The following is a 129,261-nucleotide window of genomic DNA, read 5'->3' as shown; positions in this document are numbered from 1 at the left end:
GATGCCCCACTAACAATGGATAAGGTCTGCTCCAGAGACATCCTGTTGAGACAATGAACCATCAGGTCTTACGCTCTTCTTTTGTTTACTGGAAGGTAGCATGATAAGAACGGTTATTACAATGCTTTGCTTGGATTAATAAACTTCTCCTGTCTGGTATATTCTCCCTGGACCCAGGTAGTTGTGGGTTTAAATACTTGAAATCCAAAAACAAAGCTGTGTAGGACAGAGGCTCTCTAAATAACTGAAATAACTTGAATGACATCAAAATGGATGGTGCTGCTGAGGTTCAAAGCATTTCTTTGCCCCTCCTTGTTGTTCTGTTCAGAATTTTTAATTCCAGTGATGAAAGGCCAAATCTAGATGACCTCACATCACTTCAGAGCACTAGAGCTCCTTGTACAACACAATTTGATGGCAAAAAATGTTCAGCTATGTAAAACACAAATGGCAAACATCGGGTATTGGAGACAGTCCTTCAGAATCAAAGAGGGGAAGGCATCCTTCCTTGCAGACCCACAATTTTGCAACTGGCATACCGGTAGGAATCCACCATACACACAGCAGGGAAACCGGTTTCTTCAATTTCAGTATAACTTCTACAGACCAGAATGCACTGGAACCAACAGATGTTGCATTTAAGTACTGTTCCTACATTCCCTCATTCTATCTGCACACAGTAGACTTACATGTATCTGAATGCAACAAGTTTAATCCCCTTTTCTTAGATTATTGAGATTTTGGGAAAATGAGGCAAATCACAGACTGATCTTACAGGAATCAAACTGACTTCCTTAGAAGTTACATTGGAGGGCCGTTTACCTTTCGTTCAACTTTGTTCAACTCACCAGCTGACAGAGCTCCTCTGTAAAAAATTGCATCCCATGGAGAAAAAGATGATATTGGAGGAAGGTGCTTTGTGTGTGTGTGTGTGGGGGGGTCATCATGAACATTTAGTTTTGTGGTATCCCTATTTACTCCCCACCCTTCCCAGGCTCACCAACCTCTTCCCATTTTCCCCAGTGGATTTGGGATAGGACGAGAATGGCTCCTGCCCAGCGTGGGCTTGAGTGACATGAAGACAAGGCCACACTGTTGTCAGGATGGTGACACCCCCCCCAATCACCCCCCACCGCCTCCTTCATACCCTCTCGCTGCCTTACTTTGCCCCCACCCTTTCCCTGTCCCTCATCAGACAAGCTGGGTGTCAGCACAGAGACGGCACAGTGATTTATTGGTCTCTACTCCTCTGGGACACCACCCTCAACACAGCACACACACACACACACATGCACACACACACACACACACACACACACACACACACACACACACACACACACGCACACACAATGCCAACCCCTCCCACCTCCTCGCACTCCCTCCACCACCCTCCATTTTCCCACTCCCCCCATCCCCCCTTTGCCCCCAACCCTCCATCCATCCCCCTCCCCTTCTGTCCTCTCCTGCTCCATGGCCCCTGGGGGAAAGAAGGGGTAATGACCCACATCAGCAGCAGCCATGCTCACATGCACACAAGCACACACAGTCACACACACAGTCTCTCTCACACACACACACACACACACACACACACACACACACACACACACACACACACACACACACACACACACACACCTCCTCTTCTCCTTGCAGGCAGATACAAATAAATACCCTCTGTGACACACATACGCACACGTATGCACACATAAAACAGACGCTGACACATTTACGCCCACAGGCATGTGTATCTGGGAACTTAGGAATTCCAGTGCTGTGGTGTAACATTGTTTCCCCACTCAAAAGTCTCCTCCAGTCTCTTTTCTTTATTACACAGAACAAAGGAGTGATTTGTATCCCTCTGCAGTGAGGTGGAAATAAAATCTCCTTTTGACTTTCCCAAATATCTGTGAATGTGCTAGGTTGCACAACTTGGCCATGAAATCCATAATTGCACTGTATGCTCACAGAGGCAATGATGAAGCAAGAAGACTTTTTAGAAAATAGAGTTTCCTCAGGGTGTCTTGTTGAAAAAAGATAACTCCACATGTGCTAGTGGATTTCCTAAACAAGGTCAACGTGATGGTTCATAGTCTCATATTTGGCTGTGTCTTTTAAAGGGCCAAGTGAGGAAAAGAGCATCTTTTCAGAGGGTGATTTGGAATTCAGGCAGTCGATTCGCACTGAGTGGAGAGTGAAGCGGTTAAATCTGAGTATTGACTTGCAAATGCTACTGACAGCACTTTGCATGTGCTGTCACTCATCTCACACAGTGGAGTGATGCACTCTTGCAAAAAGTGTGCAGTCACTGCCACAGGTCTCCACTTTACATGAGTGCTGGCAAGCTAGAGAGCACGGGTCAGGTGTTAATTTGTGTGTTTAAGCACTTTAAATAGGAAGGAGAACATATAAATTAATTTTTCATGCAAAGGAGGACAAGGGATGTGGTAGGGAGAGAAACAATCAGTTGGATGTTTATAGTCTGGCTCCAAAATGAGGCCAACCATCATAAAAAAAATATGACTTCTCTTATGAAATAACATTAATAACAGAGATGAACAAAAGTTAGTAGATAGCACGTTTATGGTTGACAAAACACAAGGAATACAAACCTTTCTTTAAAATAAACATGTAGCACTTTGGGATATAAATATTTACAAACTGCAAAGAAAAAAAATCAAGCTGTTAAATAATGGAATGATTTCATTGTTGCGGATATAAGCAGAAAACAGCTGACATAAAGTTATTCAATATATTGACACCTGCCTTCCAGACAAACTCCCATTTCCAGACGCAAGTACTGCGTTGTTGCCGAGTCTCCAGTGGGGTTGTACGCTTCTAGTCGAAAAGAAGACTGCATCATACTGCCACCTGCTGGTCAAAAGGAGAATTATAACAAGACGTATATGCATTGTTTGCACTTTAATTAATAAGTCATGGTCAATGCTGTATGCTAACATACCTGATTAAATCGTGTTCCATGTGAGGGTGAAAGGGTGGTTGTGTAAAAGCAGAAATCGTGATTATTAATCCAGTGATTAGAGTTCAAATCTCGGTACAACCTGTTTTTCAGGAGGAACTTCCACGTTACCTGCTGCTCAGCATTTTCACACAAAATCAGATCTGAAAATCAAACCGACACCCCGTCCACACGTAATAAACTAAGGATCATTTCTAGTGGCTCACTGACAGCTAGTTGTCTGTTGTCGTTAGTGTTAGTGTCAGAAACATTGCTCTACGCTGAAATTCTGTTGTCGCCATTTTCCGGCATCAGCCTGCAATTATACATTTGTACCACACGGTGGCACCACCACACTATAAATTTCAGAGTGTCAATGAGGAAATGATGAACAGGAATCTTCCCCTAAAAGGTGCAGGTTCATTAATTAATGTGTGTGTAGTTGTGGTGATGAGATTGTTAAGATGGTGAAGGTTGTGGTTAAGAGTAATGGCATTGTTTCCCAGCGTTATAAATAATATGATGATTTAAATGACTTCAAAAGATCTGTAACTTGTAGAAAAAATTTTGTTAAAACAAAAGTTATACCCTAAACATTCATTCTAAACATGCAGCCTAAACTTTCCAACCAAATCCATTCTGCCTATTTCTATTTTGACCCTCAAACTACCAAATAGGTTATGACTGAAAATGTTATAAGTTATAGGCCTATTGCTGACTGCATCAAGTCACCTGCCTTTTATCATTTTAAGAAAATCTTAAGTAAAACAATATAGTGTTCCCCCAAGCAGAACTACAGCTTTCCTCTCTGCAGGGGTCCAGTCTTTAGTCATTAAATTGTAGACTACCTGTAGAGATCTTAAAGTGCTGAGTGGTTCATAAGAACCGGGCCTGTCAGAACATCTACTCATCTACCCCGTCTTTCAAGCTCCTTCATGTTAAGCTTTTGTTTATTGTCAAATTACATTAGCCACATTAGCAAAACAAACAAACAAACAAAAAAAAAACAACCCAGAAATTTTGTGTAGAGAACAAGTCCCCCCAAATTATACTGTATACTTTTTCTTTTAAAACTTCCTAAGTGCTGCTTCTTAGGAAGTGAAAAAAGGTCAAATCGAAGAAAGTTTCTTTCTTTAATTTCCCCTTTCACTTTCTCCTTTTCATAGGATTGTTGAATTTTATGAATATGAACCGTCTTCTCCTTCACTTTCTTGGCCGGCAGCATCTACACTAACATTTTCCCTTCTTTCATTCACTACTCCCTCCTGTTTTGCAGACTTCTGGCACAGGAAGGCATCTTGTATTTTCCAGGGGAGGCCAGCTGGCTGTTGAGCAGACCCAGGCCTCCCACTTCCCCTTGAGGTCCTTCTCTTTCTGCTACAGATACATGGGCAACATCTACACAATAAGAGAAAAGTCTATTTTAACCCCATTGTGGTTAGGATTAAAAATCATCTATTGACTATCTAAAGAAAGAAAGAAAGAAAGAAAGAAAAAACTGATTTAATGTGCTTTTGTAGACAGAGTCCTGATTCTGTTTCTGGCCCTACTGTATCTATTGTTGAAGACTGTCTAACTAGCACATACAGTAGAAACAAAATTGAGAGGCCTAAAGCAAGTTCCCACAGAGCTCTGGGATTTATCATCAGCACCAAACTATGTTGTCACAAGACCACATTTGGAGTAATAATGTAAACAGCAGTGTTAAATGACAAGTTCAGAATGACATACTACAGCCTGGTATCCCACTGGGGGTGAATTATTATGTACTGATTGTAGCTGATTTAGTAGTAGTAAGTCACACCGTTTAGTTTGTGTTCCACAAAAAATTAAAGTGTCATTTAAAAAAATACATTGGTGTTTGTGAATTACCATCCCCACACTGTGCAAATGCTGAGTTAGAGGGTTTGAATTGTATGTGTTTAGCCTGCCGATGGGTTAAATCCACACACACGTTATGCTAGGCTTGTATCTCTTCTCTGGACCCGTAAGATAATACACAACTTAAACATGACATGACAGCACTATAAAAATGTCTTGGGTTAAATACTGGAACTTAGCTGTGTGAGAGACACACACATCATCTTTGGCTGTTGAGATGGGTGGTCTCTGCACAAATCCATGCATGAGTTCTTTACAGTATGTCACTGTATGCCATTTCTCTTGTGTAAACATACAACACAAAAACAAAACTCCACCTTTCTTTGATTATCATTCTTGTGAATTAATAACTACAGCCTGAATTCACCAACGTGGCCTCTACTACACGGTGCTGTTCCCTTCGGTATGACATCATTCCAGCCTGAAACAGGAGATTCAGCTGTTTCCCAACAGAGGCCCTGTCACACATGGCTTCTAGCGACGTATCCAAGGTTTGTTTACCTCTCTGTGTCACTACAGTTCCACAGCGGGACACGTTTTCTCCTCGACCATTAATCTGTAAAGTTTTGCATGACTTGCAGGGACGAGGGGGAATGACATGAAGCCCCTGGCCGAGGTGAGAGGAATGGTGTGTGTAAATATATAAAAATATAAATCCCTCATCAGGGTCACCGGTGGTGGTGGCAAGGATGGCTAGCAGCCAGATAAGCTGCTTCTGCTCTCTCTCTCTGGCTCTCTCTCCCCCCAGGCTGTGTGAAAGAAATATGCCATTATCCAGCAAGGCCCCTACAGCCGGGCCCCTGTGCACAGAACTGCTGTCCAAGACAACATGTAAAGGCCAAGAGACTGGAGACTGGAAGCTGGAGACTAGAGAGCTTCAGATACCTCCTCACACTGTTTACGACCACCTCTGCTACAGCCAAAAGCTTCTCTTGCCTCACTACCTTTTCCTCACTGCTGCTTTCTTTCCAGTAGGTCATTGCTAGTGAGAGTGAAAGATCTGCAAAATAACACTGACTGCGCATTTATGAGTTAGAACTCAGCCTATCTGTAGAAAATTAACATTACTCTAGAGATGAACTAAATTGTTACAGTCGTGATCAGTGTAATTCCTGGTTTCACATAAATGACAGTTGGTGATGTGGCTTAATGGTTAAAAATCTTTTCTTCAGACAGTGAAGTACTACTTGCTGAGATTGTTGTGGTGCTCCAGATGAGACCATTAGCTAAATGCCAAAAACACAAATTAAAATCAGATCTAGATAACTCATCACATGAAACCTCATCATACAGCCTGTAATAGGAAACACTGTCATTGGTTTCAATTAAAGAGTTGTTTACTTACATATTTCTCTCAGGAACCTTGTCTTGAGTCATTTATCCTGGTCAGAGCTCAGTTGGCAAAGTGTGTGATGAATAGAGAAAATGTCATTTACCTCCTAAGAAACCTCCCCCTCCTCCTCCTCTGAGAAGATGAATTTCTCCCAGGACAGCTGGGAGATATAATTCCTACATCATGTAGTGAGCTTGTTGTGGAGTCTTCATGAAGGAGCTCAGATGGACACAACTCGACATCCGACAATTACCTTATGGGGCTAAATACAAGCAAAGCAAATTAAACGTTTGGGGATCAGAGGGATCAAAATGAAGCTTTACTGTACTCATCACTAGTGAAGTTATGACAACCTTATTTGTAAGTGATGATTGTCGAACTGAATCTCTAACAATATGACAAAGAGCTTATTTCTGAAGAATCCTTCTATCATCATTTTCACTTTATCAGCAATCAAGTGTGCATGACAACACTACACAAGAGCTTTTGGGCCCCAGAAACTACACACGATGGACCCTTGATGAGTTCTAATCCGGATGCTTATTGCAAATCAACATTTGCAAATAGGATGAAAAAGAAGGTCATTTTAATGAGATAAAACTAATCCTGGTTAACAAGCCAGTAAGCCCATGTTGCTCCTGAGGAACCGCCAATGTAGTAGCACTCACAGGTCATTATCATGGTCACCAGACTTCTCATCCTCATTTCTCTCCGTCTCCACAGCAGAGTTCAACGGGAGAAATTATATTTTTAACCAACCAATTGCTGGATGGAAAGGAGATGTTCTAAAACTAATCACAGGTGTGTGGTCATTCTGCTCTGTCATCCGTGATTATTGAAGCAAAAAAACATTCAACAAGAAACATGCAAAAACATGTGAGCACAATTAACTACAAACCAGGTGTGGTGAAATAAAGACTTGTGGGCAGGAAAAAAATGAGACAGAAAATAGGAATTTGGGTCAAAATAATTGTTAGATCAATAGTAGCTGCCTTGTTGAAATGCAACCTATGTGACTAACACATTGACCACACTAGCACTTTAAAGCAGAAATGCTAAAACTATTGAATATAAGATAATTTCCTCAGCACAGTTAGAGCAGACTGCTCCTTGGATTTGAGTCTTGCGGGCTTAATGATAAAATAACATATTCACACTATTATTTCAAATTACACAAGGTCATGACACTGGCTGATGAAGCTGCATTAATAAATTGGATATGTGGGAGTGTGCGCATGTTTGCATGTGGGCTGGAGAGGGGGTTAATTAATGTGTCTCTTTGCAGAAGCACTGCTTTTGGCTTTGGAGCAGGAAGACAAGCTACTGTCTATAATGGGAAGAGAAAAACAACAGAGACTAGCTGCTCATTTCTGGAGGCATTTTAATTGCTAGAATACAGCGCCAGGCTAAAAATGTCTTAGCTGGCCTCCAGCATGAGAAAGTAAGAGAAGCTGCTCTCTGTAACACCTCTGAATCAATGCAATACTCAAATAACATACATGGAACATATACAGGGTTACTGATTCAGGAAATCTGCCCCTGACACTGCTCACATTTGAGTTTAATCTTAACAAAATCTTCCCTCCCTCACTCAAATCTTCACATGAAAACAGAGGAAATGACTACGCTGTTGGTTTCAGTCCACTCAACTCAACTGAGAAGCTATGATTTTCATTTACACTCTCCTGTTATTCAATAAGTGAAAGTATGTCCTACAGATGCTCAGAAGCACCAGGAGTTTCTTATGCAGCACTACTGACCTGTCTGTGTTACAGTGGGACTTTTGCAGAAACAGTCCCCCCCTTCTAGTGCTGAAAATGGGATGTAAACAGTTCCAGCTCAGTCAAGACCACAAAATAATAAACTTAAATTTAACACAGATTGAAGAACAAGACCATTCCTGTGTCTCCCATTTATCCACATCTAAGCCTGTAAACCAGTTCAGCACTCTTCCATGTCTGTTTCAGTTTTAGACTACCTCCCTCCTACAGTTTCCTATCTGAGGCAATCTTACTCTGCTTTACAGTGAGGCCTAGAAAAAATGAATTCCACATTAGAGGTGAATTGGATGAGGCTGCAACATGGCAGAGATTACAAATATTCACTGTTTAAAAATCCAAGGTCAGTTGTAATAAGCTGATATATTACGGATCCGATTATTTCTAGCAGCGACTCTGTCCCATATTCAGTGTTTGCTACTGTTTCTGGTCCTGAAATTCCGATTTGAAACCATATGGTCGTCACCCACAGGGACACTGACCAAAGCAGGCTGAACGGTCAAATAACATCCAGCGTCGTCTACCGCAGCATCAAAATACTGGCAACCTTGCCTTTTCTGTCATGCTTTACTGCTTTCAATGCTGAGGTTTTCCCAAAACCGCTCATCTCGAGAGCCACTTCTCACCAGGCTCCCGGTCATTCACAGAATTCCATCCCTGTGGACTGGACCATTCATGATTTGTGATGGTTTCTAAGGAATGATCTATTTGCTGTGTTTGTGTTGACACTTGTCAGCAGCCTTTCATGAAATACTACTATCATTAAGTGTGCGGGACAATATTTTATGTTTGTTGTTCCAAAATTCCACCTTGATTCATATCATGCTGATGGTTTGGTGTCCAGTTATGAAAATAATGTAAAGCCATAGGAATCCAGCTATCTGCTCCAGGGAGAGTATCTATTTCATCTGCCTCATTAACTCCTCTGGCACATAGTAGATCTGATGTATGTGCTTGATAATTCTGTTCAGTGTCTCACCACCTACAACCACAGGCAGATACTCTGTTTTGTGAACTCAGAAATGCCCTGGTTACCGTAGAGACCACATCTGATTATATAACAAGGCACATTTACCATACAGCCTTAAGGATAATGCATTCAAGAGAATATAATGCATCTCTGGAGAAATTAATGACATAGCTGAAAACTCGCATACAGTAAATTGCTCTGAATAAGAGGGTAAATGGCTAAATACTCATGTAAATAAAATACCTTAATGTTTTCCATTCCCAGTTGTTTTGACACCACAGTAAAATATAGCCCTACGTACGCACAACTTTCACAACACGCGAGTGAGTAATATTGTTTCAAATGAGGGATGACAGTGGTTTTCAATACTGCTTCCAACAAAACTCCCACAAATGTCCCAGCGGGTCCAGTGTTTATTTTGTTATAAATATATGTGTTTATTTTTGTGGAGCATTCCATTCTCCATCATGGACACACTGAAGCAGCAGCGGAGTCTTGATTAACCCCTCCTGAATCCATCCATTGCCATACAACAACACCACCTCCCCTAATTCAAATGGGATAAACCTGAGTAAAGGATTTCCTTTTTATATGGGATACCATGCTTTACCTGACCATCATCAAGTCAGCAAACTGAACTGCTATCGGGTTTCTGACCAGCTGCTACATGCCATCGGGGTGGATTCACCATTTCCATATAAAGAGTACTGAGTGGCCTTGTTACAAAACTTAATTTGTGTGTTGACCTCGTGACCTGAGCTGAAGAATTTTCATTTTGCATCATTCCAATGACAAATTGCTTCCAATTAAGATTACAGTGAACACTGTTGAGAACATTTTGAAATCGTGATGCTGCAATAATGTAGTTAATGTCATTTCTTTTCAATCATTTCATCATCTGTGGCCTCAAAAGGGGAAAAGTTCCTTTCTGCACGACATGTGTTACCCATCACCACCATCAAGTGCCAGAAGACATTAAATGTATTGTGCTTCAAATATTTATATCAGCAGTTTAGAAAGCCCAGCATAATTGCATCATAAAATCAGTGACATTAAATGTAAATAAAACATTATAATTGAATGCAGATTATATATTTATTTAAAATTCTCTGTTTTAGAGACTTAGATACTATAGTGTATAAACAAAAACGACATGAACCATATCTACAAGTTGTCGTATAAACATAAAACATAACACATAAAAAGATTGGCCAACCAGTGCCCATTCTAAAGCACTAATCCAGTAAAGCATAAAAACACATGGAGCCACATTACCAGCTGAGAGCCTTGGTTTCCACAAAACTGGAGGGAGATCAAATACTATGACGTTTCTACATCCTCATCCTCATTTTGGGCTATTAGTCTGGCTGCTGTAACGCACAGATGATTTAGATGTAGGGAGCAGGGGAGTGGGCTTGTATGGCACTTCGCCGCAACCAGTTCCAGCTGTTTTGTTGTTGTAAATCTGTGTTTTAAATGTGTAGAAGGTCCCCAGGGACCAAGGTTCACCATGGGATACCCCACACATCCACTCCTAAAGCACCCCGCCTCTCCCTTGACCAAGCTCAGCTTCAGGGCCTCCAAATCACTACCAGGTGAGATTCTCTCTGTCTTCCTGTCCCTCCCCCTATCAAATCTGAGCTCTGTCTGATCTGCTGTCTGTCCCCCAGGGGTCTGCATGCAGTACAAGAACTGTACAGGAGACCTTATTCACAAATTAACCCCATCTATCAACACAGGAAAGGGAAAAGGAACATAGACGATTCTTTGAAGTGGGAATGGAGCTGTGTTACTTGCTTCAAAAACATAGCTGGGTTTGTAACACTTTATCATTACAACATCCCTTTAAAAGCTCTGCCAAGGAATCTGGCTTATGTTTGGACCTGGAATTGGATCCGTTTGTGAGGCAGCTCCAATAGGCACCAGTCTGTGAAGGCATTGGCCAAAGTACACTGTACAGGTGAAATTAAAACTTACCAAAGTGAAAAAAAAAAGAAACGTACAAGCGTATTTATACACATCCTTCACAGAGCATGAAACATGTCTCATAGCATAAGTAGATAGTACATAGTACAGTATTTGTGGCTCATAGTGGCAAGCAGGGGTGATTGCACAAAAACTTTAACAGCGCTGGCAATTCCAAACTTATCAGAGTTAATAAAGAACTTCTTATATTTAAAATAAATTAAACACCATTTTCAAAATGGTTGTCGCATCCTTCTTTGATTACTATTATTTGAGAAAGGAAAACATAATAACACAAAAACAAATTAAAACAAAGGGAAAAAAACAGAAACAAAATAGAGGCCAAATTTCTTAACATTTGATTGGCATTATAGTAGTGGTACTATGCATAAAGTCCAACAGAACTTAACATTATCTGCATCAATGGTCTCTACCTCTGCAGTCCATTTAACACAGGGGAAACATGAATCAATCACAAACTATACATTTTAGAAAAGCATCTCTCTCTGTTAAGGGTGAATCTGACCCATTCTAGTCATAGTCTGCCCTGAAGGACTGTTATGTCCTATACGCCACAGATAAGCCAGACACTCGTCCAGAAACAATTGGGCAGAGATACAACATGGCAGTAACTAAAGGACAGAATAACTGCTGTGAGTTGAAAATTCTGGTACTAGCGAATCAGACTTGATCTAAATAGTGAGTCACCAGGAACGGAAAACCTGTATAGTCACATTCAAAACATCTTATTGTTTCTCATAGTAGATTCCCAGACCTGTTTGTGTGGCAGTTAGGGCAGCTAGTAGGGATGTTTCAGCTCAAAGTATTTATCTCTGTATGTTGTTTACGGTTCTGCATGTTGGTTAAGTATGAATGCATCTCCCTTCAAAGCAGCTTTTTAGTCTGTGAGCCTTGATATATGGAGAAAATTAGCTCATCTATTGTGAACTGATTTCAAATTTTAAACAATTTGTTATGATTTGTAACAGTTTAATGGTATGAAACCAGCTTAAGGTGCACTATAAATGAACTTCTCTGCATACGGAAATTAAAAAAATACAAAACACATTAAAGCTTCATTAAGCAACATATTTGACGTTAATGTAAAAGGAGTTGCCACTACTTCCAGTCCCACTGTGAATCAATACCCAGATCTTTCCATCCCAAAGCACTGCATTTTTCAGGCTCATCCAGATTGTTGTTTTGGTTCACGGAAATCCAACCGCTCTTACTGGCACATCATATAAAACTGTGGTCAGCAGTTCTCTGCAAACACAGCCTTAGAAACACTACATCCTGCTTAATTCAACGAGTGGCTGGTAAAGTAAGTGAAAGTTTTACCAAACCAAAGAGAGCCAGTTGGTGGGCTAAGACAGGCATTAACACAAAGTAACTATCAGACTTACATTCATCAGATGGCCAGAAAAGTGGGCATGCACATGCTTCTCTGCTTCTGCTGTGTTACTTGTTTGCTAACACATTAGCCACAAGCACTTAAGCACTTAACGGTATATCATAATTTGGCTGCTGTAGTTAGGAGTTTTGCGCTTATTGCAGCTTTGAGCAAATACACTTCAACATCAACAACGTCTTAAAAATAAAGTGCTCCTCTCTCTCTTACAGGAGAAAAGGAGGTCATTATGGCATCTTTGAGAGGGGGCTCAGAGACCTGGCAATGGGACGCAGCCCCTTCAGTCAGTCCAGTGGTTGGGGAGCAGGCAGGGTGTGAGTGGTTGACATGTGGGGAAGGAGCTGGGGGCTTGGAGGCTACAAGCTACAGACCAGATCCCTAACTTCACTTCTTTCATAAATTCAAAGGGCTGCTTGCAGACTCCAAAATTTAACATTTCATACTCAACGAACTTCTTACTTACCTTCTGGAGTCTGCAGTGAACAGCCTACAGAGTCAAGGCTGCAGGTGATCAAGGTTATTCCCTAAACTAAACACTGTCCACTGCATAATCAAGGGTGAAGCCCCTGGGTTGGACCCTATCACACAGGTTTGGGGCCTGCAGGCTGCAGCCTTTGTTCCCCAGCGTCAGCCCCCTATCACACAGGTCCTGGACTGTGGTGGTAGTTGTAATGGTTGGTGTGCTCGGAGTCTGCAATCTGCAGGCTGGGTTTTCTCTCTGGCTCTTCGCTATCAGCCGCGTCTTGCCTAGTGCAACGTGGAGGACGCTTCTTAAAGAAGTCTGACACAAAGCGCACCTGCAGAGGAGAGGAGAGGAAAGGAGAGGTAAGTGTTAGTCACTTAAAGGATATTTTTTCCCACATAGATTGGAGTGTCAGCATGTGAGGGATACAGTGGAGGTAAGGGCAGTGCTGGAAACTGTGATTACATATGTCTGGACAGGTCTGTGCACAGCTGTTAAGTGACACACTAACACGTACACACTCATGCACATCTGAGAGGAACACACAGAGAGCAGGCACAACCCCTGTAGGCCATAAAACACTATGCCCAGGAGGGTCTCTAATTGCGCACAGCGCTGTGAAGGCCAAAGGCGTGGGCTCACTTCCCAATTAATCATATGTGGACACACACACATGCACAAACACACACTCTACCAACTCCAGAATTTCCACAAGGCGGTGCTGACAGTGGTTCAATCAAAACAGGGAAGTGGCCAAACAATAAAGAAGCCCAGCTGCATGAAGTGAGGAGAATGGACTTATTGCCTGAGAACCTGCCAGCTTAAGTGTGTGCGGGTTTGTATCAAGTCGCACTCTGCTGATGTGTCACACTTCACTCCCCTCACACTTCCTGTTCATACAAATTTTGACTGTGAAAATGAAATAAGGCTGAAATACGGATTCATCAGCAGCTGTTCTGCTTTGAAGGGAGTATCGTTAACGGTGAGATTTCCATTAAACGTCATTCTCGTGATCTGGACAGTGCCGCCCATGTTTGGTTTTCCTAAAGCCTGAAACCACAGGAGTAAGACTCAAAGCTAAGATGTCAACAGGTATAAAGCTGGAAATGTTTCACAGAAAATGAAATGTCATAAATTTTTTTAAAGGCTCTATATATGAGCGTGAGTCAGTGTTTTAGATAAAAGCCGTTCCATTTTTCTGTATTTAAAAAGTGTAAATTGCCACAAATGGACTATTAAGTGTTTAGAGCAGCTCAGGATTTGATACCAGATCAATGAAGTTTCTGCACATCATTCTGGGGGAAGTTCTGACTGTCCTACAACATGGAAGTATCATGTAGAAAATTATTAAATATTGCTGTGTTTTCCTTGAATGAAGTTGCCTTGGAGACCCACATTGAGTACAGCAACAAGCGCTCCCTGCAGCAGCCCCACCAGCACGTCGCTCCAGTGGTGCTTGTAATCAGAGACTCGGGTGTAACCCACGTATACCGCGAAGGCCACCAGGAAGAACTGGATGGTGGGCCGGAGGAGTCTGGCCCACTTAGCCACGAGCCTCGCCTGCACATATAGCTGGAGTGGGGAATAGAGTGGAAGAAGAGCAGGGGGTAGTGGTTGGTTTGGGGATGATGGGAAAAAGGAAGAAAAGAGAGAGATCAGCATCCATTTGTAGTGACATAATATTATATATCTGTACATACTGACAAAACAGTGAAGTAATGCTGCAGTTTAATCTCCATATCTGCTTAAACAGAAAGTCTGGTGTACTATTTGGTTTCAGGGTAAATGATATCTCCAAACACCAATGATAAAAAAGTCTAAAAAAAGTCTATATATTCAGAGCCTGAGCGTGTGTCTCTGTAATGCAGAAACAGTGGCTGATAAGCCTCTAATTGGATTTAACTGTAAAAAAGTGTTGAGTAGGAGGCTAATTTATGTCGACTATGGACTGAAACCCCCTTTTTTACTGGAAAGCAGCTGATGCCAAAAAATTATGAACCTGGCAACAGTACAGACTTCACTGGGCTTCTGCTAGGTTACTGTTGGAGGTGCAAAACTTGGCATCACACTACAGTCCCCCTGCCACACTCTGCACTGAACGCTACCGGACACTTTTTCAGCAACACAGGACTCAGGCTGGATATCACAGCTTAGCTCTATTTGTTTGCAGTGTTTGCCTAGCCAAACACAGACTGCAGACTGAACCACTGACAGAATTTGACACAAGCTGGAGATATTCTGCTTGCTCTTTGAAATTTAATTGTCTTTGAACTGAACAATGTTGCTTTGCTCGGCCTCTTGAAACAGGATTTTAACAGAAAAGGATGAGGCCAAGGGTAATGAACTGGACAGACCTGGAAGACAGAACACAGCACGTGCTTTGCCTTCATCATTGCTGGGAAAAAGGCAGCAGAAGCCTCCAGATCATTTCTTTCACTATCCACATTCTTCCTCTGAACTCTTGCCTTGTCCTTTTTGTGTCCACAGGCACAAACTGGCTCAGTGAGTCTTTTCATCTTCTCAACAATTAGCCCCTGAGCACAGATCCAAATACATAAGCCTGTTCTCAGATGAGCCCATCTTGGGATTGTTATGCCTGAGTCACAGTGAGATATTTGTATGGAGATATTTCCATTGATATTTCCATTGCGTTTTAGGGCACTGAGTAATGAATTGAAGCTCATGCGCTGTACTTACTGCAAGGAAGAGCATGCAGTACATTCCAAAAGAGGAGTGACCAGAGTAGAAGGACAATCTAGAAAAGACAAAGACTCAAATGTTACTGTATTATATTTTATACTATGGAATCTCATTTGTGTCACTGTAATGTAAAATGTGTTAGGTGAATTTGAATCCCCAGACAATATCAAACAATGTCTCACTTTCTCTTTTCTGGTGTGTGATAATTAGAGGTCCTAATTAATCATCAATTTCATCTTTTCTGCTCTGAGCACAATCTTCCAAGTATAACACCCAGTTCTTCTCCTCTTACCTAGACTCTGTGACGTCCTCTGGTTTGCCTGTGCAGTTGATCATCTGCATGTATCCCTTGCAGATCTTGGGGCCACACACAGCCAAGAAGTTAGGTCTCGGGCGGCCGATAGTGAACTTGGCAAGGTCTGTCAGTGACTGGCTGACAGCTGCTCCAAATAAGAAGGTGCCCACTACCTTGTAGAGTGCAGCCACATACTGGTTGAAATCTGAATTAGAGTAAATCCTCTTGCTGTAAACCAGATAAGCCTCTCCAGAAGAGATCTGAGGGAAGAAGGAGAACAATGACAGGGTTTTTTTTTCCAGACTTGGGTGCAATCTTTTCGATTTTTTTGCATCAGAGCAAATACCACAGCATAGAGTTAAATGCTTGAAATCCTATAAACATTCCATGATTTTGGCTTTACTGAGGTCAGAAGGACTAAAACTCCCTGTGATAAAAGAAAGGAGACTGATGCTCTCAGTGAAACTCACAATGATGACAGTGCAGGATATGGTGACGGCTGCCAGCATGCCATGGGTGATGGTGTCTGGTTTTAGGGGGTACTTGATGCTCTCGTCGTCACAGTAAACACCCCTTTGATATGGCTTGAATACGATAGTCATAATGATGAAGGGCAATGCCGCTGTAATGAAAACAAAGCAGATGAATAATAGTATGATATAAAGCTAAGTGAATATTCACCATATTTGGAGAAACAGTGGTTATGTGAAGCTTGGTCATTGCAGAGACCAGAAACTAGGTTGATACAAGTCAATGAACATGGAAAAAAATGTTTGGAATAACATATTTGTCTCTTTTTCTACATGTTTTCAGACATTACATCACATTAAGCTGGGAAGTGAAAATGTTTCTCTAAGGATAGTTAAATTGTTTTCTCTCTCTCTCTGGACCTCAAGGTCTAAAATCACAATGATGAAACAAGCCACAAGGAGAAAGAAAACATTTGGTAGTTAAATGTCAGGGTAGAAATGCGCAGCAAGGAATTACAAAAATAAACAGCAGAAAATAGTATTTATATACGCAGGCATGCGGGCATATGTAAAGTCACACATCACACACATACCCAGCTGACACGAGAGTGTACAAACACAAGACTGAACACAAATTATTGCAGACACAACACACACAACTCCACCTCTTTAGAATGATGTGGCTGTGTGTAAAAATAAGACCAAATATTGCTGCTTAAGGCTCCTGAGAGCACGAATGATGTCCTTGAGATGTTCGGAAACATCAACCCCAAAAATATGCAATCACTCACTCTCTTTCTCTCTTTTTCTCTCTCTCTCTCACTCATACATACACTCCCACTAAAACTAATGAAAAAAAAAAACTAGACAAATGTTCAGTGCTAGGTTATAAACACAGGCTAATGAATGCATTTTGCTGATGCTCTCTTGCTCTTCCTCTTTGAAGTCATTTACCACTTATTGGTTTTGAACAGAAAGCAGAGAAGCGGACTGTGTTGCTGGGGAGGTTTGAGAAGTTACTTTGATTCTTCTTTTCCACTGGAATTGCTGTAAAACAAACTCTTTTAACTTTCCTGCCCCTGCTCTGGAGGATATTTATATTTATTACAAATTAGATTAGTAAATAATCAACGGTTGAACTGGGGAACTGGTGAAAATAATTATGAGGAATGCATTCTCCACCCTGACATCCACCACCACCATGCATAGTAGGCCGACAGACAGTCTCAGGGACACTATGGAAATGCCATACAGACGCATATTAAATGCAAGAAAAACAGTAGTTGGAAAAGCACTGCACTCACCAATAGTATTACATTTCTGTGTAAATGAGCAGTGCACCCCTCCCATTCTTTCAAAAAATGTCTGTAGCTGACACAATTCCAGGAGGACATCCAACGAGACTGACTCATGAGAGACCAAGAGTCCACATACTGAACACTGAGACTAAAGGAAAATATACAACTGGAAGGTGGATCAGGATTCAGCTGAGGTGAACACATTGTAACACCGGGTTTAACTCCAGCAAGAGACCTTTCACGATGGATGTGGAACAACAGCCTGCAACTGACAAAGGTTTACAGCATTATTTACCAAAATACAAGAGGTATGAAACACTTGGACAGAGCAGATTGTTCAGATAGTCATGATGGGAGTTGTATGACAAGTTAACGCTTTAACTGTTGACAGTGCTTTTATGTGTGACACAAAAACAGAGAACCCGTCCTTCAAAGAAAGTATTTTCAAGTCTAGAATGTTTGTAATGAACCACTAATTAACAAATGAAGCCAAGACACTCGCCTAATAAATACTGGAATACACAATGAACAACACACTATCACACCCTTACAAAGCCATGCAGTGTCTGAGTCTTGCTCTTGTCTGACACTGTATATCCAAATTTACATGAGATGAGTACAGACATTGTTTTGTGAAATGCCAACTGCACACATTCCTTACAGACACTATAGAGATAAAGAGTCTTATTGCCTCAGTGAGGAAGTGCAGCTGCAAAACAGAAGCTTTGTGTTTAGAGGAGAACGAACAATAACGTTTTATACGGTAAACACCATCGCACATGGACTCCTGGTAACCTGACCTTGGAGGATCAAGGTTGAGACTAGACAAACAAGGAAGGGAAAACCACAAATAACGATGCCAAGTGATTTCAACATGGTATTCATACACGAAAAGCTCTAATCTTCTTGCAAAATTTTAAAAAGGGAAAAATGACAACCAAACTCCACTGGTCTTATCAGGTGAAATGTGGGCTGCTGGAAGGTTTCAACACGTGTCCACTATGTAGAAAACAAAGCTGGAGGGTGAAATGCAAAATGTCCTGTAAACATCAGCTAACAAACACTGTTCAGACTCAGAAATATGTTACTCACCAGCATTCAGCCTTCGCCTCGCATGTGCCTTTAGCAAAATTGTTACCCTTTGATGCTGTTTGGAACTGTCAACAAGCAAAGTTCTCTTTTGCAGCTTTAAATGAGTCATTAGGAATAAATGGGAAAGATCAAAAATTAACTCTTTATATCTTGTTTGATCCATACAAGAAAAGGACATTTGGACAAAGCCAGGCTAGCTGTTTACCCCCATTTTCAGTCTTTATGCTAAGCTAACTGTATAGCTTTATATATATTAGAATGCAGACATAAAGACAAAAAGAGTATATATATATATAGGCGTATATAAGCGTATATATATAAGATATGCATACTTCCCAAAACGTCAAACTGTTGCTTTAGCCGACACATTTGGCAGCTATACATTTTTAACAAATTTTAGGACCTATAGGCAACGTCAAATATTCCCCCTCCTTCTTTCTACACCCCCGTCTGTTTATGAGCAAAAGCAGCTGCATGACACCTGTCTCCTCTTTGCAGCTTCCTGACCAACAACCAGATGCCCACTAGATGCCTGTTTTCACATCTACCAGCCACGTCAGGACATGATGATCCAGGAGTATAAAATCTTACTCCACATAGCGCCACCAAAATCCTGTTTCAGAAAACCACAGGACAATAATAAGGTCTCTTGTGTTTAACTAACATCCTGTCTCAGGCGTCTCGGCGCAGCACCCCTGATATGGATTTACTGATGTGGCTTTTGGGTGGCAGCTTCTGCATCTGTATCCTGCATCCTGCTTCCAGCTGTCAAGAATGGAGCAGAATGTCAAGAAACTACTGCTGCTGGTTTACCTTCCCTTCTCCTCCTGTCTGGACTCAAATAAAACACAATGATACTGATTCATTGCAGGAGTTAGAATTGTGACAAATACTTCAAGGTTCTGATATATTCTCTAAAGGACTGAATATCTCTCTAACATTATTTGAAAGCATTTTAGCATCAGGGTGTTTGTACTGCTAGACATGACAAGAAACTTTGTCCTTCTTTGGGGTTTGAGGGTTGAATCCATGGTTTGCTGTCATGACTGCTGAGGGAGACAGGAGGACATGGACGCATTAAATCTATTTCCAATTACATCAGGAAATACCAACTTTTTATGCATCATGGAATGTTTGGATTTAGCACAACATTAAAAACACATTGGAACTGCAAATAAACTAAAGGGAAGAGTTGTTTGATTGTATACTAACACATATTATAAATAAATAACAGCAGGTTTTAAAGGTTTGCGTAAGATTGGTCTGGACAAAGTCCAGGGGACTGTTTGTTTATTTAATACAGCATGGCAAATGTCACTTTAAACCAGCAGAAGGACATAATTATTTCTATATTGGAGTCATATGGTATTGTAACTTCAAACTGTTTTATGAAGCTTTTAACACTTGCCAGAGCGGGGCCATTAATCACAGTGAAGCAGCAGAAAAATTAAGTGAAAAGCTTCAAAGAGAAAGAAGTGCCAGCAGCTAGTGAAGTATACCTTCTTCCACTTAGCAGGCACACGAACGGGTAAATAGCTTTTTGCACGTCCGTCATCAACATTAAATTCTCAAGTATCATATGTATTCATCCGTTTCACCATATGCTAAAGGTTTTTATAGTTTTTTTTTTGTGTGTGCTCACTAAAACCTCTCTACCAAAAAAAATGTGTTTTACCATTTTGCCACACAGTTCATGGGCTGAGTGAAGTCAGGGCACCTGGCCTTAAATAACCCTCCACTGGCTTGTAAAAATGTATGAATTTTTCATTTCTGCATTCATAAATGAAGGACTAATTCAGCTGACATCTGACTTTAACTTCATAAATTAAAAGTTTGGATGAAAATAAAAGCGCTCAAATGAAATGATGTAGAGAGTGTGGACTGCCGTCATGGGCAGAACAAATTGGTACATCCTGAGGTGTGTGTGTGTGCGTGTGCGTGCGCGCGTGTGTGTCTTATGATCACTGTCCCTGTGGATTATACCTGCAAGAAAAAAAAAAACTAGCCACTCTCTTGGAAAACCAACAAACATATACATACTGCTTAAAGGCAAAAATAGATCCAACTGCAGACAAAATAGGTCTCTAGAATACCACAAGACAATCCCACAACCCAAACTGACAGACTGTTCCAGAGCTGCCTGTGCTTAAAGACAGAGCGTCTCTGACTTGAGCTAAACTCAGACATCTACGATGGATTTTTCTATCAAGAATGTCCAGAAGAACATATACCTGAAGGAAAGGCTGAGGTGCTTATTTAGGAAAACAGGAGAACCTTCTTCCACCTGCGGCTATGTATGGAGGGACGGTAAATGCTGCCAGTTTGGAATGTAGCCAGGAAGCTAATCTCCAACAGCCAGTAAGAAATCTCCTGCCTGAGCCCAAAATGGGAGCCTGTTTGAAGTAGCAGGATGCAGAACTGGAGCTTTCCTGTCTCAGATTATGGCAGACCATTTTAGAGGCTTTGGTTCCATTTCGGGAAGTTTAAGGCTTGTCATTTACCTGGCTGCAAATTAGAATCCATTCACAGCGGCACCCTGGTGTCTCCCCCAAAGAAATGGGTATTAGTGCAAGAGAGAGCGTAATTGAGAGAGAGAGAGTAATTGACAATGACAGCGAGTCAAAGAGGGTCTGAAGAATGAAACTGTCAGAAGAGCATGAGGGAAGATTTTAGCATTAATTGAAACCCTGCTGACAAACAAAGATGCCAGTGTAAGAAGAGTTTTGTACCCTTTCCATCATTCCCTCCACCACCGCTGATTCACATCCTCCATTCTGTTTTTTTCTCTCTTATTTAAAGTCATTCATTCTTCTCTCTGCAGCTCCATCTTCCTGCCTGTCATTCTCTTGATTGCAGCGTCCTCCCACACACTTCTCCCTCTGTTGTAAATATAGTGGCCTCAATGGGATGGTGCTTTATTTAGCTGGCAAATGTGCAATTACACAGGACCATGTGGACCACAATCGCACTCTGGGATTGAGATTCGAGGCTTGTCACATCTCCTCTCTGCCCCTGTTTAGTTGTTTTTGTATCTCAGTTTTTGTGACCTTTTCTCTTATTTCTTTCCCTCCCTCAAATCTGCATTTGCCTGTCCTAGTCCATTTTTCCACTACAGAAAGGTTGACACCTTGACTTAAACTGCCACAATCATTTGAAAGTTGCTCCAATAGTTTCAGAGTACCTCACACCTACTTGCCCCGGTTTCTCTGACATAACCTGCTGCACCTGCAGAACCACATGGGTGAACAATTATTCTCCTCCATTTGAAGAAAATACAGTCTGGGTTTTCATTATGCACATTTTCAAGGCACGTAAAGTCTGTGTGTGTAGTGTGAGAGGGGTGTTCTCATGCCCCTGGGCTGCCCTTCTTGGTATAAAACTTTCCCTCAGGGTCACGGCTGGAACATTTGCCAGAACACTCCTCCATCTAATTTCTTCCACTCTCATTTCTCATCTTTCAATCATGAAGGTCACTCAGCGAGTTTCTTCTTTCACTTCTGTGTTTCTCTCCCCTTTCCCATCCATCTTTTCCTTGTGTCAATAGCTCGTGTATCCTCTAGCATTAACACCATTCCTTGCCTCTTTATTTTTTACCCCTGTGTCACTCTCAATTCTCCATCTCTAACTCTGTTTCCAACTCTCATCTCCTCCCACTGTAGACGAGCACAGTAGAAGCCTTTTTTTTAGCTGCCGTCAGTGTTTCCAATTTTTTTTCTCTTTCCTCTCTTTCCTCTGTCTCTTTTGTTTCCTCCCTACATTTCAAAACATGATTTGCTGAAATGAGCGAGAAGCCTATGTCACCAAAGCTGCATAATGCCTACCAACATAGGTGATGTTACAGACTTTATATATAGGTCTGTGGTAACAAAACAATTAAACACTCCCTCCTTCTGACTATCACCCCAAGCTGGACTGACTAACGTGGAAGGTATGTGCTGAGCCTACAACCTCTGCCGGCGCTGGCCTCTGGAATTCTAATTCACGAGGAACGCCCAACTTCACCAGTCACACCAAATCCTGCTGCTGCTGCTGCTGCTGCTGCTGCTGCTGCTGCTGCCCATTCTTTATTTTTAATCCCGCTGCTTCACTCCGTCCATCATTTACGCATACTTAGATCCAAGCAGTGCAGAAGGAGACAGAGTGGCAGGCGAGGTTGGACGAATGGTGGGAGGGAGGCTAAATCTGGGTTGGCAATCAAAGAGTCTGGGTTTGGAGGGGATCAAAGAAGTAGGCCACACAGGTTTAAACCTAAACCATAAAAGGTCTGTGGGAGAAGTTAAAGCGTACAACTCTCCTGACTGGTGGGGAGCTTCTCTGAAAATTCCCTAAATGTGATGCTGTGTGTTTTCACTTAGAAACATCTGCATATCAGTGCCAAATATTTCATGAGGTATAATTACTGTATACAAATGGGACTATGTTTAGCTTTTGTCTCACACCAGTGATATTGTTAGTGACAGTGTTTGTCCAAATCATTATCACATTTTCCAAAATCCTGGTCCCTGTCAAAAAGCGAACTGTGCTTCTTGCTCCTCCTGACTCACTCAAGCTTCTCTCTCTATGCATATGTTTCTCTCTAACTTGGCTGGAAAGAATAAAACATGTTAGAAGGTATTTCTCCAGCATTTTAAACATCTGCCTTTAAAGGACCTGGAAAGCGACATTTGTGCTGTGAGAACAGGAGGTGATACCTATTTTGTGTTGCAAAGCAATTCAGGGAAACTTCACATAAAACCACACAAAATGTAAGGTGACAGAACTTCAATTTCAATTTTCTCAACAATAATTTCTTGAAAACAACAATATTTACAATTATACATATCAGAGGCACAGATGTACTGATTTCACAATTGTGTGGAACAGTTCTGGCAAATTCCACAAATCTTTCCCAGCTCACCACTGAAGCTTTTGAAATCAACCGTGTACTGGGCTGACATTTGTGGAATGTGGCTTTAATGTCTGAAAACTCCTGTGGTAATGATTTAAAGGAAAAAACATCCAAGACAAAAGATCCTCATCCACCTTAAAGTGTGACTGATAAAAGACTTTACATGTTGACCAGAAATCCTTGTGTGATTAAAATTAGATCAAGAACAACAACAAAAAAACTAGGCTTATATTTCTCAGAGGGACGTGTCTGTTTGTTAAAAGGGCTTAAGTTTCCATGACACAGCTCTCCTGAGGGAAACAATTCCCATCAAGTGCCCTCACTGCCTTTCTCAGAAAACTCAGGACAATCAGTCTTCCCAAGGCATGAGAAACCAAGCTCCCTGGAGACGCTGCAGCACAACTTCACCAACAAACTCTAACCGACATTCAGCAAGGTCAAAGAACAGAACACAGGGATACTAACAATGTAATCACAGTCTAATTGGATGAAAATAATGCGAGGAAATGCGCAATAACTCTTTGGCAGTCTTACTACAGCAGGGCTTTGGGAGCAAGCTCTATTTTATCAGGTAATGAATCAATCAACGACAAAATAAAAAACTGAGAACGATTTGATAATCAAGCTTTAGAGGAGACTCTACTGACTTTTTCATGAGGTGTCAGGTGGAGGAGTAAACTGACACACAAACACAAAGCTGTGTCTGCAAGTTTTAGATATTATATCCAAGGACACATAACTTTCTAGTACAGTTGAAGTGTCTCTGCAAATAAAAAAGAAACTTACATGATGGGAACTTTAAGTGCTCGCTCTGCATGCAATAGACACTCGCCCATATGTGGTTTGTCACAATGTACTTTAGAGCACAACAAAGAGCATGTACACAGAAAAACAAAAAGTTCGTGCGTGAACATATGGTGCACCAATGCCTTGCCCCGTGGCCATTCAGTCACACACTACAGGAGTAACTAGCTCATTACTCATCATCATAGCTCACTGCCATTCATATCAACTACAGCAGCACCACAGTCATGCAGCAATGTGAGCTGTTGCTCCTCCTCTGACCCTTAAACTGCATATACCTGCGGTACTGCACCTGAGAACACAAGCTGCAGACAGGGAGAGGTTAACCCTGGTCTTTCCTCTCTGTGCTCTGAGCCAACACCCACCATCTATTTGTACTGAGTGTAGATTTACACAGACAGAGGAGGAGAGTGGGAGGGAGGGATACACCAAAGAAAGAATGGAGAAGAAAGAGGGAGACGAAAAGCTTACAATGGACAACAGACTCATGACCGAAGCAGATATTTTGAACAGCACATACAGTTCAAATGTCCCTCATGATAGATTAGACAGGCTTCTTAGCTATAAATAAGACCAATAGTACAACAGATCTTGTGTCTAAAGAATCAGCAAACCACTCTTGGCGCTAGGCAGCCATTTTGCATCAGATTTCTCTGTTAAGGGATCCAATGACTGTGTTGAACATTATTTAAAAAAAAAAAATAGAGGGAGGCGCATTCATTCAACTGACACCAACAGTTGTTGGTTTGAACCGGGCAGGGCAGGGTGTGAGTGACACAAAGCGTGCCAAATAAATCATGCTGTGATTATATCTCCTGTTTTTATTTGACCTTTGAGGTTTCTTAATAAAAAGAAGGTGAAAGAGTAAAGATAATAAGATGACAGATGATAGTAGCAGCTGTTAATCAGAATGGATAACATTCAATGTGAGAAGATTCAAATGCAAATTTTTTGGTTTAATATATGAAATGTAAATAGTCTCAATGTGCAGACAAAACCCAAGTCTAAAATCTGTTTCCATATAGACTAATGGTCAGCATAATTACAAGCTCTGCCATGTTGTTATTACATGGCTGGGGCAACCTCACATAAGCTTGGGGTTGACGTGACGATTATTTGGGTGGGTGACGTGGGTGGCAAAGGGGAAGGGAGAGGCAACACGGAGGGATGCAGCCATCCAGACATGGCCAACCAAACCCAACCCAGACGTTAATCCCAGACTTGTAACAACAAAATGGTGAGGCTTATCAAGTTCAGCAGTCTGTAGATCTTCCCACACATGGAAAAATACCCCTAAGCTCTCTGAAAAGCCAGGAGGGGGGGCTGAAAACCACACAGCAGACCAGATCTGCACGTGCATGAGCCGTCGTGCCCATCTCCATCCTCCCTCCACCGCTTCACCACTATCACCAACACAATCACGGATGAACACACTGCCAAACACCACACCATTATGCAACATATGTCTGTCACGGGCCTGTGGCATTAACACAGCAAACCGATGTCCCACCACAGTGGTACATTCCACATGCACATATTATCACTGAGGGTGCATCTGAAAACAGCTTCTTCTGAGGGCAGTGGTGAGGAGTTCTCACAATTGTAGGTTTTTGTGACATAAATGTTATTATCAGAAGCTTATCATTATCTTTATGGAGGACTGCAGGTGCCATGTGAATTATTGCATTCTGATCTTGAAATATTTTTCAAGCTCTATTTAAGCATTATTAATCTATGTTAAATTATGTATTCATGATTATTTCATTTTCTAGTTTTTATAAACTCTTTTTTAATTTGAGCATTTCATTGATAGATATTTTATTATATTTTTATTAATTCCCATTTTATTGTCCAATTAGATATCAGTTTATGAAATACTTTATAACCATTTTCATGACATCTGTGGTCCTCTGTACATAATTTCCTAAGCAGTTCCATTCATTATAGATTAATGGAAAAAGACAATAGAAGGACTGATGTTGATAACTACAATCACAATATGTGTCACTGATATGACTCATTCTTTTTGACATCTTATTATTCATTCATTGCCTAGAGAGAGAAGGAGACAAAAACTAATATAATTGTGATGTGCTCTATTTACTGCAGCAATGAAAAAGAAAAAAAGGAATATTATTCTTTGAAAATGATTCCTAACTGAAGTTACATGCAAAAACAATCGTCTGTGGCACACAAGTGGAAATAATATCTTGAAAAATGCACTGTATGTGGGAAGTCTGTACATTCTTGAGAGGATTTCTGGCAGACAAAATACTGAAGAAAAAAAGAGAGAGAGAAATAAGCGGTGCTCACACATGCATATCAAATTTCCATAAACAAACATTCAGCTTCCTGAGACTCTGTAAAGTCCAGCAAGAGTTTTTGGTGAGTGGGCTGGAGCATGCAGTAAGCCTGGGAAGAGAATGAGAATTATATTTCCTCCTTGTGTTTTGCTGCGGTGCAACTTCATGTCACATTTCAGCCTGGACAATATTCCAGTTGGGATCTGCATAAGCAAACGGGGTGACAGGCTGCTCGTTTAGTGCTGGACTCATGCATGGAAAGCCAGTAGCTTAATTTGCCTTTTGAAAATAGATTGGGATAAAAAAAATTGCTTCTGTCTTCTCCTGAGGATCTAACGCCTGATTAGAAACATGCTTTCGCGTCATTTTAGACATGCAAATAAACAAACAATGCAGAGCTCCCATTATTAAACGAATTCCTAAGCTGCTGTCAAAACACACAAACACACCAGCTACTGGCAAGAAAATGCCGGATAGGGAAGATATGATCTTGGAGTTTGTGCTGACAAAAGCGAAGAGCAATTCCTAGAAAAAAGGCAGATAATGCTGACGAACAGTTTTGAACTTAGTGTCCATAACTTACCAACTAAAACGCACAGCACGTCCATCACCACGTACAGCTTCTTCTTCCTCATCTCCTTCATCTTCTTTCCGTTCATTTACTTTGAAATCGACAGCTATAACAGAAAATAACTACTTCTTGAATAAGATAAACAAGTCCATCGGCTCTCGCTCGCTTTGGAATAGAAGTACAGTCTATGCAAACAAGCTGGTAACCTGAACTACGAGTTCTTCCGGGATCCTCTTCACTACCTGTGCTGACATTGACAGCATAGGTGTGTAACTTTCTTAAAACGACAGCGTGTTAAAAACTCATGTCTGAGCAGGTACAAAGCACTACTGGAGTCTTACGTCCCTGCTTATTCCTGCTTTGAGTATAGCGCCAGAACTAAAGAGATCCGCCGATTTCAGAGCTGGAAGCGCCCGGAAAACCCAGTATAAACTCTTGCTCCGCTCACACCACGCCACACTGCATTGGTCCCTCCTTCCAACTTCCTCCTCTGGCTCCTCTCTGGCTCCTCTCTGGCTCCTCTCTGGCTCCTCTCTGGCTATCTGATCATAGCCAGGCTCGACGTTTTTACGCACAGGCGTGCAAAGAGCAAGAGAGAAAACCTCTTCGCGGTTTACTTGAATTTTCTCTCCCTGCCTTGAAAACCAACTTTTTATGTCTGTTGTGTACAGAGGACTCAAACAGTGTAAAGATCAGACCAAGAGGAGGTGCCAGGCATAAACTGCACTGTCAGGTCAAAAATAGGAAGGAATGAAGGACAAAGAAGAAAAAAGTCATATCCTGAACCAAAGAATGTCATTTCACCTGACCTCACTGTCTGAAGTGATCTGGACTTAGTCAATCATGGGATTTTAAATGTACTGTTAAGGCTGTGGCTTTAATTGAAGACTCAGCTCTGCCCCTATTTCTGAAACCCTTACAGAGATGAGAGCCCTGCATGATCTTATCCCACCATGCATTTCTCATTAAGGCCCCACAGGGCAAACACTTGAGCTGCTCAGTGCTGTTGAGTACTTCATCATTTCCTACTCTCCTCTCTCATGAGAGAGAATTATACTGAAGCGGACTAAAAGAGCAAACTAGATTCTAAATAAGGTCCAAACATATCAGTCAACACCTTCATGTCACTGCGAGGTAGACCCACACTGAGAACACTGGGAGGGTGTTCAAGAAAAAAAAATATATAGAGGACGAAACCTTCAGCCCATCAAAAGCAGAGACTTTTATAATCCCTGCTGGGACCGTAGCAAAATTAGCATGACTTAACAGCAGCATGACTCCAAGCCAGTGTGTTATTTGCTCCAGGCAGCCAGGATGTTTCCCCAACAGCAGTCAATACCAGGCCACCATTTTCTGGCTGTTTGCTGCACTTTAGAGTCAGGAGTGTGTGTGAACATTTAACTCTGTTTGCTTCATAAACACAGTGTTTACCCCCAGGTCTATTAGTTCAGCACCCTTGAGTTAAGCAGATAATCTTACATGCACACACTCTGTATTGCAGCTTTATTTGACTTTCTGTAGATTAGCAAAATCAGTAACATATAGAAGAATATTTCATTAAAAACAAAAAGGGAACGGTATGGAGATTTTAAGGAATGCTTTTAAAACTGAGATTTTTCTGCCCCCTTCTGGTTGTGAGAAACAACCAGATACACCCACGACAAGAGGAGAATAGTGCCTTGTCTGAAAACAGGTACGACTGCAACATCACCCACGGAAATAAGACAAAGATACAAGATTCCTTACCAATGAGACAGCTATAAACCTGTTGGATGACCTGAATTGGGTCTTTGAGGGTCTGTTCAGATAAAGATAGTTTAGACTTGACTGGATGTCTTAAAGCTTGATATTTTAAAAAAAAGAGGGGCCTGGTGTTTTCTTCAGATTTTATAAGCAGCTGTTTAGGCAGCATGATCCACTCAACATGCATTAACTGTAGCTAAAGGAAAAATAAATCGTACACAAAGGTGCTTTGCTCATGGTCCACAATGCAGAGACAAAGACAACGGTTCATCAAGCACGCCCACATGCTTTTCTTCTTTTCTTCAGCCATGCATCCTCATACAGTATATTTACTATTATTTCTAAGACATTTTATTCATAAGGATATTGTGCTCTAACAGTCTTCTTCACCATACAGGCCATTTGTTAGTTTCGAAGAAACAAAAATTTTAACCTAAGATAAATTAAGAATATTTTTACTCACAAGACTGTGCAGAATTTCAACAACATTTTCAGACTCACACTAACACATATGCAGCGGAGGCAACTCTGCTTATTTGGCCTCATACACTGCATATATTATTTACAGAAAACTAACAGCTGCCATTTGCTGCATGTAAAATGCGTTTTTATTCAAACAAATCAATTGTAATTCAGATATTCTGTCTTGTACGAAATGTTTACTGTATATCTCCTGTTGTTAACTAACTGCAGAATAGTAAAAACATTAACATTATTTAGGTCCTCTTACTGAAGCATCTTACATGTCCCTTTTGCATTTATTCTTCCTGAAAAAATAGCCTGCACAAGTACAGCATAGCTCCTAATCAGCCAGTGCAACCTGGGCTGGAGAACAGGAGGCCAGACGAGATAGAGGGACAGTGGCAGTTCTGTCACATGAGGGCTTGTCCTGCTCTACCACACTCCACATGCACTTATTATTCGTTCATCTCACTGTGACTTATTAAAAATGCGTCTTAATGTAGTTGAAACTCTACTAAACAGACATAACTAAATGATTTCAAGCCTTTCTCTTCATCTTGTGCCCCTCACTGTGCTGCTTGTAGTTTTCTCAAGACACACTGGATCAGTGCTGTGTGACCACCCTGCAGCTGCAAACTAAACTGCCTGCGTGCATTAATGTCACAAGCAAAACCACAATGATCACAAGGTAGAAAGACACAAACCAGGATGGTCTTCTCTGAATATCTGTCCTGTGACAAACACACTTTCATTTATAAACACACTTTCACAAAGACCACATTCATCATGTCATTTAAAAATCATGTTTATTCAAATCAGTAATCATGCATATGAGTAAATTGTTGACCCTCAGAGGTGGACTGACTCACCCCTCACCTGCAACCATGTGAGCTGTCATGTAGATCTGACAGACTCCAGACAGACCAGGTTGTGCAGCTTCATCTGCACCACAACACAGTAGATTTAAAATGATCTCTTTGTGTATTTAAGCATGTCTGCAAATGTGTGTTTCCGTTTGTGTTTACCTACTTGTTGTGTTGTTCTCCTTCTGACCGTAGAGACTCTACTGGGTGATGAAACCATACTGCTCATGTTGCTCTTCCACGGGAAAAGGCGCCCACTCCTGGAGAACTGCACTGTTGCAGTCCCCCTTCACCTGCAGCATGGGGCCAGCAGAGGGCACCTTAGGAGAGGGTGAAGATAAGGTGGTGGGGTAAAAATTATGTTACGACAAATGGATTTCAGTGGAAATCACGCTGAAAACCAAGTCCTTTGCATTAATGTGTGTATTATATTTACCATAAATTCTCATCAGGACAGCCTTACAATAAATGCAGCGGTAGTGATATTGGCAGTCACAGGATTAGTAAAAGGAGCTCATAGTAATGAGTGCAAGACACAGAGCCTTACTTCCCTCAGCATTAGTCTCTGACCACAGCAGCATTATGTCAGGAAAGCTACTCAATAGTCAGAGAAAAAGTGGTCTCCAGTTATTTGTGCAACTGTGTAACATTATTGACTGACTGATATTATTCGTTTTTTCTTTAGCCATTAATGCTCATGTGCACTGGGATTAGACAAAAATCTCTTTAAAGTGCTGGAATTAACTGGTACCATCCTAATGTCCCATCCTAACACTCTAATGTTGACCATCAGCTTTTGTCACAGATTCCCGCTCCAGCAGGAAGCCACTTAGTGAGGGATGGGTGACTAATGGCCATGTAAAGTCCAGACTGGAGTCTTTCGACATCTTTACACTGACTGTTTTCATGGCCCTGAGTGTTAACAGACACTGTTTTAAACCAATATGATGGTATATAACAGTGTCTGTATATTTGGTGGTATTAAAACACAACATTTCACATGCTGTGAATGATCATAATTTCTAGGTTATGACTGTGATTTAGAACTGACACTCAAAATAATATTTTTGTGTGTTTATACGTGGTTAAAAAGCAGGAGGAATGCTCCATGGGCAGGGTCATCTGACAGGAAGTGCCTGTCATGCTCAGATAGTTGCCTGTTTGCAGTGCACTGTGGGATCCGTCTGACTCACAGAACATATTAAACCACAGGCTGGTGCAGGCTCTCTGACTCTTTGAAGGAGACTGGATGGGAGATGAGATTAGCGCTGACATTAAGAGCGAGATGGTCAACATCACCATAGAACTTGGCACTGGTGTTCAAAAGACTGACTTAATTACACATAGGTGCCCTCGGGAAAGAGTGGGGCCCCAGCCAATCGCATAGCTTCCCACATGACACAGGCTGACCCCAAAATGTACTGATTTACACAGAAAAGTGTCAGAATCAGGGCAATCAGCACAGTCTGAGATTCTGTATCTCAGAAAATATTTATTTATACACATCAAATATATTTTCTTTCCATTGTGGACAAGTAAGTAAGCAAATGAGTGACCTCATCTTTAACTGATGGCTTATACATTGTGCTCACCTTGCACACAAGAGTCACGTGTCTCTGCTGAAGATCATCTGTAGGTTTTAGGGTTCTCCACAGTAGTGGTGCTGCAATCTAGGCTGAGGGAAATGATGATGAGCAAACAGTCTGCATCAGTTCAGCATTTATATTCTCTTAAAAAATTAAAGGATAAAAAATTTTGTAAGTTAGTTTTATTTGGTGCACAAAACAAAAAGCTGCTGAGCCATGTTTTCCAGTATAGAAGTACTATCATGTAATCTTAATTCACCAATGGCTGTTTAAACTGTGTGACTCCAAAATATCTCCAAACCCATCCACCAGAGACCTAAACTAAAATTTGCAGATGACATTTGGTGACAGTTTTGCTTAAAGATGAGTTGCTTGCAACTGGATATTCTTCTCAAAGATAATAAAAGAGGAGAATGAGGAGACTCTGAAACATAACGCAGAGCTCCTGGTTTTGTCCATTTCTGTACACAGATAGGAAAACTCCAACAGATCACGTAGCTTCCTCTACTTCCCCCATTAGCATCATGGTTCTATAAAAAAATAACTAGATCACAATAGCCCATTGATGTAACTTCTCATTCTTTTAACAACTCAAATAGCAGCAGAGATTTGGTTTTTTTTTACGTGAGGGTTGACTCAGATATACAGGGACAATGGTGTAATTTCCACAAAACAGACAATTCCTCAGCCAGTTTCTGTTGTGATATAAGAAGGGGTGAGAGAAGTGCTATAATTAACCATTTGCTCCAGAGTCTTGTTAACACCTAATCTCACACTAACTGGGTTTAAATTCAGTTTTCTAGGTTTGGGCTTCAGGTTGTTGACATGAAAATCCTTGATCACAAATGCACTCTGATGGTGGATTTGCCTTTTGTTGATTCCCCTGTGCCCTGGTAAGGCATTTATTATGCTGTGACCCAGCAGAAACAAACCAAGGACAGAGAGAGACAGATGGATGTGAAAGAAGTACTCCAAGGTTAACAGTTCAGTTTGTTACACATGCTGTCACTGTCAGATACATAAGGTGTGAACTCAGAAAGGCACAAGACTGGGCATGTTGGTAAGAAAGCTCTTTATACATAATCTAAGATTTTAAAGGTTTGACAATAGCCCTGGATCACAGTGCATAAGAAGATATGTTGTGTAGCTGTATTCCTACTTCAGCTCGAGACACCTGGGTTTATCTCCAACTGGTCTCAGATTGGACAGGACTGGTCTGCGCAGCTTCACTGGTGAAGCAAGAGTCAGGGTGAAGTCAGGTAGAGATATGCTATGATGCAGAAAGTAAAACAGCATGAATAAATGCTGGGTGTGGGTAAAGAAATTCAAATTTAAGAGTACAAGCCACCAAATATATTGCCATACTGAAAACTACTCCATTTTTATTTTATATTTTTATTAACGATCTTCCATAAAGCTAACAATACTTGGAGTGTTTTTCTAAAATACATTATGTAACGTTCTTGGACGGGGGAGGAATATGGTTGTATTTTACTAACACTTGCACTTGACATTTGTGAGTATGGTTAAATCAAGTAGGCCTATTCAAAAGTGCTGCATCGTGGCTGGTCAATGGCCAACAGTGGAGGACTATACTATACTAACAGCTCCTTCTTGTGAACAAAAGGACAAATCAGTGAATGTGGGTCCTTGATAAACTAAGAACATAAATTAGCCGACTCTGTTGAAGGCACACGCATTTATTCTAAAGATGGATGTTGACCATCACTGCTTCTAAGTGCATTTACAAAATAGTAATGATTAAAATTTCACCCAGCTGCAGTGGCTCACTCAGTGCAGTCCTGATGTTGAAGCCACAATAGAACAAGAGTTTTTTTTCTGTATAATTAAATGTGTCTCAGAAATAATCAGACTGAACTAAATCTGTCTGAACATCTTTCAGTCCTCAATCTTCTGTCTCATCAGTGCACGACTAAGAATTTTAGGAGTGAATATTCTGAACGTACCACAGTCATGGCCACAAAGTATGACATTCCTTCATGTTTTCTGTTATTCTGTAATTTACTTATAGATAACTAAATCATAATAATAATAAATTAGCACAGTCATGGTTAAAATTTATATGCACTGCTGCAAGCTAAAACCACATGGTGGGATGTATGACACATTTGTAAAGCAGTGGGAGTGAAAAAGAAAGTGAAAATCCTTTGTTACAAAAATGCAAACGTCAGAATCAGTTCTGAAAATTTCCATGGAAAATACCTATTTGCCTAAGGAACACCCGCAGAGTTACTCCCAAGCCCCAGTTGTATCAAAATAAAGCCTTATAAGAAAGCTATGATTCCTCAGTGCGGGTACCTCTCCATTTTGTTGCATTAACCTTTGTATGTCAACTTGTCACAGAGATTTGTGCGGGTGTCTAAGCAATGATCATTTTTAGCTTTAACACAAAGTACATGGTTACACAAAGTACTCCTGAAATTGGCAAATGGATCTTACACACTAGCTTTAAAATATAGGCAGTGTTAGCAGGAAAGTTTTTCCCTGGGGACCAGTGGCACGTCACTTTATCATAGGCGATGAAGACACAGCAGGGTTGACTGGGGCTTGGCAGTAACTCTGCAGGGGGACAGAGGAGAGACGTAAGTAACATTTCAGTAGATGTGACTGATACAAGATATAATGTTTATTTCCATGCTATAAATACAAGATGAAATCAGTTATATTGCTGTTTACTATGGTAATACTCTTGTAGCTTGCTAGCTGAGGAAAAAGCACAGCAAAAGCCAATATAAAGTGTCATTTTGGGTCAGGTGTTTCCATTAGTTTACTGTGCAGGTAAAATAACAACTACCTTCAGCCAAAATTTAAAAACTTGGAAAACATAAATGATTTTCATATCTTTTTCTCGTCTCACCTTGAAATGCAGCTGTAAAGTTTCCTTCTTTAACGAGGTGAGTGTGGATTCCTGTCAGTTACACTGCGTAACAAAGGAAAGTGTGTCATAACATGAAAAGAAACTATTCAAACTACTAGCACAGCACCATCCCCTTGTTTGCAATCCACCCATGTGTTTCTTTGTTGGTTTGCCAAGAGGCTAAATTCTTTGCTTCTCTCAGAGGAGCAGAGTAATCAGAGTGTGCTGATAGCTAAGGGGGTCCTCACAACCATATCTGTAGATTTAATGCATTTACAGGATGAGCAAGATTTAATGATGATTTTTTGGACACTAATGCATATGAAATTAGTTATATTTTTCAGACAGATGTTTTGCAGGCATTTGGCACAGCAGAGGGTTCAGCTGAGAGGCTCCTCTTACCACATTTACTGTACACAAAGGAAAATGAGGTACAGACACAACCAGCTCTGGAAATCACTCCCATCCCCAATTTAACATTTACATTAAAATTTACAGTTTCCACTTGTGAACATGAGGATGACAAGATATGATTATCCACAGTAGTTTCCCTGCTCATGGGATTCTGTTCATCTCGCAAACAACAGCCAGTGCTACATCAGGCTTCAAAATAACTAATACAAAAGCAATCCATCTTAATATTTCACCGCTGTTCATTTTAATTGTTTCTTCTTTACAAAATATAATAATTATAAACAAACATGACAGAAGCAGTACAATATAGAAATTGCTAAAAATAAAGAACTAATAAAAGGCAGTGATTCTTCTCCTTTTCCTGCCTTCGTGGTCTTGTCCTGAACCCCCCTCATGTAAACAGTCAAAGACAAAACAAACATTGATCTGGAACCGACTTGGCTTTAAACAGGGATCCCAGGAAGAGTTTTGAATGTTTATGGACAGAAATCAGGAATAAATAGACGGACAGATGAAAGGAAGAGTAACCAGCAAAATCCTTTCTTTCCCTGTAACGTTTCCTGACAGAGGTGCACTGAAAAAATACAGAGTATACATTTTTTTAACTCTCAAAATTAACATGACAGCTTGACAGCTCTAATCAATGGGGCCATGGGAATAGAGCACCTGTATTCAGTTCTTCATAAGAGATTTGTACTATAAAACAATAATTATTAGAAATTTAAATACATGTACATATGTGTCATTTTTCTGTATATTTCATCATGTCTGGTAGAGTTCATTAAACATGCACAAGGAAACGATTCAGAGGAAAACGAGAGCTGCCTTGTATTTGTTTAATGCACAACTCTGTCCTTATATTACTATTGTTCATTTGTTTAAACATTTCCACAGACTGGACTTTAATTGGATGTTGCTTCCTTGATGCTGGTTTTCAAAGAGCTCAAAGCTGGGATTTCACTAAAATAAATCGGAAGCTTCAGGAGTTAAAAAGAAAATTCCAGAACTGATAAGCATCATTTTAGGATAACCTCTGGACCCCAACATCTGTCACTAACAGTGGCTGACTCTCACTGATCATTGAAGGTCAGCCTCTGCTGAATGGATCATCAAAGCTGGAGAACCTGAGAAACTGTGTTTGGATTCAGTGACTTACCTATATGTACATTTTACATTTACATATTTTATTCTAAGCCTATTCTGCAGGTTAAACAGGCTCTTCGTGGTACTAAATATTCGACATGAATAAAATGGTGAGCAGAAATGATGACAAAAGCACTGCACATTTATAAACCTCAATATAAATCCACAAGGGAAGAACAAGGATGAAAATTCCAAAACTAAAAAGAAAAAAAAAAATCTGCAAAAATATTGTTGTTCCTTGTTGTTCCTACACCGCTTCATGTTTAAATAAATGTTAGAAAATATTCTTTAGTTTCAGGTCTGGAGTGGAGGAGGCCGGAAGTTCAGAGAAATCAGCCAAACAGACGTGAGGAACAGAAAAGAGAGAAACAGTTATAGGCGGTGTATAAAGTTTTAAATAAACTACTGTATATTGTTTGAATGGACAGATTTTACTCTGTGGTCAGACTTCCAGCAGCCATGTCACTGTTGCACTGTTCAGAGACACAGCTCAAATGGCTGCAGCAGCAAAGGTGCTGAACGATTAGCAGAACACAAAGGAACGTTATTGGCTGTGAAAATTCAAAAGTCAAACTTCTCCATCTTGATAAATACAAAAATAAAGCAACAGTTGTTCACATTGTCAATCACTGATCTGTTCTGTTGAACTACAGAGTTCATCGCCTGCACTGCGCTTTCACAAGTATTTGTGACAGCCAATTAATAGCATTACCTTGGTGCAGGTTGTGGTAATAAAGTGTTAATAAACACATAATCATCACCTGAAAGTAGTGATTAACATTTCCACAATGGACAGAAGGTTCAAGTGTTTCAGTTTAAAAAGAGGGTTCAGACGGACAAGTAACCCCCCCAGCCCCCAGCACAGGTAGTAGGTCCATCCTTTTTTAGGTAAATGCACTTTTTGTCCTGTTTTCTGTAAGCCTGGTGTAAATACCAACACTGATCAACATTTTCAACAAAAGGCAAACCACAAAGAGTACCGCTCAGTTTTGATTCTCCTGTGTCCCCTCACTGTGTAAAAGAGTGGGAATGCTGGACAGGAGAGGGGTGCAGCAGGCTGCCAAATGCTTGGAAGTGTGATGGGAGGACAGCAGATGAGGGAGGTGAGGCAGACGGTAGGCTAAATTCCACCTGCAGCCCGTGGGGGCTGCCAGTCCCACTGCCAGGTGCACCAGAGTTAGGGTCCTCAGAAACAAAAGGTCCACCTCGCATGTGTAGCTGGTAGAAGCAGGAGCCTGGAAGGCAGTGGTCGTCACAGCAGGACGGAGGGCTCCCGCAGGCCCACTGGGAGCTCAGGGTAGATGGCTGGGACTGGAGCTGGACCGGAGCTGAGGGACAACAACTATCTGAGCCAGGATCCAGCAGGTCATCCAGGGGTGGCAGAGCGAAGGGACAGCCAAACAGCTGCTGAGGACATCCGTCTCCACACAGCTCTGACAGCCCCATCACCAGCTCATCATCTGGACAGATGTAGAGGAGTTAGGAATTATTCCCTTTCATCATGCTGAGATGAAGATGAAATACAACTTATTTTAGTTAAACTTTTAGTGAATTTACTTGATAGAACTGTTCTCCAGTGAATTACTTAAATTAAATACTATGGCAAAAGTAAGGGAAAAAAATTTATCACATGTACAATACATGATTCAAAGTGCCTCTTAAATTAACAGCCATGCAATGGCTAACCACAAGTAAACCACTTATACCAGAGCTATATGTATGTATTTCTATTGTAAACACAAATCCCAGTCACGGCATTACTTCTAATCTCTATCAAGCCTCCTGTATTCTTTACCTGCAGGCTCAGCCTGCTTTCTGTGGCCTGTGTGGATGAGATCATGGCTTTAACAGAAAGCGGGGGGTTCGTCTGCGCCGGGGACGGCCCTCCTCCTCTAGAGCACCACATCAACATGCACAGCATGCACACACACAGACACAGACATACATACATGCATGCACAAACATAACACACAAGAAAACAATGGGGTAATGGGGAAAACAAAGAAGGGGAGACATAACATGATTCACAACATAAGAAAATAACACAATGAATATGTGATGTCAAAATAAAAGCCAAACCGTGTAATCAAAATAAGAAATTAAAGGGAAAAAACATGCACGGAACTGCATGTATAACATGATGGGTATCAGAAAATTACATGATTTGGAGAATGTATTTGACATGTCATGAAAACAGCTTATAGAAAAATGGATGAAGATACACTGCTTCCTCATTTGAGCACTGTTGGAAAGAAAACCCAATCCTTCAGGCACACTGTGAGTGGGACTGTTTATTATGTGCTGTGGTAGACCTAAGGGCTCCAAGGCCAGCCTCCACTTCAAATGAAGTTCTGATAACACTGTTGGAAATTTTATTAGCTTTTACCCCAGATGTGCTTTTTTGTCTAAGTAGTTCTGTCGTTGCTGTGAATATGAGGTCATTGGAATAATGTTTTAGAGAATTACAATTGCAAACCTCACTCCACTATTAATTGCACCTTATATTGGCCATGTATAACAAAGCAAATCTACTCTGTACTGTCTATTGTGGAATGAAGTCAGTTTAATGGTGAGCAGAGTGAATAGTGGTAACAGCTTCCAGGATTTGAGCCTACAGCATCAGGAGCTTGTAAGAGACTACCCCTAAGTTACCTCGTTTGTCCAAATCCAAGTTTGACTGTGGAGGTAATGGGGACTCTGGCTGCCCAGGGCCCACGGAGCTGTGAGATGACAAGCCTGAGGAATTGTTGCTTCCTTCCAGCTCCCCAACCTCCACATCCTGGTCTCCATCCTCCCTGCAACAGACAACACAACCACTGTCAGCACAGGAAGGCGTGTGTAAACAGAAGATGGAGTTATCTACAGACAAGGTCATATTAAAAACATGAATATCAACATTAAAAAGAGCAGAAGAGTGACACACTCTTAGACGAAGTTATTGCTTTTAAGCTCAGAATCCAGAGAAAGAAACACAGAGTCCTCTGCACCTTATTTATTCATATTTGGCTTGAGTTAAATCCATCTCTGAGATTTTTGCTGCAATCCGAATACAATGAAAGTGAATGGCAACTTGTTTTGGTGCTCAAAGAATTAAGGTCAGCAGCAGAGGAGTGAATTCCATTTATGAGGCAGGACTTCAGGACAGTTCCCAGGAACAGTTGCCTACAGAAAGTAAAACTGATGAGGAGGGAAGTTTTAATGACGAGATACCTGGTGGATTACTATTAAGATGGCTTTTGTTGTGTGGAACTACAACAAATGAATAAACAATTCGATTAAGTGAAACAGGTTCTCAGAACAGTACTGTTATACTGAAGATTTAATGGGAAGTTCAGACGAGCACATACAGGAAATACTCTGTAGGTGCAAACATAATACAAGCATATTCTGAGTCACATAAAACCGAATTCAAAACATTCATGTCTTAAATAAGTTTTAAATGACTCACAGATTAAGAGTTGCTCTGTTTTCTTTCGGTGATTTTAGATTCTACATCAGAATTGCAGCACACGGAACAGCATAAATTACACTAGATATTCCCCATCTGGCAAGTGAAATTACCCTCTTTGCACCCCATCAGTAGGCGCACTGCAAGGAATTTATCATGAGGCATGATGGGCTGAACACTGGATTCACACACTTGTCCAAAAATCATGTATGTATTGGCTCAGGCAGAATCTCTCTGCATATTTATCAAACAAATCCACCTTGACCAGACTCTGACTGTGTTCATTAGTGTCCCAGCAGCACTCACATGCTCCCTGATTGCAGGCTGTATTTCTTGCGGCTGAGTCTGGTGGCCTGCTGGGTAAAATACTCGTGACGGTCAGACTTCTTCCACATGTAGTAATACTCCACACATTCGCCCACAGAGCGCGTTCGTACCTGAGGAGGTGGAAATATTCAAATAAGATAAATTATCAATCAGGTTTCGAAAACCAGCTTCAGCAAAGATTTAACATCTTGTCTCCTGAGGACTCACCTTATTAGCCTGAATGAGGTGGAAGTTTTTCCCGTAAACTCGATAGCCGTGCTCAAAGTTCCTGCACTCCTCCTCACTCCAGAGACACAGCTCATCTAAAGTTCAGAAAGTACAGTGTTCATTTTAAATACTTTTTCAAATGGATGCCATCACACCTTAGTGCTGCAGGTGATAAAAGTTAGAGCTGTGAAAATTAACACTCAATGTCCAGCTTTGATCTGTACAGAAAAAACTAGCTCACACAGACATTATGTGGAAGAAGGTAGGAGTATGGTTAAAGCTGTCTGGCCTAGCAGTGGGTTAGTTTTTCTCCACTCCAGTTCAAACTACAGCAAGGCTCTTCTGCCTCACTGCTGAATAAGAGGTCACGAGGTCACATCAGTGAACTTTTCCTCTTCTGCAGAGCTGATGTCAGCAGCTGGTCTTGCACTGAGGTATCAGAAACAGTCAAATTCTGCAGTAGCCTCTACTGGAAAATGATTTTGTGGAGCTGAATGTATGTGCTTCTCTGTATATTATGAGCGTGTCTACTGACTTCACCTTGAGAGACACCTGCTTAATGAGCACCTACAGTGCCGCTCATTTCCCAGCTATTGTCTGAGCCCTATCTGCACACTAACAAAGTCTATGATTCTAAATGATTCATTTCCAGGGCCTTTGTTAGTAACACATTTGCCAAAAACCATAACTCTAAAGAACTAAAGAATTGAGCATCTGAAGGCTCAGATGATGCTTCAACAAAAAGACTCTACTGAGCATGACAGGTTGACCGAACTTTTTTGGCATCTGTCAGCAGCCAGTGTTTTGAGACACACAATACATCCTGGTCTTTCTTCAGTACCAACTGCCACCCAAAGGGTACACCCCAGACAAACTATAGGGACAACAGAAAGGTTCTTACCACTGAAAACCTTTACGTTGAAGCGCAATCGTCTCAGTGCCTCCTCTGCATTGAAGTTGCATTTTATTAGTTCATACAGTGCCTGAGATTCAAAAGGAAAAAAAAAAGAATGGGCAAAAAGAATATCCAAGAATATTAGTTAGTTGGGTACATGTCATACTAAGCAACTGCTGAACTTTCAAAGCTACTCTTAAATTAAGCGTTCTATTTTAGTATTACACAGTTCAGAAGTAACAACACTTTCACCAGCACTGTTAGCGCAAGCACTGCACTGCTCAAAAGCACTAAAGTAATGTAGATAGCCTGTGGCAGTATACATGTAACCACAGTAAGCAGAATACACCTAAGAAAGTTGGCATTGTCATCTGGCATGCTATGCCCAGTTACCGTACCTGTTCGTTGTCTCGGACAGTGTCGCCTTGCATCGGTGTGTATGCTGCCCCCTCCTGGCCACGTGGTCTCTGTGTATTCAGCAAGAAATCCTCCACTTCCTGCACCGGCAGAACACCTGGCTTCCACAGCAACTGGTCCTCACTGCTGTAGGCTGGAGAAAGAGAAAGCAGCAGAGAAAAAAAATGCAGCAGAAAGAGCAGAAGCAGTGGATGAGGAATTGTGTGGAGGAGGAGGAAGAGAGAAAAACAAGTTGATTAATGTGTCAGTGTCTTTAGAGATGTTATCAGTGAGAGTAGCTAAAGAAATTTAAAAAATCAACACGTGGGCTTCAATCATTGAAATTACTTTGTGCTTACTCAGCTTTGTACAAGGTTCATACAACTTGTTAGACTTGAACTACATAAAACATCTGTTAAAACTAGTTTTTAACTCCAGGAAGATGATTGTTTAAGTTGCTTACCCCTCTCCTGGTAGGTATACGGACTGAGTGGAGGTATTTTTGCCTGGTACATAGAGCCAACCATGATCTCCTGAGAAAGGAATCGAAAACAGAGTCAGCTCTGAAATGAGTAATATATCCTAATAACAGATGATGATGATGAAATCTGTGCTTTGGGGTAGGGTTATCAAAAACTGATTTATTCTCAATGCCAAGAAGTGTAATGTTTATACAGGTATAACAGCAAAAAAAAGGTGTACATGGAAAGGTGTATACAGCTTTTGAGGTTGTTAAGACTTCAAGTGCTTATTTGGGTCAAATGTAAGACCAGAATTCATACAATAAAGCCTTTTATTATTGCCTAATTGATTTGATATTCTCTTTGGTGATTGTCTCTACCATACAGAAATGCCAACTGTAACATACTGAACAGTATACTTAATATATCTTTGACTTGAACTGACTCTGCTGCATCAACTGAGTCGCCATGAGATGTCAGTGGCCTACCTTGTGCTCTTCATTGGAGGGTACAGAGGCACTGTCAGAGTCCTCATCTGATGGGCTGACCAACGTGTCTTTGTCTCCACCTTAAAGAAACAAAAAATCAGAAAGGAGGACCAGGTGTTGTTTGACTGTACAGGTGCTGTACAGGTGCTGTGTGTCAAGATTGGGTCAAGTCTTGATGCTATTCTAAAGTCATATCTTTCTGCTGACTGATCACAATAAGTTAAAAAAAATAAAAAGGTTATATATATATATATATATATATATATATATATATATATATATATATATATATATATATATATATATATATATATATATATATATATATGTAACTCTATTTTATACTGAATTACATCCATACAATTCAGAATAAGGCAGTGAATAGAAAAGAACCAACAAAGACCAAGACTCTCCTCTCTTTCACCTTTTCACTGTGTTCTCAGTCAATTTTCAAGTAAAGGACACAGAAGCAGCATACCTGTCATTTATTTTGTTTTCAGGCCATTCTGTAGACTCAGCACCAATACTATCATTCTTTTCAAATAAAATTATTACCGGGGAGGGCTGTTTGAATATACTGAAACTCCTTCAGAAATGTGTTAGTGTCTTCGACATCATTCTGTCTTATGCACAGAAACAAATCAAAGCTTTCATGAAACATCCTGACATAATAAACCCCAGCAAGTCACATTATTGAAATGTTGCACCAAGTTATGAGTAACAAGCTGCAGTCTCAGCAAAGCAATGATTTAAAAATGAACTACGACAAAATACTTCACTATGAACGAAGGCTTGAGGAATGCCCCTTCTTTCATTACAATTGTGCAAAGTTTCACCAGAAAAAGCCCCCGAGTGTGTCAATTGGGTTAAAAGCTGCTCCATTTGAATCAAAATCAAGAAACCAACCCTGCATTGTTTAACTGTGTGAACTGAGATCATATTAAATGTTATATAGCCATGTGTAAATGTCACATCTTTGTTGTGTGTTACCTTGGAGACGGCGGAGCAGATCTGAGGTGTTTGAGGTGACTGAAGGGGTGAGATCATCAGCGGATGATTCTTCTTCCCCCTCCCCAGGAAAGAGATCCTCAGTTATCTGATCCTGAACAGCACAACAGAAGAACAATAGAACAGCACGGTTTAGTAGAGCATATTCATCTTCCTTAGACTGCCATCTACTGTACTTATTTAATGTTAATGTGACCAGTCAGATCACTGATGGTCAGAATACTTGTGAGTAAAATGATATTAGATATGAATGAGGCCTCATATTTGTGCTGGTATGGCTTGGGTTATGTCCCACCTTGTCCAGTGTCATGCCTGGCAGACTGGCAGCCATGCGACAGGTCTCCTTCTCTGGGTCTGACACTGTGTAGCCATACAGAGCCAGCAGCTCCTCCAAAGGAAGCTCACTGGCCTACAAACAGAGGAAGACAGCAACAGGTGTAGAGAGATGATTGGGTGAAGGATGAAAGGGACACAGAAATATGTGAATTACTCCCACATTTTTTGAAAATGACCTCTAGATATCTGTTAGATCAGTGATCTCAAGGGCACTCTTGGCATTTTTTCCTCCTCTGCCCAAATAACTGTAACTCTCACTCAGTAGAGCCACTGTCAAAGAACAGTTTTTTTTTCTTCACATCAGTCAGTGTTCCAGATTTCAGGGGATTTTACTCATCAAAATTGTGCAGATAGCTTAGTAAACGCTCTCCTAAAAAAAATACTCCAGGTTGAAGCAGACGTCATTTCCTGAGCTTGGGTTTCTTGACCTATGCAACTTTGGAAGAGGACTACAACTTCCACTGATCAGAATGTGTTTACAAAGAAATTGAACACCAATACATTCAGTTCTAAAAGGAACAAGTATTACAGCAACCAACTCTGCTGATTAGACAAAGCTGTGTTTGCACATCGTTCCACCAAAAGGTGACACAACTAAGTGTGGAGCTGTTTTTGTGCATGTACTATGGACTCTAATGCAGAGCCTCCAACAGCACTATAATCAGTAATTAAGTTCACTGGTTTAATCATGTGAATTCAAGTAGAACACCCAATGGGTCTGCGTAAATTACTTGTGGTATTTAAATGTTATATTAGTCTTGAAGCAAATAATACCCAAGCAGGTTTTCAATACTGTGACAGTAGGTATGCCAGTGATCTAGCTAATAAGTTCCCATAAAAATACTGAGTTAAAAACACTGTGGCTTTTAAATAGCAACCAGATTTGACATATACAGACGTGGCTGAACTTGACCGTACAGTGTGTGATTGCGCTGCCATCTTCATGAGGCGAGGAGAGTTCTCCTCCCACTCCTCTAAGGCCTGTTCAGACTTCTGCTTCCCCTGCTGAGGGCCTTCATCGCTGTACCTCATCCACTCTCCACTAGGCCAGAACCACTACACTTATCTTCGGAGGCTTTTCACCCACCTACAGACAGACAGACAGACAGACAGACACACACACACACACACACACACACTACTATTTGTATGAGCATTCAAAGCCATGTAAAACAGCATGGGAATGCATTACATTACGGCAGCACATTCCTCTGTGTGTCTGTGGAGCACGTGCGGACTCTTGTACACACAAACAACATGGGATCAAATAGTGGCTGATCCTTGCTCATCCCATTACAGATTAGCTCACTCCTGAGTTTTAAAACGGCCCTTTTTTTAACTTCTGAAACCTACTGTCGAAACCCAAGTGTCACTGAAAGGATCATACCAGGCTACAGGTCGTGGACCTCAGTTGTAACTCCAAGATAACTTTTCTATATATCGGAAGACTCTTTACATAATGTTCGGTTTTGCTGTGACATTTACGCTCTCCTCTTAAAATGATAATATAACATAAAAGAGTTTATATATGAAGTGACAGCATATATTTCTGTTGTACAAACATGTTTTCCTATCTAGGTTTTAGGCTAAAGGTATTCAGACACACTAGGACATGTGTCTTTGATGAAGACATGTAGGCTGAGGCCACAAAAGACAGAAGAAAAGTATAGAAGTGACTAACTTTGAGTGCTGTAGAGAGGCGATATGATGAAGTGAACAATCCCGCCCTGGATCTCATAAAGTGCCGACACTCACAGTGTCAGATTATACTTCACAGGACACTGTTTCTGGACTAAGGCTAGGGTTAGGGTCAGGGAAAATCTAAAATATCTTGGAGCCTCCACCGACACCATCGGGCGCAGTCTGTCTGACCAGGGGCGCTTTCCTGTGACTTGGTGCTGAACGTCTCTTCCTCTCTCCGGCTCACTACCAGGGGCACAAGAAGGAAATAGCGAGTTCTCAATATTTCCGAAACACACGGCCGGAGTTTACCGTCGCCGACTCATGACATCTCTCCCAACTTTTTCACTCAATCCACTCCGTCGGCGGGGGCGCACCTGAAATAGTTCAGCACCACCGCGTTAGACCCCGCCGGGCTCCTTATTGTTTTCTACGGCTTTACTATCAAGGCAGAGGGAATGGCTCTTTAAAGCCAAGAACGCGGAGAGAGGCGATACGCTGGAGAGGTTCTCCATTTCTTCCTCCGCTTCCCAGCTTAAATGCCCCCGTAGCTTTCTTTCACCCAGCGTTCACCGGCCGGCGAAACCGCCGGTAATCATGTGAACCGTACGGGGTGACACAAGACTCAGTTTCGGTCCAGTTTCTCTATCATTTTTGGTTCATTGCATTCCTCGTTTTCGCTCACTTACCTCCGCCATTCCGTTTCTGCGCAAGCTGACTATTGCCCGGATGTTGTAGGTCTACTCTTCTGTACAGCTCCGTTTATTGCCCCAACGATTCAGCAACAGCGACCGTGGCACAGTTAGGTGCACAGTTATATCGACTATTTCCAAGTAATTTAGTTATTTTTGTCTCGCTTCACAGCTGTCATTTAAGAATATCCTCTTAGTTATGATTAACTGTTTAAAAGCTCCCTCCCACTTTTGGTATCAGTTCCAAAATCCTGCTCTTATTGCAACAAGTAGATATAAATAAAAGTACTACTAAAACCAAAAAGTGAAATTAAAATTTATTGAAAATGCTAGTTCTCATTCTCTCCTATTAGCCTTTATGCTATAAATATCGACCTCTGACCCCGTGTTTCCCCCGTTTCATGTTCAAACAACAGGTTGACACTTAAACAACAATAATAAACAACAATACCCGCATTACATGCATGTCATCTCTCTGCCAATAACATGTCCATAGTTGCATATGTGGAAACGTGAGCGTGACTATACGGCTTATGCCGTATATGTGAATGAGGGAGGGGACACATGACCAAAGAAGATAAAGATATAGGACTCTGCCCTCAGCCAATGACTGCTCAGAGTTCTCAAGAAGATATGAGAGGCAGCCTTAAGGTATATGTTGACCAAACGTGACATTATTCAACCAGAGCAAACAAAATAGATCTACACATAGAAATGATAATGACCCAGTAAATCTGTCCCATATTTTGATATCAGTCAGTCTCTTTAAATGCAGAGCCATATGAAGCCAAATGGCATGTGGACAATAAAGAAAAAATACAAATAAAGCAGGATTAAAATAGGAAGGCAACTCTTTGAAACAGATTGTTTGATAAATACTGAAAGTCTTCCACTAATATAAAATTTGTTAGGCTTGACCCGCTGTAATGTTGTGTTACTGAACAATAAACTGCAAATACTGTGGATCCTCATTTCTTTTTACTTCTGATGACTCGTCAACGTTAACAATACATGTGCAGTGTTTACCGATTGGTATATAAAGCCCATTTTTAAAAAGGCAAACATGTAGAAGAGCCAAGCAAAGGCACCACGCTGGTCTTATCGCTTTGTCTACATCTGGATCTTATTTTAAAGAAACTGTAATTATGGCCCCTGTATGGATCATACCGTCTTTTCTAGAACTCAGAAGTGTTGAAATATTATATTACACATATCTTTTTGACTAGAGTTTATTAAAATCAAGATGTTTGGACATTTAACTAAAATAATAGCCTGACACTAAAGAAGGTCTCATGCATAAACTAAACAAAGACTTTTTCTGAATTTTACAAAGTAACTTACCATCATTTTCAGACACCCACCCATTTCTCTTTTAGAAGATGTTTGCTTTTTGTTGCATCTTTGTGCTGTTTATCATTTAGAATTAATAATACACAATGAAACCCACACACTTTAAATGATCTTGTATGTTTAAAAACAATCTAAAAACTACTCTGATAAAGCAAATTAGACCACTTGAAAAAGCTTGATTTCCAACTTTCTGCCTGTCGGTATCACCTGAGTGAACCAGCTGTTATGAGTCAAAAGGTATTGCAGAGAAAAGACCTGGGTTTGTGTCCAACAAAAGACCAAACCAGACAGAAAAAAGAGAACAAAACACATTTGTTTGTAGGGAGAGTGTGACTGCATGTTCTGGCTTTCTATTTACAGTGTCAGGCCTCCTTTTAGTGTACAAAAAATGACTGAATCATAACTTGCACAACCACCAGAATAAGCTTTAACTTAAAACTAGATGTGTATGTGCATGTGACTCATCAATTTTTTTTAAATCTTTAAATGCAATGGATGCTCAAACCTCTTAAATGGTTTTAACACAGCAGCTGTCATAGTGTCTGGCTGACAGGATAACAGAAAGATCAGAGACAAACAAACTTTTTTAGATAACAAAAACAGTTGATTGGTCTACATATCTAATGTTTTGTCTTGCATATGGTTGCTTTGTCAGACAACTGCTTATTTCATGATTCCTATTTATATCGAAGAGTGTGTGAGAGGTTTGTGTGTGAACAAGGCTGAATTTGGACAGTATATAAAGTGTTAATCAATGGACTGCTCCTCCCACACCAAAAGACCTTTCCTCTCTTTAACTGCCCCCAAAGAAAGGTTTTTATCAAGGTTATACAAGCAAGGACACTCCTTGTGTCGTCTTTTTCTTCGGGGCTCTTCAACTCTCTCTCTCTCTCTCTCTCTCTCTCTCTCTCTCTCTCTCTCTCTCTCTCTCTCTCTCTCTCTCTCTCTCTCTCTCTCTCTCTGTGCTTTGTGTGCAAAAGAAAAGACGTTCACTAAAAGAGCAACTGAATGTTTTTGTGAGGCTGTATTGGTAGTAATGTGTATTTTGAGTTTTTCAAGAGGGGGAAGAAGGCAAATGTGTAAAACTTTAAATTACAACCCACATTTTGCAGTAAAATTTGTTTTACATATTTGTGGACTAAAAGAAGAAAAGAAACAAGACAATGTTCAGTTAATGAGGTTGGTAAAATAAGTTACATTCTGAGCATATGTCAAATGACACCTGTTAAATAGTAAAAGGAAACAGTAATGTCATTACTAACAAAATGTAAAGTGTGGGGGGAAAATGGGGCAATAATACTAACATTTTGAGAAACCTATGAAGTAGCTTCAAAACCCCTGGATCCTACATTTCCCATAAAGCAACTGTTGTTGAATGGCATGTTGTTATGAGAGTGTCTCTATCTGGTAAATGCATGTATCTTTCAAGCGTCATGACGCAAGTTTTCACACAAGATTCCTGTTTCCTGTGTGTACCCTGATTACTGTGACAGAAGACGTTATACAACACTTTTCACAGGCTGAGTGGAATTCTCTGTTGATGCTCCTTTAGGGGGCCGTGGTGCCCCTGAGCAACCATGGCTGAAGGGCAGGGTGCATTATTGATGTCCAGACAACAGCATGATGACTCTTTGAGTCACCATGACAACCACTGAGCTGTCACGAGAGTCTGCCACAAACTGAGATGTCATCCATATATCACAAAAAAGCATGACTATACATGTGACAATATTATATGCAAGAACTGGTACTTCTCACTGTACATGACCAAAGTCTTCTCACCCACAAGAAATAGAATATTTAATGGAAACTGGTGTGATATAATTGTCCAACATATTACTGTGCTTTTATAGTGTCAAAAATATATCTACCATCATACTACAAAACTGTGCTGAAGTAAAATAGGGAAAACTCATTATGTAATTAAAAGTTATTAAACAATCAAATCTTCTTCAAGGACTATACTGTACTATATTCTGCATTGACAAACTATTGTACATCATTATTTGACTTACTAATCTTACTAATCGGAAAAGACTGGAAAGAAGGAATTATTTCACTTCCTGAGAATGAAATATGAATGCCTATATTAGGCACCTAATTTTCTTAATTTTCTTAAGAATCTTCCAGTATTCTAAGTGCACTATCTTGCTCTTCTTTTGTATTATTTATTTCTTGGTTATTTTATTTTATTTCTTATTTTATTGTATTATTTTAACCTTAAGCTTGACTCTGGGGAGGGATGCACAAGAATTCCAATGCACATGTACTGCAGTGTATCTGTGCAAATGGCAAATAAAACTCTATTCTATTCTATTCTATTCTATTCTATTCTATTCTATTTTAAATATAAAATATGTTTAATGAAGTAAGGCAACCAAATACACTTAGCATTTAAGTACAACAGAATCATTCAGAAAGCGAGGGGAACCTTTAGTCACTCATCCTGCAGTCAGTCAGTGCATGTGTGCACTGAACGTCACACGGAAGCACATGTTTTTGTAGGCCACACATTGTCATACAGATCAAAACATTTCAACACACAATAGTTTTGCCACATGTACAGTCTCAGGGTCTGTGGCTATGACAAAAAACCAAACACCCACATCCACGTTTTAAACCCATGTGACAACACCTTGCCTGCGAACTGCAAACATTCCTTAAGAAAAATCATTCAGCTTGTGCATTGTTTCAGAGTTTCCTTTGTTATTTTAGGAAGCAGTAAGGCATGGGGAGTGATTTCAGCCTTGGTCACATATCGTTCTCTTTTCTCCAGCCAATAGTAGTTTAGGTTAAGTGCTAATTTGTTGCCTAAATATACAGTATTTTCAAAATAAATGTGACACGGTAAAGTAAATGTGAGGTGAAAATATTTCATTGTGGATGATTTATGCCATGTGGATCATTCAGATTCCACGCAATTTGACAGGATAATACTTTTCTTTTAATTTTACTTGTTTTTATTCTTCCTTGAGAGGCAGGCCTAACCGCAATACAGGAACTACCTCGACCCACATCCATTACACTTCATACTGGAGTATGTGGCACAAGTTTCTTTAACAAGGACTTCTGCTGTAAGCACCTCTGCTTTTTGTCCACTTTTACTGTATTATTTATGTTACAGCACTGTAAATACCAAGCCACAAGGGGGCAATGCTGTTCTGTGAAAACTTCAACAAGACAACAAACAGTATTACGTCTCTTTCAACAACTCTAAAAAATTGCCCACAAGAAATCAAGTGTCAGTAGTGTAAAACTGTTGATCTAGTAGTTTATCTTGAGAACATCCTTCTAGTTAGTTCTACTAGTTTCACATTTGGCGAACATGTCTTGTGCATGGCTGGCACAGATGGGACATGAGATTACTGGCAGTGCAGTGGAGTCATAATTGGGCTAATTTTCAGTAGGCTGGCTGCTCTTTTTTTCTCTCAGGTTTCCAATATGACTCACTGTCTACACTTACTGCAGGCAGAAATGCAGTTTTAAAAAACAATGAGTGAGCAAACGCTAACATCAAAACCGCTACTGTGGGAGAGAGAACACGGAGAACTTGTGAGACTTTCCTTGCATATTTGAACAGACATTTCGGTCAGTACCCTTTCTTGTTCATTAAGTGACGACATACACTGGTATTTCTCTCTCTCTCTCTCTCTCGCTCTCTCTCTCTCTCTCTCTCCCACTCCCTCTCTAAACAGGATGTTTGTATCTCAGTGGGGCTGCCATGGCAAAGCTGATGATCAGATAGCGTGGCTGTGGAGTGCCCAGCTCTCCCAGCGCTGTGACAGATTAACTGGGATTTAGGGCTTCCATTCAGATTCCCTTCTAAACCAACACACCGCGAGAGACAGCAAAAGAGACAGCAAAACACAGGAGGTCATGCAGCCGACAGCACGCTTCCCCTGGGCCGCTCCCCCTCACTGTTGTATTTCAAACTGCTTTTCAGACTTACTTAAGTATAGTACAAATATAGTAGTGATGAATTTAACAATGGAGTCACTGACAAGGAAATGACCAGAGAGGTCCCTGAGTATTCCACTTTTTGTCTAAAGAAGACAATAACTGACATCTTTGTGTACTGATGCATTGACAAGGGCTTTAACACAAGAACAACCAGGCCTCAAAGTGCTGTGCTTTGTGGTGCCTAATAAATTCAAGCTACAGTGATGGTTACATTCAATGGTGATATCATTAGACTCAGGAGACTTTTGTTTCCGTGTATTGTGCTGCTATGCGTGTGAACTCACCACAGTTAATATCAGATGCCTGGCAGAGCAGTGCTTTGTGGAGCACAGGATCTGAATCATGAGTACAAGTTCTTGTTTCGTGGTAAAACATTGTTACTCAAGTGTGAGTTATCTAATCACAATTTACAGTCATAGAGTTATCTAATCACAGTTTACAGACTCAGAGAAGTTACACAGACGAATAAAGGTTGGACAACACTGATTGATGATTTGATAAATGATGGTGACAACTGGAAACTGCTGTGTCACTGTTAGCAAATCATGGGGATCATCTGAAGTAAAATCAAGAGCAGGAAAACTGCTTCAGTTACAGTCTTGTCCTAACAGTGTGACCTGTTCTCTTGTTTTTATTAATAGCCTGCTTGGATTTTTACCATGGAAGAAGACGTTTTCATGGAAACAGCGGAGGGCATTTCCTGTGAGATGCAACAAGCTCAAATAAAAACAGGAGTGGAAAGATGTGCGTAGCTCTGCCCTCTCCTGTTTTGGTCTCTCTCCACCCTTCAGCGATCTCTCTCACCCCTCTGCCCAAACCACTCCTTTCCTTACATTTGCCATTTTTGGCTGTAGGCTCAGAAGCTGATCTGGGTTGCAAAAATATTCGGTTTTTGAAAGGTTTCACTTTTTGAGTTGAAGATGCAAAAACACGCCGAATTATGTCTTTAAGTTAAAAGTACAAACATAATTCTATTTTGACCCAGAGGAAGGATCAAAGGATGTCAAACACGAAACCCTAAAAGTGTTCACCTCCAATCTGACTGACACAACCGATTCTCTGTTGGTAGGATTTCCTCGCATGTTGTTTTTTCAAATATGCACAAGAACCTGAGTGTGAATTAGGCCAGTAAGTGGTGTCATTAAGTCACTGACGCCCAGACACATAAGCCTTTCACGCGGAGGACTCACCGGTGCGTGTGCACACATGTGCCATAGATACAGCACACAACCAGTCTACTGTTTGAATCCACAGTTAATCCACGATCATAACCAGCCTCCTTTTACCTCCACACAATCATAACAGTTGAGAGCAGATAGAGGCTGTTTGCAATATTACATCACTACTTAACGGTCACTGGTTTTCAGCACTCTGAATAACAAAAATCATATGATATTAACCACAAAATCTGAAACATGTTGTGAACATGCTGTGCAACAGCTTGATTTCCTAAAGACTTGTTTAGTTTCATGTATTCATGAGGCCAAATTGCCTCCTTGGGGTGCATTCTGACAATTACAGTAAATAAATAAACCAACTTGTATTTTCTACAAATTCATTTTGTAATGATTACAGGTTTTGGTAACAGATATTCATTCACACAAACAAAAGTAAGAAAATCTACCTCCACAGGCAGTACCCCACCTACTCCACTGTGATTTTGAACAATAGCACTTTGTTAATTTTCCAGACGGTCTCTCTCTCAGCCCTCTAAGACTATATTTGAACTGAAATTTTCCAAGGCAGGCAAGAATGCCAAGTGAGCAAGTGCCTTCGTGGTGACGGTCTTGTTCAGTCTGGCAGTCCACCGAGAGGTCACCTCTTTATCTTTTGGTTTGCCTCCATGGAAAACAGTCCTTCAGGATGAGAACTGCATAGAAAACATTAAGTTCAACAAGCCCTAAAAACAGGTTTCGATATGTTTTCATTCACTCCATCTTGATACAGCTCAAAGAGTACCTCAGCCTGGTGATAAGATGTAGAGCCAAACAGCGCTGGGGAATATCACAACGGAGCAGGCTGAAGTTATAGTTAATAAGTGTGCTGGGGCCAAACACAAAACACAAATGCACAAGATAAGATGTCCATCTCATTTGCCAGCTCTGGTGTTGTGGAGTCAGACATGGTTTCTCTGGTAGTGGTTTGTAAAGGTGATGGATGTGTTGGAGACATATGTTCACTTTCCTGTGTTAGTGGTTTGTTTTGGTTTAGACTCCAGGGAAAATGGTCCAGAGGTCCAAGAAAAGGGCAAGGTCGTAGCAGTTAGGCATGTGTGTGTGTGTGTGTGTGTGTGTGACTCTAAGTGCACATGTTCTAACTATCTAGAGAGATGTTGTGGACATATTGGGTTTGCAGTGGGCCAACCCAAATGCTAACCCATTGGAAAGGATGATCTCAGAAAGCAGACAATTCTTTAGTGTTTATACAGAGGGCACATAAACTTTACACAGACCTGGATCTGACACACCATTGTTGGCTCCACTGTTTGCAGTCCTCGTTGTTTATTTTCACACCACATTCCCCTCGTGTAGCCCCTATCCACCACTTTCTGCTCCCACGTTCACTTCACACTCCATCAATAGACAACCTATGGCCATCACAGCCACCCTTTCTTGCCCACCGCTGAAGCATGCTGCTGTTGGACCCCCTCAGGCTGATCCGTACCACCAGAGTTGCCACAGCCTGCTGACTGGGACAGAAGGACAGACGTGGGAACGACTGGGTTGGCTGGGTGGGAGGTGGAGGAGACTGCTGTGATCTCAGCAATGTGTTGGACTGTGATGTGTTAGACTCATAAACAAAGGTGGACCGCAGCACTGCAGGCCAGGGAGTATGTGAGTCCCACAGACAAATTTCAGCCACATATGCTCCACAGGTGCCCAGAACCTCTCTAAAATATCAACTGCACAGTTGCTGAAAACAGAAGTAATCATCGCTGCGTACTGTTGTGCATCTGATTATTCTAAATGAGGAACATGAGTTGTCCTTTGACCTGTTAATTCTGCTAGATACAGTTTGTCCTCTACTTAAATGTTAAAAAAAAAAACAAAGTCCTGCCTTCAAACTATTATAATGTAAAAGTACAGAAGTAATGTCTGGACAATTTTCAACTGTAGAGTAACATACAATTGACTTTTATTAGTTTATCATCAGTGGTGGAAAGGAACTAAATATATTTATTCAAATATTGTATTTAAGTACACATTTGATGTACTTGTAGCGTGCAGAGTGCAGCAAAGAATATTCCACTATCCATAAGGGACATCTTGCAGCATGAAAGGACCTAAGCTTCCTCAAGAATTAGAGTCTACTCTGTCCCTTCCTGAAGACAGTCTCTGTGTTGCAGTTCCAGTCCAGTCTGTTGACGAGGAGAACTCCAAGGTATTTGTATCCCTCCATCATGCCTACCTCCTGTCCGAGAATGAATACTGTGCTAGTCCTGGTCATTCTGAAGTCCAGGACCATGTTCTTGGTCTTGGCCACATTCAAGACTCTTTTTGTTCTGACACCACTACAAAAAGAGTTCCACCAGGTCTCTGTGCTCTGTCCACCACTGACACACCCTGCAACTCCAAAAATCATCTGAAAACTTCTGCAGCTGACAGGGGTTGTTCTAAAAGTCAGAGGTGTACAGGATATGGAGGAAAGGTGACAGGACAGTTCCTTGCAGTGCTCCTGTGTTACCATCATGGTTTCCACCCATTCAGACACACGTCCCCAGCAGTTGCACAAACTGTGGTCATTCTGTCAGGTAGTCTGTAGTCAAGGAGGTTGTGGAGGTGTCTGGCTGAATATTCTGGAGCTTCTCTGTCAACAGGACTGTTTGAAAGACACTGAAGAAGTCAAAGAACATGATTCTCACAGTTCTGTCTGCAGAGACGTGCTCACCTGAAATGAGCCAACACCTGTGCTGAACCTGCTGAAGAACATGTTGCCTTTGTTTTGGATTCACCTCAGCCTTAAAACTAGTAATCTTTTTTCATATCAGAACACACATCCCTCACATTGTTTTTGCTGGGGCTTGTTTTCCAACTTCCTCCTATAAGCTCTCCCTCAGCTTCACTTTCAGTTCCCACTCTTCAGTAGGTCTCTGTCTCTTCTTCCTGTTGATCAACTCCATCAGGTCACAGGTGATCTAGGGCTTGTTGTTGGGGAAACATGGCACTGTCCTGGTAGGGATGGTGTTGTCCACACAGAAGTTTACGTACTCCGTTATGTAGTCTGTTACAGAGTTGATGTCATCTCCATGTGGCTCACAGAGTACATTCCTGCCTGTGGCCTCAAAACATCTCTGCAGAGTCTCATTAGCTTCCTGTGGCCACCTCCAGCTCTACTGGTCACTGGCTGCTGCTGGACAAAGGATGTGTAGTACATTTAATTCACCGGGGACCTCACATTTCCCCTGACGGCAGAAATTATTGATGCAATACCCTATATGTAGTATTTATATGGTGAAGCTAATTTTATCTGCTTTAAATTTTGTTGGGTTGTTCAATCAATAACAATGAATCATATTTCATAGAATAATCATACTTGTTGAATGTAGATGTAAAACGTAATTCTAAAGCTGTCTGTAAATGTAAATATTGAATATACCTGCTAAAAGTATAACGGCAGGATTAGTTTTAATTCATGCATGTTGACAGGATCTAATAATTCATCAAAGTCAGGACATTTTTTCTAATATTTGTTGTTCACTAATTCATATACATTTTGTTGCATTTACGTGGTGGAGCTGACCTGTTTTGGGCCCTCAGTCAGCTGTCACAGTGGCCTGGTCTAATGAGATGTGAAGTGTGTGTTTTTAGCCTTTATTTTGTCCAGCCTGTCTCTGGAGCCAGGGAGCTTTAGGATGGCCATGCCCGATGGCCAGCCTGTCTTATTGTCGTTGCTAGTTGAGCGGTCACCATGGTAGCCTTTAACCCCTCTGCAGATCCCTATCGAACCTTTCTTTATGTGGGGCATCGCCGCGTCACACGAGCCACAGAGCCCACTGTCAGTGAGAGTCTGTTTGCCCCGGCTGTGACGGATTGCCATTCACACAGTAATTCATTCACAAACACACACTGTTCATTTCACACAGCCACTATGGCAGGGTCACATGCTGGGAAAATACCTCTGAACTTTCAATGCACACATGTGCATGCCCACGTACTCCAACCGTCCCAGCACGTAGTGATGCACTGTAAGAATAAAGGTCTTCATGGTCACGTTAGTCACAGTGATGTTTGGAATAGTTTTTCCTGGGAAATGTTTGATTCCTGAAGAACTAATGAGTCACGTAACCAAAACACAAACCACACTGCACACTGTACACTGTACTGTACTGACAACTATAGCATGAAATTTATTAGTGAATAAATTCCAACTGTGACATCTGTTTCATTTTAGTTACTTTGAGTTTTTAATAATGAAAGCATCCTAAGAGACAGAGACTATTTTGCATCTGAAAAGTCTTCTAAAACAACAATATCCTCCAAATGTGACATAAATGTAATATTGATTCTCAGGTGTTATTGATGTTAAAGGATAAATATGACCAGTAGCAGCTAGTTAGCTTAGCTTAGCACAAAAACTCTGACTTAGTGTCATAAAGAAACAAAGAGAGAAAAAACACATGAGCATGACTGAGAGGTTAAAGTGATTCTAAATCTGAACTGATGGCCTTTGGAAATGGAGTCTGGAAGTGGGTGAGTTCTTTCTCAAGCTCCTGCTGCATTTCTTTAGAGAGTGGAGGTTGTGGGGTTGGGGCAATGGCAAGGGGTGGGGTGGTCGGGGGGGAGTCTTCGGACTCAGAGAGATTGGTGACGAGATGGGTGTTGAGGGTGGTAGAGATTGGTGACCAGTGAAACATGTGGAGCACCACACATTGGACTGTGTGATCATTAGTCCTTGTCTCAAGGGAAATGTACCTTTGACCCCTTCTTATAGAACAGCAGACAGACAAAGCACAGCGAGCCAAAATATACAAACTTCCAAAACTAGAATGTGAGAATGTGTAATTCCGCCCCTTGATGTGTGTGTGAATAGGCATATGCAAGTGAACTGGCACAGACATGGATCATGCCCATGATTAACTCACTTTCTGCACAAACTCACTTGTCTTGCATTCACACACACACACACACACACACACACACACACACACACACACACACACACACACACACACACACACACACACACACACAGGATTGTTATACAAGCTTTCCCAGACATCAGAAAAGCAGTTCTGAGAAAATCGGGCATGACTGTTTACATGACTGAGGTCCAAGTTATTTTTAACATATTTTGGCAAAGGCTTTAAGTCTATTTAGTGTTTAGGCCCTACTATTGTAAAGAAAATAAATAAACACCATAAAGATCTTGACATTGCAATGTGTGACCATGTGAAAACATGCAGGGTGACGTTTTAAAGATGAGGGAGCTATGAGTTCAGATCTGGCGCCATGTTTACAAGCACTTAATGTCATTTTGAGGTCCAGAGCTTTTTCATTGTTTTACTGCAAATGTTGAAAGTCCTCAACTCTGGTATTTGAAATTCATCAGACATACAGCCTCTCAACAACAAATTGTGCAACCTCAGTAATCTGATCCTCCGCTCTCTGGTTTCTTATGATTTCCAGAATACATTGTCAAAAGACCAAGAACTTAAACTGCGTAATTCAGGACTGCTAAAATCTCACTGAAAGATACAGACTAAAGGTCTCAGTGCTTTACCTTTCTTGGTGATAATTTATCTCTCCCCCTCCCTCCTGACAACTGCTCACAACCAGGAAGAAGTCTTTGTCATATCTCATCTCTTTGCATTCCATCTAGTTGCTTGTCTTCTCACAGGTACCTCTGTAAAGCTGTTGTGAGAGAGAGAGAGAGAGAGAGAGAGAGAGAGAGAGAGAGAGAGAGAGAGAGAGAGAGAGAGAGAGAGAGAAATCATAACAACACAATTCTTCTGCACAGAACAGTTAACAATATGACCACCTAACCATGAAAATACTTTGCGCATCCATCTGTCCTTCATCCATCCCTTCATCCTGGCATCTGTGCATCTTTTGATGTTGCTAATTTGAGCTGGACGCAGATAAAAAGGTTATCTAAAAGAAGCAGCAATGCTGGTCCTCAGACAAGCAGTCACCTTGCGCCCTCAAAGACCTCAGACCTCCTGTGATAACCCACCAACAGCCCCACTGCACGAGATACACTATCAGCCCTTAGAGCTCTGCTGACAACTTCCCACAGAGAGGGGGAACTATGTTCCGTCCAAGAAATATGTGATGGTCATGGCAATGAGGACATCGATGCAATAGGGTCTGGTTAGTTGTTTCTTTTGTTGTAATAATGCTGAGATTTGCTAAGTGCTAATAGTATATATGTGTATATGTACTGTGGGATAACTTTATTTACATAGCACCCTTACACAAAAATGTGTAGTACAACGTGCAACAAAAGCATGTTAAGGTTAAGGAAGTCACAGCATGTCACACACACACACACACACACACACACACACACACACACACACACACACACACACACACACACACACACATATATATATATCCCTTAACATACCTCATTAAATAATGTTGAATAGTACTGTCAAAAACCCTGCTGTTCACAACTTTCCACTAGGTGTGAAGCATGGCTACTTCATATTGGTTGGAGCTTGTTGAGCTGTGCAAACATTCTTGTAAAACTCGTAAAACATTCTTTGAGAAAATGTTTTCAGTGGGTTTAGGTAGACTGCAGGAGTGGAGGGAAGTGGGGTGACAGCCGAGGTCTTCCTTTTCCACCACCGCTGCCTCTCCTCCTCCTTCTTTCCCACTACACTTTGAATTCCCAAACATCTAACTCATCACCCAAGTCTGCATCAGTGTTCCCTGACTTACAATGCTGCTGCGCATGCATGCAAACACACAGAGGCCCCACACATGCAAAGATGCAGAAACACACATGCAACAGCATCACTGTTACACAAACTTTTACGGGGAGCTGGCAACAGTGCCATTTTTTCCTGATGTGGTGACCTGTTGCTACATTTCCTCATTCCATCACAAACATCCAGGAAGCATGGATCCAGCTTGCAACAACATTGAGTCAAGACCTCTGGGGTGTTTTCATAGAGTTATAAATGGGTTGTCAGAGAGTCTGTACATCTCTTGCTGCTCAGGGTAAAGTCAACAGCTCTGGGGGTCATTCATTAATCTGCAAGGCCTTAGCTGACATGTGCAAGGGGGGCAGACTGCCTGTAACCTCTCACAATCAGTGATACCACAGGGACTATAAGAGAAAGAGAGAGAATAAAAGAAAACGGTCTGTTTGCTGCTCCTTAGTCTCCTGCTCTTTCCTGTCTCTTTCCATCTCCCCCTCTTTTCATCAACATTTGTTATGCTGTCGGTCTCTGTTAGCCAGTTCTGTCATCCATCACAGTCTCAATTTCTGGCCTGTCCTGTGCTATTTTAGCCTATTTGATCCAGGAAAAGCAAAGAACACAAAAACAAAAACAGAGGAGATGGACAGTTTGAAAAACACAGTAGACATCAGCAAAGAGAAAAGAAGAAAAGAAAACAATGTACCCCCCCCCACCACAGTTGATTCTGTCCAATTTTGGAGACATTTTCCGGACACAAAGTTACCTTGGCATTATCTTCTTATTGTGCAACACAAGGCAGAATCAATACCAACATCTGTGCCTGTAGAAAAAAGGTCTTGTGTTCCTTCTTTTACTTTCTCTTGCAATCAGACCTGAGGACCTCAGGTCATGAACTTCCTGAAGGAATTAAGAGTTCCTGTTGTATGGAACTGCAGATGATATAATTTTCATTTTTCTGAACATTTTAAGGACTTCCGGTACATGTTTGCTTAAAAGCTTAAAAGACTGAAGGTTCATTCTTGACTCTACAAACACTCGTCTAATCAGTCTCAATGCAACTACATCCACTGACGAAGACTACGTGATACTATCAAAAGATTTGTCCTTTGTTCTCTATCAAGCCACTGTTGTGTTGTCTCACGTTGTATGTAGCAGTGGAAGAAGTATTCAGGTCTGAGTAAAAGCAGCAATACCATTTTATAAAAATACTCCAGTACAAGTAAAAGCCATGCATTCAAGCCCTTTCTTGAGTAAGAGTAAGAATTAAAATGTACTTAATGCATGGAAATGGCCCCTGACATTATTATATTATGTGTAAAGTACAAGTACCTGTACTTTTACAAAATTATACTTTTGTAAAAGTACAGCACTTGAGTAAATGTACTTATATAATAATATTCCACCAGTGGTTGTATTTGGTAAAATACCAACAGCAAATTAAAGGAGACCTCACCCCTGCGCCTACAGCTGACTTCCTTAATTCAAGCCTCATTTCTCTCCTGTTCCTTCATTGTTCCCATAAGAAACTTTTCCTAAACCATTGTGTAGCTGCCTGCTGGTCAGCACTCCGTACTCTCTCCCATCATCTCACTCTCTCTTTTGCCTTTTCAGTCTCCCAGGCTGAATGTGAAACCCTGGTACCTAAAGTCAGTGACTATCATGTGGGAAAATTGTCATAAAATGCATGGCGTAAACAGTCATTGAGAAGAAACAGCTCCCCCTTTATTTCCACTAAGGGCACCATCCAGTGGCTGGAATAATGGCTTTACGGGAATTTGATTGGAATGTTTGTTCTGTTTTTTAAACACAATGCACAGCCAGCTGAGAGAAGGGCAGGGTGCTGTTGGTGCAGAGTTGAAGAGGAGGTCATAGTCCTCAGCATGTCCTATACTATCCACATCCAGCTGTGGTTTCCCACATGTGAGGCAGTTGGCTCCTCAAGTCACACACCAGCAGTGAGAAAAGCCTGATTGGTGCCCATGGGGATATAGGGTGGATTTCACTGACAAGTTTCATATTTGCAGTGATGTTTGACAGAGCACACCTGCTGTTTTCACCAACAGCCTGTATTTCTTCAGTCATGCAGTTACATACGTTGACAGTCTTTCTTCTTCTGGCCACTGAGCAGTTGTTGGGGGACTTATTGTAGCTCAGAGACACATTGATGGCAGTTGTTCAAGGTGTGACAAATTTTTTACACTGCTCTGCGAGATGATGACCTATCAACCTGAGCCGTAGCTGACATGCAACTCCCTGGGCAGCAGTTGAAAACCCCATTGCTACTTCGCAGATGCTGGTCTTCTCAACTATAATCTTTTTTTTTCCAGTAACACAAGAAAAGTGCATAAAAGGAATAGCAAAGTATGACTCTTCCCTTCCCATCTACTCCACTTGGCTCCAATGGGAGAGGTCTGACCTATCTCACACTGTGAAGGAGCAAAGGGACCCAGTCAACCTTTATTTCAATATGAAAAACAATGACTCATCAAGCTGCAGATATAAAACGGGGCTGCAACTTTTTGGCCCCTTGGTTAAGGAGATGAATTCCACAGAAAGGCAAGTAAACACATTTGTCAAATTGTGTTATTTGTGGGAACTGTGGTCGACATTGGATTAGACCGAATCCGAATTTTGTGCTTTCTGTGCTAAAGTGGACTGAAGACAGGGTTGGTTGAGAATCATTCATTGTTTTCGAACACCAGTAATACACTGTTGCCCATAGAGTTGGAATAAAATATATTTTACCTCTTCTAATGATTTATTCTTGATAGTTAAAGTGTATATCTTCTCAAAACTTTACTGTTCAGTCTCTTCCAATGTGATTAATGATGTTTATAAATAGGAATAAAAAGAGGGAAAACAAACTTATTCCAACTTTATGGGCAACAGTATATTAAAAGAAATGAAAGGAAAATAAGAAGTTGACAGAGGGGACTAGTGCCAACAAGAACAAAACATTGGGTGTGAAAAGCTGTTTGAGGATGACACAACTCCATGGAGCACCAAAGGTCTTGGGGAGAAAAAAACTGTGACATGTGTTTGGACAAGTTAAGTGCAGCAATTTTAGGATACAAATTAAGTGTGTCACTCAGACAAAGTCAGCTCCTCTCTGTTCAAAGGGAACAGAAACAAAACTCTTTTTGTCTTTGTGATAATCTGCCAAATCGACCAAACTCACCCTGACTGCTTGGTTATAAATACAACGCATGTGTGCATAAACACCAAATAAGACACATTTGAACAAACATTATATCATGAGGAATAATGAAACAAGTGGGTTTAAGCTCTCTCCTGACTCGGTAAAAACCTGAATGTGGAGAGGTAAAGAAAGATCCCGCCCCACTATGGGTGAAGGGGGGCGAGGGGGCGCTCAGAGCTGGAAAGGCACACAGAGCGATGAGGAGAGAGGAGGAAAAGTTAAGAGGAGATTTTAGGAAGATATTTTAGAGATAAGAAGCTTTCGCGCGAGGATAACATATAGACCTTTAACTGCACGTCGAATATATTCAATTTTTGTCATTCACATATTTTGCACCAGGATATCTTTTACACGAGAGGGGAAAAAAAATAACTTCGCCACTCCGCAGGGATGCGTAGATGAAGGCAGTAACCCCAAAAGGTACGGTAAGTTACTTCAGCTGTGCTGAGAAGTAATCGAGCAAATGTGCAGAGACTGGTCTTTGGCAGAAACTTGGTTTTGCGACTTCTGTTAACAAATGAAGACTCAACTGAACTTTAAACCACTTTTCCAAAACAGGAAAGACGCTTAGACCTCTCAGTGTAGGCGTCTCGTTTCAACTAAAATTGTGTGTAAATATTGCTAACGCAATTTACTTTATTTTGATAGAGAAGAATTTATATTCTCTACAGTGTTAATAAAGTAGACATAACTGAATAAAAACCCGTTTAAACCAACCTGGGAATTACCGGGACTCTAAAACATGATCTCAGGATTATTTTTGCGCCGTTTTGATCATAGACCTTTGTCCGGGAGTCTCACTACTTTCACTAGAAATTAATTTAAATAAGAATTTATGAAATGCTTGACAAGTTATTTTTGACCAGCAAGCCACAGCTCTTTGTTCAACAAAAAGGGTGACAGTAAAGAAAAAAAAAACTTGTAAGGGCCCAGTTTACAGGCTGTTGTTTATTTTCTATTTTATCTAATTCTTTATAAGTCTGTGTTTTTTATATTGTCTTATATGTAATTTATATATTTTAAGTGCTGCTGATATCTTGTCCACTTCTGTGGAAGATATTTTTAGTTTCAGTGATTCACTTTACAGTTTAAATTTAAAAAATATTATTTAGGATGGCCTAATATATAACTTTTTATATTTATTTTGAACTTGCTATATTTTATGTTTCTTCATGACAATTGCTTTTATTCCTCAGTGCCCTTAGAGAGATTTTTTTCTTATATAAATCAACCAAAATGCTGTGTTAGTGACTTTTGTGTGTTGAATATAAAAATTAAATGTAAATTTTATCTCTTCTTTGCATTTGTTTGGCAGGTCCCTTATGAGGCTGTAAAATGACTGCCCTAACACTGCCTAACACTGGCTGAGTAAGCCTGAAGTCCCTCTGCTGTGTCCAGTGCTGTGGCTCCCTCTGCTGTGTGACCGAGGAAGGCCAGGAATGGCAGGCAGTACGGAGACAGTACTGGAGGAAGGGATGAATATTGTCATCGTCAAGCATTACAACCACACAGGGAAGTGGGACCGGCCGCGCAACAGTGAAGCCTGTAAGATAGCTGTGCTGCTCTGCATCTGCGTGCTGATTGTCCTGGAGAACATCACGGTCCTCCTTGCTCTCTGGAGGAACAAGCGCTTCCACAGTCGCATGTATTTCCTCATCGGAAACCTGGCACTGTCAGACCTGCTGGCTGGTGTGGCCTATGTAGTTAACATCTTTACTTCAGGACGTAACACCTTCTTCCTGACACCAAGACAGTGGCTGGCTAGAGAAGGGAGCATGTTTGTGGCCCTCAGTGCCTCCACGTTCAGCCTTCTGGCCATTGGGATTGAGAGGCACATGACTATGGTGCGTCTGCGTCCATGTGAGACGGCAGGTCGAGGGAGACTTCTAGGGCTGCTTGCAGCTTGCTGGCTGGTGTCAGTGCTTCTCAGTGCCCTGCCCAGCCTGGGGTGGAACTGCCTGGACAACCTGAACTCCTGCTCCACAGTGCTGCCGCTATATGCTAAGAGTTACGTGGCCTTTTGCATTAGTGTCTTCAGTGCCCTGTTGGTGGCTATCATTATCCTCTACATCAGGATCTACCGCCTGGTGACCTCTAGCGGCCGCAGGGTGAGCAGCCGGCCTTCCGAGCGCTCACTGGCCCTTCTGCGGACAGTGGTTATTGTTCTTGGAGTGTTTGTCATATGTTGGGCCCCCCTCTTCCTCCTGCTGCTGCTGGATGTGGGTTGTAGCCCACATAAGTGCCCTGTGCTCTACCAGGTGGACTGGTTCATTGCCCTGGCCGTGCTCAACTCTGCCCTCAATCCTCTGATATACACTCTGTCCAGCAGGGAGATGAGGGCCGCCTTCTTTCGGCTGCTGTGCTGCTGTCAGACCAGCATGGAACCCACTGGGACTACTGTGGTGGGCAACCCCCACCTGGGCACAGTCATCCCCACAGCAGAGAACAGCAAAACCAGTTTGGGTGGAGGAGGGGGCAGTGGGGCTGGCAAATCCACAGTGAATAGAGGAAAGGTTGCCACACCTATGAACTCTGAAAATAAGCATGGAGATCCCTCTGCGACTGCTGTGCCCCACCCCTCTGGGCCTGCAGACCTTCTATCAGCTGTGCTGGTGAAGGCAGGGGCACTGCCGCCCCTCAGCAAGTTCTGAGTGAAAGCACCTTAATGAGGTCTTATGGAAGTAGACATAGAACTGACATAGTCCTGCTATCAGCCACTTTTTGTTTATGCACTATGGTCAGTGTAGCAAGGATATGAATAGCAAAACTATTCAGACTGAACCAAACAAATCCAGATTGTAGAGTACAATCAAAATCACTTAAAGCCACTATTTAGCAGTAATTCAACCATATTATTCACAACACCAAACATATTGCAATGCATAAATTTCAAAACTATGAAAAATTGTAGGACAGTTTCTTGGACTTGGACTAAACCAATCCCTGAAGTAAATGTCTTGGCTTAATCTGTCCATGAGATTAGTCTTGGTAATATTTCAAACAATAACGAAGTATAATGAACTTTTTTAGTGTTGTGTCTGTCGTTGTGTTTATTTCATTTTGTCATTAGATGCAGAAAAAGATCAAATTGGGGCACTTTTTTCATGTCCTATATAAAAATACTCTTGAAACACTTGCATTTTCCATCACAAGTAGACTTAGTAAATGTATTTATTTTCTATGAAAACATCTGGCATCTTAATACTATAAACTATTTGGTATATTGTTTTGCTTCGTCCGCATAAAAACATCATGGTACTAGGACTTTATTATTAATTGTGTGATGATTTGAGATGCACTATAAGAGAAAAGACGACTAAAGGTTAATTTGTCAGACTAGCGGCCTCATGAGGCTGTGATGCTCATTACACACACAGAAAATAAAATGGCTAGATGACATTGCCATTTTTAGATTCTTACCACCAATGGGCAAGAACATCAAGTTTGTCCTGACGGTGGTGCTAACTGGGATAGGAAAAGCGATGTTTTTAAACCAGAAGGGTTCAAATATTATTACAATGGCCATGTTTGGTCATTTCAGGCTCAGCTCTTCACTACCACACTTGATTTATCTTTCATCAGTCTAAGTTCTACTGTGTCAGCATCAGCTGAACTGTGAGATGAATTAGCGTGCTAATAACTACACTCGTGGACTTTTTTGCTTCTCATCAGCACATCTAGAAACCACTCACACGTCAACTAACCACTAGTGAATAGGAGTATTGGATGTGAATAATTTAATGGTGGTAGACTGTAAATAACGATTCTGTCTGGGGTGATGTAGTGCCTGATACTATTATATAGCAAATAAAATAAAATCCTGTTCCCTTTTATGAGATTTTCTCATGTGTCATGTTGTTATATTAAATCAAGTCTCTGTGCTGATCCTCTCTGTGCTGATAAATTCTCAGGGAACATACAAGAAACCCAGTGGTAGTGATTTGGTCTGTGTCTTTTGTACCATGTTACTGGGAGATTTTTGCTTGTATCAACCTGTTGTAGTGGAGGTTCACATAAAAGCTTAAGCTATACATATATTCATGTAGAAATGCTCTGGTCGGTTTACCATGTGCTATTCGGACAGAAGAGAAATGTCATCTGACTTAACCCGCTGCACTCATTTAATATACTAATAGGAAGCTGACTGATGCTCTCTTATTCAGATTCATGGACAGACCTTGGTAAGGCAGTGATGAATAATGCAGAGGAACTTTTGATACCTATTTTAACTTGGGGTTTTCGGTTGGGTGAGGTCATATTTGGCATTAGTCATAAATCTTACTTTGAAGAGCTTCCAGTTATTGTGAAATACAGAATGTCCCATCTTCAATTAAATTCTCTGGAACTTCCAGGTTATCTAGTACGTTAAACTAGTTAGAAAAACAGTTTGCCAGAGGTTTTCTTACATTTTTTTGTCACAATTTTTCTTGTTAAAACACTATATGTATGATGATTATCACATCACACACATTTACAGGATGTGTTTGAACAAATAAAGAGTTACTGATGTAGCATTATGAAAATACTTTACTTATCACAGAATTGATAAAGCACTTTATTTGGAAGTGGCTTATAGTTTGTTTTCCAGATGAAGACGCTGAAGTCAAGCAAAACCTGCTGCAGTGAAGGTTACTTTAAACCGAGCTGATAGATTGGGCTGATAGCAACGCAGTTGGCTGTTCATAGCACACTGCACAGCAAAAGACCAGACAGGACCTGACAGACTGGCATTTCATACTCACCTCAGCTAAAGGATGTGTCTCTGCCGGCACCTCCAGTTTCTGATGAAAAAAGACAGCAAGGATGTAATACCAGCCAAGCATTTCCAGCTTAAAGGTCACTGACTGCTTCCTGTCAGAAGCGCTCGAACACTCTTTTCCCCGAATTAGCCAGGGATGATCGTGACCTTATGCCATGTGGAACATTAGAAAATGCCAGAATGTTGAGCTGTGTAGAGTTATTTGCAGTCAGTGAGTCGCCTGCTTCCTGCATGCTTTTCCTTACTCTCATCTTCCCTGCTCAATTTGTCATCCTCTCCCTCCTTGATTCAAATCCTCATTAGATTTAGTCTCATTAATATTTTTTTCTTTTTTTGTTGTTTTGCTGTTAATTGATTGATTTAAAGTTGAATTGCTCCAAAAAGACAGAGGTACTGTGGTTTCAAGCTTTTCATTTTCAGCAGAGTTGTCAGGAACAGCTATTAAATAGCAGGTGTGCCAGCTCAATTAGACAATTGGGGTTTATACTTTGGAATATACAAAATCTAATGGATCTCCTGGAAAGGATCATGACAAAACTGGATTTGGAAAACCTTCTGGTATAAGCAAGAAGGACTTTTGTCCTAAAATATGGATCCCTCCACTATTAACTGATCCTAAAATGTGAGACAATTCATGAAAAAGACATTAATCCGTGGACCATATAAAAAAAAGCCACACACACATAAATTATTGACCAAAGTGAATACTGGGACATCCTATTTAAAGAGGAATATGACATTGGCAGATATAAACTGTCTTCGTTTACATGATGTTTAGAGCTCTGGGTGATGCATATATGTTGATGATTTAGTAGCTATTGTTTCCTGACAACACTTACTGTCACTGATGATGGGTTAATTAAACCCCGAAGACTGAAACTGCAACAATGTCTCTGTCCTTTTTTTCACTTAACTCTAAATTCAGCTAAACAGCCAAATAAATAACTGTTATTAAATTAACGGTTGTTAAGAGAGAAAAATAATAAATAAGCCACATGTTGAAAATTAGGCTGAAAGACTCACCCCGTCATTTCACCATCTTTGTCTTCATCTGTCTGCATGGAGAAAAAACAGCTCAAACATGTTCAGTAAAATGAATAAATAAATAAATTTTCATTACCTTTTGTGTCCTCCAATTCCAGCTACGACAGATGCCAGTGCTCTAAACACCTGAAACAAACACCATTTAATAGCTGCATGTGCTAACTGGGTCAAACACCTTAATAAATCATGTTAACTAAATAGCCGTCACCAGTCTTCTTTGAGGATTTAGACATGGTGGATTTGTGTCATTCTCTGTGCACAATGCCTATTTGCATATGACTAATGTGAACACGACACAGGACAAGAGAATCACACCACCCCCTGTCATCATGATCCTGGCTTTCTACTGCTGTGTGGTGAGGAAATGTGCATTCATGTGTCTGTGTGTGCATTTGCATGTGTGCAGTACAGACATGTATGTGCTGTGTGTGTTTGAGGGAAACAACAAAGACTCCATCTGGTCTGAGCCACCGAATGAGCCAGTGTGAAACACTTCTGTCATTCTCAGGTCCCTTTTTGAAGCAGCTCAGCGGAGGTGGAGTGGGGCCAGGCTTTGAGCGGCGAGGGGTCCTGTTTGAGGCGGCAGGGAGCCCCCAGCTCAAGCCTGTCTCTCCTCTGTGACTCGGCTGTACCACTCTCACCAGAGAAGAAACACACATTCATCTGGTGGGTGATGATTCCCCTCCACTACCTACGCCTCTGCAACTCTCCAATTCAATACAGAGTAATTACATGTGGAACAAAGAGAGTGAAGACCCAGGCAGACTTTGGTGATAAGCTCCCTGGGATCAGAGGGCTTTATCCAGGGAGCAGCTGGGAAGAAGCTGGAAGAGCGGAGGCAAAGGTCACTTTGTAGGAGGATATCTGAAGGAGCTGGCTGAGATATGGATTGATAGACACTCTTCCCAGCATCCTCTTCTACACCCCACTGCCATTAATTTTCTTATCTAGTTCTGATGAAGTAGACTCCAGTTGAGTTAGAGCAGGAACACAAGAGTGACAATAGAATAGTTTGATCTTACAGAAGCTTTAACATCTCTACACATCACATCACTACTTTCTTTCCCCTGAAGCGACAAGCCTGAATATTTGCCAAATACAGCTTCAACTAATATTTATTTTCATTATTGACTGTCAGAAAATATTGAGAAATGCCCATCCCCATTTCCCAGAAGCCAAGGTGATGTCGTCAAATTGAATTTCTTGTTTTTTTGGTCCAGTTTACAATCTAATCTCAAATATGTTGTTTACAACGGTATGAACAGGAAAAGCAGCAGATCTTTGTGTCATTTTTGCTTGATAAATGACTTAAATGACTAATCAATTTCCTCAGTTGATGAATCGGTTAATCCACTAATTGTTTCAGTGATTAGTCCATGAAACTGCAAAAATAATTCTGGATTTCTATTCTATTTTTTTCTGTTGTGCTGAAGTTTACATTGCATAAGAGATCTTGATCTCAATGAGACTAACTCATTAAACATACACATACTGAATATATTTATACATTGTCAGTCTCTGCAATCAGGTCATTGAGTGCCATCCTGTCATAACAGATAGGTGGCAGAAGTGGATAAGCAATCTCTTCCAAATTCCACCCTACAAATATCCCCCTCTCCCAAAAAATCCCCCCAAACAGCAGCTGCTTCATCTGCAAACCTTCTCCGATTGCAGTCGCCTGGCAGAGCCTGACGGCATGCACACACCTGCTCACGCTGACCTCCAATCTATGTCTTCCACGCCTGCCTGCTACAACTGTAGGGATTAGCATGTCTGGAATAGGGGATAAGAGAGAGGGAGGACGGCGGCCTCTTAGTCTGACATGCGTGTCCTGTCCCTCACTTGTGGCAATGAGCGTGTGTGCACAGCTGGCTGATTCCCTGTCTCTGTGCATGCAAGCAGCCTTGAGGTTTGTGTGTGTTCACTTGGTGTGAAGGAGCGTGTGAAGGTGGAGGCACCCCTTAGACACTGCAAGTATGTATCTCGCATAAGACTTAAAGCCGCTAACAATTTAGTTTGAAATCTTAAGAATATCTCTGTTCAGGAAAAAAAGCAAGTTAACTGATTAACTTAAGTATTATATATTAAGAGTTAAACAGTTACACATGTCCTCAATGTGCAGCTGGTGTGCTTAAGAGACAGAAACAGAAATCTTTCATGGAAAAACCACACCTGTTCCATCTTTGGCAGAAAACGAAAAAACAAAACGCTGATTTACAAAACAGGTTTTCATAGCCTTTAAAGGCCAACTTGTGTATTTAAACACTGTATAGTACAGCAACTTTCACTTTGAACCTCAGATGGTCTTGTGAGGTCAAAATGTCATTTTTGGTAGTGCCTTTGGCGAATTGGCACCATATTTGTTTTCCCAGTAATCATTTAATACCAGTAGCTGTTAATGACTTATTTTTTAAAGTTCTTTATGATTCTGCATGAAGAAAATAGTTAATAGGTTTTTTCCACAGCAGCCATTTTGACTTCCCATAAAAGGAGAAGGAGGCACAGGTGTTACTAATAACATTATGGATGGCTCTGTTCTATTCAAGTGTCCCCGTGAGGCATCATGCTGCCTTGAACCAGGACCCTGAAACTGAATCAGCTAAATGGAACTCAGTCATCATTAATTTCATTCATTCATTTACATCTTTGCTTTTCCTACTGTGGCATGTCAAAATATCTATCTATCCATCTTTACGCCTTTATTTGTATGTACTTGTATTGCGACTCTGTCAGGTCATGCGTGTGTGTGCATGTTATGTGCCTTCCTAGCATGTTCTTTGGCTCTGTGGTGATCACAGGTGTTCATTCCTGCAAGCCTGTCTGATGGATTAGCAGCTGCTATCACCGCATTATCATTGGCACCCCCCAATCTGACATTACACACATATTCTGATATGACAGCTGCACGCACACACACACACACACACACACACACACACACACACACACACACACACACACACACACACACACACACACACACACACACACACACACACACACACACACACACACACACACAAACACACACAAACACACACACAGAGTTGAGCACATGGGCACACATATTTCACAATTTAAACACACCATTATTGTATAATGCTGAGAGGATGGTGGCATTTGTTCCAACCTAAACACAAATGTGCTCATAAAAGTATAGATTTCTATTAGGCTTCCTTTAGTTGGATAGAAATTAGCTAATAGAAATATTACAAACTCTTAGGAGCAGAGACAAGGTAAGAGCTAGACAAAAGCCAGAGAAATGAGAGCGTGATATTTGTTTGATTTTTACATGCTGCATTGCCACTGTCGTTATTATTCATATCCCTCCCCAGGGAGCCTTGTTTGAAAAATGGGACTATAACAGCCCCCCCTTCCATGTCACTGTCTCTCTCTTGCTCTCTCCCACACACACACACACACACACACACACACACACACACACACACACACACACACACACACACACACACACACACACACACACACACACACACACACACACACACACTTGTTTGGAGTCTTGTTGGGGAAGTACAGCCAGGCGGCATTTCCCCCACCTCCTCCTCCCTCCTGCTCCTTCCCCCTTCCCTCATCTCCCTCCTTCCCTTCCGTTTTTTTTTCTTCCTTCACTCTTTCTCCCCAATAGAGAGTGATCCAGCTCGTCTCCTCTCTCCGTCACGCGGGTAATCAGCCTCTGCTTTTTCATTTGGCTCAGTAATGAAAGCAATCCCAGTGCTTTTCACCGCTGCGCAGCCCAAATAATGAGGGCTGCCTCACCCCTCCTCAGCCACACCTCACCCCCAGTCCTCACCCTCTCCCTCCCAACCCTGCTGTTAATGGATGGAGGAGAGCAAATGTGTGTGTGTGTGTGTGTGTTTGAGTATGTGAAGCATGCAATCTTGCCAAGTCCTTTGTCTCTTTTCTTCTTTCTGAGCTGCAAATTAGTCTATTGTATGAAATTTGATCAGCAATGCTCTTAATCAGAATATTTTCAGCATGTTTTCTTTTTGAATCAAACATAAATACAAAAGGATTTTTTTCATCTACATTAGAGGTTCCCAAACCTATTTTGTGACCACTCACATGTTCCATGGTTATGAGTTGTGAGCAGTACAACTGTTTTTTTCCCTTCTCCAATTTTTTTTTTAGGCTGAAAGAGATAAAAATCTGATCAAAGATCAAAAATTCATCTCCACACCTCTTGTGGGCACCCTGGCTCTCAGGTTGGGAACCACTGATCTACATGAAGATCAACACATAATTGAACGCTCTTGAGAAACACAAGATACTTCAACACAGCAGGTAAATTATGCAACCTGTCATCTTTTACTATCAGCAGAAAATGGCCATAATAATAAAAATTAATGCAAACAGGCAATATAGACTTCTGGATAAAGAAACAATGATTTAAATAGTTTTTTTCCATTTGTTATTTTCAATGGTCATAAATCTGTTTGATAGAAACTGGCTCTCATCTAAAATCAGTTTTTACCACACAACACTGCAACCGGGCAGAAGACATAAAAACTCACTCCAGATGGCAAGTGTTTAACTCCAATACAACTCACCATCCAGCATGTAAGGACTTGGCTGGCTGAAAAATCTGCGATGAAATATGTAGGAAGTGTGAAAATGTGGACAACTTTCACAAAGTCTGAGAGTTTGTTTGAGAGTATCCAGTGTTTCCTGATTCCTGATTAAAATATCTTTGCTTCAGATGTAGCCTGAAGCTCAGTTTCCAAACGTCTCTTATCTTTAAGTCAGGTAAAAGACAATCACAGCAGTGACAGGTTGCTTTTTTTTTTTTTTTAACAAACCCAGCAATGTCTACCAAAAGCGACGTAGGCAACCAACAAGAGATAACAGGTCAGCAAGGTCGACACAAGTACCAATACAACACAGCGTCTCTGTTACAATCTTACGATGAACAATCAACAAGTAACATGAAGATGTGTCAAGCAAACCCTCAACATACAGCAGCATGATGGCACAGAACAGACTGGATGAAAATTAACGGGTGTGGCTTTGTGTAGAAAAGCATCTGAAATATCACTGTTGTTGGTAGAAACCTTTTATCTTCAAAAATAGCCTTTTTTTACATTTACAAAAGGGTTTTCTGAGGATGACAAAGGCTTCTCACCCCATACAGTACAATTCAATTTATTGATTCTGGTATAAACATGAAAAGTCAGTAAAATATAATTTGCAAGGTTTTCACCTAACAACAGCAATATTTTACCAGTGTTGATGGTGTGTGTGTGTTTTTTTTTTTTTTTTTTGTGGAACAGCAGTAATTTAATCTCAATCTTCAGCAGGTCTTCTGTAAACTGGAGCTAGATTCAGAGTATACAGACTTTCTCCCATCAGCTCTACAGCTCCGTTAACATACTCTGCATTTCAGTCAGCTGTGACAGAAATGCAATAAGGAAAGGGAGAATTTATGATATCCTGATGTTAGCCCCTGTGGTTCAGCAAGGAGATGAGAGTGAGGAGTTATAGCAAAGGTGGCCTAAAGTTCAGGTATTGCATTTCATGTGAATCGATCCCCCGGATGTTAGAGACACTTGGCACAGGTACAACAGCAGTGGTGGGTGAGGGCATTTGCCCGGTAGTGTGTTGAATCATCAAAAGCCGTCCAGTCCAACAAGAAGAGAACACTGGCACTCCGCTGGGAAGATCCCGTCAAACATTCAAGTTTTAAGTGTCAGAACACAATGAAATCCCAGAGGTCCAGGAGAAGCACCTGGGTCACTCAGAGTGTCTGCACCAGCACAGGGAACAGCAGGGACAGGTGCTCGGCACCTCGGATCGGGAGTTTGTGTGTAGTGTAGAAGTGTATCACCTCTGGGATGGTGTCAAAGGGTGGACTGTTTTGCCCCAGCACGTACTTGCCATCTTTACACTGAGTGAACTTCATGTGCATGAAACCCTGACAGCTCCTGTGTGGAAAAAAAAGACAAAACAGGAAGGATGTATTGTGAAAGCACCAAGAAAAAAGAAGAGTGACAGAGAGAATGATCCAATATGAAAGAGAGAAAGAGAAGTGTGAAGGAAAAAAGAGGGATGACACAAAATGTGGGGCACATAAAACATCATGTGGCCTTCTACACATTCTGTCACATAATGACATAGTGGAAATGACAGCCTGGATTTATGTTCACTTCTTTTTTGCGGCACTTTGAGGATGAGATTCTAACCAAGATTTAACACCATGTCACAAATTAGGAAGGAAGGGACATTTTGATGGATGAATGGGTGTGAACGACAAAGCAGGAGTGAGTGAGAAAGAAGAAAGCACTGGACTGTGGAAGTGGCCTAGCCAAGAGAACCACACCGGTTCCTCCCCTTTAAAATCCAGGCAGCCATGGCAGGACTTCCCCTTTAAGAGACAGCCAGCCAGTCATGATGTATGTCTAATTATAGAAGCAGAGGGAAAGACAAGGGCTGAAACCGGTCACCATAATTGTCATTGTTCTAGTAAACCAAATTAAATTTTGAAGAGCAGTGAAACCAAAAAACACGGCCTGTGACTGCAAACAGCCAAACAACACGCAGTTCATAATCATCCCACTGGTCTCCAGGGCACTGAGAGCCAGATGCGTCATCACACCACCGCTCAGAGTTGACACTGTGCTTTCACCCAGTCCTGTTTGTTTTTGGTGACTTCTTGTATCTCATGGTACATTAGAAACTACCAGTGCTTTTCCATAAATATTCATGTTGGTTAAAATCTGGCAGGTCTGTCTGTTTCAGTGCTGACTCACTTTGGAGTGGCTCTTCATTTTGTTCCATTAAACAAATTGTCATTCCTCCCATTGTTCACATTACAGTGTAATCTTAAAACACTGTAGGTGTGGTTCACTTTTTCCAAGGAGAGATACTGTCACAAGGACAAGGACACCCAGACGCTGCATTGTTTCACAGAATGTAGCTGGTATGGGTTGTTGTTACACAAAGAATCCTTAATAAAGAGTAAACTGTCGTCATGACAGTGTGTCAGTATCCTAAACCAAGCCGCAAACCAGCCACAACAGCAACTTGTTTATGACAACTTGGGCCTTATTTTGACACGACTACTTACTAAGTCAGATGATCCAAACCACCGAAGTCTCTAAACTGTAATAGATGTTAATATGTTTGGGTAAAGATTTTACCTTTTCCTTTGTTTTCTCTTACATTTAGAATACATCCAGTAAACCAGGAGCTTTATTCAAAACCTGTATGATCATCAGGTCATGATTGCCACGCAGCCTGACTTCAATTTAGTGATGTCATGTTCCTTGATCGCAATTTACTTTGTGAATATAATATTATTATTAATAATAGAAATGAAAAAAAGTCTGTATCCTTTAAATCTGATTAAAAATCTAAGATAACTCCTTTCAGAGTGTGTAATGATACTCTTTTGTTGTTGCAGACTTCGAAGGTCTACTTCAGCGAAGGTCAGTTCCTCCTTTTAAACAGCGGAAAGAATTTAAGGTTGATAAATTTCATCGTTTCATAAGAGACATTATCTCTTCCAAACCTCACATGCGCCAGCTGGGGAACCAGTGCTAGTAGTGACCTTGTTGCTTGAGCAAATGTGCGTGTGTGTGTGTCAGACCCACTCTACTCATGTAAATGAGTAATGCATGAGCTTGTTTATATGTCAGCACAACACAGTGACACTCTGTGCCTCCCCCTCCCCAAGCTCTCTCCCCCTTCCCTCCCTGATTCCCTTCTTGTGTGGCCCACAGAAGGTAATTCATATTCATTAGTGATTATGGGGAGGATGATGAGTGCACTGAAGTGTGCTCTACCTGCCTGATTACCACTTAGAGGGCCCAAGGGGAAGGCCACGGAGAGGGGCCAAGGATGGGGTGAGGACAGAGGGATGATGGGAGAGTGGTGTGAGGCTGGGACAATGGATCATGGTAGTAATTACAAGGGAGAGATTTGACCAGATAAGCAGTATTGTGCCCTGCAAATGAGTATCGGGAAAGGAATCAGTGTGGCAGTGATCTTATGTGGTGGTGACTGTGGAGGGGAGGAAGAGAGAGAGAGGGGAGCAAAAGACAGATGGAGAGGTGTGGGAGACTGCGATATGAGATTGGTAGCTCAGGTGGTTTCACAGACACTTCGCACACACTCCTTAGTCGCACGTCAGAAACTCTGAGAAGTGTGCAATTAAATTATAGTGCTGAATATCTGAGGTGTTCAGGTGTCTCACTGCTTGCTATGGCAAATCAGTGTGTGTGTGTGTGTGTCCATGTCTTACCGTAGGGACAGGGAATAGTCGGAGCGGTTGGTCTGACTGTTCCTGACCAGGTAGCTACACTCTTTACACAGCGTTAGCAGTGACTCTGCCTCAGAACGTGACAGTGATCCATGGTACCATCTGACATTTACACACATAAAAACACACACACATACAAAATAAGATATGGAAAGAGTGGTGAAGTGTATTTCTGACATATTTTTGCATCTTTTGCTGCTGGATGTCGACACTGGTAAGGAAACTCTGCAGCGCTGAATGTCAAATTGATGAATATAAAAATACATCTCAAGATTTTCTCTCCACAGTGTAACAGTGATGATATTGTTGCATTAATATTTCTAAAATTGAATTTAAAAAAATGAACACAACAACGATATAGTTCCAAACAAGCAACACTCTAGCCTCTATTTTCAGGGTAGTAAATTGTCGGTAACACCATGGTGGAGAGCGTGATCCCATTTATGCTGGTACACATGGCTGCTGGTCATGCATACATAAATACCGTAATCTTGAACATTACACTTGACTAAGAGTTCTAACAAGACACAGTGTCCACAGCCATGTGCTATGTGAAGCTGCAGTTTCGCACAGCAGAGTTTTGAACTAAATACTAACATTACATGCTTACATGCCGATGTTTGGACATGACTTATTCAGGTGTACTGAATGCTACAGGTTGACAGTGATGCTGTTTATCTGTTTAAAACAGAAGAAAACCATTAAGCTCATAACAACCCCTTAAGAGATCATCAAGGAGTAATGGGGCATAATACTCAACTACCATCCCCAAGTGAACTTGTGCACATGTGAGTGTCTGTGAGTACAATCCTGTGTGTGTCAAGTGCGTGCGCATGTGAATGTGTGCTTAAGGGGTGTCATGTGTTTGGATTTCATTAGCAAAACAGCCCCTTAAATGCACAGAAACCACACATAAATTACGCCAATGATGTCTGAAATTACGAGACCAAAGTAAATGTGTGTTTTTAATGTTCTGACTTAATTAGTTCTCATTCTAACCTTTCGCAGTTCTCTTAGCTCTGCTGAGCGCTGCTTAGCCGAAACACATAACTGCTTCTTTTTAATATGTCCACACCCTTGGGAGATCAAAGCGATGCAATAGGTTTTGGCTTTATTTGTGGAATGTACAACCCCTTTGTTCTTCGAATATCCAAAATCACTTTTGTAATAATGTATGACAAACGCATGACATCTGTGCAGAGACATTTACAACCTACAGAGATTGATCGCACAGAATAATTGCATTTACATGCACAAATAATTGCATAACTCAGTTTTGTTTGATGCACATAAACATCATAACTCAGAATAATGCTCCAGACAAGATGCCTGGCTTAATCATATATATCAGTGATATGTGAACATCTTACTCCTTACTCTACTTGGATTGCACCATGTGCACATATTCTATCTTGCACAGCATTGTGGGTACATTCTGATGTCAGCTGTATCACTATTACGGCTATTTTTCTTCTAGGACAGTGCAATTTCTTTATCCTGTATTATATTCGAGGTAATTACATTAATGGCAACAGGGGCACTCAATGATTAACTATCAAAGGTCATTGAATACCAAAGCATGCAAGTCTCTTAATCTGATTAAACCTTCAAGAGTGTGGCCTATACTCAGATATATAGAAAGTGATATATTTATCTAGCTCCTATGGGTTTAACAGAAGACTGCATACATACACCTGCTTCTCCAAAGGCAGGGTAGGGTCCACTCTCTCCCCCACCATCGTATGGCCTTCCTGGGGCATTCGAAACTTCATCCCCCCTCCTGCCAGTGGGCTGGACCTGGGCCCCGGAGGACGCAACCGTTCTGTGGGCGACGAGGAGCGGTCCCACTCTGCGCCGTCAAACTGCGCTGTTGGCAGACAGGGACAGAAAAAGTGAGTCACAGTATTTACAGAGTGCTGTGATCAAAAGGGATTAAACCTCACAGCCAGACTTGGATCAACATCAAACATCCGGCTATTGCAAACCCACGCATGCAGCAGAGAGACCTCTTGCACTAAAGGACAGCAGGTCCCAGTCTGACAGACTGCAGAACCATCAGCATCATCACAATTACCATCATCAACATTTTTATGAGTCTCCCATGCCAGGAAGTTGGCCTCTTCTCTGCCTGACTCTGGCACGCACATCTTTGTCTTCCAGTAGTCTACAGTACAGATTACTAGATATAGACTATACTAATTCCATTCTGAAGCAAATTACATGCGCAAACTGAAGTGTTATTTACCCCTTTTGTGCCTAGTTTTGGTGAAATCCAATCTACAGGACTTGTAATTAAACATTAAGAGTACTGCAGCTCTGCTGAGCTTGCTGATTTGAACAAGGCAGATATTCCAATTTAAAGGGAACTGTTGGTGCATGGTTGATGAAAGTTGTGTACGAGGGTGCTATGGTGAAAAGGTAAAGCTTCAAACACAACACCCTAATGGCTGCAACAGGCAAGGACAGATGCAGGTGGTGCAGATGAAGACTGCTGGGAGTTCAGGGTGGAGGTAGAGCAGATGTAGGACAACAGCTTGGGTCATGGAGGTCAGAATGACTGCATATGTGTGTGTTTGGGGTGATAAAGGGTGGCCAGGCGGGGGGGGTGGTGGTGTTCAGGGTTAGAGGTCACCTTGCTCTCTGATGGGGGGCTCCTCCTCCAGCTGACCCACTGGGGCAGGCCAGGGCAACTCCGACAACTCCCTCATTTCTAATAGAGGGGGGAGAGCGGGGAGGAGGCGAGAGAAAAAGGAGTGAGAAAACAGCAGATGGGTTTGGACAAAGTTAACCAAGGTGAAGATATGTGAGAGAAGCGGTGGTGATTAAGAAATGAGTCTGAATCTGAGTGTAATATTTTAATATGAAGAGGAGAGAGTAAGTGAGAAATACAATGTGGAAGAGGTGAAAGAGAGGGAAGCCTGCTGAGAGTGAGAGAGGAGGTGTGTGCGCAGATGACAGCAATGTGGTTAACTATACCTCCTGTCACGGGGAGAAGTAACATACTCTGCCTCCTGTCTCCTTGCTTCTTCGCACTTGTGGAAAAACACTACCTCAGTGTTTCAGATCCTATATTTATAGTAATTTATCAGATGAGATAAGAGCAAAGAAGATAGGACAGGACAGGAGAAGTTCAGAAGCCGCATTACTTCTGTCATCTGAACGAATCTACTTTAAGAAATTGTCTCTTGGCAGCAGACGCAATGAAAACAAAATGTGACTTCATGTGCAATGCAAGCCACAGCGCAGCGTGACAGCAGAACTGAGGAACGTGGGGGCAGAATAATGCTCCGTTCACTGTCCTACCTACAGCAGGAGAGTAGCAAAAGGTGCACCGTGAAAATAGCTCATTATCTGCCATGGAAAGCGACAATCTACTGTAACAATCATTACTGCAGCCTTACACACACATGCACAGACACAAGTACATTATGCGATATGCCAGTTTCACACCGTACATTCAGCTCCCGCTCACAGCGAAAACGGATTACAAAACAAATAAAAGGAAAAGAGGGGTGACATCTTAATGAGCCGACAAATCCAAAGACCCCCCCAGGCCCGCGACATCAAAGGCCATTTGAATGGGCGTTTGGAGAGAGACCCAGGCTGTACATACATGCCTCTCTCCCTCCCTGGTTAATTATTGAGCAGGCAGACACACTCCGCCACTTTCTCTGGCTCTCCATGAATTATTGATGCATGGCGCAGTACAATGGCCCCCATCTGGAGTGGGCCGCACCTCCACTGAAGCCAGGATTAAAGTGTGGCCTGGCATCCCTCAGTGGCAGACGTGCACGCAAGCACACAGGTCCACAAACACACACACACATATACCTGACACAATGAAACACCATCACTGCCACACTCTGCTGCCTATCCGCTCGCCACCACATCACATTTCACACCTCTAATTCTCCAGCAAAACTGAGAGAGGCGCACGGAAAGAGAGAGGGGTGTAAATGAGAGACACACAAAAGCAAGTGAAGGGTAACAAAAATGGAGAGAGAGAGAGAGAGAGAGAGAGAGAGAGAGAGAGAGAGAGAGAGAGAGAGTAGAAACAGCCAAGATAATTTATTAGAGATCAGAAATGTGCTCAGCCATCTGAGCGAGAGATAAGCTCAGGTTGTGGCGTATTGTAGACAGAGGGGAAAATTACATCAAGATTTCTCTCCCTCAGTGTATGGGTAGCTGTTACCCCTCTTAACAAGTCATTTTGTCTAGTTTTCTTTAGTTGAAGAAGTAAAGAAATTTATCAAAGAGGGTGAGATCATTTTGGTTTCCATTGGCTTATCCCATTAATGGATTTGTATCTTAATTGAAACAAAACGTTTATAGTCAATGCCTAGTCAGTATCTAAACAAATATTTTTAACAACACACTCTTTGACAGTTCAGATGCATTTAATTTTTCTTGATCTGCTCAGAATAAATTGAAATGAGCCAGAAATTAGTTTCAAACCCTTGTCTTTTGGATCCAGAGTACTGCTTGTTGTCTTGTCATAGAAGGAACTGGTCTACAATCATTTTGCATATAAGCTCTAAATCAGTTCCTAATTAGAGGAGTAAAACTTTAAAGTTGGAGTGATGTGGTGCTGATAAGTAGCTAATTTACAGATCTTAATCATTAACATCCCTTTTCCATGTTGCTACCTTGTGTGAATCATTTCACAATCTGTCAAAATATAGATTTGTCAAAATAACAGATGTGTATCAGTACATCATTTTTACCTAGATTTATATCAAATCCCATGTATTTCCTCTGATTTGGAGGGACTCCCCTGAAACCTGCAGACTCTTGTAACATTGCTGGTTCTCTCCACTACAAAAGACTGAACACACATACATACGCACACACAAACCTTGTCTGAGCTTCTCACTCTGATAACAAAGGTTGAATACTAAACAAACACGCACACAGATGCAAACACACGCGCCTGCAAAGCCACACTATCACACCATGTCACTCACTCGCTAACAGGGAACATCTGGCTTCCATTCACTTCTCACAGGAACCTGTGGATCTGTCATACACAGAGGGCTGTTTTTTCTTTGTTCGCCAATACAAGACAGTGTGACACACTAAGTGGTTTATGGATAAAGGTACAGTCACATCTGTCCTCACAGCCTATATTTGTGATTTGTACTTAAAATCTACTACAGTGTACTACTACAATACTCTATGTGGAAACAATGTGTGTGAGTGTTTTTTTATCAGTTCTGTCTCCCATTTTAACCAAACTGATTAAACAGGTGACAGCAATTTAGTAATTAGTGGTCTCACACATCTGGTGCCTCAACTACCAGCTAAAAATTACCAGAAATTATCGGAGGTGGAGGGAATGGCCAGAGTTTTCCTTTCTGTGTTGCACAGAGCACACATTGCCCTGGGTGACGGATAACTGACTTCTCAGGCACACCAGCTGTTTCCTCTGTTCTCATAATAAAGGAGGGGCAGACAAAGACAATAGAACAGCTTCATTAGGTTCATTAATGGAGACATCTGTTTTTCAAACAGCCCTGGCATCTCGTCTTCTCTCTGCACACAAAGACCTTCTGCTGGGCAAAAATGGCCCCCATAAGGACAGACAATTAACACCTTATGCCATTATGCCAGTGCAGGGGGAAAAGACATGCATTCACACAAGTTCCTCTTTCATTTTCAAGATCCACACCTTTCTCATTTTAATCTTAAAAAGCATCGCACATTCCTTGGCAATCCTTTCTGTGTATCCATTTTTAAGAAATTCATTACATCCATTCTCCTGAGGCTTAATGCGGCTCTCCCCGTCTTTCTCTATGTGCTGAACATTCCTCTTTCTTCATCTCCCCCTTTTCACCTATCTATCTCTAAGTGGGGCATTATCGCTCTTTCCATATTACCCTGCTCCAGTCCTCTCTTGCCCTACTCTACTTCCATCACCTCTTCCCACGTCTCTCATATTGGTTGGCGAGAGGAAATCACGAAGGACATGCCTTTTCATTAATGTCAGTAGAGGTTCACGCTGAAGGACTGAAGAGGGAAAGGGCAAAGAGGGAAGAGAGAGGGAATGTGACAAAGAGAAAAAGGAGGCAGAAGTGAAAGAGAGAGCGAGAGAGAGCAAGACAAGGGTCTTTCCACTGTGCCAGTAAATTGATGAAGAGACTGGTCAAATGCCCCCAGGGCCTGCTTAGAGCAACAGAGAGCAGCATCACGCCAGAAATGGAATTCTCATTTTTGTTTTCCTTTTTTCTTGCTTGCATGTTTGACTGCATACGCGCACACATACATACATACACACAAACAAACATACATCTGTAGCCTCCTACAGCAACATACACACACTCAGTACAGCCCAGGAAACCTTGTCCGGTCCTGTCAGAACACATGTATCCAGACATCCAGACACAGCACAAACACACGCCGACCATCTGTCAAGATGTCTTTGCAAGCTTTGCTAAATGGAGCTTTTGCTTCGGTATTCATTAACACTTTAAAGCACCCTTCAGCATCCTGCTAACAGTGCTATTTTTCACAAGAGTGGATAAAGCAATCTAGTTCTCTGACTTTCAAAATATACATTTTTTAAAATTTTGTCAGAATGTATTTCTTCCCTTACAATAATAATGAGCAACATGTTCCTTGAGTCCTCACTCCTCAGTTTAGCGTCTCATTTGTTGATTATAAAAAAACCCACTACAGCTATGCTACCAGCTCTGTGAGGCTACTAAGGCAAGGTGGCAGCTAAATGCAAATGTCAGCATACTAACAACTCACAATGTCAACGTGCTATGTTTAGCAGATTCAAGGTTTGCCATGTTCAGCATCTTAGTTTAGAACGCTAATGTGCTAACATTTGCCAATTAGCAACTGGGGGACGATAGGATCAGAAGGATTTCCACTTAAACATTATTTAATATATTTATTTTTTTGGCTGCAAAGAGTTTACCTAAACCTGTACCTAAACGTTTCACCACCCTCTTGCTTTTACGACAAACACATTCACACCCATAGTCAGAAGCTTCCCTCTGCGGCCCCAGTCTTTTGCTGTTGTCTAATGAGCAGCTGCACTGGAATAAGTGGAGGATAAGTGCTTTGCTCAATGGCAGAGTAACAGTAATTGCTAGGGGCGGCACTGTTATTCATTCAGCTTCTCCATCCAGATTTCCAGCTGATTTGTGGCCTTCTCATTACATGTCCACTCCTCCATGGTTCAGCCATCATCTAGCTCAAATCAAATGGCTCAAAGCTCTTGTGGTGAACTACAGAATTTAAAAAAATGAAATACCTGTAACACCCATTCATCTGTTCATTAGGTGTGGCCATCGGAGAGCTAATGAGATGGTGCCTTTCATTAGCTCACTAATTGCTGTTGAATGGCTGCAGGGCCAATCTTTCACTGCTGGACTGTATATTGACTTCCAGGAATTAATGACTGCTGTAATTTGAGCTGGATGCCGGTGACTGGTGACAGCTTTCTAACGTTGTAATTAAAACCCACCGGACTGAGAGAGGCCTGTCACGTCCAACCCCTCAGGCACCCTCACACAGCTGGCCGAAGTGGACCCGTCGTCCATATCCAATGGAAAATAAATAAAACGCTTTGGAGGCATGCTTATTTTTCATACTATTATATAAAAATATAAGAATGTAAAAAATAGCCACAGCATGCAACATTCACCCGATTATGTTTAAGCATGGATTAGCTGTGAAAATCATAATCAGAGAGATTCTGTTCAGAAGAGCTTGCATGAATGCAATGCACGCAAATCCAGATACAATATGCTCCAGCAGTCCTCCCTAAACCCCCCAACACCCACACACTCATTTGTGCCAACATGCACACAACCTCTTCTCACCCTTGAATTAGGAGCCTGGTGATAATCACAGCTGGAAAACCTATTCGAGAGTCCACATGTGTGTGTGTATGTGCATGCGCCTGTGTGGAGGTGATGATGACGGGCTGCTGGCAGATCGTGATGCCCCCCTTTGCCCCCTGTAGTGGGTTATCTGAGTGAGTGTGTCACATCCGCAGGGAGGGAGGGCTGTGAGGACAGCCCTGTCACCGCTGCTGTGTATATGTGTGAGAGAGTGTGCCTGTGCTAGAGGATGACTGATTGCACCCTGCTACAATGGCCCTGACTCCCCCTCCTCTCTGCTCGCCTCACCTTGCCACAGACCCCGACCATTAATTCTCCTCAAGGCCCCTCCCCTCTGAAGCTCTGGGCCTCTGTAAACATCCACTGAGCTGCCACCAAACATACCATAACCTTGGACGCCACTTTCTATTTCTCTACAGCTAGCTTTCTCTATAGCCTTTCTGTCTGTCTCTCAAACCTCCTTCTCATCTCTTTTATTTTCTCTGTCCATCTTTTCCATCTCTCTCTTTTTCTGCTCCGTCCTTGTCCTCCCCATCTCTCCCCTCCCTCTCATGTAGGCCGTGCCTAGCAACGCTGAGAGGGTCTGGGAATATGGATTAAATGTGAGGATGGAAAATACTGTTTGTGTGTTTACACTTCAGTGCTTTGGTCTCCTCAGACAGACAGCACGCCAGCTCAGAGTGCTGACTCCAAATGGAAAAAACAAGGGGTCAGACAACTCGAGCCTCGCAGACGTTTTCCTCCACTGCGTTCTCTAATGGTGCTGTAAGCGCAACTTCGCAGGAGTGCATACTGAATGGGGCACAAAGAGGAAAAGCTCGAGAGACAGAAAACAACAGATAAAGCAGGAATGAGTGCTAAGTAGGTGAGAGGTGATATAGCCTTGTAAATTAACTCTCGTGCACCTCCTTTTGAAACTCCACTCTCAAATAAGTTACGGTGCCTCTTTGGTGCTCCTCTGGTTGACGTGATTTGAGCATGAAACACGGTGTGAATGGATATGTCTGTGTGTGTGTATGTGTGTATATTCATACAATTGTGTGCTGACCATGATTCCTATTAGCACTGGATCAGTCACGCACATGTAGGCATGTAATTAACTGAGAAGAGAGGACAGGCTCGCACAGGAGGGGAAGAGGGGAGGAGAGCGGGAATGGAAGGGAGTGCACACGAGGCAAGGTTGATTTATTATCCCATAACCTTGACCTTGGTGACTTGGAGATGCAGCTCAATTAAGCTGACTTGGCCTGGCATGCCTTGCGCTGATCCACTCCTAAATGACCTATCAGTCTGTTTCTGTTTCTCTTTACCTCTTTATCCCTCTTACTTCCACTTCACTTTCTCCCTCCAATTATATTCAGTAGATGGAACATAACAGGATGGGATGTGACATGCACTGTCAGTGCAACTTTAAAAACAAAAACTATGCAATATGCCAATTATTTTAAAAATGCTGCAGATATAGCGATGATTATCAAAGAAATTAAGCCTTACTTTCTGTGCTCCTCCACTGCCAACCTTCTCTTTATGACATCAACTATATCTCTCTCACACCAGAACACAAACAAGACATCTCTGTCAACTCTAATGATCATCTCAGAGGTTGTTGTGACTGTGGGTTGTCATATGTGTGAGAGCAAGAAATCAATAGTCACCAGAAGGTGTTTAAATGCAGTAAAAGAGACAGAAAGATATGTGTCATCTGAGCTGAGGCAGTGAAGGTCACCTCAGTCTTCATTTTTTGCAAAAAAGGTTTATTTGGGGGATGTGCTGATGAGGGGGCAGACACTACATTAAATTTCAGGACAGTCAGATGAGTATTTCATCATGTAGTATCAGCAGCAGGACTATCTCTATGCTCCCTGAAGGGCGCTGACCTTTAAAAACAGCCCTTTGAGTCTGGTCTTAACCATTTTCAGCAATTCTATTAAGTGATTTCCTTTTAAAAAAAAAAAAAGAAAGCCACATTTTGTGTTGTACCTTAGCATTTATGCTTGGCACACAGAAGCTCCCGGAGATTTTCTCTGTACAGTAGGTGGTAGGGATTCATTGTTTACCTCAAGGACAATGGATGATTGCCAGTATGGGGGCTTTAAACTGGATGTTCAGTTAAAAATGCTTTTTCTGCACACTGCTTAGCCAGCCTAAATCTCACATGCCCAACATTTGCCCCCCTGAAAAAAAAAACCCAAAACCCATCTTTATTCTGGGAAGCTCTGAGTATCGATTCAGCCTGGCAGCTTAAGGCTAGAAGAGCCAACAAGGTATGAGGAGTGTCGTGCAGATGTGATTCACTGCCTGCTCCATAAAGTTGCCTTCAACATATAAACTGAATCATGCGTTTTAAGAAGCATCAACATTAATGGCTCCATTTCCTAAACACTGTCAAAAATGTATTCAAAAATTCATTTTCTGGACAATTTTGACATTTTCATTATAGTTGCTGTATTTTTCCAGTTTGAAAATCAGTCAAGTAAAAAAAAAATAAAAAAAAATCAGTCAAGTAAAAACCAGCAATAGTCTGCTTCATGAAGTATACCTCCAATCAAGTGCAGGAACAGTTCATTGATGGAAAGCTTATCAATAATCTATTGAACCGCCATGATTTGTGCCTTTTTAGACCACAATGGCTAAACCAAAGTTTGCGGATGGCTTTGTCACCCTATGCTACACCTCAGTTTTTGTGTACAGAATACCATCACAATGTTTCTGGTTACCTGCAAACGCTTTGGAGATGTGGTCCTTTTTCCATTCCCAGGGCTGGTCATACTCGTCAGCTGGTCTCTCATCATCTTGCGGCAGCCTGCTGCTCTCCTTACCCTCCTCCTGAGGTTCTCCATAAACCAGGCCCAGGCGCTGGCCTCGCTCATCTTCGTAGGGGGTGTCGTAGAGCTGCACCCCGCCACGCACACGTCCTCCTCCTCCTCCTCCACCTGGGCCACGCTGCAGCTCTGTGTAATCATATGCAAAATAATTACAAATTAAAAAACACAGACACAAACATACGCACACAAACATTCAGTGATTTGCCTTATGTGTCACCTCAAGCTACTAGAAAAAACAGATAACACATAATACAGAAGTGATGAGGTTCCCTTTAACACAAGACTGATATTATTCTGCACTACAAAGTAAAACAAAAAGCCTGTTGAGCCCTGACATGACTAGAATTAGAGAAGAGAGACAAATGATGTTTGCACAGCTTGCCGTGGGCTCAGAATCTCATATGGGGGGGCTTAACGAGGCCTTGGGCTAGATGCTGAGCAGTAACACAGTAGACAACCCACCCCCCTCCTCTCGTCCATCCCGAATCCCAGCAGCAATCTAGCACAGCTCACAACAACATCCATGTTTCCTCGTTAACATTTTCATCACTTTCTCAGTGGGTTCCAAGCAAGAAATGCTTCTCAGCACCTGCAACTGTTATGTGGAGTCAAATACGGTCATGAGATAAAAGGGTTTAAGATTATTGACGCAAGCTAGAGGATGAAATCTTATTTCTGAATGCATCAATAGGAGCCTCTAAGCTGCAGCAGCAGCAGCAATCAGCAGTGGCACTTTGATATGTTGACCTCAAAAATGTAACCTCAAAAAAAAAAAAAAAAAAGAAAAACAGGTGGCACATAATGGACAAAAATGGGGGGAAAAAATGAAGGAGTAGGCATCTTTTGTGTCCACAGCCAGAAGCGCTGCAAAAGAGTTACACTCACATGAGAAGGGGAACAGGGCTTAATGGAAGGATTCTGCTGGTGAAAACCAAAGGAAAACTTTAACCTTCACACGACAAGGCACCGATATTGCGTGGCCCTGTAGTCACCATGGCAACCCAGTGGAGACCCTGGGGAAAGTCCCTGAGGTTATGAAGAAGAGGGTGGAGAGGAAATGGTGAGAGAGGAGGAGTAAGCTGAGGGAGGAGGGAAAGAGGAGGAGAGGATGTGGTGGGATGAGGAGCAGGAGGAGAAGGAAGAGGAAAGGGAAGCGGTGAGGAAACAAGGGGAGGAGGGTGATGAGAGGGAAGGACAAGGGAGGGAGGGAGGGAGGTGGGGGCAGGGGGAGGAGGTCTGTCAACGTTTGATGTTAAGTCATTGAGACAGAAGCACAGCGGGACTGAATGCTGCTCTACCTGCACTGGGAACTCACTGTGTAAGCGGCAGCCTGGAGATGGAGAGGATGAAGGAGAGAGATAAAAACAGGCATGGAGGAAATAAAATGAGAAATTCATAGGAAACATGATGGAGGAAAACACAAGCGGGGGGTAGCAATTTGCCAGAAAGGTGACAGAGATAGAAGATTGAGGGGAACGACGACAGGGAGGGCTGGGGAGTGTTTAGGCATACAGATGTGAGTCAGACCTGCAAAATGAGACCTGTCTTTTACCCTCCTGGGCCAAACTCAAGAATCATGAGAGAGTCAAAACACACCAGCTCGAGAGGTGTAAGCATCCAACACGCTTTTCCACCTTTAAGTACAGTCTAAAAAGCACACAGGTGTATTTTCAGGACAGTTTTTGTGAAAGATAATTACTATTCCGATCTCACATCTGTCTTTGGCGTTCTGCTGTGTGTTTTGACCAGAAAAAACAGACTGAGAGACAAACAGACAAAAGCAGGCAGACAGACAGCCCTGGAGTGACAGGCTCAATTCAAAGTCAGTGAAAGAGCTGTGACAATGCTTTGCAAAATGCTCTGCCATCACCGCTGTGAATCTAATCTCTCCAATGGCTTCATCCAGCTGTGGCAAGAAAATATTTTCTTCAAGGTTTCTCAGATCGAGCAGAGGAAGGGATGCTCCATTTAGTTAAGGCTGATATTATGGATTTCATTTGACCACCAAAAAGGCAGCTCCAGTGACAACAGAGGGAGAACAGGACATAAAATGTGCTGAAGGACAAATTAGAGAGACAGCCAGACTCTCCCCTCAAGGCCGGGGAGAGCCCTTGAGATGAAGAGAGAGATAGAGAAATGGAGAAAGGGGGGGGGGGGCTTTTACACTAAATGACTGGGACAGAGCAGGGAGAGCGCGGGGGAAAGGGGCAGACAGAGATGTTATAGGAGGAGAGACAAATGGAAAACGATAGATGTGAGCTAGACGATGTGGGAGAAAATCGCAAGGGAGGAGGGAAGGTTTGAGACTGGATAGGCGTTTCCAAAGGGCCGACTCATCTGCGATGAACTGAAAACACAGGGGAGTGGACAGTTACAACACTCCAGAGCAGAACTGCCTGCTAAAAGTGAAGCAATTAAACAGGAAATACTAAGCAATACTGCATTTAACACCACTGTCTTAAAGAACTGGAAAATATGGAAACAAATATACGTTATTCTATATGAAGGCAGAAATACTTTTCAACAAAGAGAAAGAAGAGTAATAAAAAATAATAACATCACTGATCAGCTCAGTGTCGTTTATTGGAGAAACTGCTGACTGATTATAGAGCAATGATGATATTACTTCGTAACATATTTTATTCATGATTTGGTGCGTCTGAAATAAAATATAATACCTGACTGTGATTTTTATGATAAGAGCTGAATTTAACCCTGAAAAATGTCCACTTAATCTCATATTATGAAGGCCGCTCTGATATTTTGTGGATGTAAGGGTTTGCTATATGTGAAGATAACAGTCAGAGATCACTAAAAACGAAAAACTGAAACACAAAAAGGAAGCAGTATGAGGAAAGGAAAAGGGAATTAAACCACCATATGTCCCTTGAAACTGTCTCACTGTAATACTGATAAGCTACTGACTGATGGGCTGTAGTCCACTGACCTGTTATGACCCTCTGGGCTTCATACGGTTCCATGTAGCCGTTGTTCTCACAAGGAAGTGGTCCATGATCTGGCTCTGGTCGGTGGTCCAATCGAGCATCGAATGGATCAGAATAATCTGTGTCCCCTGCCAGAGGAGCAGAAGGCACCACCTAAAGGATAAAACACACACTTGTGAAGAAAAATTTTGCTATAGATTATTAACTTGTCCCCTTAGAGAAACTATGTCCCCAGCAATTTTTTTTACTTGGTATTGGAATAAAAAATACTTATAATATGTTTTTGTCCTGCAGGCACATACACAAAAAGAGCTAGAATCCCAGTCATAGGCCTCAATGACTTTCATCCAGAATTTTTATATCAGCATTTTGCAAAGACACACGCTATTGAATCAAATCCTTGAATAAAAGCATCATAGGTCATGAATGTTATCTAACCATTAGGAGCATTTGGTCTGCATGTATAAATGCAGGACTATTGCACAAACAATAGCTCATCAGGACCTGAGACGGAGAGAGCGGTGCTACACTTTTAACAAGCAATCAGATCCTCTCTGAATGGGAAGTTAAATATATGTTTGGTTACAGACAAAATGCTTTTGGAGTAACATCAAGACACAAATTTGCACCTTTAGTGTGCAACATCACAATGCCACACCAGTGCTGTGTATATTTAGAAGGTGTAGAATGTAGTTCCCTCTTTAAAGCGCTGAAGAAGAAATTTGTGTCTTTGCTGCCACATTAAAGTAAAAAGCAATGCCACGAGAAACCGTCCTGTCTGAGGATGATCCATTTTTATGGGTGGAGGAAGAAAGCACAGAGAGAAAAGAGGGAGCTGGTTGATCGGTTGGGAGCATTTGTTCTTTTATGCAAGCACGGGAGGAAAACAGTGGTCAGCTGGCGCACTGACAGCTACAAAGGCAGCCATATGGTCTCTCACACGCACACACATGTATATAAATACACAAACACACACGTGCAAGAACCTTAAAACACATACACCCTTTGGCAAAGCGCTCTTGTCCTTTCGCTCTCTCCCTCTCTGACAAAGAAAAACGCTCTAGCAAGGCTCGCTTCCCAAATTCCTGCTAAACACGCACACTCCTCAAAATGACATCCTAATCCCAGGTTGATTCTGTGACAGGTTATCTATTGATACACAAGAATCTGCAATGTTAATTAGAGTGCAGATGTTCCCACAGACCCTGGGAAATTAATGAGAGCAGGAGGAGAGTTGGGTAGAGAGGGAAGCTATTGACTTCAGTTAAGACTATTACTTCAATCCACTTCAGGCCTTTCGCACTTGTAGCATTTTCCGTGAGTGGAGTCATGGATTTAACGGCAGTGATGAAAACCCTGAAATACTCCTTAACTTACTCAGCATATGTGAGCTGAATTAATGTGCGCACCATTTCCTTGTGAAACCTTTTGCTTCTGCTCCAGTCGCTCTCTCTCAACATCTGTTTGCCTTTTTTCCCCTCACATTCGCTGTGTATGCTTTCTACAGCACAACATGCACAGTACGCTACCAGCAGACCACTGCAGTTCTGATGACTCAAACAGGACCAAAGCATAAATTATACTTCCCTGTGGCCCTTGACACATCAGCATACGGCATACTGTATATGGCCCCTAACATGTGCTCATGCGGGGGTCTCTCTCAGCTTGCAAAACCAAACCTCATTTATTATTTATAGAAGGACATAAACTCAGGGGACTGTGACCCTCTCCAGCTCAATGGTCCGCTCAAACCATCAATAATTTTTTTTTCCATCTACGGTTGCAAATATATGTGGCGCATGGGACATGATGTGATTTATGTAAACAATGCATATTTGTGACACACATTAGCAGCCGCTTGCTTATGGAGTCTGATCAATAAAGCTGTCCCGGTGATGGAAATGGGATGAGAGAGAAGAGGGAGAGTGTTTTTTGCATTCACTTCATCCCTCCTTCTCACTCTACTTCACGACGCTGGCCACATAAAAATCTTAATCTGTCATCACTTGCTTTTTGCCCCGAACACCTGAAAAGATCTAAAGAGAGACTGAGGCTCTTACAGGTTCTTGCTGGTCCTCTAAAGAGATGGCACTGAGGAGGATCTTGGTGCGCCCCAGCTCCTGAGAGTCCACTTTGATCAGTCTATGTTTAGGCGACTTCACATCCACACCGGATGACTTCATGGGAGACCCGTACACTGGTGTGGCGGGTTCAGAAGTCCCTGACTCGCCTCTGGACCTGTTCTCAGAGTCCTCATAGGGATCCTCGAAGTCCAGGTCCCTCTGGAGTCTGTATGCCTTGAGGATCTCGCTCTCGGTGTAGTCCGGTGTGGGTGGCTGTGGAGGCACCTTTCTGCTGCCAAAGCTCAGGTAGTCTTTCAGCCACTTAGCCATCGCAGCTCAGCTTCCAAACGTGTTGGTGTGCGGTGGAGAGAGAGCAGGAGGCTGGGGGGGGCAGACAAGGACAAACAAGAGGGTCACTGTCTGACCTGATTTCTGATGATACTGTGCAAGATATGGATTTGATTTACTCTGTGGGTTTGTGCTTGTCCTCATCATAACAAGTCAATTTAAACATTAAAAATTTCTTTTTTTATTATTCTAAAAACAATATCAATCCACAGGTCCCGATCCTCTCATAGTATTTCTTCTGGACAACTTTTTCATGATCACAGACCCACAATCACTGTACATTTACATGCACTCAAGTGACATTAAACTGCACCAGCAGCTGGGCTTTATGCACTCCTTTTGTTTTACGAAGGGAGCAATAACGTCTGGCATCTGGACTTTGCCCAAAGGCTGCAAATACATTTCACACCCCTGCAATAAAGTCCGACGTTGACACGCTTATAAAATAAAACGGCAAGACAAAGACTGGAAGAGACTATTTAAAAAGTAACATGGAATAAAAGAAATTAGAGTTGCATTAAATCCAAAAATCCTATTTGCTTTTGTTAGTTAACCAAGATCAAATCCAGTAAATTCACAATTAACACAGGTGTTGTGGAACATTAAAAGCAAACTAAACAAAAAAAAAAAAATAATTAAGCAAATGTTTCTAAAAAAAACAACAACTTCGCAACAAAACACTGGATTTAAATAGCAGTGAGCTCTGCGCTGTGTCGGCACACTCACTTACCAACCCTATTTAGTCCTTCAGCCACTTTGGATGCTTTACTCCGCGTTTCTTCATGTCGTTGACAATAAAACAACACAAAGACGACACTAAATCTTCCACGCTTCTTTTTTTAATTCCACAAAATGATAGGAAAAAAAAACCCAGACACACGCACAGAGCAGCTTTTCTAGAACAAAACAAGAGCACTGATATCCACCGGAGTTGTTTTACCCACTGACTGCAAACGTGCGAGTGAAGAGAGCGACTACAGCTCCGACACAAACTCAACCGAGCGATTAAAGGGGAGGTGCTTCATTCCCTGTGGAATATCCTCCTATTCCCCTTCGCAGTCAGCCGACCGTTCATTCACTGAAATATCTGCACATCATACAGGCTGCAACAAGAGATACATCCTCTGTCAAAAATCACAATAGCTGTATGGGAACAAATGAAGAACACAAACTGAGGGGGGAAAAAAATCAGCTCGCACGAATGTGCTCCAAAGATGTGCATTATTTATTTGCATGACATCACTGGAGACTTTTTTGTGTTGTAGCTTCAGCGAAGGGTTTTTTTAAATTATTATTTTGCAGTTTTCCCCAAAAGAGCATCAAACTGCAAAAAAAGCCTGAGGGTTGAACAAAACTGTTTTCTGCTTTCTCTGTCTTAAAAGGGTTTGGTGGAATAGGGAAATCCCATCACCCTTTGGGCAACACTAGCAGTGCTGTAGTGAAGTTTAGGCAGAAGTGTAGACACAAAAAAATGTCCTTATCTCATAGACAAGATGAGAAACGCCCTGGGGCCTGTCAACTGTCAAGCATTTTGTTCATTTTCATTCCCTTTGTTTCATCCTTTTTGCTCCCTCTGAGTGTGTTTCATCCTCTTACAGATGTCCCATTATCCAAGGCCCAGGCTGGCAAACTGGATTATGTGCTACAGTGGGTAAGGCCCATCTAAGTCTGTTAAAAGACCGTAAATGCCTTTTTCTTTACGACACTCATGAGCTCACTTTCTCCCAGAGGTGGGAGACTGGATGAGGTCATCGTGCTTGAATCCACCCCCACCACAATCATCAACATTATTCCCATCAAGACCTTCACATCTTCCTCTTCCTGCCTGCTGAGGTTTTGAAACCAGGAGTCGGAGAGAGTGCATGTGTGTGTGTGTGGTATCTTTTAGGTCCCTGCAGTCCAATTAAAATTAGTTACAGTGGTGAAGCAGTTAACTTGAAGATAAGATCAATTCCATGACAGCATTCAGTTTAAAAGTCTGTCAATTTACTTTATTACTGTGGAAAAGAAGTATTCTGCAGGTGTGACAGACAGATTGAAAACCAGTGTTCAGTGTCTCCGTCTCACCTCACTAGTTCCGCCCAAGAAAAAAGAAAAACTCTGAATAGATCAAGCTTGTGTGAACAACAACATCTTGCGGGAACAAGATTCACATTTTGTGGGAACCAGTCATTATCATGTGGGAACATGATCAATATGCTGTGCTAACGGTCTTATCTTCCGGGAATGAGATCTAGTCCTTCAGTAAGTTGATAGAGCTCTTGTTGGCACAACAAATGGACCTTGATACTTCAGGATAATTTGTTTGTACAACATATGTGGATGCTTTTCTCACACAATCAACATTCCAACGAGTTAAGATCTTTTCTCTCACATGACAAAAAACACCATCTTCCTCCCCCCTTCCTTCTCTCAGCCATTCTTTTCAACCTTTGCATTTTTATCTCCTGTCATCCCTGACTGTACCAGTAATCTTCCCTCCAGTCTCCCACCTCTCAGCCATACATTCCCCTTTTTCCTTTTTACAATCAGCTCAGCGCAGCACCTCCTCTAACCCCCCTACAAGCCAGTAACATTTTGAGCATATATTTCTCTTTTTTCCCCATCCTGGCTGGGGTGAGAGCCAGAACTGTATGGAAGAAAAGATTGAAGATTGAAACTGAGCAAGGAATGGAAAATACAGGCAAGATGTCAGACTCAGCTGGAGGAAGACACATGGTGCACACAGAGGAGAGGAAAACTGAAATGGAAAATCAGGCTCTCTCGCAGTGAGAGATAATCACAGACAGGTACAAAGTCATTGTGCGTTTTCATGCAAAACAAACACTGTTGCGTAAGAGCCAAAGATTTAATTGAATCAAACAGAGAACAAGAAGGAGCTGTGGAATGGTTCTGAGAATTAATAAGACTCCCTCATTATAAAGGGCTAAATATGGATGTGACATTTTCTCTGAACTTCACGCTTCACTCAGATGTTGCTCTTTCCCAACTCAGCTGCATCATTTATACAGTCTGAAAAGGTATACAAACAAGCTGTTCTTTCTGTAGCGGATCAGTAGCTGCAGACATTCATGTACAACACACAACAGCCTTCACAACAGACACACAGACAACAAAGGTTATCTTTCAAAGTCACGAATATCCTCTGAGTGTAATCCTTTTTTGGGGGGGGGGCTGAATTAAGTGACTGGAAAAGAGGCTGCACAGACTTGTGGGAATAATTGATTTCCATAGCTTCATCTGCCTTATATTTACTGCCCTCATCTGATGGCTCGTGCGTATTGCACGTCTCCGTTAGAAATAACAACAAGGGCAGGTCTCATTTAACTTCAGAGTTTGTGAAAATTTGTTTATGCATCCATTCATGACCAAAAACCGGGAACTGTAGATGGAAAACAGTTGTGTTTATGCCACTGCCTCAGTAAAGCATCCGTTTAATTAAGTACAGAAACTCTGAAGCACCATGAACAGTAGAGAAACATTTAGCTCGGTTAACCCTGCTCTTAACTATGTTTTATTTTTCATTTTTTCCACTCACCTCACATTTTCACAGTATGAAGTTCCGGGACAGGCTCCTCCAGTGTTGCCATTGGTTCAATTCACATTTACGTTCCAGCGATTGGCCAAAACATCCGAAATAAGGAACTTGCCCTGCACCTCTCCTCATTTTGAATCATTGAGCTGGAGGTACTGCTCAAACACCAAAAAAATGACACGTTGTACACGACTCAGTCCTATTCCACAGTTTACACGGCCCGTTAGACACAGAACGACGCTCACGCATTTCAGCGCTCGTTCTTAAGGAAAATACCCCATGTTGTTTTGGCTGTGCCGCACGCTACAGACACAATATGCCATCCATCATTGCCAATCAAACGCTGATCCGGCGTTTTTGCGCATTGCTGATTGGTTGATTTACAATAGGGGCGGGTACATTCCTGTTGTCCGCCAGGCAGCAGTGACTCCAGCGTTTTAATGTGAGCAGCAGCTGATGGGACAGAGGAGACGCTCACCTGGAACGGGACTGTCCTCCACAGGTAGGCTGCATGTTTCTTTACCTTGGCAGTTTATAGTTATGTGTCAACTGCATTAGGGTTTATATTGGCCAGGGGGCTGGCACATTTCTAACATAAAAATTTAGTACACCTAAATGCTGCAGTGTTTCAGAGACTTCTTGATGACTGAATCGCTGGGCAAAAAATTAAATCCTTCTGAGACCCACTGAATAAGCTGCAACTTACAATAACGCCAAGTTTGTTTATTTATCTTCTTTTAATTCAGTGTTCCTGTTGAGACAGTGGCTACCAAGCCATTATGAAGAGTCTGAAGGCAAAGTTTAAAAAGAATGAGGTAAGAGCCATCTGTTGAAGTGGAGCATGTGGAACTTTACAGTTGGGTATATTTACAGGTAGTACACCTGCTTTCTTTGTCTCCAAGCTATTTAGAGACATAAGCCCTACAAGCTGTGTTTTAACCTAATGTTACAGTTCTCGGGTGCTCTACATTAAATAGGCATTTATAAAGGTCCCAGGTTGCTCACTCCTGTCCGTGTATGGGGGGCACTGGGATTCAGTGTCACTGAGCAGCAGCAGGAGAGCAGGGCTGTCTCCAGACTGCTGCTATAACCAGAGATCTCAGGTAGCCTTCAATTATTCACACGTATGTGCATACACAGACACACACACACACATTCAAAGAATTTCTACTTTCCTGCTGTCATTGCTATGCTACTCTGAAGAACTTTGTAATGTGGGAGGTAACATTGTTCTCTAATGTACTGTATTTTTAATATTCTGCTCTTTTTTATGACTCCATGTAGCAAACTGCTTGTTGCAGGCTGGCTGACTAGTGTCAGTGACCTTGCACCCATGCAGCAGTGGGGCACATGTACAGGCAGATAAACTATTAACTGCTGACTCTACAATGTGGTCTGAGCATTTGGACCCTAATGATGCTATTAACACCACGTTACTATCAGTTGTCTTGGGAAATTCTACCTCCCCATTACCTTGGACTGGACATTTAATGATCACTACAACAATGGTGACAAGGCTCATCTTCTCGGATGAGGCTGATGAGTAGTTTCACTTAATAGCCACTTAGCTAAGTAGACAGACATACAGACAGACAGACAGACATACAGACAGATAGATAGATACCATGCATACATGTGTCTGTTGATGTTTGTGTGCCTCACTATGTCCCCTCTGCCACCGTAAATGACCATTCAAACCAGCAGAGCAGAGTGCGGCTTATCCAGCTTGTTTCTCCTCTTTTTGCTGAGTCCTCACATCACACAGGCCCCGCTCTGTAACTGCAGAGAAACAGATCTGTGACGCTGCCAGGGGGTTACCGTGCAGGACCTGACAAAAACTAATAGAGAGAAAGAGGGGGGCTGTTACAGAGAAGAAGGCAGCGGAGAAATTACTAGGTTAGAGAAAGGAGGACAGTGAAGAAAAGAAGGAGGTGGAAGAGAGTGTGTGTGTGTGTGTGAGGTGCGGTGGTAAGACTGGCTGTGTCCCTGCTAGCAGCCGGAACGGGACGTGAGGATGATGTTTTGGATGCAGACAGGGACGCACTGCACAGGGAGACGTGAGGACAGAGAATAGCAGTGTTACTTCGTGTGTGCCAGAGTTTATGTTTGACAATCTATTGTGTGTCATTGGTCTGTGATTTTGAGTACAGCACAAATTAGCTCTGCGGTGATGTTGCTGTAACGTCTAAAGACTATCTGATTAAAAATTTGTCGTTAGCTGAGTTCTCTACACTATCTGATGTAAGTCTGGGTTTGATTTATAGCCAGGCAGCAGTGTGTATTGCCAGTCAGGACACACCGTGGTGACTTTGTATACTATAGCTGTATTTAGTTGAGTGTGCGACGCCCTGATAGCCCTATGGATCCTCAGCAGCCTGTTTTTAGCCTGATGAAGAGGTTCTGTCCTTGTCTCACCCTGCTGCCGCTGCCAGTAGGTATCTTCTCTGTATCCCCAATAAACTCAAGAATAGGAAAGAAAATTGGTTAGTTTTTTTTCTCTTAATGAAAAAATGTCTTTTTTTCATGGACAGCGTCATTGGTTGTTGCACATCTTAATTGCATTATATTTCCTTGCTGCCTGTCCATTGTTTTGTATGAGATATGTTATGAGATATGTAGTGTGGTATCAGTTTCCTTTGGGGCAGTACAGGGTGATGACCTGCTCTCTGGCTTGTTGTCCCCCCCCTCAGAGTCAGGACTGGAGTAAGAGTGATGAGAGGCTCCTGCAGGCTGTGGAGCAGAATGAACCTGACAAAGTCTCCGCTCTCATCGTCAAAAAAGGTCTCTGTCCCACCAAGCTGGACGCTGAGGGCAAGTCAGCGTAAGTTCGTCATCTAATTTTTACCTTTCCTTGTTACTCTGGGAAATAAACATTTATTTGTACTGTTTGAATTCCTTAAATTTGCACTAAGATTATGGTAATGTAAAATACATCATTTCTAGTGCAGTGTAAGTCATTTTTCATGGAAAGACGTAACTAGCACTGAGTATTTAGATCAGTCCAGTTCTTCACCAATTCTTTAAATGGTCCCCCCATTTAAATTAAGGAACTTTTTGAGTTTTATATCCTGCTGTCTCTTAAACTACAACTAAACTGATCAGACAAATCAGCAGTGTTGGAGCTGAACATTTCTGAATAATCACACATTTTAAATGGAAGCCAGTTATCATTTCTCATCTCTAATCACCAACAACACGTACTGTCCTTCCTACTTTCTGGCAGGTTCCACCTCTGTGCATCCCGAGGCCGGCTAGACTGTCTGGAGGTAATCATCTCTCATGGAGCAGATCTTAACGTCCCTGATGGTGCTGGTACGGTATTTTATGACCAGATAAGAGTTTTATCTCATGACCCAAGGTTGTTGAATCACATGTGTCATGGATTGTTTATAAATGTCTGTTTATGATTGATTCACCCCAGGCTTCAGTGCCCTTCACCTCGCAGCCAAAAATGGCCAGTCAGAGTGTTTAAAGAGACTTTTACAGGTAAAACACAAAAATATATATACAAAATATATAGCAAATGGATAAAGGACAAATAATTTTAAGGAATTTTAAGATTGTACTAATTTTGTTTTCTCTAACAGGAGAGATTGACAGTAGATTGCACCGACAGCATTGGCAGAACACCACTTCATCAAGCAGGTAACAGTTACACAACCACAACACAATGAGACAATGGTTTGATAACAGCTACTCTACATGTAACACACTTCTCTCACAGATCCCATTCAACCTAATTTATAAAAGTATTGAAAGCAAGCAGGAACATTCCAGTTAGGAACATTTAACTCTGAAGCTAAACTTACCAAAAATCTTTAATCTGCCATCTCATTATGTAAGTACAGTACGTTATACGTAAACCTCTGATATCAACCATGGTAATTATTTTATGCAGCGGTCAGTGGTTGCTTGTCCTGCACTGAGACCCTGTGGGACTTTAAAGCGAATCTGGATGTCCAGGACAGTGTAAGTTGATGAATACAGTTACAGTAAATTAAATTTGGTTTGCCTTTTTTTTTGTGCATGTAAGGAAGGATTTACTTTTTTTTAATCTAGTATATTAGACAAAACTTTCAAATATCAATGCGTGCTGTTACACCATGATGTATGTCTCTCTGCCAGGATGGGGCCACTCCTCTGATCTTAGCAGCCCAGATGAGCAGAGTGGAGCTTTGTGTATTCCTGTTGGGGCGAGGTGCCAATGCAAACATACAAGACAACCAGGGAAGGTACTAGACTGTTAATGTTCAACTCTTGAGGCAGACTAGGAGACAATGCAGCTTCTTCAGCTAAGCAAGAACCTAAAAACCTCTTCAGGATTAGTCGAAGGTCTCCAGTAGCTGGGAGCACTTGTGAGAGATTTGGAGGGATGCAGGTCATGATGCAGTTTTTTTAGTTTGCATCGTTACATCAGATCAATAATTGTCACAGTTCTATACAATATGTTATATATATTTTCTAGTAATTCATTCTGAAACACAAACACATGCTTTATGTTCACAGCAGGCTATTGATCTGTCAGTTTGAAATCGACCAAATGAGTCTCTGCCCAATACTTAAACAATATAGGTCTCAGACTAATATACCTTGTGATTCTTCAGTACTTTGTGGTTTTGATGATTTGTGATTGCATTATTAGTTTTCTCGGTGTAACTGATTTAGTGTTTTCCTGCTGTATTGTGATCACTTTTGTGAATCACAGATCTGCGTTAATGCTGGCCTGTGAGAGTGACAGTGTTGAAACCGTAGAGGCTCTGCTGAGAGGTGGGGCCAACACACAACTGGTTGACGCCCTTGGACACAAAGCCACCGACTACAGCGTAACCACAGGCAACCAACATATCCTACAGATGTTGCAGGATGGAGTACCCCCAGGTACAGTATGAATTATTATAAATCAGACACAGTTAGTTAAATGAAACAGCTCATCACAGCACAGCACATAGGTAGGAACATGTTACAGACCATCAGACCTAGTGTATGGCTTCTGTTTGTGGCTGTGCTGCTCTGGATCGTGGCTGTTAAGCTGTAATAAGAGGAAGAAGATCAGGAGGACAGCTGGGTGTGATTGTAAAGTGGGAATTTGAAAAAAAAAGGAGACGAAAGACTTGTTCCACTTTTATCTCCCAACAAAGACTTAGCTGTTATATGGAAAACAGATGTGTGACTGGTTGGGAAAGTAGATGAAGGGGAGAATTTGGTGCGCATATGACGCCTGACCACATTAGTTTTTATACTATAATTGGATATTCTGGTGGATTTCATACAAGTTACACAAAAGCCACTACTATGAACTACATGTTAAAAAATGAGAGTGTGTATACATATGTATGTGCACATACTCTCATGTGCCTCTAGCAGTTTGCTGAACCTGACTGCTGTAGAGGTTAAAGCGTTCTGCTGTGTTTGTCTTTTCCCTCTGCATACGTAGCTTCTGAGGGCGCAGGCGAGGAGGTAATGTTGCATAGCTGTGCGTTGCATCACTCCTTCCATCAGTGAGATCATGGCCCTTTTGGCCGATCATATTGTGCATGTTTTCCAATATGAGCTCATTGTTTTTGTGTGCTGCTTTCTTTTTGTTGGCTTTCATTCCCCTTTATTGCTGACCCTTTGCCTTATCTTGGTTTCCTCCATTTTCCCATTTTAAGTTGAGCTTGACCTATGCTTGTCTGTGATCCCCCTCCCAACTCCCACACAGCCCCCCCAAGTCCCCTCAGGCGCCTCATCAGTACAAGGGGGGACTACCCCCCGCAAACGGAAAGCTCCTCCACCACCCCGTTCTCCTCTCCAGGTACTGTAAGAACCACATCAGTGGAAAAACCCAAAACCCCAGGCCAGACTTACTCTATTGTCAGCGCATATAACCTAAATCACTGGCAGCAATGTCTGCTACTACTTAAATGTCTGCCCCCATCACATGTTCCATATGGACAAAGTTAAACCTGTGAGTTTTCTTCATCAGATCGTGTAATTTTAGAATAGATAAAACCAGGGGAAAAAAATCTAAGATTTATTTTGTGAGTCCCAGTTTTGGACCAGTTGATCTCTGTTTTACTGGGTAAGGGCAAACAAGACTCAAGCATGTCCATTTTAATGCTAATTCTACAAGTACAAGTAATTAGTAATATTTCTGTAATACAGCAAGATATTAAGTGAACAGTATCATCTGTGTGATGACTAATAAAGATTAATTTTTATTGTTTTTCTATCACAAAGATGCAGGATTTGCCACCTTCTCCGCAGCCCCAGAGTCCTGCTCCCCCTGTCGAGTCCCCCGAGCCCCCGCCCCAGTCTCCTTCTCCTTCTCCCCAGCCTCCAGAAACACAGCAATCTGCCCAGGTTGGCACTCTTCTTGATTATTGTTTAGTCATAGTCGATGTTCACCCTTCGTATTATATGAAATACATAGGTTTTCATATTTTTTGGGGGGGTTGTCCACGTAAGGCAGAGGATGAGGAGGTATTTGAGGAGATCCGACGGCTCCGTCTGGAGAGAGGCCGTCTGCTCCAGAAGATCAAAGCCTTGGAGCAGCAGCACCAGAGCGCCTTCTCTGCCCTGGAGGAGGTACTGCATTGCATGCAGCCCAAACTGACCTTGAAAAATGTTTCATGATTTCATGTAAACTTACATGCATTCATTAGAGCTCTGTGCGTTTTCATCTGCTTCAGAGCTGTCAACATATTTGTGAAGACTGAAGGTTGCTTGTTATAACCTCTATTTTTACATGCGTCTGTGTGCGCCCTGTAGTTGTCTCAACTAAAGCAGCGTCTAGAGGAGGCAGAGGCAGAGAGGGACAAGCTGCTGGAGGAGCTGAAGGGAGGACATGGCATAGGGGCCAGTGACTCTGAGGACATGGATGAAATGTTGGACTTCCCAGGTATGCTACATATACTTCCCCAGCCCTGGCCCATGTACTTCCATGCATGTGTCCCAGCTATACCCCATGGGCAATTCCTGTGTCTCTCATGTCAGGAAGTACACTGATTAATTTTTACTGTGGTTTCTCTTGAACTTTCCCTCTAGAGAAGCTGCTCTCCAAGCGCTCCAGAGCCTCCCTTGCTCAGGATGAGACCACTTCTCAAGTGGACAGTGACTCAGCCAGCCCATCTCCTGCCCCTACAGACCCAGGAACTGTTGCTGAGCTGCGTAAACAAATAGAGGAACTTACCTCACAGAACTCTGAACTTGTTCTCAAAGTACAGGTAAGGTCAGGGTCAGCACAAATGCTCAAATACACATCTAAATGTATAAACACACTTACACCTACTGACACATAACTCACAGAAAAGAATGCTCGTTCATCTGACATATCCCACAATAAATATACTAAACAAAAACATAATCTTCCTTCTCTCACACACACACAGTTGCACACACGCACTCACAGGCCTCTTTAAAGAGCATAAATGAATAGTGAAGTGATTATTAAATGGTTCCCTGGAAGAAGATGAAGATGTTATTTCAAGGGTAGCTGAGTGTCCCTGACTGGAGCATTAGTCATGACCACTTATATGTTATGACGCTGCGCTCTGGTTCACTAATGCACTGAGGCAGATGTGTTCATACAAGTATAAATAGAACAACACAACATCAGATGCAGACATGAGGCCATTTTGTAGTCATTCTTCACTGACTGGGTCATGCTGTTTGTTTGTTTGAAGTATTCTAGTATGGTTGTTCATTCGCCACTGTGTGAAAAGCAGCGATCAAGGCCAAGAACTTCAGTTCTGCTCTGCCGTGTGAAAAAGAAACGGTCAGGAAAGTCTGGAAATGTAAGGTCTGAAATGAGAGCAAAGAGAGATTTCGTCTTGGGAAGAACGTCAGAAGGAGACTAGTACCAAACCTCCTGCGGTGACTTACTGTAGACCATAGAGAGCAGAGCAGGATCCCAAAACTCATAATGACCTAAGCTAATTAAAGGGAGCTCCATCAATTTTACACATAAAGGTCAGTTTACTCATCACTGGAAGCATTATTTAGCCTTGGAAAACAGTTGTACTATGTCTTCTGTGGCTCTGGAGGAGCTTTGTCGGGTCTGAGAAAAAAGCATAAGATGATGTCACCAGGGTTATATCTGCACGGGCTTAGATTTATAAATAAATTATACATTTAAAATAGAAGCTCTTTGTTACAAACTGAGGGCGTGGCATTAAAAAGAAAGAATTTACCAGGCAGAAAGGATCTAATGAAACAATACTATTGAGTTTCATCATGTAGCTATCAGCGTTGACTGATGAACCATACAAGTCATCCACTTAAAAGCTACTAAAATTTCCTTCCTTTGTTGTGTACAGATGTTGGAGATGTTTGAGAAGGACGACACAGACATGCAGACGTCCAGCCCAGACTCTGTCCCCTTAGCTCAGTATGAGACCTTGAGGAAGGAGTTTGAAGCCCTTCAGGAGCGCTTCTCTCAAACCCAGCCTTCAGAGGAGGCTTCCTGCATGGCAGAGGAGTGGTAAGACTGAATCATTTATTTACTCATTCAAACTGAGTTACTACTAGCAAGCAGCTGAAATAGCCAACATGGTTCTCATTCACTTGAACTCCCCTGTATTGAATGAGACCTTTATTGTGCACACCTTTGCTAATATCTGCTCCAAAGCCTCAGCAGTATCTAGTTGCAGCCTCTATCAAGGCCATTTTTAAAACTGCTGAGCATTTACATTTTTCCTGCAGCATGCTGGAGGCTGAGCAGGCTTAACTGTAAAATGTATACTCATGGCATCATGGACTTGGGGGTTGGTTTCTTGACCCCTGTTGTCAAGAAACCAACCAATGATTGATTTGATCAGTTACTTTTTACAATGTTTGACTTACTGATAGCCCTGTCTTGTTTTGCAGTGGTGTTGACAAGTCAAAGGAAGGCGGTGCAGATGCAGAGAGTACAGAGGCTTTGAAGGAGAAGCTGCGTGGGTTGGAAGAGCAGCTTGCCTCATCCCAGTCCGAGCTGGTGGAGCTGAAGGAGCAGATGCGTCTGGGGGTGCTTTCTGTCGAGTATGGTGAGGGGGATACTGCCGTGGCAGGTGCCGGGACTGAAGGCGGGTCTGGGGCTGCAGAGGAGGGTCCGAGTCAGGAGGCACAGCAGCTGAGAGCAAGGGTGAGGGAGCTGGAGGAGGGGCTTGCTAAGAGACAGGGCGAGGAACGAGGTCAGAGCAGCCAGGACAGTGACACAATCAAACAGCTGACAGAGAAAGTAGAAGAACTCCAGGCTGCTCTGATTCAGAAGGAATCTATGAAAGAAGAGGAGGAGAAAGAAGGCGAAGAGAGGGAAATAGTGAAGTGCCTTCGTGACAAAGTGGCTGAGTTGGAGGCAGCCCTGGCAGAGAGCAGGATATCAGTGAAAGAAGGAGGAGCAGTGAGAGATGGAGATCAGGTCCGTCGTCTCCAGGAGCGTTTGGGAGAACTAGAGGGGGAGCTGAGGAAGTGTGTGCCCCGCTCGGAGTTGGAGGAGGTGCAGGTTACTCTGGGGCTTCAATGTGAGCAGCTGGCCAGGGAGAGGGCAGATGTGGCCAGAAGGCTCAATGATGCCCTCCTGGAGCTGGAGAGACTCAGGCCTCCTCCACGTGGCGATGATGAGGAGGAAGAAGAAGAGGAGGAGCACTCAGAAAGCTCAGAGCCCTCAGTCATGTCAGGTGTGGAGTGCCATATTTGTAAATAGAAAATATCATATTTATTTAGTTGTTAGTCCTGGACTTTTCTGTCCATTTTGTGAATGATCTTGCCTCTCTCCAACCAGAGCACTCCAGACGCACCTTGGCAGCAGTGAGAGAAGAACTGGAAGTTGCCAGACAAGAAGCAGCCCAGGCTCTGGATTGTCTGTGCGCAGAGCGGGAGGGCCGGGCACAGGACGCCCTGCAGCTAAAAGATGTGGTGCCGCTCTCAAAACACAAGGAGGCGCTGTCGGCAGTATCAGAACAGCTAGCTCAGACACTGCAGGAGCTCCAGGAGGAGAGGACCCTTCGTAGCCATGCTGAGGAGCAGGCTGCTGCACTAGAGACTAAACTGCATTCCTTGCAGGATGCCATACCGAAAGAGGAGCATGAGAAGATCAAGGTCAGCAGGGAAATTCAGTTTAGTTATCGTACTGTCATTTGTTATTTACTATTTACCTGTTTTGAAATGCCTCAGTAAAAGTATACACAATACAAAGATTTTAAATATAAAAAAAACAGTTTTAGATATAAAGATATTTGCTCTGGATTGCTTTAGAATAACAAGGGTGTAAGTGAGATACACACCCTGTGTGGTACATCACAGTAGGTATAGTAATATGACATGCAAACATCAAATAAATGCGTTTTCATTTCACTTAGTAGTACATTTTGCCAACAAGTTTGTTCCAAAGACAGAAAGTTATGATTTGTCGGTTAATATGTGCTTCTTGCCTCATAGGCAGAGCTCCAGCACTCCCTGCAGGCCAGTGAGAGCAGTGCAGCAGCAGCACAGGACGCTCTGACTGAGAAGGAGATGGAGCTGAGAGAGCTGAAGTCTCAGAAGGCTGCAGAACAGGGTCTGATCTCTAAGGAGGACCACGAGGCCCTGCGGCTCTCTTTGCAGGCTGAGATCAACGCCATCACGGCTCGTTTCAATGATCTGACCCGCAAACATGAAAAGACCTGCACCGAGGTGTGTGCATGTGTCTGTAAATGTGTGCATGTCTGTTATTGTATCTTGCATCTCTGATCCTTTCTAATGCTATCTAAAGCCACATTAGATGTTATTGTGTCTGTCACAAAGTGAGCCATGTTCCATGAAGGCCTTTTTCCTGCCTCTACATTATTCATATGTGTATTACTTTCTCTATTCAGTACTTTCCTCTGTCATTGATCCTCAGTGTATGTGCATACCGATGCACTGAAGTAGCTTTACATGTGCACTATAGGCTTCTTCCATCATCACTTTGGAAACTGAGTAGCTGCCTTTCCAGCTCAGGTTGGCAAACACAGGGGTTTGTAAGGGGCAACATTTTTCACACAGAGGACGATTCCTCCTAATGGGGTTTTATGCATTTCATAAATTGAGTCCTGCTAAAAGTAGAGGACATTTTATTACAAAAGCATGGTTAGTGTGGCACATAACCAGTTTAGTGCTGGCATTCAAATACGTTGCCAAAAGCAAATGTGTGTAGATTTACTGTAGCTTGGCTTACTGCAGTGCAACCCCAGCGTGGGTGTATGAAGATCAAAGAGAGTGTTACCAAGGGAAATTTCTGTGAGCTAACTTAGATAAAAATTTTCACTGAGGAAATGAAAACAAACAATTTAAGATTCATACATCAAGAGCTTGAGATCTTTTCTGCAAGCATGTGCTGATATTAAGTACCTTAGCAACTGCACTACCCTTTTAAGTATCTCAGTTAAATAAACTGTACGCCTCTTTTGGTGCTCCTGGGTCAGCCTCCAATTCTACAGCATATAAGCAGAAAGTATCTGAACCAGGAATATGACCAAACATAGACAGCAGTTTTAAAGTGACAGGATGCCACTGGTGGTTTTTACTGGTCTAGGTGTTCCAGGTGCAGAGGGAGGCTCTCTTTAACAAGAGTGAGCGACAGGTCGCGGAGTCCCAACTGGCCACAGTGCAGCAGCAGCTTGCTGAACTACAGGCGCAATCCAGTCACATCCAGGAACTCCATAAAGACATCCAGGAATCCCAGGGCTTGGTCAAGGAGAAGGATCGCAAGGTGAGAGCTTGCAGAACCAGTTCAAACAGCTGCTGTTGAAGCAGCCATGACTTGGCCAAACGGATGTGTTCGTCTTTGTGCAGATAACAGAGCTGTCCAAGGAGGTGTTCCGGCTAAAGGAGGCCTTGGGAGCTCTTTCACCTCCTCTCGGCATCACATCCTCCTCCTCATCCACCCATCATGGTAACCCTGGGCAGCAAATGGCACTGCAGAACAGGATCTCGATACTTACCCAGCAGCTCCAGGTGAGGAGAGATTTGACAAAAGGGATGTGCGGAATGAGAAAAAATACAATGTCATGATTTCCAAAGGACTTTTTTTCTATATGACCATGATCTGTAAAAATGGAAAAACATTTTCTGTGACCTTTTTGTGCAGGACTGGGAGCGAAAGCACAAACAGGTAGTGGCTGTATATCGTTCCCATTTACTGGCAGCTGTACAGGTCAGTTGAACACACACATACACGCCACAGCACAAAATAAACTTTAAAAAATGAATCTTAAGTATTATCTGTGCACTTGACACCACTGTTTTGGCTGTTTCCTGAGTTTTGAAGTGTGGGGGGGCTGTGTCAGATTAGATCAATTAAGTTCTCTATGTGGGACTGGCTGGACAGCCACTTACAGTCTGGACTGTAAGTGGCAGTGTAAGTGTACTGTACTGGCACTGACTGCTGAATTTGCTCCCCTTTGTGGCGAAGACAATAAGGAGTGGGCAGGCTCGGTCCACCATCTCTGCTAACCAGACAAAGTGGATGAAATTTCAGAAGAGGTGTGGGGGAAAGGGGGGCTCAATACACTCTCTCGTTCTATCAGTTTTATCAAACAGTATTTCACCACTAAGGTGTATACATTAGCTATTTCCTTTTGTAATGTTGGTTGTAATGAGGGATTGTTCAGATCTGACTTTTAAAAGAACTGTTGCTTCTTCATGCTTTTAGCTGATAGAAGTTTTCACTGCAGTTTCTTCCAGACCAGTACACTTTGTGTGCTTGAAATTGTCACTGTGGGTCATTATCTATCCTACATATTCAGGAGGGGGGCAAAGAGTAGCTTCATATTCAGAGCGAAATAAAAACCAGTTGCTGCTGGTGGGTCTGTTCTGTAGAGCCCATAATGGGGGCTCTGCCTGTGCTTATGCAATAAGGATTAAAATACAGTACCTTCGTTCTTACATAATTTCCTGTTGCCCAACAGGGCAGAATGGATGAAGAGGTGCAGGGTCTCCTACTCCAAATCCTGAGAATGACACAGCAGTGACACTGAACCTTAAAACATCGAGGATTCTCTCTACACCTCCAGTCCCTCTACTGGTCGGAACAAAGTGGCTCCTGGACAGCAACCTGTGGGACCAGTATCATAAAGATCCCATCTAGAAAGCCAAAAACAACAGATCTGTGATCAGATATAGCTGCATGCGTACAATACAGTAACCTAAACAACAGCCTTAAGGATTGACTGATAACCAAGCAGTGAAAAACCAGAACTGTGGAGTGCCTTCATTACATGTCAGGGTTTTGTGGTGGCAGACAGTGAATGTAGATGCAGAGTGGTTATTTAGAAGATAGAATCAGGTGCACTGATTGTGTGACAAGCCGACTGATTTTATATAACATTGTTATAATAAAAAAGAAAAACAAATTGCCAGACTGTTGATCCCATTCTTTGTAACTCCCTTCATGCACAAATGCTGTTGATTGAACACAGAGTAGTAGTAACCGCAGCTTCTACACCTTCTAGCTATATTTGGGTGATGAAAATCTGAAGGACTTAATTTGGCCGTAGCACGTGTGTATGAAAAGTTGGACAGCTGGGTTCACTGTGCGGCAGCTACATTTAGCTAGCAGATATGAAGACTCACAAATGACAAAATACCAGCCATATTCTTTAGTTAATTTTTAATTAACTCTTTAACTAATTTTATTGACAAAAAAAAGCCAATAAAGTTAATCAAAGAAGGAAAGATCCAAGAAATTCCTGAGAACGCAAAAGGGGAGATCTGAAAAAAATTACATCAATCATTTGGACCTCACCTCAAAGCCTTGTGGTTCACCTCATCACCCTGTGCATTCATGAGGCTGCAGCTATGAACAGCGGAGGGGCTGATTATAGATATGTTGCTAATGACAGAGAGAAATGTAAAAAAGGATATGGCCTACCTCTAATAAGATTTAAAAGTATTGGCAAAAATAGGGTAAGAAAATTGCTGTCAGTGTAGCCAAAGAACAGAAATAAGACAAGCAAGTCATTGAGATGTACAGACATAGATGTGGGATAAGGACAGTCAGTTAACTGATGTATTTCCCTGAGCCCGGGACAAATAAAGGATCTAATTTCAAGTCCAAATCCCCTGTCTTTAATATTAATTACTGTAGAGAAGCGCTATCTATGGCTTGCTTCAAAGAAAACAAAAAGATTAATCTAGGGGAATGTTCTAAGGGATACACATAAAGACAATGACAATCGTGACCACGATAAGACAGTATTAAACATTATTCACCTCAAAACAAGAGCAGCTTAGATTACTGTTCACAAGTATAAGAGCTTAATCATCCTGAAGTTTGTTCAGTCATTCATTGGCATGGCAAGAAAACTAGTCTTTTGCATTAGGAGCATAAATGCACATTATATACACTCTGACACAAATGCCTGTCTCTGTAGTTATTAAGGCACTGAAGTTGGAGGGGTTGGGGAAATACAGGCATGGATATACTGAGTTTGTGAGCGCAGTGGGTGTTTTTAACCCAGGATGTAGTATTAATTTGACCTCAGAATACAGTCAAACCAATAGTTTCCACAGGACTATACAACACATACAATATGTCTTTGACAAATTATGAACAGCCCTTACGAACACAACACAAATGACTGATATCCATGTTAAAAGTCTTTTAACTTTCTGCTTTCAAGAGAATGTATTTTCCGTTCACTTGGCTGTTTACATGTAGATATAGTGGAATTTGGTGCTTAGATTATTATGGAGAAACAAAAAGAAAGACGAATGCATGGCTATTTTATAAACTTGGCACTGAATCAGTGTGTTTCCTTTGTGCCATCTCAAAGTCAGGTACTGCAGTCCTGTGAACATGTGACAACAAACACGCTTAACAGCTCAATTAAACAGACATTTCTTCAGTTGTCTCTTACAGTATTTTCATTTCCTGCATTTATACTGAAATGAACTAACGAATATGGAGCCTGACATCTTTGTTTTTTCAATATCCACACTAAATAATCAGTGACAGTTTTGTTCTGGTGAGTGGATCTTTTGTTTTCTTTCGTGAATGACTGGTTGGGCAAGTCATGGTAGACTGGAAGCACATCACTATTACAGGCATTATAGGAGATTTCTTCACTGCGCATCATATCCTCGTGTGATTTCCTGAAGCTGGATCCTCTCCGAACAGTCGCACTGGTTAACAAATATCCAGCTCAGGGTCAAGTCAAAGTTTGCATTCTGATCGGTTTTCTTAATAGCTGCATGCTGAGGAGTTTACGACAGTTGAGGGACAGTTTGGCCGATCCTGGTAGGCCAACAGGCAGAGAAAGTACAAGGAGATGTCAGATGTCTTAATCTGCTGGGTAGCGTTGTTCATGGAAACCACGTGTCTGTGATATTCTTTGTTCCAGATAAACATCCATCAGTGATACATTATTTCCAGTTATGGGGATTTTTCCTTTCCTTTCGTGTTCTTTTTTTTTTGTTTTTTTTTTGCATGGGCATGTAAAAATTCAGCTCTGGAATAAGATAGAGAAAGATGACAATTTTAGGATAAGGCTAAATTATTACTGTATTAGGTCAATACAGTAATAATTTAGTGATGAGGTATAATAATCACATCTGACATTAGATAAGTTGTTCATTATTGCATCCAAGAATGTCATGATCACATTCAGTAAATAAAAGAAGGAAAAACACCTCATTTTAATTGATTATCCTCACGAGGTTAACAGCAACCTATGTTTCCTTGAAAACATGCAGTTTTCATGTAATGTACATTCAGTCCGTCTTAACATATAGAATGCTGCCAATAATCTTTGATTTTAGCAGTTGTAAATATATAAATATATATATAATATTGTGAAATTTATGTTTTACCCTATCCTGCATCCCTGATTTTATACATTTCCAATAATAATCATCATAAATCATTTTCATCATCCCTTCTGTATGTCCTGCATGCTTACCTTCCCATGCAGGGGCAGGTGGCTCACTGTTTCCTCCTGACCACCTGTTTAAGGTGGAGCTCACTCTCTGCTGCTACAATGGGCAGCTCATTCTTCAGATGGTATGAGATAAGGTGGCTTATGCTCTCAAATAACATGTCTTTGGTTCGGACCTATGAAGAGGAAAGCGAGAAAAGAGAAAGGGGGTCTAAGTAATCATATTGACTGCATGAGACTTTTATAGACCCTGTTTATCATATTCAATGGCAATAAATATATATGTTAAATGACAAAAAATGTCACTATAATCAATGTTCAGTGTTTCTTAATGACATCCACAAAACAGTAACTAAATATTTACAGAAGTGAACGGTTGAAAAGTTTGAAGTAAGTCTATTTTTGTTTCACTGGCTTTATATGAACTCCAGTGACCTTTGATTGCTGGCAGACAGTTTTGGCAAGCTGTATTGCTTGCTATTAGACTCACCACCCCCTCAGGGTCCACTAGCAGTAGATGTTTGGGCAGGCCACAGTGCATTCCTGTCAGCACATATTGTCCCGGGTTGGTCGTGCTCTCCCGAACGAGGAAATCTCCATCTCGGACCAGCAGTTTCTCTGCGTCTCGTCGGCTCATTCGGCTGTGGTACCAGGTCTCCCTGCGGAGCTGATCCTCATTTGGGGCCACAGGGGCTCGACGGCGTGGAGGGCTGGGCCACTGGTCCTCCAGGATCCGAACGCCTCCCCCACCAGCTTGACAGCCTCCAGCTGAGCCAACAGCTCCACCGCTGGCCTCATGGAGCTTCAGGGCATCCTCAAAGGGCCCTACAGGGACAATGATGTTTCACAAGTAAAAATCTTTTCATTCCACAGTATTTTACTAATAACAAAGTGAGATTATAAGACATCTGAACCTTATCCATTATATCATAATGTCAGCTATCTCAGGACTTACTCATGTCAAAGAGATCTTTCTTGGGACTGTCAGGTGGTCTGCCTCCTCTGTGTCCACTGGGCCCCTGTGCCAGTGAATCCAGGTTTTCCAGACTCTGGGTGTTAACATACTGATGCTCCTCATAGTCTCTGCTACCAGGTGGTTGGCCGTCAGCACACAGGTAACCATCTGATGTCAGACCTGAGATAGACAGGTGTGCTTGCTGACTTCTGGTGGGAACTATGTAGCCAGAACTCAGAGGTCATACAGCCATATGTATGTGAACATTTTTGTGAAAATGTTTTTTGTTTCTTATTTTTTGCCCCCTCTAATGGTTTAAATCGTGATTTGAAATATTTCCACCGACAAGCTATTACAATCAAACCAACTACAGGATGTACTAAAGTGGATGTGTACTGCTAACACATCATGATTATTGACCAATTGTTACAGTGTATGCCACAAAACTCCAAAGGCCATCGTTCAGTTCTGCCTGTGTTACGTGTCGTACCCCCCTCTATCTTCTTGTTTCCTTTCTTTTCACCATATTAATATTAAATATAAGAAGTCTGAACCTTGTCCATTATATCATTATGTCAACTATCTTGTACTGTCTGTATTACAATTTTATCAATTTATCAGCAACAATTCTATAAACTCGGTGGATAGGTAAAACCATAGAATAATATTAATATTGTTTCTTTTAATGCCATAAAAATATAATAAAAGATTCATCCTAAGAAACTAAAACCGGTGCAGATATTTGTGGAAACAAATACTACATGTTTCCTGGAAAGAATGGTGTGGTCTGCACTGAATTCCTAAATTCCCAAGCTAATAAAAATCCCTTCTCAAGATACCATAATACCAAATGGAATTCAGAGAATCTTGAGGATGCTCCAAGCCTCCCTCCTATCAAAGCTGACAGACAACGTGAACCACGCGGTCAAGCCTTTCACCTGGATGACTAAAGATCCCAAGAATCTTAATTCTATCATGGTGATTCCACACTGATCTTCTGTCTGTGCCATAGTATACACTCCCACTGAGGTAATGCTATCTCATAATGCAGCTTACTGGCATTTAAAACAATCCCCCTCTCGGACAAACACATGTAGGTGGTTTTTCTAGTTGTTATACCTGCTCACTGCCACAGGGTGTCTCACCTGAGCTGCTGGTTGTCTCAGTGTCCCAGTGAAGCTCATAACACAGCTGACCTAGGGGATAAGATGCTTGCTCCCTTCTAGCCGGTGAACCCATCTGCAAACACACATACACACAGGAAGAACACATCCTAAATACATTTCTATGTCGGTACCTGAAAGGACAACTCATCTCGTGTCCCCACATAATGTTGTTTTGAAGCACTCTATTTGAAACATTAGCCAGGCTACAGCATGTCACCATGTTTTGAACTAGCTGCAGGGAGACAGCGATGATTTCTCTCACACGGTAAGCAACAGAGAAGACAGGGCTCTTCATGTAATGATATCTGTCTTTGCCAATTATAGTACAGGCACATCAGGAATAGAGTTATATGGACTATGTTTTCATGCTCTTGCAGTTTAATTCCTCGCAAACGCTGCAGGGAAGGAGCAGCAAAACATATCATTCACTGGTTAATGAAGGAGATATCAAAGAGTTTAGCCAGAGTCTGGCTGTCATTGTTTGGTAAAGGATAGTTATTCAACACCTGATAAAGACCAGGTGCTGCTTTGATTACATCTGTGATACCATTAAATGGCAACGTTGGGAATTACACATCGCGCATGATTCTCATGGATGTCCTCTTACTGCAGCTCACGCCTGCAGTGCTGTGCTGCAGTGTTCACAATATTAGTGCTGACTGGTCTGAAGAAAAAATATTATACTGCAGTTCAGATTTACTTATGTAAATGTTTTACTGTCTTTGTATATATTTTTACTTGTCCTTTTTGTTAATATTTTGTAACCTGTATCATTGACAAAACTACTGTGTATTGCAATATTGCGTAAAGTGAAATAAAGTACAAGTAACTCAAAACTATACTCAACTACAGTACTTGAGTAAGTGTACTTATTTATATTTCACCACTGCTGTGCCGCACAGCTAAAGCCACTATACCAGAATCCATGACTGGATTTTACATAGTTTCCAAAATCATGGCAGGTCACTCACCTGTGCTGCTGTCTTGCTCTGTGGCTGGGTGTGGATGTGACCCAGAAAGGCTCCACTGGGCCTGAGCCTGGAATCCACTACACCCCCAACAGGTGGCTCCTTCCCTGGGATGCTGTTGTAGTAATCATGCTCAGAGAAGTCCTCATCTTCCCCCCACATTGGTTCCTCTGGCCTGACAGATCTGTGGAAGCACATAAATGTAAGTGAAAGCAGCTTAATGCCTAAGTTAAATACAATGAAAAACAGAAAACATATCAATGATTTCATTACACTATGCACAAGCATGCTAGAAGTATTATTACAACTAAATCAATACCACTACGTATATGCTCTAAATAATAATTGTGGTGATTATTATTGTTTCATTACACTTTAAGGTGCTATTAATAGTAAAGATGATGACAAGGACATCTGGGTTCTCAAATGAATCAGGTCAGATCAGATGACATCTGCACATCCGAACATGATCTATATAAATCAGCCAGAAATTTATATAGATCATTAGAGCTGCTGCTGCTGCTGGCAGCAGAAAGATGTTCACATGAAACCAGAACAGAAAGGACCAACAGTCTGGAGTCCCTCCTGTGTCTGCAGTGGCATCACTGCAACACGTAAAGTTTGGTCACATGGTGAGAAAATCTGTGAGGATCAATATTAGAAGATTGATTTTTGAGGTAATACAAGAACAAACTATCATGTCTCTCTGCAATGAATAACAAAGAAATGTGAGAGTTGCACAGTAGATCGGGTTTTTGTGGTGGAAATTGCAACTAAGCTCTTTCACGTAGGATGCCTGGCCAGTATGGTGTCCAAGTATTTATACTGTCAGGCTAAGTATGACTGATTATTCCCAGAGAATAGACTTCCACCACTTTCACATCCCTTGTGTTAATCTTCCTTAAATAACGTCTAGTTTATATTGATATTTGCTGCATGTGTCCGTTACTTAAAAGCTCTAAGCTTTAATTTATATTAATGTTCTCCTTATATCAGCAGTGTTTGGTTAAACTTTCTGAATTTTTATGTACAGGGAAGTAAGCACAGTTCTTATCTTTCCATAGAGATCGTGATTTCAGCAGGACTGTGTGTTACCTCTCCACTGATGCCATAGTTTTGGGAGGACTGTGTAGGTACTGTTTGAACTGCAGCTCGAAGGCCTGGCCGATAGTGCTGATGACGCTCTGGGCTAAGCCATCGGAGCACTCCAGGATATGACATGCTGAAGGAAAGAAAACAGAGAAGAGTTTTTTTGATTTTCTTAACATTAACAAACATGAATCTAGCTAACTTTAATCCCACTATGTTAAGTGTTTTCCAAAATCCTATATATATCTTGTTCAAAGATATATTGTGAAGGAAGAACTGTAGTAGATATCATAGTAAGGTCTACTTTAATATCAAAGATAACTTCATAGAAGAATTATTTTGTTTCCAAATGAAAGAGAAGCTTTGCAGGACATACCTCTCTGATTCACTGGGTCTTTGGCCACATACGCCACATAATCAGGCGTGTCCTGCAACAGACAAGAGGAAAAATTCAATTAGACATGATAAATCAGGTCTATCTAACTACATTAAAGCCTTCATTGACTCTTGGGTCATAAGATTGGAAACCAGTAAAATGCAGTCCAGTCAGATATGTGCTGTCTGCCAAACATGTCCATTCCAACAACAACAACAACAAAATGAAGGAAGGCTGGGAGTAAAATGCTGCACTCACTGTGTCTCCGCCAGAAGCAAATGAGATGGACTGCATGGGATGGTGCGCTATCACCTGAAAGAGACAAGTAGATAAATCAGAGGCAGAGGTTTGCCAATTTTTTAAATTTTTTTTTTATTGATTAAAGGTGGAAATATATATAGCAACATAAATGGACAAGACGAAAAGAGATGCCAAAGTCTAATGAAGTAAAGGTTAAGGGTTTTACCAATACAAGATTTGAACCAATGCCAACAACTATATCAGTACATACATGTAAGACTGAAGCAATTGCCAACGCACTTATTCTCAGGTAGAACTGACTCTAAAATTCTTTGTCACGTCATTTGTCTTATATGTTAATTTACTCCTATTTATTGGATGTGAAAACTCAGCGATTTACTGTTAAATTAGAAATTAATTCATTATTATTATTGAAATTTAATACCTCAAGAAAGATAAAATGCAAAAATAATAGTTGACACATTTGAAGATTTTAATGTAGTGTGGTCACAGTGGATCGTTATTTATGTCCACTGTGGACAATAACATTTAATAAAGGTCCATTTGGCCAACTTTATCACTCTAATCCTTGAGGAGATGAACTTATTATAGGTTAGCATCATCTAACCTGTCGTGTGGTAGGGATGAGCAGACCGAGGCCGTCTATGGAAATATTGACGGCGATACTCATGCCTGCAAATCGCAGGTTACTCTTCCCCATAATGGACTGAAGAGCTTTGTTCAGGGTCTGCATGAGAAAGAATACAGTGGAAATTATTCTCACATATTTAAAATTGTGGTTATTCCAGAAAATGATAACACCATCCTGCATTTGTCAAAACAGAAAACCTGCACAGAGTGACAGATGGGTTTGTTTTATCACATTCAGTGATTCATAAAGCATCACACATGCTGTCATGTATACCAAAGTGACAAGCATAGCTACTGTACTACCCCGTATGGGAAATCCTACAAATCTAGTTCTCCAGCAGAGTTAAAATTGTTTCAGTGTATGTAAGAACACAGGAGATTATTTGCAAGCAGCACACTGAAACATGCACTGTAGGATTAAAAGTTCACAACTAACCTTCTTCCTCCAAGGCCCCTTTCCTCCCGGTACAGCTTCACAGAGCCTGTTGATGGCTTCCCTAATTAGGGAAATGGAGAAAGGTCAAAGGTCAAAATTTAGTGAGAGATGCTGTCTACTGATCAGCTGAGTGTGAGGACATATTTACGATAGACATCATGTGGATTTATGATGACTGTGTACCCACATACATTATGGTGACTGGACTGTTGGTGAGAATAGCTGAGCTGACGAGTTTTAATTGTTTAGCCAGTGTTCAGGGCCACACAAATTTGCTGCATCACAATGATGGAAAAACCTGAGGTTAAACATGAACAGAAGCTTTGTGTTTTCTCCCTCGGGGCTAAAGTCATAGGTCACAGACCCGTCACAGTTCAAAGGTCAAGAAAAGCTTTCCAGCAGGGCTGTTCACGATGTACTACACTAGCTTTTACCACTGATTTCCATGGATCTTCCATGGAAACACAAACAAACAAAAAAACACAATCAGTTATCATCAGTGACTGTTTATCAAACTCATGTTTAAGTCTCAATTGAATTAGGAAAGAAGAAACAGTGTAATCTGATGCAAAATAAAAAGCGCACATCTTCTAGTGCTTCTTTAGGACATCATTATTCGCATTTATTTTCCACAGCACAATTCTGTTTGCAGATTTCTTACAACTTTGCCATGAAGCTGCTGTAACTCCTGGGAATGGCTGTCTAATGGGTGTTTAAAGCCTCTGTCCCCTGTGAGTCTGATAGCGGGAATGAGGCATAATGTGGATTTGAGGCTGGAGCTCACGCTCTTACTGCCAGGGGACAGCGGGGACAGCAGTCAAGAACCCAGCTGTCCCTATCAAGTGGCTCGTAAATATTTAAAAAGCAGCGTCCCGGGCCCCATCTCGAGTAAAGGTCTTCTCAGGGATTTTTGACAAACACCACAATGTTCGAATGACTCATGCTGATGAGAGGGCAGAGTGAGGAGGAGGAGGAAAGAGGTGGGCTGTTGTTGTTGTTTTTGTCTGCAGCCTCTGTGTCTTCCCTGGGCTTCATTATCACTGGTGTTGCTGTTTAACACTGTGACACACTGAGTATTGTTCGGAGAATGTACCCTCTTCAAATTCAGGAGCTGAAGTGCGTTTTTGAAATTCTGACAACCACTGAATGATTTGTTGTAGCTGTCCAGGACTCTCCAGTTAAGTTGTGTACAAGTCAAGAGGCTGAAAAAAAGGCCAGCTCTCAATGGGAAATATAGACTCTGACTTCAAAATGCTGCTTTTGAATCACATGCAGCAACAATTCACATACTGTATATTTCCTATAAAGGAGTGATTAAGACAATGAGCCCTTGATTTTTGGCCTTGTGGGACAGATGAGCAATAACACGTTCCCCAAGGAATCAGAGAAACAGGCCTCTTAGAATCAAAGGAGCATTTGGTGGTCCATTTCAACAGTGTTTATTTTGATAAACTGTTTTATATAGACTACTAGATGGCCATAGTGAATTTGAATGAAGGATGCAAACACAAAACAGATTCATCATTAGTGCACTAAAACAACCATGTTTAAAATGATGTCATGCAAGTAGTCATACAACTGAAACTAATGCATTATGGTCTGCATGACTCCTCCTTTTGCTAATGTTTTGTTTTGTTGTTTTGTTTTGAACAACCTCCCTCCCCTCCTCCTCCCCAAGAAGTTACAGCCGCAGACATTATCCAGCATTGTGCGTTCACAGGGACCACTGCAGCTTTCCACAGTCATTAGCGAACATCATCAATAATAGATCTCACTCTCTATCACTCCATCTCATGCTGCCCCCCCCTCCCGCACTTAAGCCTTGGATGCATGGTGGGCTCCGATTACCACCGATCGATTGTGGAGGAGAGGAGGAGGAGAAGGGTGAGAGACAGAGAGGGGGGGGGGGGGGGGGGGGGGGGCAGAGAGGGAGAGTGGGGGAGTGCACTTCTCCCATGTGGTCGAGGATTGCAAAAAGCCCTGCTTTTATAACAATAGCATGCAGGGCATAAAGACACAAAGACACAGACATACAAGGACCCTGAGGTTTAGCATTATACATAAACATAACCACTGAACACATACTGTGCACAGTACTTGTGTTTGTCTTTTAAGCAGGACACACAACACTATATTGCTGCCATCAGGCAAAATCTTGTGCTGAGATTAATGATCCTCATAATGTCCCTCGGAGCACACTGTTTTAAACCAAATCTAGAGGTGAGATGCTATTTATCTAGGTTGTTAAAACATATTTAAAGATCATTCATCAAGTCACATTGACAGACAAATAATAAGAAAATAAAAATGACCACTCTAAGTATAAGTACTCAGTATAAGTAACAACCTGGCACTGACACACCCCTGATGGCAATTTGATATCATAGTGGCTGGTAGCCGAGTTAATCCTATACATCTTGGATCAAATTCTCCTGACTCGTCACTACCAGTAAAGATGGTTACCAGCTTACCTTGTCACCTGAGTTCGTGTGTTGAAGTCCAGGGAGCGCATTGACTTCAACACTTCAATGCATCCCATGTACTGCAAACAGAAACAAACCAAACAAAAACAAGTTTTAAAATATGGCTGCAGACAGATTCAACAGCGCTTTTCAACTTCAGTAATGAACAGAGCCATACGAAGTGCTGTAGTTTCAACTGTTTTCAGCTGTACAGAAATTAAAAAAGACTTTTATACAAATATGAAAAATTCACTATCTCTGAAAAAAAAAAAAGCTAAAAGTAAACATGAACTCATTATGGAATGTTATTGAACTTAAATAACATAATAAATAAGTATCTGTATGTTAAAAAATATCAACTATAAACATGTACAGCAATCACTGTATTGGCAGTAAAACTTTTCCAAATTGTTTTTCAGTGGTATTGCAAATCTTCTATTAGCAAACACGACAATTTCAAGCGAGGCATCATAATCTAGTTCAAACAGACATGTAGGCTATTAAAGCAGCAGGAGTGAGGAGCAGCCAGCTGAGCAGCTTCCTAATGGCTGTCAGGTTGAGGTGCTAATGGCACCTTGACTAGATTAGCAGCACTAAGAGCTCCAAATCATGGACAAACTGTAGCTTCTGAGTCCTCTGGGGGATGCTAAGGGTGTGAGTGTGTTTGTGGATTGTATACAGTGATTTCATGTGAGGATGTTCTTTGCTTATGTCACATCTGTGGCATTAAATGAAAAAGATGTAGTGGTGAGTAAAATCTACAAAAAAGTAGAAAAATAAGTTTACATAAAGTAAAATAGTTTACCTGCCATCATCAGTAAAAGTTTCTGTACAGTATTATATAATTTAACATTAATCTGATCAATGAAAAATGACTTTCTGCCTAACTACATGACATGTACAGTGTTAATGTTAATTGGCAATGTTTCAGTTTAATAAACTAATGCATAAATAAATAAAAACTGAAAATAAAAAAAAAAATCATACAGAAATTAATAGTTACAAATTCAAGACATTTGGTTGTGAATGGCAATAGCCCTTTAATTTTACTATTTTTTTCTAATGTGTGTGTTTATATCTACAACTTAATAGTTTGCTGTGTCTGCAAAAGACAAAACTCTTCAGGAATGTATATAAACTCTTTGTGAAACTTATTTGGTGCTACATAAGTCACATCCTGTTCACCGTACGTTTTGGTTCAATCAGTGCCATATTTAGGATTTTCCAGGGTTATCACTGCACTGAACGCAACAGACAGCAGACAGGCTGACCACATGACAGCCACACAAACACACACACACCAGAGAGAAAGAGAGACTGAGAAACCGAGAGAGAGAGAGAGAGAGAGAGAGAGAGAGAGAGCAACCTTTGAGCTCGAGAGCTTAATGAGCTTTCTAACCAGATTTGGAGACTTGGGGGGCGGGGGGTGTCTTCCATCAGGAAAATAGTCTCTCTTTTTTCTTTCCCTCTCTCTGGCAATGCCTCCATTGTCACTCACTCATCTGCTGATGCAATGCATCCCCTCTTCTATCACCCTATCTACACTTTTATCCTTTTGGCCAAGTCTCCAACTCACTATTCCTGTGACTACGGGGACACTGACTTTCCAGGAAGCATTCCTCGGAAATCTAATAACACTGACATCCGCTTTCAGATCTTCCTGCATTGTGGCTGCCTTCTTTTAGATAAATCAGGGCTGTTTCATAGTTTGTCAATGTAGAAAATATCCTTGCACCATTTCATTATCTTCTCACTTTACCAAACAGTATCTGAATGGTGCAGATAGTAAGTGATTAGTTGCTTGAACTTACAGTACATATGCTTGCAATTGATGTTGTGAGTGGTAAAGCCGAAGGCAGTGTTCCACATACCCCCAAAAAAGTTTGTAAAGTAACTTCGTGGTAGGACCTGTCTGGGAACCTCACACTTAGCAACAGAAAATCACATTACAGCTTACAGACATTTATAATTTGATGGGGAAATGCTGTGCACCAGAATATAAGGGAACAGTATAAAATGATAGAAGTCTGGTTTTAATATAGCGTTCTAAATGATAGCTACTTTGGCAGCTGCAGCTCTTTGTTTGATGGTTGCTGCAGTGCCTCGGCTGTGAGAGATGGCAGATGCTGGCCAGACACAGAGCCTGACATGACCATGAGGATGGGGAGAAAGTGTGAAGAGGAAAAACAATACTAAGAGTCATATTTGTGTCTTTCCCAGCAGAGTAGCGACTGTGTGTTGATGTGTGTGTGGGTATGTGAAAGAGTGAGTGAATGTGACAGAGAGAGAGAGAGAGAGAGAGAGAGAGAGAGAGAGAGAGAGAGAGAGAGAGAGAGAGGAATAGAAATAGAGGGAGAGAGAGCCACACGCTATGGTAGCTATGCTGATTAAAAATGGCACAGCGCAGCAGAATTCTACTGTCACTTTGACACTAATACATGCTGCAACTACTCCTCCCTGAATAGATTTACCACTGAATTGCACATCTACTACTGCTGCTTTAGCTGTCGTGAAATGCATTTCAAACACTAGCTCACATGAGTCACCTAAAATTACTGCAGTACATGTTCGGAGAGGACAACAATAAGCTGTTAAAAGCTTAGTCTGATAATTAACCGAGTTATCAATCAACTATAAGAGCAGCACTTGTTATGGATCTAGCAAAGCTCTGCATGGTGATGAGAGCTCATACGTACTCATCACTGGACCCCTCCCATACCAATCCAACCGTCCTTTTCCACATCACATGATGCAAATGACTGTGATTAAATGTAATTGAATATAGGGATGAATGGTGCCTGTATAATGCCATTAGAAAGCGTGCTTGGGTCCCAGACTGCGCTAATCAAGAGCATGTCATTAGTGTGGGGGAAGTGAGGGGCAGTGTAGGGGAGAAGAGTAGCGCAAAGAGGGGCGGAGATGAACAGGAGTGAGAGATCGCTAAGGGGAGATCATTGACATTGACGTCAAGTAGTCTGCTTGGGATGGTAACCCTTTGTAAACACAAATCACAAGCACGCACTGATAAAGATGAGCTTTGAAACACAGAATCATCTATTCCATTTCTAGTCAACTAACTAACCACCAATTTCTTAATGTATTCTTTATGTATCCTGACCATATTTAATAAAAACACAGAGTTTGTGTAATATTTGAAAACATCATTCAAGCTTACCGTAATGATACTAAGAATAATAAAGATCAGGAATCACTATGCTGAGAGACTGTAAATCACACTTTATGGAAAGAATCTTATGGTCTCATTGCACACATGAATGTAAACAATCCCTAAACCACACAAAGAGCACCACTCCCACAAGCTTACAGCGGGAGCTTACAATCAGACATAGGTTGCAAACACTATAAATACAGATGGATGTTGTTTGAAGTATGGAGTTTGGTGTATATAACCTACAGTAAACAATGCAGCAGAACAACAATCCTTACTACAGTCTGCACACATAATTTCATGGTTTATCTTTGTCCACCCTGATGCCTGTGTGCTTTCCTGTCGCAGTCTCCCTACCAGCTACACCAAGCCATCTATCTGGATTAAATTATGTATACCCCAGCCCTCGCCACATGAGCTGCATAACAAACTGCCTGGCACTGTGGTGTCCTTTTGTTTCCCACCCAGACAGAGAAACATTTAAAATGGGGTCATCAATATTATGGCATTCACTGGTTCCTGTGAGAAGGCAATTGTTCATCAATGAGCACCTGGTACAGTTTTAAGACACAAATCCTGAATTAAGTGGATGTTCAACTTCCTTGACAATGAATTTACAGGGTGCATTAAAAAAACAGGACCAGAGACTCACTCTGACAATATAAGAAGCTCCAGGTCCTGCAATCTTCTTGTCAGGGTGCAGCCAGCCCTGGGAAGGTTTGTGGATGAAGCTACCCTTTTGATTGAAGTCTTCTCCCCCAAGCCACATGCCTTCCACTCTTGTCCTGCGGTTCATTCCTGACCTGGAGCTGCTTGAGCCACCAGGGCTCGCCATGACCTCAGAGGTCCCAAATCCGTGCCCTGCTGGACTGGCAGAGTGTGCTGCTGCGACTGCTCTCTGCCCGCGGATGGCCTGTAGGGAACAGGGGGTGACACACACAGGGTCACAGGAGTTAAGCACTGCTGCGAGACTGGCCACTGGGCCACTGGCTGAGGTCGCACCACTCGGCCTGTGTGATGTCGAAGAAGGGGAGACAGAGGCCTGAGAGGGAGCTGCTGCCTTGCCCGAGTCCTTGCTAGAGCTGGAGCTGGAGCTGGAGTTGGACGGGCTCCGGCTGAGCAGGGAGTTGGAGAACTTCCACTGGGGCATCTTAGGGATGAGCATGCAGAAGGTTGTGGTGGCATCCTGTTCCCCATCCAGGCAAGGGGAGTCAGCCAGGGCTGCAGCCCCAGCAGAGGAGGAGGTCCTGGCACTGGGATCCAGAGGAGGCAGGGGAGGCAGAGGAAGGCTTGGGGTGGAGGAGGAGACTACCGGTGTGGCCACAACTTTGCCGCTCATGGCTAAGCTCTGCATCAGGTCGTCGGAGGAGGTCACAGACTCGTTGCGGAAGCGGTCATACTTTGGCTTAAGGAGCATGCCCGGAGGAGCCGCCTGAAGCAGGAGATGAGAGGGGGGATAACTGCCAGAGGATGAAGGGGGGAAGGGGGAAGGGGGAAGGGGAGGGAGGGGGAAGGTGTGATGGAAGAGGGAGAGAAAACTAGAGACAAAATCTTCCGGGCGGAGTCCTATATCCTTGTCAAAGTCAACTGAATGCGGTCTGCTCCTCTCCCATTTACACACACGAACACACACTGTCCCACTCTCATGCCGCCCTCCTCTCTATCTGAGCTGGCCTGCTTCCTTTCACTGCCTTAGGCAAGCTCGCTCTCATGCTCCCAGTCTCTCTCTCTCTGAATGATGTCATTGGGTCTATTAGCCCTGCCCTGCCCAGCTGCTCTCAGACTGTATTAGCTAAAACACATCTGCCTGAACCACCCTGCCCTCTCTCTCACACACACACACACACACACACACACACACACACACACACACACACACACACACACACACACACACACACACACACACACATGCACACACTCTCTGCAGAGCATCTATTTTTGTGCATAAAGGACATTCATCAAATTAATAAAGTGTCAGTGTGCATTATCTTTTGGAAAAATTAGCAGTATGATTTCACACCTCACAGAACTGTTGATATATAAAATAAGACAATTAAAAAAAGCAATGATAATGAGGTTACACTTTGAGGAATGAGGTTCTGGAGGAATGTGCACAATAACAAACACAATATACTGTAGCTGTACCCACTGATATCACTATATTCAAATACAGAATAGAAATATTAACAGAAAAATTAACAGATAATAATAGATAGTGAATAAATACAGGCATTAATGCCATCCCATTAGTTTAATATATTTGGTGTGAGTCAATGCGTGTATAATGCCATTTGTCCTGGCAGTACACACAAACTTAACAAAGGACACAATGCAGCCACACTCATAAGGGACTACATGTCTGAAAACATCCACCCAATCCCATCTGTCTGAATTCTCTTCCCAAATTCCCTCCCATCAGCCTCCCCCAGAGAGCAATCAGCCATCTCAGCAAGATCCTTTCAGCCCCTCACTTGCTCCCTCCCTTTTTCTTCATTCTTGCTCCCTCCCTTTTTCATTATTCTTCTTCATTCACAGTTATATTTTCCCACTTTACACAAAACTAAGGTAAAGTATGCATCAGCAGTCAGGATTCAGTGTAAAACACAAAGTGGGTTAAGCAGGGATTTATGCTGCAGAACTTTTAAAAAAATATTTTGTGGTGGTCAAATCATGAACAGGACCAAGAATGAGTACAAGGTATTAAAAAAAGAATGTAAAGGCAAACGATGCACGATGGCCACAAAGGCCACTCAGTTTGTTGGTAAAATAAAAAAACTGACATTTAAATGCAATAAGAACAGATCAGAAGACTTTGTGGTTAGAAACAAGCATGTGTAAAGATACACAGATGTGAACAGTGTCTGGAATGATTGAAATAATGCAATAGGCAGGATCATCTGGACTAATCAATGGACTAACTAAATAATGCCACCTACACAGACAAGAAAAATGTCATCATGCTCCTGTCAATAGCTTAAATTCAATCAAGCAAGTCATTATGATTTGTTTAGTCCCAGAACCAGCTTGGGTAGTAGTGTCTCGTTTTCTGTCCAACAAAATGAGACTCAAAAACAGATCAGTACAAAAAATATGTTTCATTCAGAACAACACTGACCAAAATATATATATAAACTGTACAATAAACATGTTCAAACATCAGAGGCAGGCAATTTACCTTTTTGTGAGGGTCTGAAGAGAAAAAGGATGAAAAATAAGATCCAGCCCGGCAAACATCCGTTGACTTTTCTCAGAGATAAACTATGTATATGACTCTACTGTCATAGCACAAACCAGCTGTGGCTATATGGTTAAATATGAGAACAAGTTCATTTCACTTCTCTGAAAAACCCACGCACAAACAAACCACCATCGGAAACACTATGACACCATGACCACTGCCATCCCACCTTCTTCCAAACAGCCAATCACTTCTTGTTTATTTGCAACAGTAGAGTAGTGAAGTTACTGATAAACCAGATGGAATCGATGTATGTTGACAGATGCACAAGTAGCTGGCCATCCTCTGTACATTCTGTCCCCTTTTTTTTCTGACAAACAGCTGCACTGACAACAGGTACAAAAATTAAATACATTAGTGAAATTTAGTCCTTCAAACCAAGTATTTTAAACAAACAGATGCAACAGCAAGCTTTAAAAAGTGCTGCTAGGTTTAATTTTAATTAATACCAATATGCATCATTTAATTGCACCTGATGTTACGATGCAATTTCAGTCACAAAAGTATACTATGTTGTTCTGTGTGTGAAGAGTTAACATATTTACCTCCTGACTTTGGTACTTCGCATATAGAAGTGGAACAAATCATGCTGTGCATACACCACCACTCATTAGCAGGTGTTTCCCTGACAACAGTAATTACAACTTAGAACAACAACATAGGTTACCTGCAGCATGGAAACCTCAAACTAAAGTGTTTGGTTAAAATATAAAAAGAGTTTGTACTTGCAAATCATTGACAGAGAAAAATAATATTTATGTAAGGCCCAAAGAGAACGTAAAAGATGACTGATGCATTTCTCACAGTGTAGCCTACTATTATGACAGAACAATTGTGTTGAAATTTAAAGAATAAAATGTATTAGGTCAAATGTGTCAAATAGAAAAAAGGGGGTGACCTATTTTTATATTAAGGGATAAAGTCTAGTTATAGTCTAGTAAAATATATTGAGAGACAAAACAAATCCCTCTCCTTTCCCTGGATTAGATCAAAATTTAAATCCTAAAGATAAAAATATCGCTGTATCTAACTGAATACATGACATTTCTAATCGTGAGGTAAGTTAACTTGAATATAACACTGTTTTGTTTTCTTTGATTCAAATCAGCCAACAACAAACATAATAATAAAAAAAGATTTAACCAAGACCTGCCTCAAGCTATTCTGATTATTATTAAACATATATTATATTATATTATATTATAATTATATTTATATTTTTTATTTGCTCAGCATCCTTTGGTCACTGTGGTGAGGCAAACATGAATGATGATCATTTTTTTAAAGCAAAGGTTCCATTTATATAAACGCTATTTTCATGAGTATCTGTCCAATTACTTCTGGACTGCAAGGTCAGATAGAGCTCAGATCATTTAATTAATTTCCAACATTTCCAGGCTTTTACTTTGCATGGTATTTCAGATGCAACACTACAACCAAGTGTCAAAATTATAAAATGATGTAATTACAAATAAAGGTCTTACCTTCTCAGGTCATTTTATGACAGAAACAGTTACTTGGTTGCCAATTAATCCGCCACCATTAGTCCAGTGATTGCAAGGAGGACATGTGGTCAGTCTGGCAGAAATGTAAAAAACACATAAATAAATAATCACATCCTGTATGTATTGTCAGAGCAACTCCCACTTGGTAAACTAATACTGTATATTTAACAGAGTTAACTGCACTAGGTTGAAAGGAAACACTGGGCAGACATGTTACAATATGAAGTTCATATGACTGAAGTTTTTGGAACAATATTACTGTGTGGAAAAGTAAACAACGGTGGAAACATTGCAGAGCATAGTACAGCTAACAGCGAAACAAAATGATAATTCAGAATGATCATTCCATTGCCTCCATTTTACTGTGAGCCTTCGGTCAGGCCTGTGTGGGGCTATGTGATGTTGAGGCTGTGTTACACACCTGCGTTGGGGCAGATCAGACTCCTGATTCAGCTGCAGTAGCATTTTAACACCGCTAACTGTGTTTTAAACCCCTGCAAACTCCAGTTCAGCTGGATCTGCTTTGAACAGCAACGAAGACACTGGATAGAGCGACGGGTCCTGTGTGTTACCTGTCTAATATACACGTGCTGATGGTAGATTCATGACACGTGGAGATTACAGACTTTCGTAAAACAACTGTTGTGTTCACCGCCGCTGCTGTATAAACCAACACGTAGCTGGAGGCGTTCAGGAGTTTATTTTAACTTTAGGAGGCATTAGATTGAGGAGTATTAAGAAACACGTGCTTCAAAATCCCAACGTCAACCGCAGGTACTGTACGTTGCAGCGTTACGTATCAGGGAGAATGAGGAAATGCAGAGCTCTCACTGAGCCTCTGTTTTAGCTGTCAGAAAAGATCTGGTGTTTTCCTATAATATCTTCCGTTAAAACCTTTAAGCCTTATTT

The 129,261-nt window shown here is 41.7% G+C and overlaps 6 protein-coding genes across 11 annotated transcripts; 2 read left to right on the top strand and 4 right to left on the bottom strand.

The window, feature by feature from the left end:
- Positions 1-10,005: 10,005 nt before the first annotated feature.
- plpp2b (phospholipid phosphatase 2b) lies at positions 10,006-27,862 on the bottom strand. The gene is made up of 6 exons (XM_041040493.1): positions 27,197-27,862; positions 16,229-16,380; positions 15,756-16,018; positions 15,461-15,518; positions 14,159-14,335; positions 10,006-13,097 (listed from the first exon to the last, which is right to left on the bottom strand). Exons 1-6 carry the CDS (start codon positions 27,270-27,272, stop codon positions 12,939-12,941), a joined length of 885 nt encoding a protein of 294 aa, XP_040896427.1. The 5' UTR covers positions 27,273-27,862; the 3' UTR covers positions 10,006-12,938.
- A 7,203-nt stretch (positions 27,863-35,065) lies between these two features.
- Positions 35,066-45,425, bottom strand: mier2 (mesoderm induction early response 1, family member 2). Its single transcript, XM_041041179.1, has 11 exons — positions 44,758-45,425; positions 43,799-43,912; positions 43,486-43,597; positions 42,496-42,575; positions 42,010-42,079; positions 41,549-41,700; positions 41,157-41,238; positions 40,256-40,350; positions 40,028-40,158; positions 38,926-39,068; positions 35,066-37,733 (listed from the first exon to the last, which is right to left on the bottom strand). The coding sequence occupies exons 1-11, from the start codon at positions 44,869-44,871 to the stop codon at positions 37,282-37,284; spliced, it is 1,545 nt and encodes a 514-aa protein (XP_040897113.1). The 5' UTR covers positions 44,872-45,425; the 3' UTR covers positions 35,066-37,281.
- Positions 45,426-62,787: 17,362 nt separating this feature from the next.
- On the top strand, positions 62,788-68,357 carry s1pr3a (sphingosine-1-phosphate receptor 3a). Of its 2 annotated transcripts, none has more exons than XM_041040905.1 (2): positions 62,788-63,010; positions 63,906-68,357. In XM_041040905.1, exon 2 carries the CDS (start codon positions 64,030-64,032, stop codon positions 65,239-65,241), a length of 1,212 nt encoding a protein of 403 aa, XP_040896839.1. In that variant the 5' UTR covers positions 62,788-63,010; positions 63,906-64,029; the 3' UTR covers positions 65,242-68,357. The 2 variants fall into 2 exon arrangements, with proteins under 2 accessions (XP_040896839.1, XP_040896840.1); XM_041040906.1 differs by having other exon boundaries at positions 62,788-63,015.
- Positions 68,358-73,160: 4,803 nt separating this feature from the next.
- On the bottom strand, positions 73,161-96,314 carry shdb (Src homology 2 domain containing transforming protein D, b). 3 transcript variants are annotated; one of them, XM_041040481.1, is made up of 8 exons: positions 96,244-96,314; positions 92,355-92,738; positions 90,297-90,447; positions 87,242-87,475; positions 79,304-79,381; positions 78,364-78,538; positions 76,654-76,773; positions 73,161-74,335 (listed from the first exon to the last, which is right to left on the bottom strand). In XM_041040481.1, the coding sequence occupies exons 2-8, from the start codon at positions 92,685-92,687 to the stop codon at positions 74,149-74,151; spliced, it is 1,278 nt and encodes a 425-aa protein (XP_040896415.1). In that variant the 5' UTR covers positions 92,688-92,738; positions 96,244-96,314; the 3' UTR covers positions 73,161-74,148. The 3 variants fall into 3 exon arrangements, with proteins under 3 accessions (XP_040896415.1, XP_040896414.1, XP_040896416.1); XM_041040480.1 differs by lacking the exon at positions 96,244-96,314 and adding an exon at positions 93,436-93,636; XM_041040482.1 differs by lacking the exons at positions 79,304-79,381; positions 96,244-96,314 and adding an exon at positions 93,436-93,636.
- A 2,285-nt stretch (positions 96,315-98,599) lies between these two features.
- On the top strand, positions 98,600-109,474 carry ankrd24 (ankyrin repeat domain 24). The gene is made up of 22 exons (XM_041040637.1): positions 98,600-98,671; positions 98,931-99,061; positions 99,464-99,552; positions 99,662-99,726; positions 99,828-99,885; positions 100,139-100,209; positions 100,366-100,472; positions 100,946-101,118; positions 101,675-101,697; positions 101,942-102,034; positions 102,460-102,582; positions 102,688-102,807; positions 102,991-103,120; positions 103,267-103,445; positions 104,538-104,701; positions 105,088-105,878; positions 105,983-106,299; positions 106,639-106,872; positions 107,753-107,929; positions 108,013-108,174; positions 108,308-108,373; positions 109,128-109,474. Exons 1-22 carry the CDS (start codon positions 98,600-98,602, stop codon positions 109,188-109,190), a joined length of 3,408 nt encoding a protein of 1,135 aa, XP_040896571.1. The 3' UTR covers positions 109,191-109,474.
- Positions 109,475-109,746: 272 nt separating this feature from the next.
- On the bottom strand, positions 109,747-127,127 carry shc2 (SHC (Src homology 2 domain containing) transforming protein 2). Of its 3 annotated transcripts, none has more exons than XM_041040679.1 (14): positions 126,785-127,127; positions 124,259-125,066; positions 120,447-120,517; positions 117,976-118,036; positions 117,517-117,636; positions 116,907-116,960; positions 116,649-116,700; positions 116,279-116,405; positions 115,187-115,367; positions 114,195-114,288; positions 113,050-113,229; positions 112,585-112,919; positions 112,119-112,270; positions 109,747-111,668 (listed from the first exon to the last, which is right to left on the bottom strand). In XM_041040679.1, exons 1-13 carry the CDS (start codon positions 126,841-126,843, stop codon positions 112,142-112,144), a joined length of 2,271 nt encoding a protein of 756 aa, XP_040896613.1. In that variant the 5' UTR covers positions 126,844-127,127; the 3' UTR covers positions 109,747-111,668; positions 112,119-112,141. The 3 variants fall into 3 exon arrangements, with proteins under 3 accessions (XP_040896613.1, XP_040896614.1, XP_040896615.1); XM_041040680.1 differs by having other exon boundaries at positions 109,750-111,668; positions 124,259-125,038; positions 126,785-126,926; XM_041040681.1 differs by having other exon boundaries at positions 109,765-111,668; positions 124,259-124,519; positions 126,785-126,923.
- Positions 127,128-129,261: the final 2,134 nt, after the last annotated feature.

Source organism: Toxotes jaculatrix, chromosome 6 (genome assembly GCF_017976425.1).
Source record: "Toxotes jaculatrix isolate fToxJac2 chromosome 6, fToxJac2.pri, whole genome shotgun sequence".
NCBI lineage: Eukaryota > Metazoa > Chordata > Actinopteri > Toxotidae > Toxotes > Toxotes jaculatrix.
The sequence above is the reverse complement of the archived record's forward strand: the minus strand, read 5'-3'. Positions and strand labels throughout refer to the sequence as shown.

Coding starts and splice junctions, on each gene's coding strand:
- shdb (XM_041040481.1), bottom strand. CDS start 92,687: ATGGCTAAGTGGCTGAAAGACTACCTGAGCTTTGGCAGCAGAAAGGTG. Junction 78,539..79,303: donor GCCCCCCATCAGAGAGCAAG/GTGACCTCTAAC, acceptor GTCTGCCAACAG/CGCAGTTTGACGGCGCAGAG. Junction 74,336..76,653: donor GACTATTCCCTGTCCCTACG/GTAAGACATGGA, acceptor TTTTCCACACAG/GAGCTGTCAGGGTTTCATGC.
- ankrd24 (XM_041040637.1), top strand. CDS start 98,600: ATGGATCCTCAGCAGCCTGTTTTTAGCCTGATGAAGAGGTTCTGTCCT. Junction 105,879..105,982: donor AGAGCCCTCAGTCATGTCAG/GTGTGGAGTGCC, acceptor CTCTCCAACCAG/AGCACTCCAGACGCACCTTG. Junction 108,374..109,127: donor ATTTACTGGCAGCTGTACAG/GTCAGTTGAACA, acceptor GTTGCCCAACAG/GGCAGAATGGATGAAGAGGT.
- mier2 (XM_041041179.1), bottom strand. CDS start 44,871: ATGAGGTACAGCGATGAAGGCCCTCAGCAGGGGAAGCAGAAGTCTGAA. Junction 43,598..43,798: donor CAGGCATGACACTGGACAAG/GTGGGACATAAC, acceptor TGTGCTGTTCAG/GATCAGATAACTGAGGATCT. Junction 41,701..42,009: donor GTATACCTACCAGGAGAGGG/GTAAGCAACTTA, acceptor CTCTTTCTCCAG/CCTACAGCAGTGAGGACCAG.
- s1pr3a (XM_041040905.1), top strand. CDS start 64,030: ATGGCAGGCAGTACGGAGACAGTACTGGAGGAAGGGATGAATATTGTC.
- shc2 (XM_041040679.1), bottom strand. CDS start 126,843: ATGTTTGCCGGGCTGGATCTTATTTTTCATCCTTTTTCTCTTCAGACC. Junction 114,289..115,186: donor AGAGCAAGACAGCAGCACAG/GTGAGTGACCTG, acceptor GTGTGTTTGCAG/ATGGGTTCACCGGCTAGAAG. Junction 112,920..113,049: donor GAAAGATCTCTTTGACATGA/GTAAGTCCTGAG, acceptor TTGTCCCTGTAG/GGCCCTTTGAGGATGCCCTG.
- plpp2b (XM_041040493.1), bottom strand. CDS start 27,272: ATGAACGGAAAGAAGATGAAGGAGATGAGGAAGAAGAAGCTGTACGTG. Junction 16,381..27,196: donor CGTGCTGTGCGTTTTAGTTG/GTAAGTTATGGA, acceptor TTTTCATTACAG/CGGCATTGCCCTTCATCATT. Junction 16,019..16,228: donor TATCCTGCACTGTCATCATT/GTGAGTTTCACT, acceptor TTCTTCCCTCAG/ATCTCTTCTGGAGAGGCTTA.